Source organism: Phascolarctos cinereus, unplaced genomic scaffold, assembly GCF_003287225.1.
Source record: "Phascolarctos cinereus isolate Bilbo 61053 unplaced genomic scaffold, phaCin_HiC Scaffold_3;HRSCAF=262, whole genome shotgun sequence".
NCBI lineage: Eukaryota > Metazoa > Chordata > Mammalia > Diprotodontia > Phascolarctidae > Phascolarctos > Phascolarctos cinereus.
Genome location: NW_027555736.1, coordinates 35,327,294 through 35,470,860, shown reverse-complemented (window position 1 = coordinate 35,470,860; position 143,567 = coordinate 35,327,294). Strand labels below are relative to the sequence as shown.

Below are 143,567 nucleotides of genomic sequence, written 5' to 3'. Positions count from 1 at the left end.
AGAGAGGGCCTCAGTTTCTTCATCTGTAAGATGGGAATGATACTTCTACTTCCTACCACTTGAAGTTTGTGAGCAAAGCCTGGTTATAGAAGAAGACATTGCCCTACTGTGTTTTTAAGAAGGCAGGGAAATATATCACACACAGCCCCAAAATGTTCCCAATCAACACAATTAAAATTTTTTAAAGTTTTGGTGCTTTCAGGGGTAAACCAGGTCATGCAGACTGATTCGATCCAGAGGGTTTTGGTTACTATAATAGTAACTCACATTCCTAAAGCACTTTGATCTATAAAATACTTTCCTTACAGAAACTTTGGAAGTAGGCAGTACAAGGATCATTAGCCTCCTTTTACTGATGAGGAAATTGAGGCCCAGAGAAATTAAATATCAGTAAGTAACAAAAGTCAAATTCAAACTCAAATCTCTTGATTACAAGTCCAGCAGTCTTTCTTTTTTAGGGAAAGTGAGGTGGGAAAGGGAAACTTTTGAGCCTTTGTGATTTTTATCAATATCAGGACTCCCAATATGGAAGCTCCCTCCACTGATAGAGGCTGGCAACTCCTTTGCAACTGAAGTCTTAGAGAATCACCTAGGGTGACTTGTGCAAGGTCACATAGCCAGTATATGCCAGAGGTCAGATTTGAACCCAAGTCTTCCTGACTTCAAGCCTGGCCTTCTCTATTTACTAGGCCGCAGCGTCTCTCATTCTTTTCACACTCCATCAACACTAAAAAACTGAGAAACTGTAAAAAAGGTCCCTCGCTCCCTTTTTCTTGGAAAGAAGGATGGAATGCTGGTGTAGGATTAGCAGAGAAGGCCCAAGGGGTCCAGGCTTCCCCCAGCCCCTTCTCTGAGTCCAGCATTAGGCTCCTCAGAGACTCTTAATGCCACACATAATTGGGGGGAAATGTGAATTGCCCAAGTATTTGAGTTAATCCAACTCACATTGGAGCAATAAAGTAATGAAAAACGCCTGAGTTTCCCTGCTCTAATATCCCGGGGCCAGCGATTCCTGCAACATTTCAGCAAAAGCTGTTTGAAAAAAACAATCTCAGTGGGATCCATTTCCCAGGAATGTCTTTCATGTGGACCCAGAGTCATCATTTCGCCTGAAATTCTATGGATGGATGTGGACCTGGAGCTATTTCCCAACATGTAATTTGCATGCCTGGGTCTCTGGAAATCTGCTAGAGTTGGACATAATGGAGGTGCATTGGAAATGCTCGCCTCACTGCCTACCCAACTGGGTGATGTGTCTGAAAAATTGGAGTCACAGGACTGGGGATCATGGTCACATCTGCAAAAGGCAGGCCTGCCTTCTTGCAGATGACCCAGAACTTGGGAAGGTCATGAAGGAAAGAATCAGGTTCCCAAAAGATCTCAATGTGATAGAGTTGAAAGAACATGGAATCTGGAGTCAAAAGACTCGAGTTCAAATCCCCATCCTGATACTGCTACCTTTATGGCCTTGGATGGTTACTCTACTCTCACCCCCCAACCACTACCCAGGTCTGAACCTCATTTTCCACTTAGTATAATGCTGATAATAATACTGTATTAGAGAGGTAACACAGAAGACAGAGAGCCAGTCTTGATGTCAGATAGACCTTCTCTACACACACTGTTGTGTGACCCTAGGCCAGTCACTTAACCTCAGCATCCCCAGGCAATTCTAAGACCATCAATTTACAGCCAGTAGTTGGTCTGTATTGGTCATGAGGGAGGGAGAGCTCTCTATACCAATGACATCATAGGTTCCAGTCTGAAAATAACCACAATAAAACACTCACAAGGCTGACCTCACAAGGTTATTGGGAGAAAGGTCCTTTGTAGATCTTATGCTAGCTTATAAATATGAATATTATTGAGTTAAGTTATCTCAACAGTCTTTAAAAATAGGCCAAATCAATCAACTGAAGTTTAATAAGATTAATGTAAATTCCTACATTTGTATTCAAAACCACAACCGCACAACTATAGGATGATATGAGAGTGTGGCTAGACAACTGATCTTGTGGGGAAAATACACACGATGCCTATAATTGTAGGAATCCCCTTTCTACAGAGCTTTGAAACTGACCAAGTGTTCTTCATCAAAAACAAGCCCTGGGAGGCACGTATGATAAGCACCAGTAGATGCAGCCCATGCTTTCTTTCTACACACCAAAACCCCAGTGTTATTATCTCATTTCTCTGATGAGGAAATCAATGCTCAGAGAGGTTAAGGGATTTCACAGTGGTCATACCACTAATATTCCAGAGCAAGATGGTTTCCGTAGACTCTGAGAATAGCATTCATTCGGAGATGATCTTTTCACGTTGCCCATTTCTTGTATGTACCTCATTATTTTAGGGTCACCTCTCTCATTAGAATGTGAGCTCCTTAAAGATGGGGACTTGGGGTTTGGGGGATTTTTTTGGCCTTTGTTTGTATTTCTGGCACTTAATGTGGTTCCTGGTATTTAGTAAGCTCTTATACAAATGCATGTTGACTGACTGATGGACATTCTAATATGCCATACTTTTTAGTACAAGTGGAATACAAGTCAACAGTGTGAGATGGCGCCCCGAAAATCTAATGTGATCTAAGGCTGCATTAATAGATGCAGAGCCAGAACCAGGAAGATGATGGTCTGGCAGTCTTCTCTCCCAGATCACAGACCACAGCCTGGAATATTATATTCAGTTCAAGTCACCATGGCCAGGGAAGGAAACTGACAAGCTTGAGAGTGGACCAGAGATGAGCAGCTGGAGCAGTGATGAAGGGACCAGAGACCCCACCAGGCAAGGATGGTTTGAAAGAACTGGGATTGTTTAGCCTGAAGAAGAAAGTTCTTATGCCAGGCGAGAGAGGGATTGGATTTATTCTACTTGGCCTCAGAGGGCAGGACTAGAAGAAGGAGTGTGTGTGGAAGATTCAGAGAGGCAGATTTAGGCTTGATTTAAGAAGAAAAAACCTATTAATAATCAGAACTGCAGAAAAAAAATCACAGATCCAGAGCTAGAAGAGACCTCAGCAGTCATTTTACAGATAAGGAAATTGAGGCTTGGGAAGTGACTTGCCCAAGGTCATACATCAGAGGTGGGTATAAGCCCAGGCTCTCAGACTCTAGAGTCTTCATGGCTTCAACTGTTTCACATTGCTTCCATAGGTAATAAGTTCCCACCACATGAAGTCTACCAGATCTACTGTACCTAGCAATAGATCTTCTGCACAATATGGCAGAAGGGATTTCCACTTGACCATTGGTTGGATGCATATGGCCTTCATTTGTAGCGCTGAGATTCTATGTTCTTATGATTCTCCAGTTTATTAAACAGCAGGTCCTTATGAAGTGCTGCCTGTGTGCCTGGCTGCATACTCAGGGCTGTTGTGGACACAAGTATAAATGGGTCCTGCGCCCTCAGAGTGATGAAGGTTTTCTTGAAGCATGCTGAGTATAACTGTTCTGCAATTTCCATATGGAAGTAAACAATTTCACCCCTTCATTGATCATTAAGCACTCTTTCTTGATCATTAAGAAGGCAACAAAATCCATGTTCTTCTCCATTTTTTCCCAATAATTTCTAGAAAGATCGGCTCCATACTCAGACACAAAACACATCTGTAGGAATGTCAGTTGCAAAAGGAGGAACCACAGGGCCCAAGTCAGCCCTTGTTTCCCTCTGAGATTGGAAGCATGCTGTAGGAGAGTGAGTCTAGCTGAGCCTGGAATGTCACTTTTTAGGGAATGCAGGAGCTCCATCCTACAAAGTGCCCCACTCACTCAGCACAGACCACTGGCCCTTTGAAAGTGGGCCTGGAATGTCAATAACCATCATATCCCATTCTCCCACCGATTACATGAGTGGTTTGCATTAGAGGACCCCGGGTACTTGGCTGGGTTCATTCTTTCCAGATGAAGTTAAAATTGCAGGCCAAATAATCTGATGAATGGGATGATTGATTCCTTGGAACAAACTGAGTGATGTCTAGTGCTTGGAGGCAGGAAGAAATGTCCCCAACATACCATGCAAAAGTAGCAGCCCCACCAGAGACTGGGCAGACCAGGGAACACAAAGGCTGTGTATTCAGATATTCCAACAAGGGCTTTGATCAATTGCTTTCCTGACCCATATTTTAGGGGCCCCCTTTCTTTGTGCATTCCATTTGGGAGTGCTAGATGCACTCTGCTTGTCACTGGTATGGCCCAACTGGGCCAGGGTTGCCCCAGACCTTCAGGCAGCTGCCCCCAAGAGGACCTGCAAACTCGGTTGTGTTAGCTCAAACCTGTCTGCACCGCCCCAGCTGCCCCTAAATCATCCTTCAGAAGAAGGGAAAGCAGGCACAGAGCCCAAACCTAGAGCACAGATGACACTGGAATCAGATGCAAACAATATTACTAAATTAAAACCCAGGGAATCACAGCATGGTCGAGAATTCCATTCAATTCCACAAATATTTATTGTTTCCTTGTGCTAGGTGCTAGATATACAGGAGAGAAAGAAAGAAAGAAAGAAAGAAAGAGAAGAGAAAGGAGAAGAAAGGAAGGAAAGAAGAAGGAAGGAAGGAAAGAAGGAAGGAAGGAAGGAAGGAAGGAAGGAAGGAAGGAAGGAAGGAAGGAAGGAAGGAAGGAAGGAAGGAAGGAAGGAAGGAAAAAGAAAAGAAAGAAACGAAAAAGAAAGAAGAAAGAAGGAAGGAAAGAAAGAAAGAAGGAAAGAAAGAACGAAAAGAAAGAAGCTGCTGCCCTCAAGGAGCTTACATTCTACTGGGAGACTCAGTATGTACACAGAGAAGTAAATACAAAGTAATTTCAGGTGAGGAACACTGACAAGGGCAGAAAAAACATGGAGGTCAGATGGAATGTTGTGTACAAGGAAGAAGGAATAAGATTAGAATGTGGAATGTGAGGGGTGGGAAGGGTGTATTGTGAAATAAATCTCTGAAAAGGTCATCTGGAGCTAAGCCATGAAAGGCCTTAGATGTCAAACTGAAGAGTTGGTATTTGTCATACAGATAATAGAGAGCCACTTAAATTTCTTGAGCAAGGGAGTGACGTGTCTTGAGCTCTGGGAAGTTTATCTTGACAGCTGTGTGGAGGGTGGATGGTAGAGAAAGAAGGAAGGGAGCCCAATTAGGATGCTACTACAATAATCTAGACCAATGGTCTCCAAAACTTTTTTTGTCACATATCCATCAGTGAAAAAAACCAAACAAACCCAACAACAAAAAGCTTTGAGTACTACTGTACCAAGAATAATGTATATCATAAACCTTATACAAAAATAAAAATTAAAAATGATGAGATAAGGAAATAACATTTGATCCTAGAGGCCGTAGGGAGCCCCTGAAATTTACTGAGGAGCAGAGGAGCATCATGGGCCCCCGTGAGCCTTAGGAACATCCCCTTGGCAGCTGAGGATAGATTGCAGAGGGGAGAGAGCTGAGGCAGGGAAGGCAGTCTTGAGGCCACTGCAGCAGTGTGGGTGAGAGCTGATGAAGATTGGCAACTTGGTTACGTGGGATGAGGGAGAATGAGGAGTTGGAGATGACACTGAGAGCTGAAAGCATGGCAGTGGGCTTGTAGTAATAGGTAAATTTGTAGGTTTGGGAGAAAATAAAATCACAGTCCATCTGTGCCTCACACAAAACAAAGAAAGAGGAGGGATGAGTTTCTTATTCATGGCTTCTTCCCTGGATTGAAGAGGCACCTGCCACAGCCCAGAGAAGGTGGGTGTGCCACAGTGGTACCTGCACAGCTGCTGCTGTGGGCACATGGGTAGTCCTTAGGTTATAAGAGCCCTGAAGGGCCTTACCTAGCTTAGGAGGGTTGAAGTTGGGGGCTTGTACAGCAGGGAGAGGCACAGAGTGGGGGCTCAGAGATGTAGAGCTGGAAGGAACGTCAGAAGCCATGTGGCCCAGAAGCCTTCATTTTACAGGTAAAGAAACTGAGGCCTAAGGAGGAGTGGCGATTGAGCCAAGGTCACACAAGTAAACTTATCACAGGTGGCACGTGAACCTCGGCTCTCTAACTCCAGAGGCGGCACCCTCTCACTGTGCCAGGCACAGTACCGCTCCTGGTGTCCTTGGTCTAGTGCTACACTACTATTACAGTGCTGGGGGGGCGGCCTCACTATCAGGCATCCTAAGATGAGAGCCGAAAGGGAATGGAAGGGTCCCCTGACCTAACTCCTTCATCTTATAGATGAGGGATAGATGGTCTTGAGAAATTAAGTGACTTGCCCCCAGGAGCGCAAGGGGCAGAGCTGGGATTCAAACCCCGCTCCTCTGATTCCACGATCCAGCATTCTTTCTACTACCACTAAACTCCCTCTGTTCTAGGAAGACATCAACAAGAAGAACACCATGTTGAGACTTTGTGTGTGTGTGTGTCTGTGTGTCCTGGATGGGTGGGGCAAAGTGTTAAAGGGAAAGGGGAGTTTTGATCTGCATCCTTGGGAGGAGAGGAAGAGGTGCGGTGCTAGGCCACTTCAGTTCTAGGGAGGTGATGTTCTAGGCTTAGGGCACTCTAGGACCAAGGCTCTGCTCTTGATTCCAGTCTTCCTCACAGGAGCTGAGTGTCCCTAATACAGCAGTGATTCTCAATGTGTGGTCTGTGGACCCCTGGAAAACCCAAGAGCCCTTTGAGGGCCAGGGGTCCTGTGAGGTCAAAATTCTTTTCATTAATAGTACCGATGTTTTCATTCTAGTATGGTAAATATTGAGAGAGAGAACTCATATTCACAAAAACCCTTCGGGGTTCTCCATAATTAAGAGTGTAAAGAGGTCTTGAGTACAACAACAACAACATTGAGAACCATTGTCATAGTGTAGGAGAGGAGGGAAATGCTGGAGGTGTTCAAGCATAGGCTAGACAACCGCTTGTCAAGGGTATTTCATGTTCTGAGTCAAGGCTGGACTGTATCAAGGCAGCTAGGTGGCACAATGAATAGAGCATGGGATTTGGAGTCAGGAAGATCTGAGTTCAAATGTTACCTCAGACACATACTAGCTGTGTGACCCTAGGTAAGTCATTTAACCTCTGTTTGCCTCAGTTGTCTCATCTATAAAATGGGGGTGATCATAGCACCTACCTCCCAGGGCTGTTGGGAGAATCAAATGAGGTAACATGTAAAACTCTCCATAAACCTTAAAGTACTACATAAATGCTAGTTTTTTATGGTTATCGACAATGCTGGGTTTATAACCAAACCATGAACTGTGTGGCCTTGGGCAAGCCCCTTCCCCTGCCCAAGGCTGCAGTTTCCTCCTTTGTAGGATGAGCCATTGGCTTCGGGGATGGGTGATCTCTGAGGACCCTTCCAGATCTAAACCCTGTGATCCTCTCTGAAGTGCATCATCCCTGCCACCGATTCACGCCTGCTAATGACTGTCATCAGGTGTACCTAAGCCTGTCCAGGAGTGACTCAGCAGGCCATGAATCCCCTGCCCGGCCGCCTAGTTCAGCAACAGTGAACCAACAGGCTTCCTGTTAATTGGCCCAGGCAGGTGCGTGCGCCTTCTCCCCAGGCTTCCTATTACACTGAGGGGACTTTGCCCTTGAAGGAAGGCAGGGCCTGATTTTCCTTTCCTTCCATGCTTGGTATATCCCTTCTAACTCTGGGATTTCCTCTGAGACCACAGGGCTCACACCTGGAAGGGACTTTAAGAGATATTAGTAACCCTGTCTCTATGGCCAGTCAAACTTTACAAAGTCTCCTCGTCACAACAAGCCCATGAGATAGGTGGTACAAGAAGTAGCACCCCCATTCTATAGCTAGGAAAACGGAGGCACAGAGGAGTAAACTGGCTTGCCCAGGGTAGCCCAGCTAATATGTATCTGAGGCAGAGTTCAAACTCACACTGATTTGAAGGCCGGTGAGTGATTTTTTTCTCCTGTATCATGTCAGCTGAGCTGTGAAGGACCCTAGGGGAATCTAAGGAGCAGAGAGAAGGAGGGGATACATAGGTGGCATGGAGGACAGCCAGTGTGAAGGTCCTGGGAGGCTGCATGGATGTGCTGTCTACACCACATGCTTTATCCAAGGGCCGTCCTGCCTCCTCTGGGATGTCATCTCCAATTGCTCCCAGCTGCCAGCTACCTCTGTCCCCTCTGAGCTTCTTCAGCCTGATGTGATGGGTACCATATACTCCTTTTTCTTCCTTGCCCATGGAATGAGCGCCCTTCATAGTCATTTCATGGGATCGGAGATTTTAGAGCAGAAGGGACCTTGGGATGAAATTAACAGCCTTTGCTGTAATTATCCAAAAAACAGGGTAGCAGCAGTACAGAATTTCTACCCAGTCATTTTACAGATAAGGAAACTGAGGTACAGAGGGGTGAAACAGTTGTTTCAAGGTCAAACGAGGGTAAATGACAGAGCCTGGGATTCAAACTCATGTCTTCGTACCCTAAATTCTTGCTGTAACAGCCCAGATGCCTCCCTTATCATCCATTGTTTTTGTCCCCATTTTACTGATGAAAAAACTGAGGTCAGTCCTATGCAGTGTGTTAGGATTTAGAGTTGAACAGAACCATAGAGATTACCTGAGCCAAGGGTTCTTAATTTTTTATGTCATAGACCTCTTGGGCCGTCTAAAGAACCCTAGAGATATCATCTCAGAAGAATCTTTTTAAAAAAATAATTGAAGGAAATGCTAAATTTCAACTAGAAGTTAGTGAAAAAAAAGATGTTTTTTTCCCCACTAAAGTTCACAGACCCCCTGAAATTTATTCACATAACCCTTGGGGGTCCATTGGCCTTCAGCTTAAGAACACCCAATCTAGAGAAATCATCTCATTTTACAGGTAAGAAAACTGAGGCCCCAAAGGGGGTCAAATGTTTTGCCCAAAGTTAGACAGCAGAGGCAGTTATTATGTGAACCCAGGTCATCTGACTTGCCATTCCTGGCCCCGGTAAGATGAGGGCACTGGCCTCAACGTTGGCCTTAGTCTCTTGGCAGCTAGACTGGCACGTGGTGGGTGAGTGATAGACACTCTTTGGGTTGAATGGTTGCCTTGAATTAGATGCGAGGGGCAGCTCGGTACAGTCCAAAGACTCTGGTCCAAACTCCACCTCTGTCACTCCCCATGGGCACCTGGACAAGTCCCTTGGCTACTCTTGGGCTCAGTCTTCTTATCTGTAAAATAAAGGTTAGCCTGGAGGTCCTCCAGGGTGCCTCAGTGACCTCGAAGGCCTCTTCCAGCTCTAGAATTCTGTGATTCTCTGATAATCCCTGCTTTGGCAGCCTGAGAGTATTACAGTCTATTTTCAGCATTACAGCAAGAGTAGACTAAAATAATGACCAAGAAAAGGCTTTGAAATGTTAGAGGCCCTTCAAAAACCGGGGTTTGTAGGGAACACAGGTGCTGAGCTTATGAGGGAAAGATGTCACTAACCAGAACCTTATGGACCTCCATTTTCAAGCCCTTCAAAAGAGGCAGGGGGTGGAGGGGAGCATAAATTCTTTGATTAATATATAGGAAACCGAGCCCTGGTGGGAGAAAGGAGCTGCTTAAATTCAAGTAACTAATCTCATTTTTCATATTGTGCACAATTCAACAGAGAAAAAAAGAATGTTCCTTGCATTAGATGACCTCCCCACTCCCACCTCAACTCTCCAAATCCTTTGGATTAGTCCCTCCTTTGGTAATGCAAATATCAGACAACCATCTCCCTCCTCTGCATCTTTGCAGAGGCTGTTCCCACCACTACTCCCTCCTCCCATGCTTCATCTTGGCTTCTGGAACCCCTAGCTCCCTTTAAGGCTCAGATGCAGGGCCACCTCCTACATGAAGGTGTCCACCTCCTAGCTACCCCCATCCTATCCCAGTGACCTCCCACCCTCCTGGAAATTTATATATGTGTGCATGCATGCATGCATGTATGTATAACTTTTATATATACTTGTATTTCCCACTCTCCTGGGGTAGGTAGGTATTCATGTATGTGTATGTATATATATGTATGTGTGTATGTAGATAGGTATGCATGTATAGGTATGTGTATAGGTATTCATGTATACGTGTGTGTGTTTGTATGTACATATAACATACATGTGAATATAACTTATATTTCCCACCTTCCTGGACATTTGTGTGTGTGTACATGTATGTGTATGTGTGTGTGTATATTTATGTATGTATATATATATATATAATATTTATATATACCTATATTTCCCACCTTCTTGGACATATATGTATATGTGTGTGTATATGCATGTATGTGTGTATGTGTGTATATATATGTATGCGTATATATAATTTTTATATATACGTATATTTCTCACCCTCCTGGAAATTATATATGTGTGTATATATATGTATGTGTGTGTATATATGTATATATTTTTAGTATTTATACATATTTTATATATATTTCTATTTCCCACCCTCCTGGAAATTTATATATATGTATGCACATATGTGTACATATATACATAAAACTCATATATACATGTGGGTTGTATTCAAGAGATATTTTGAACATAGGTTCAGTCAATTTGGCATTTGATTGGACATGGGAATTATGAACCTGGACAACTAGGAAGAGGTTTAATACAGATTGGTTTACAGATTGGAAAACTGAGACCTAGGGAGGTTATACCAGCAGTAAGCACCAGAGAGATTTGAACCCAGGTTCTCTGCCTCCAGAGACAGTATTCTTTCCTCTGCAGCCTGCTGATGATAATGAACTTTAGTCCAGTCAGTGTGCTCAGAGTTTCCCAGACTGAGTAGGTGGTCCCTTCCTAGCAGATCTGTAATCTTCCCGGGGATTCAGAACCCTCGTTAGTGCTGCTGGCCAAACACCACTTAGCTGCCCGAGAGCTACTCATCCAGGGGACTTGAGCTCTGGCCTGACTCTCATACTTAACCTCTGGGTTACTCTGCAGTGATTCCCTTTGGGCTGGGTTGGGGAAGAAGGGAGGAATGGGATTGAGGGCTTGGGACCTCAGCCGGAGTTGCTGTTATTTTTGGCCCCCTTGTTTCATCTCTGAAGGCGGTTTAGCCAAATATTTGTATTATCTAGCACATGTTGATTTCAGCTGGATATGGGTTGTTCTGAAGGACCCTTGTAAACCAATTGTAGTTTGATTTAACTCAGTTCTTCTCATGGAGCATTTATTAAGCACTTACCACATCCCTGGCACTCTGCTAAGCACTGGGAATGCAAAGACAAAAACACATGTACATATACACACGTGTGTGTATATGTATATACATGTATAGGTGTGCATCTATACATGCATTTCAGTCCTTACCCTTAAAACCATATGTACCCCCAAATTAAGTATATATTAAATGTAAATACATATAAACATCATATATACATGTATAGTAATTTCCAGGAGGGTGGGAAATATGGGTGTGTGTGTGTGTGTGTGTGTGTATATATGTAATTTATATAGATATACATATATACATACATATGCACACACACACACATATATATATGTGTGTGTGTATATATATGTATATATATGTGTATATATATATGTATATATATATGTATATATATATATGTATATATATGTATATGTGTGTGCGTGTATAAATGTCCAGGAGGGTGGGAAATATAAGTATATGTAAAAGTTATATGTACACATACATACGTATACCTACCTATCTACCTATATACATACATACAGGGGATGGACCAGATGGCCACTGAGGACCCTTCTAGAACTACGAAATCTATGAGAATTAACTGCATCCACCAGCATATGCATCCTTCTACACCCACGACTCCATCACCCACCTAGACATCTCCACAGAATCTCAGGCACAAAGTGTCCAAAACAGAACGGATCATCCCTAGACAGTCCCTTCTTCCCCAAACTTCCCTAGTTTTTAAAAGAACATTAAACCTTTTCCTAGTCGTCCAGGTTCATAATTCCCATGTCCAATCAAATGCCAAGTTGACTGAGCCGATGTCCAAAATATCTCTTGAATCCCTCCTTCCTCCCCTCTTGGTCACTCATCACCTCTTTCCTGGACTGTTAGGAGTCTCTTCATTGGTCTCTCTGCTTCCATTCTCTCCCTTCCCAATCTATGCTCAACACAGTTGCCAAACAATCTCCCCAAGTTGTAGATCTGACCACATCATTCTCCTGCTCAAAAGTCTTCAGTGGCTCCCTATTACTTCTACAATGGCATATGAAAAGCCTGGCCTGGTATGGAAGGTCCTGCACCCTCTGACCCTACTCTACCTTTCTAGCTTGATCTCACATTATTTACTTAGCTGCTTTTTGCACTCCATATTCCATCCCACTTCTTTGTGCATTTTCACAAGCTGGCTCCCTTGGAGACTTCTGCTTCCAAGAATTCTTACATTTCCTTAAGGCTGAACTGAGTTGTCAGATCCTTTAGGGTGCCTGTCCTGGTCCTTCTCCTTGATTCGCCTGTTTTCAGTGCTCCTCACATTGCCTGGGATCTACTTAACCGTGTACCATAGCATCTCTAGTGGTAGAATGTAAGCTCTTTGAGGACAAACACTGGGTTGTCTTTGTATTCCCACTCCTTAACTTAGTACCTGGAACATAATAAAAATTAAGAAATACTCGAAGTAATCAACAACCATAGGGAAAAAATGTTCCAAATGACTAATAATTAGAGAGATGAAAATTAAAAGAATTTTGAGGTTCCACCTCACACCTCTCAGATTAGCAAAGATAATAGAAAGGAAAATGGCAATTATTGATGGGGCTGCTGGAAGACAGGCACATTAATGCACAGTGGGTGGAGCTGTGAATTGGTTCAGCCTTTCCAGAAAGCAATTTGGAAACATTCCCCTCCTCAAAAAAAAAAATCACTAAACTATACCTACCCTTTAACTTATCAATGCCACTTACTATTGGGTCTATAAAAAGACCCATAGGTATGAAAGTATTTATAGCAGCTTTTTTTTTTCTGCAGCAAAGAAGTGGAAACAAAGGAGATTTCACCATTAATTGGGGAAATGGCTAAACAAATTATGGCACATGAATGTAATGAGACGGCATGTGAAGCATTTAATAAACCCTAGACTGCTATGTAAATGCCTAGCTGTTAGGAGTATTATGCCACAAGAAATTTTGTAAAGTACAGTTTCAGAGAATCCTGGGGAGACTGGCATGAACTGATGCAGATTCAAGTGAGACGAACCAGGGCGACAATTAATGCAACAACAACATCATAAAGAAAAACAGCTCTGAAAGTCTTAAGAACACTGATCAATGCAATTACCAACCATGGACTCCAGAAGAATGATGACAGAACATGTTACCCTCCTTGTGATGGATGAAAGACGGAAGACAGGGCACGGTGGTGGTGGTGACTGTCCTTCATGCTCAGAGAGGACCAAACTGACATCTCTGCGTTGGGGTCAAGGTACAGTGTGCCCGACAATAGCTAATCAGACCGACATGAGGTTGGAAAGCTCCACCACAGGTCGGGCACAAACAGTCCATGCGAACATTTGGAGTGGAGATGTCTCTAAACGTGCTCATCTCGTGTTTCTTTTGAGCTACTGCAATTCTGCTTCGCTCTTGGAGCACGGGATTTTACATGTATCTTCTAATTTGATCCTCACAACAAGCCTGTGAAGTAAGTGTTATTACTGTGTCTATTTTTATGAATAAGGAAACAGGTTAAGTGAGTTGCCGAGAGTCCCATGATCAGTAAATATATGAGACAGGGTTCAAACTCACATCTTCCAGACTCCAGATCTAGCACGTTACCACAACACCACCTAACTACCCCCCCCAGGACTCAACTTTTCTAGTTTTGGGTTTTTGGACCCTCGGCCACAATGGGTTTACGAGGGCCTTTGAAGAGCCCTGTTAAAATGCAAATATTAACTGAAACCCATAAAGCACTAAGTCATTATCAGCCACTTGCACCTTAACTTTAATTAGTTAAGAGCCCCAGGGAGAGAAAGGAAAAACTTTACTTGGCATTGAGAGAGACAGCATAAGAAAAATTCTGGGGAATGTAAACTGTCTTTGGGTGACCTGGGAATACAGGGGGGACATCATGGAGTTTCTGAGGGAGCCTGGCCAGGGAGGGTGTTGTGGCAATCATCACAACTCCCATAAAATGGCTTCTTCACAATAATGCCTCTTTTTATTGTTGTTTGTGGTTTGTCCTTCCTTCTAGAAGAGGATCAAGACATGGGGAAGGGATTAGATTTGTTCTGGTTGGTCTCAGAGAACACAACTAGAAGTAATGCATAAGTGTGGCAAAGAGGCCCTTGATGTCAGGAAAAACTTCCTAACCATTTCCAAAGTGGAATAGCTTGCCTTGGGTGGTAGTTTCCTGAGTCTTTATGGAAAGGCTGTTCAGATGTGTTGTGGAAGTAGGGTTTGGGCAAGATGGCCTAGGAGGTCCCTTCCCCCTCTGAATTCACTGATTTGCTGAGAAGGCAGCCAAGCTGGCTAAAGGTGGGAATGGAGGTGATTGGGATGTGTCTGGGTCTCTCCCAAGCATCTCATGTACTTGCCACAGAGTTTGGGGGTCAGCTCATAAAAAGGGCATATCTGATGACATGAGAATTCTGACTTAGCTTAGGCAATATCTTTGAGAAATCACCAATATTCTTTCCTCTCCCCCTTAGGGGGAGCAACTAAAAGAACCATATATTAAATTCTAGGTGAGCATTTTAACCTTTCTGGCCTCAGTTTCCTCTTCTGTAAAATGAGGCCTTTAGATTAAGCGACCTCTAAAGTTCCTCCCAGCCCCCAAACTCTGTGATATTGATCCCAAGAGTAGTTTTTCCAGTTTAATAGCTCCTTTAAGGACTAATTCGAAAGGCACACTGGGTTATTATGAAGTGGTTCATATTCCCCAAGCTAATATGAATTGCTATGAGGAGCTATTTACACAGTTCATCTAACTTCCAATCCTTGGTGAAGTATTTGTCTAAAGCTAGATATACCTGGTCTCATATAGTATCACATTTAGCCCATGAGTGGGCAGCCTACAGTATATAAACCAAAAGCGGCATAGAGACTAACTTATTCCAATGGTATGTGGACTGGTCTCTCTTCCACTTCACTTCTTTAAATAGATGAATAAATGAAAAAGCATTTATTAAGCACTTGCTCTGTGCAAAGCACTGGTAATAAAAATTAAAAAGTGATAGTCTCTGCTCATAAGGAACTCACATTCTCATGGGGGAAACAACACATAAAAGATTTTGGATACAAGTCAGATGCAAAGGTCCCATGGTCCTTAGAGTGCAAATGCAAAATAGATGGTAATTCCACTTCCTTAATGTGATTTTTATCGATACAATCATATCCATTTCTTTTTTATTTGTCCTTTCAATATATTTTATCATATATTTCCTAATTACATATGAAAACATTTTTAACAATCATTTTTTAAAATTTTGAGTTCCAAATTCTCTCCCACACTCTCACCACTCCCCTGTCGCTTCAGAAGACAAGCAATGTGATACTGATTCTACATGAAAAGTTATGCAAACCAAATTTCCATAATAGCTAATCATAACCATTTCTGATGTTGAACCATTTGACAGTGCCGTGTTCACCATCCTGCCTTGATTCTCCAGGAGTGGGGACATTAGTACTCCACTTTTGACATGCTACTGATGCCTGCCTGCTTCAATCTACCAGAATGTAGTTGGCAGGCTCCTGCTACTAATATTTAGCAAAATGGAGCTATCAGAGAAATTAAAAGTAGTGGAGTGAAAATTGTACCAGACTTGGAGTCAGGGGTCCAGCTAGGTGACCATGGATGAAGAGAAGCTCCTTAATTCTCACAGCCTCACAGAATCACAGAGCAGAAGATTTGAGAGTTGGCCATACCTTGGTGGCCATCTGGCTGGATCCATATCTGAACATAATCAGCACTATGGTAGATCTAACAAGTAACCGTTTGTCCTCTTGCTTGAAGACTTCCAGGGAGGGGAAACCCACCATCTCTCAAGGCAATCCATTCCGCTTTTGGAGAGCTCTAATGATTAGAAAGTTTTTCCTGAGATGATTTCAGAAAAACCTGGAAAGACTTACATGAATTGATGTAAAGTGAAGTGAGCAGAACCAGGAGAATGTTGTATACAGTAATAGCAACATTGTACAATGATCAACTGTGAATGACTTAGCTACTCTCAGCTATACAGTGATCCAAGACAATTCCAAAGGACTCATGATGAAAAATGTCATCCACCTCCAGAGAAAGAACTGGTGAAGTCTGAATGCAGATGGAAGTATACTATTTTTCACTTCATTTGGGTTTTTTCTTTAGTCTGTGTCTTTTTTCACAACATGACTAATATAAAAATATATTTTGCGTGATTGCACATGTATAACCTACATCAAATTGTTTACTGTCTCAGGGGAGAGGGAGGGCAGGAGGGAGGGAGAGAATTTGGAACTCAAAATTTTTAAAAATGAATGTTAAAAATTGTCTTTACATGTAATTGGGAAAAATGTTTAAAGTTTTTATTGAGAGTGAACCTAAATTTGTCTGTTTCTTTATCCATGACGAAAACTTGCACCCTTTGGGGAAGAAGGAGTATCATGAGAAAAGCACTCCCCACGTCAGGGGGCGCTATTAGTGTGTTTATGATACTGAGTCTTTCAGTGTGAGAAACCCCTGACAACCATACCAGAGGAAGCATCAGCCCAGAGGATGGAGACCACGATTATCAGGAAAGGAGCACCAGATTGGAATATGGGAGTCCTGAGTTCTAGAGCTCTCTTACTTCCTAGTTGTGTGAACCCTCACTGTATGTCTCTGTATGTCAGTTTCTTCATCTGTATGACAGTACTCCAATAGATCCATGATCTCACTGACAGGGGCTTTCCACTGACCAATGGAGGCCAATCTATCTATCCTGCCCTAATCCATGCAATTCCCATTTATGACTTCCCATAAGTCCACCAATGGGGGCCTTTTTTGGTATCTTGATATCAAGTAGATGTCAGCAAAATGTGAGTGCTAACCATGGCCTATCCCTTGCTCTTTCCATGTGATTGGTTCATCTTTTTTTTTCTTCTGGGCTTTGATGTTATTCTTTACCCAGCTTTTCCTGCATAATTCCTTATTTGTCATGGGTTGCAGTCAACTCACTCATACCACACCATTGCCCTTTGGAAGACTCCCAACTGAGTGACCACAAGTGAAAAGTCTATGACTTGCAATCATAGTACACCAGAAGAAGAATAGGGTGCTAAAAAGATGGGTTTTTATTTCAAGAGAGCTGGAGGCCATTAAAAGAACTTTGCCATTTCCTTACCTGTAAAATAGAGAAACAATAATGACAATAGCTAGCACTTTAATGTTTTCAGAATACTTTAGAAATATCATCTCATTTGAGGAAGGAAGGAAGGGGGAAAGCATTTATTAAATACCTACTGTGTGCTAAGTACTGTGCTATGTTTTACAAATATTATCTCATTTGGTCTTCACAACAGCTCTGGGAGTTGGTGCTAGAAAACCGAGGCCAACAAGTTAAATGACTTGCCTGGGGTCACACAGCTAGAAAATGTATGAGGCCAGACTTGAACTCAGGTCTTCCTGACTCCAGGCCCAGTGCTCTATCCACTGTGCTACCAGCCAGCATCTTGCTTCCCAGCAGTATCATGGTTTGTTCCACTGGTACCTACAACACACTGGTCTCCTGAGAAGCATCCAAGCTGGTGAAATAACACTGAGATTGCCTCCTCATTGAAGAATTGGGAGTAAAGGGTTTCTAGCCTATAAAGGGCTATAGAAATAGAGGTTATTACTCTGCCAATAATTCACTCTGTGACGTTGAGCAAGGCCTTTCGCTTCTTCAGACTTTGAGACAGTGGGAAAGAGTTGTATTCGTAGTTGGAGGACCTGGATCTAAATCCCAATTCTGCCACTGATGAACTCTGTAACCTTGACAAATTCCTTAACCTCTCAGGGCTCAGTTTCTTCCTTAGGAAAAAAAAAAAATCTCTTCCAGCCCTAAAGTTCTAGCACCACTCCGTGGAGTCTGTCCCATGACCTTGTCAAATCTGGTTTTCATTCTCTCCATCTTCCAGCCGGGGCCTCTGAGCAAGTTCCAGGGCCTTCATTGTCCCTCCCAGACCAGATAACTAGTACCACCTGCCTTTGCACATGTGTTCCTGGGCTATGGAAAGATTCTTGCCAGGGCCAGGCTGACCTTCACAGCTTACTGCATGTGTTTGACAAATGTTTTACATCCCGGTCTCCCCACCCTGCCCCTGCCACCAAGTGCCAGCCCTAAGATCATCCTAAAGCCTCACTGACTTTTTTTAGGAGATTTTATGTAATTTCTATTTTTTCTGCATGTTGCTGCCTATAAAAATGCATCACTCCGGCCGCACTTGGAAAGACTATGGGTTTGGGGGCAGTCCTGGTTTCCACCCAGGTATGTGTTGAATCATTTCCTGCCACATGCATACACTCAAATACTTCCCAAGTAAAATGGCCAATAGTTCACATCATAAGGGCTCCTGCGCTGTGGAGCTCTGCTGTCTACAAAGGGCTTGCCTCATAACACCCCTCTGAGGTGAAAAAGGGTGGGACACATATTACTGTTTCCACTTCCCAGATGGGAAACTGAGTCTCAGAGAAGGGGAGCAAGTGGCCCAAGGCTGCACCCCTAGTTAAATGGCGGAGCATGGGCTCAGACTCAGACTTGACTGCAAGTCCATCGTCCTTGCCATGATGCCAAGACGCCTTCCGCGCCTTTCACTTGCTGCACCAGGTCTCCGTGTAAAAACCCTTATTTAGAGACAGGACCAGCCCTTGGCAAAAAACGGAGGCATAGGGAAGTCATAGGCTCTCACAGCCAGAGCTGCAAGGAAACTTACATCTGCGCGTCCAATGCGCTCATTTTATAGATTAGGAAACTGAGCCGCAGGGAGGTTAACGCCCTTGAAGGTAGTAAATAGCAGAACCAGCATCTGAAGCCGAGTGACTGACGCCCACTGCACTGGGACACACTGCCTCTGAAGTCCTTTGTGGATGGACTTCCAGACCTCTGCTGATCCCCTTCTGGCTGCCTTTTTTCTTAGCCCCATTCTCTCTGCTCTCTTTACCCCACCACGGGGGCCGATTATCCTCCTCTTACCAATCTCTGATCCTTTATTCACAACGAGGTATCCGCAACTGAGAAAGGTTCATTGTTACTTCTTCCACAGCCGGAGGCATTACAACAATGAACAAACCCTTAGGTGAAAGGATGAGGCTCCCTCTGAGACTGGAATTCCAAGCCTATAGTAGTGAGGACAGGACATCTGGAGGGTGTGGGAGCCTTCTCAGCCCAGAGAGCACATCACATAGAGAGCGGCTTTAAGGCGATCCTAAACACCCCCATTCTGCGCTTTTCCATTTAGATTGTTCTGAAAACTCTAATTTATGTTGCGGTCAGGCCCAGGAAATTTCACACTAATAGAACCCCTGCAAGAGTCATAGGAGACACAAAAACGTAGGGGGACCAGCCCACACCCTCTCCTCTTTTCTGTCTCTGTCGTTACTTTGCTGAAGGGCCACTTAGAATCAGGCTGGTTAAATATGGTTTTCATTACCACAAATAAGGTCACTTTCTGGTTTAACACTGATTGACAACTCAATCAGCCAGTGATCAGACAAACCCGCCAAAGTTCTGTGAAACTCCCTCCCCCTGCTGTTTCTAGTAGATAGTAGTCCTGGGCAGCAATCCAATGATTCAAAATAGGGGCTGCAAGGTTAGACACTACGAAATCCTTAGATTGTGCCTGTGTCTCCTTCCTTACCTGAAGGGTAAGGGGAGGGGACGTCTAGTTGGGGCAAGAGTCCTCCAACGTGGCTACATCCTGGGGGCAGCTAGGTGGCGCAATGGATAGAGTACCAGCCCTGAAGTCAGGAGGACCTGAGTTCAAATGCCGCCTCAGACCAAACACTTGACACTAGCTGTGTGACCCTGGGCAAGTCACTTAACCTCAATTGCCTAAAAAAACCACAAAAAAAAAACCCAAAACAACGTGGCTACATCCTTGATGGCATGCCATCTTCTCTTTCTTTACATATGGCTTAGTGGGTAGTGAACTGAACTTAAAAAAAAAAAGCCATGTTATTCAGCTACCAGATGTGGGACACACAACTGGATAGGTTTCTCTAGCCATAGGGAAGGGTTGCACTGAGCTTATTCATACTCCCTTCTCCGATAACCTTTGTGATTAAAAAGCAGGTACAGAATCTGTGGAATGGATAGCAGGATTAGGGGTGTAGTCTGTGGGAGCAGAATAGAGTTTGTTCTTCAAGTTAACTGGCCCAGCCGGAGAACAAGTCAAGACCAGGAGCTTCTCAGCCCCGCATTCTGACTGAACGAAGTAGACTTGTGTTGGGAAAATTATTTGGGTTGGGTCTCTATAAATAAGTATCATGTTTGGAGTCTCAGAGCAACTGTAGCATGATGGAGGGGCATCTCAGAACACTTCCTGTACCAGAAATTCAGTCAGGCACTTCTGTTTCTGAGTGTGTTGTCATCACAGACTCCCCTGTAGCAGACACTTTCCTTGGTGACAGAGAATTAATTAAGAAACGCACAGCCACAACCCAGAAGACGTGCAAGGGAGTAGAAACACAGGCATACCATACTTCTTCCTCAGCTTCCTTCCCAGTGATTCTCACACGTTGGAGAGATACAGAGACAGGCCTATGTTAGGAAAATGTTCCATTGGACCCAAACCATGCAGCCCTTCCCAATCACAATTCTTTGTGCTGCAAACAATCCAATCTACCGAAAGGGGACTGTGTTGAGCCAGCCTATTCTCTACCTGCTGAAATCACTTTCTTCCCCACCTCCTTCCTTCTCCTTAAGTCTCCCACCTACATATCACCCTCATGTACCAGCGATAGTGGAGCACAGGCAGTAAAATGTACCTTTTACTAGCCTCATTATACCTGTCATCCCATTTCCCCTAGCCTGGGTGCTACCACCAAACAACTGAAAACTGAAATACCCCCTCGTTCCACTGTCTTCCTCAAAGTGATGCCAAACATTGGCTTGATTGATGGAGTAAAAGCAATCCATCACCAGCTTGCCTAAACTAACCAATTCCTCGGTTCAGACGGTGAAACTGAGCCTGTATATTTTCTCAGCACTTAGGTAGAGTCTGAGGACGCAGTCCTGGTCCCTCTCCTTCCACACTAGCTATTTCTGAGATCGGATTGCTTTTCTGAGCAATTCATCATTCGGGAGGCGCATTTTCAGAAAAACCCCAAACAAATAAACAATGACAACAACAAAAACAATCCTTCAAACAACGAACCTTTTTGGCCGTGACAAAATGATGGGTAGCAATCATTTTTGCCCAGCGGCAATGACACTACATCATTAGCTTAGCAGTTGTTGTCTGAAAAGCTTTTAATGGTGGCCATCTATCTTTGTCATGGGGAATGGGAATGCTCTTTGGTCCCGCTCAGAGCAGTGTTGTGTGAAGAGCCCAGATATTGTTCTAGACCCCAACGGCACTTTGAGACTGGCTGCTCACCCCTTCACCCGATGCTTCTCGGGCTACTTGTATCGAACGTCAATATCATTACTGAAAAAGGCTTGGCAGCTACATGTATTTATATGAATAAATTTCATGCATAAAATGCCATAACTTTTCAGTCTGACCCTGAAAAGACAATTTCAGAACCACCATCTGGGCTCTTTGTCTATTTATTCTGCCTCCCTTTTCCTCTTACAGGTTTGTAATGTGTCATCTGTTTTTCTGATCCGGCTTCTTTGCTTTGCTTTGCTTTGCATTATTTCACACAAGTCTTTCCAGATTTCTTTATACCCCTCATATTTGCCAGCCTTAATGCACTGGGCATTAAGTTAGATGCAGTTAGAGTACTGAGCCTGGATTCAGGAAGACCTGAGTTCAAATTCAGCATCAGATACTTAGTAGCTGTGTGACCTCTGGCAAGTCACTTAACCTCTATCTGCCTCTGTTTCCTCAACTATAAAATGGGAGTAATAATAATAATAGCACTTACCTCTTAGGATTGTTGGGAGGATCAGATTGTAATTGTAATCATTGTAAAGCATTTCGCAGAGTGCCTGGCACAGAGTAGGCACTATACAAATGTCAGCTATCATTATTATTATTATTACTCCATCACATTAACATATTACAAGTCATTTAACCATTCCCTATCATCGGGACGTTTAGGTTGCTTCTTTGTTTTGTTGTTGTTTTGTTTTGTTTTTGGAGGGAGCAATTATACGTAGTGCTATTATTAGTCTTTGAATAGACTATTCAGGAAAAAAGCTTTTGATTCAGTCCTTGGGGTATATTTCCAGCAGTAGAATTACTAGGTCACTTTTCCAAAGTTTTTTTTTTCATATCTCCCTTTCTATTTTCATTATTTTCCTGTCTCCTCCCTTCTTTTCCCCTCCCAAGAAAAATTCCATGAAGATCACTATTTCTCCACTCTTGTTAGCTTTTGTCTCTTTCATTTCATTCTGTCTTTCCTTTTCTTTCCCACGCTTCCAATCGAGGAAGCAAAGGTGGTAGCTTAACATCTAGACATATGGCATTATCTAAGACCAAATTAAAGCATTCACACTCAACATTAAATATTACACTGTGCCAGGCATAACTACACAAAGAAAAAGGCCTAAACTGACTTCAAGGATTCCAAATTTCATCAGTGTGGGGGCTCCATTCACTAGGGCAGCTCGTTACCCTTTCCTATTTCAGTAGACAGTTTTCTATTTTGCTGTAGTGAGAAAAAAGGTCATTACTGATGTCCAGCTCTCTGAATTTGTGCTGGATATTGGATGTCAGACATATAGGATGGTAAGTGTAGCCTTACCGGCTTGGGAACACCTGACAGCCCTTGTTTTCTACTGACAAAAAGCCTCCGAGAACGCTGGGTCACCTCCACACCAAGAAAAAGCAATGAAATCAGACATGAGATATGGGGAAAAGAATATCTAACTTGGAGGCACGGGAAAATCTATGTTCCCTGCCTCTGACATATACTGGCTGTGTGGCCATTAGAAAGTCATTTAATTTTTCAGTGTCCTAACCTCCTGTCTATGACGAGGGTTCTTAACTTTGTGTGTGTGTGCTGTGGATCCTTTTGGCAGCTTGGTGAAGCCCATAGACCCTTTCTCGAAATAACGGTTTTAAACGCATAAAATGAAATATACATGATTACCAAGGAAACTGATTTTGTTGAAATAAAATTATCAAAACAATTTTTTTTTAAGAAGTTCACACACTTTAGGTTAGGACCCCTTTCTGTAAGTTCTTATGTGATAGACTAACTAACTTGTCAATCTGCATTCATGGAGGGAGGGAGTTTTCTCAGGCTAAATAATAATAATAGCAACTCACATTTAGCATGAGTTTTCATCACGACCTCCTCAGGTAGGTAATATATTGTTAACCTCATTTCATAGCCGAGGAAAGAGAGTCAATGATGTGGAATGATTTTGTCACTGGTCAAACCAACAAGCATTTATTAAGCACCAACTGTGTGTCAGACACTGTGGTAAGTGCTAGGGACACAAAGAAAGGCAAAAGACAGTCCTTGCCCTCAAGAAGTTCACGGTCTAATTTGAGAGACAATATGTAAACAACTATGTTCATATAAGATACATGCGGGGTGAACTGGAGGTGATCTCAGTGGGAAGGCACTAGCATTGAGGAAGTCTAAGAAAGGTTTCTTGTCAAAGATAAGATTTAACTGAGACTTGAAGGAAGCCAGGAGCTAGGGAAGAGGAGGGGGAGCATTCCAGGTTTGGGGTTTCAGCCAGTGAAAATGTATGGAGTTAAGAGACTGAAAAGCTTATGGGAAGAACAGCAAGGAAGCCAGTGTTACTGGACCTTAGAATATGTGGAGGGGAGTAAGGCATAAGAAGACTGGAAAGGCAGGAAGGAGCCAGGTTATGAAGGTCTTTAAAAATCAAACAGAGGATTTTATATTTCATCCTGCAGGTAATAATGAGACACTGGAGTTTAGTGAGTTGGGGGAGGGTGACTTGGTCAGACCTTCCCTTCGGGAAGATCACCTTGACAGCTGACCGGAAGGCAGACTGGAGTGGAAGGAGAATTGAGGCAGAGAGCGCAGTTAGAAGATTACTATAATATTCCAGGACAAAGAGAATGAATTCAGTTTTGGACACATCTAATTTACGATGTTTATTAGTTTTTCATTGGTCTTGAAGAACAGAGCAAGACAACTCTTTTCCCTCTCTGGCTAACTGTCAGGAGAAATGGTCAAAACAAAACCAAAACCATAAGCTCAGTTAGGGTAGATGTGGCTGTTCATTTTGCACTGAAATGGAGGCCAGGTTAGAGATGGAGCCACTCGTGCCCTGAGAGGGAAGATTCAGGCTCTCTCTCTCTCTCTCTCTCTCTCTCTCTCTCTCTCTCTCTCTCTCTCTCTCTCTCTCTCTCTCTCTCTCTCTCTTCTCTTTCTCTCTGTCTAGTCTCTGTCTCTCTCTGTCTCTCTGTCTCTCTGTCTCTAGTCTCTCTCGTCTCTCTCTCTCTCTCTCTCTCTCTCTCTCTCTCTCTCTCTCTCTCTTGTGTGTGTGTGTGTCTCTCTCTCCACACAGGGACAGAAACCAGAGCCCAAAGATCGACATGGGAGTTGGACAGTCAGAATCAGGATAGTGGCTATGGTATTTCTCGTGGTTTGACCTCAATGTCTAGGTCTGTTTGTCTGCTGGCAGCTATGCTGTCAAAATACAATTCATGGCCTATCACAGAATCACGTGTGAGCTCTGGGGCCCTCACACCTCCTCTGAATTGTACCTTTTGGTTTCTTTACCCTTGCCCACTGTATCATTCCCTTTTCCTGGAGTGTCCTCTATCTCCATCGCTACCTTTCAGATCCTCTCATCCTTCAAGACTTAGCTCCAGTCCCATCCTTTTCAGGAAGACTTCTCCAATGACCCCAACATGGCATGACCATCCCTGCTCCCAGAACCTCTAACACTTGTTTGTGCCACTTATAAAGCAGGTCTCACACTCTCCTGCTTTGTATGGTAGCTTTTTGTGTACGTGTCTTACTTTGCCATTCACTCTGGAGGGCAGAGAATATGTCTTATACTTCTTTACACCCACCACAGCATCCAGCACAGACCACATAATGGGCACTTAGTAAATGTTCATGAACTGAACAAACAGATGAATTCTGGTGCTTGTGACAGTTAATCCATGAACAAATTATTTGGAAGGTCATGTGTCATCAAAGTGAGGATAAATTCTTATTCTTTCTTTCCCTGACAAAATCCCAGAGACTTCAAAGGTGATCCAGTCCAACCCATACGTAAATAAGACGCCCCAACAAGTGAGCATCTTGCTTTTGCTTGTAGATTTCCAATGAGGAGGAAGCCACTGCCTCCTAAAGCGGCTCATCACTGTATTGGACAAATCCTCTCAATGCCTACCTCCCAAACCAGGATATTCCCAGCCCTCCATCCAGGCTAAAGACCTCCAGTTCTTCGTTGACTCACTTTCTTTGTGGAAGAAACAAAGCATTCGGTAAATGAGTTGGGATTTTTATAACCATGTACAACAATATTTCCTATTCTGTGAATAGCTGCTACACAGGTGTTTAATGACCAGAATCTTGGAAAAGTCATAGTACTTCTCAGTACCCCTGTAGGAACAGGGAGGGGGGACCACAATAATAAGACTGGCCACCTGCCTCTATCACCAAGGTACTGTTTTGATTAATGAGATAGGTAGTGGCAAGGTGCTTTGAGATTACTGGAGGGGGAGAAAACAACTCCATGTCCTATAAGTACAAACTCTTCCAGCGAAGATTCTAGCTAAAGTTCCTTTAAAAAGTACACACTATATCGAGACTCCCTCTGGTGACCGACTGGGCACAGTGTGTCTCATAAGTTTTGAGTTAATTGGTTTCCACAGGCTCTGGGTAGCCTGGGGATAAGAGAATAACTGTATTATTAAACACGGCTGAGTTTTAGCTTTTGCTAAAACACTCTTCACATATTCTTGACTCCCTGTGAGATGATAAATGAGCTCCCATTCTTTTATTTGATCACAGTCCATAGACAGCTGTCCTTTTGTGCTTCTCTGTTCCCGGGAGCTTTCAATCTGATGGCAGAAGCTTTAAATACTGCCGGGTACCAGTTTTGAAGAAAGGTTGCTCACTCATGGGGATGCTTCATTACAGAAACAGTGGGGCATAATGAAAAGAGTGCCACCCTGCAGCACATTTATTCACCCACAGATCACATCTCTTCCACCTTCCCCATAGTAGGCCCCTTCTGGGCAGGGTGTGTGGTGTCTTCCATCTTTGTGTCTCCAACGTTCAATGCAGTAGGGACTGACTAAATGTTTATTGAATTGACTGGCAGTCGAAAGAACTTGTTTGGGGCTTGGTAGTGGGAATCGCATCTCTGAAACTGACTAGCAGTTGTTACACTAAAAATAACATTAGTGACTCCGTTTTGCTTTTATCCACCATTTTGTGAAGCTAAATTTCAGATGCTTGTAAACCACCTAATTTTGGAGAAGTCACAAAATTACTCCCCAAAGGTCACTCAGCTTTGGGAAATGTCACAAAACTACTCCTCTCCCTCTTACCTCAGTGTCTTTCAATCCCCTCCACCAGTAAGAAATCAGATGTCTCAATCCCTATGATCCTGTTTTTCCTTTTCTTACTCCCTCCAAATTGCATATTAACTGTGTAGAAACCGAGGTTTTGGGTCCTTGTCTCCAAGAGCCTTGGACCTGATCTGTTTCTGCAATCATGTGCATTGCTAAAGAAATTGTTTGTGTGGATGAAACTCATTTTCTTTATTCCACCTTAACATTGTGGTGACCATCAAGGGATTGAGATTTCTAATGTCTCTGTGTGACAACTGGACCTTCAACTGAAGGAACACCATGAGGCACTATTTCTATGAAAGGACCTCTCCATCCTCCCAAACCATATCCAGATGAGGGTACCATGAGGCCCAGCTCTAGTAAGCTGATGGACACGCTCTTAGGGAAGTTCTTATTGAATTAAGTATAGGAGAAAGTAAGGGAAGCAGACTAGAGAGGAAAGGAATTTATGGCATTGTAAACTAATCAGAGACTAAATTTGTGATTGAAAAGTAAGTTCTTTACTATAAATTTCCAAATTGTAGCTTGAATGGTTTTATAAATGCTGAATTCTGTTGTTAAACAACAACAACTCTTTTGGCACAGTGGATAGAGCTTCTTGAGTCAGGAACACTCAGCTTCTTGAATTCAAATATGGCCACAGACCCTTACTAGCTGTGTGATCCTGGGCAAGTCACTTAACCCTGTTACTGTCAGTTTCCTCATCTATAAAAGGAGCTGGAGAAAGAAATGGCAGACCACTCCAGTGTCTTTGCCAAGAAAACTTCAAATGAGGTCACAGAGAATTGAATGTGACTGAAACAACTGCACAACATAAATGCTGAAATATCCTAGTGAGATTTGAGATCTCACTCTGTAGAATTTGTTTTAAACTTTGTAAAAGCATAGCAGTTAAACTGATGTTGTAATAGGAAATTTGTACAGTAGAGATTCAGAGGAATATTAGGCTAGAATGTGATTGAGAGGACAAGATAAGATGGACTTAAGTAGTGAAGGTAAAGAGAAGTAATCAGAGTCCAAAATGAAAGGTTAGTTTCAAAGTTGGAAGGAACATTGGAGGGATATAAAAGGAAGAGAGAAAGACCTGAGTTCAAATCCAGCCTCAGACACTCATTAGCTGTGTGAACCTGGGTAAGTCACTTAACCTCTGTTTGCATTAATTTACTAGAGAAGATAATGGCAAACCACTTCAGTATCTTTGCCAAGAAAATCCCATATGGGGTCAAGAAGAGTTAGACATGACTGAACAACAAATAGTAAGAATAATAATAAATAAGCATTTTAAAAAAATAAGTAGCTTTTCCTGGGTTACAACTGAAAAGCCTCAAGGTAAGAGAGATGTGTCCTTTATTCACCCTCTTAAGGTATCTGGGTGGGGTTAGGTTGAGAAAACAAAAGGAATTGATTTGGCCCTTTGGGTGATTTTAAAAAGTTATGGGGAGCTAGGAGTGCCACCATAAATTTTTTTTGAACATGAGCTAACTGAAAACAGTGGGCCTTGAAATGTGAGGCTCTGCCAGCTAATGTCCCTTGGGAAAATCAAGATTTTAAATGTTACCATTAGTGACCATAAATCCAGATTTGATTTTGTTAATATTTTGTTCTGAAACTAAATCACAAAGCAGTCTCACTGACAGTGAGAGATGTTCTCCTATTAGGATGATAGTGGTAAATCAGAGCTTAATACAAATCACATTTACTATTTGGAATTAAAGCAATATGCAGAAAAATGCAGGAATAAGTAAACCCAAATTAAAATCCAGTCGCAGAAATGTATTGGTTGTGTGATCTTAAGTTCCTTCACCTCTGTTTTCCTCAGTCTCCAGCTCTGTAAAGGGGATAATAATAATAGCACCCAGCTCACAGTGTTGCTGTGAGGATGACATGACTGTAAAGTGCTTAGCACAGTGCCTGGCCCATAACAAGCTCTATAGAAATGTTAGTAAATGCAAGTACCCTATATTAGTCTTGAACACAATCAGTACAGAATGCCAAAAGTGATCAGATGAGTGGTTTTCTGTGTAAGTTGTTTTGGAATTGATGCTACCTGACTGGTCATGAGTTGTGTTTCATGTTTTAAATGCATGCTATCATGTATGTGATTATTGCATTTCTAAATTTTTTTTATATATTGTGAAATCTGGGAGACCACTGTATCAGAAAAACTGTTAGAAAAAGTAACTTCTCTTTTATCTGGATGCTGTTAGATTATGATGTTGTTAGTGTTATTCATACTTCATTCCAAAGAGGACCAATGACATCATGAGGGTGGTGTCTTGAGTTTGTGAATTTGACCTAAATGAGGCAGAGCTGTGAAAACCCATCAGCCTCACCCTCTCCTCCAGAGTCATCAAAGCCCAATAGCAAGACAAAGTCAGGATGACTGGCATGGCCCAGGATGCAGTGGATGACCTTGGCTTTTGAAGGAAGGTCTTTCCCAGGTCTCAGTTTGTCTGAGGCAATGTCCATTCCATGACTAGGTCTGGGTAAGAACTGAAACAAAAGATGGCCTAATTTACCTTATAAAAGTATCATTCTGAGGAGGGAAGCCCTCAACGTTTCTGACCAGCACAAGAAACAATAATTGCTATTTGGTGGCTCATTCTAGGCCATCAGAACCTAAACAATAGGCCCCAGAGGCTTGGGTTGGGGGCTATTACTGGCCATTCAATGAAAATCTGAGTGATTCGGGATTAAGGGGTAATCAAATAGCTCCAATTGAAACACTACAGGTTTTTTAAAAGCCTGTTTTCTCAGAGCTATCTTTCAAGAAATCGTAAATGAAAACTGCACAGGACCAAAAGCAAATTGCCCCAACTTTTTGAAAAATAAATACATGATAAAGACCAAATATATAAATAAAAGGTTTTTAAAAATCTAGCGCCCTCTCAAATATCTTACAAAATATAATCAACCAAAAATTATATTCCTATGGACAAAGCACTCACGTGTAAGGATATGGTACCCCCAGTGAAGAGAGAAGGACCACATGTGGTGAGAGAAGAAGAAGAGGAGGAGGAAGGAGAAGAGGAAGGAGAAGAGGAAGGAAGAGAAGGAGGAGAAGGAGGAGAAGGAGAAGGAGGAAGAGGAGGAGGAGGAGAAGAAGAAGAAAGGAAGGAAGAAGAAGAAAGGAAGAAAAAGAAAAAGAAAGAAAAGGAAATAAAGGAAGGAAGGAAGGAAGGAAGGAAGGAAGGAAGGAAGGAAGGAAGGAAGGAAGGAAGGAAGGAAGGAAGGAAGGAAGGAAAGAAGAAAGGAAGGAAAGAAGAAAGGAAGGAAGGAAGGAAGGAAGGAAGGAAGGAAAGGAAGGAAGGAAAGAAGGAAGGAAGGAAGGAATAGCCGTATTCCTTGGGTTGGGTCCCCAGAGGGTAGCTACTACTACTCTAGAGATAATTCTGAGAGACTGTGCTTCTTCTATGGTAGGTCCTGAGTATCAAATGCAGTAGCCCTATTGACAATCATCCAAGAGTCTCAGTTAGTCTCTACCAAAGTTGTTTGCTCAGATAACATGGTACAGATCGTTAATATAAAAATGTTCTCTTAAAAGCCTGGCTTGGGGCAGGCAGGTGGCACAGTGGATTGAACACCAGCCCTGGAGTCAGGAGGACCTGAATTCAAATCTGGCCTCAGACACTTGACACTTACTAGCTGTGTGACCCTGGGCAAGTCACTTAATCCCATTAGCTAGCAAAAACAAACAAACTAACCAAACCTGGTTCACTTCTTCCCACAAATATGCACAGCATCCACCAGAGCAGTAAACTTAAACTTAGACCACAATAGCGTAAGAAGAAATACGCGTGATAAAGGTCTAACTCTGGAAGTCCCTCTCTCTACGCAGAGACCTCATGCAGAACCCTTCATTGTTGTTGTTGTTCCTCCTTCATTCTCGAGGGGGATCAATGACGTCATGGGGTGATGCCTTGACGTGCTCAGGAACTGGATTTAAGTGAGGCAGAGCCACATACAATAATCAGCCTCACTCTCTCCTCCAGAGTCATTGGAGTCCCGTGGCAAGACGAAAGTCAAGATGCTGTTAGATTATGAGCTGAGCTGTTAAAGAATACGGTAAAAATGTTGGAAAACTGTTAAATATTTGATGGGGTATATTCTTGCTCTAAAATGGATAATAATAATAAGTTAATGTTAAGAGAAAAGCAGCAAAGTCTTCCTTAAATTATCCGTATCAATGAAGCTCCTTGGAACTTTCTATCTGGACAAAGTCATAAGATCTTTTTGGTCCTGCTGACATGCTGTGATAAAATTCTGAAGTACTGAAGTTTGAGAAACTAGGACCTCTTCCAGTCAAAGTGTGGAAATTTACAAGTTTGCTTATAGTAAAAAATGAGTTTCATTTGAAATTATTTGACCATCACTTATGATAATTATGAAATTGTTATCTGTTGATAAATAATCTGTATTTAGTTACATCTTTGAGTCAACTTAGTAACAATAGACCTTAGATTCAAAGATTTCAACCTTGCCTTAAGGGTGAACAGTCAATATGTACTGGAGGCTTACTATAGTTAGCATTTTTCTGGGGTCTGGAGTCAACTATCATGTGTTCACTGTATGAGTGCATAATTATTCTTAAATTATAAACAAAGGATAAATGAGATGACCTTATATGTGCTCATTGTTAACTGTTATTGAAGCATGAGAAAAAAATGATAATAACCTAGCTCTAAACTGTGATTATGAAATTTTGCTATTTGAGATAAAATCTCATGGGGTTGTAATTTGATATTATTCTAAGTTTTGATTTCAGGTAAGGTTGTCTGAAGTGTCATTAAACCAATAGTCCACCATTCAAGAGGAATGCCATGTGCTGCCCAAAGGAAGTGCCAACTGAAAACTGCCATAGGTGGATGTCTGTGTCTGGCAAAGTTGAGGGGAGGATCTTGCATAAGCAAAATGTAGGATCCTCCTGACTCAGTTTCCCATTGTGCTATTTTTTTTTTCTGAACAGGAAATTTTCCCACCTGGTTAATCCTAAAACTGGCTATAATACCTGGGAATAATGTGGAACTTTCTGAATGCTTGACTGTTAACTATGACTCTTGCCTGGAATTAAACAGAGCTAAAGGAGTTTTCCCCTGTTATGGCTTATGTCAAGTCAGTCTACGCCCTTGAAGGAATAATCTTGAAACTGTCGTAACTATGTCCTTCCTTTTCCTTTCATAGCAGATTTCTATAATCTGGGTAGGTGAAGAGTGGAAGTTTTTTGTCTTTGGAATACTAAATCTATTAATGTTACTCTGTATTTATGGGTCAATTCCAAATCCTATGTAATTAGGTAAATAAGTTCTTAGCTTTGGCACGCCTTTGCCACTAGGTATATATTCATGTATAAGTTTAGTCCTTGAAATATCTGATTCTTTCAGGATGATACGAGGATAGTATCCTCACTCACTCTCTCTCTCTCTCTCTCTCTCTCTCTCTCTCTCTCTCTCTCTCTCTCTCCCTATCATCTATCTACCTATCTAGCTGGTTTCCAAATGTTTCTAATAGGATATACAGGCCTTGAGTATGTTTTAGTAACAAATTCTCAAAATTGGATTAAGGATTTTACATATAAAATTGCATTAATAATTGCAAAGAAATTTTAAATTATTGTTCTCTTATTTTGAAGTCTCTGCCTGATAATTTTAAGAGCCAGAAGGGCTCATTTTCCAAGTCAGGTCCTCATGGATTTTTTTTTTAGATCCCTCCTTCAGCTTGTTAATGGCAGGGTCTATATCAGGTACAGAGTTTAGGTAAAGATTAAAAAGCAAGTGGTATGTAAAAACTGAAATTCTCTGATGTTTCAAGTGAATTATGGGTTCCTAATTCGATGTTTTTCTTATAACTCCATTGTTAATAGGATTAGAGCTATAAGATATTAACTGGCTTTCACCACATGAACAAGTTATTGGAAAACTAAATTTATGCTAGATTGTATTGAGTTGTTACTGGCAAATTTTAGAAGAATTATCCAGGAATCTGTGCCAGTAACTTAGAACCAGAGAAACAAATCTACAAGAAGAAACTTCCTTCAGAGCTGTCCTTAGAATGAGACTTATTCTAGAATGTCCAAGCTGACATGCTTCCAGGGACCAGACTACTACATGGGACATCTGGGACTCAAGATGAAATGTGCTGATTAGATGGACATTGGGAGTGATTGACAATTTACAAGGAGATTGATACTACTTAATACTGATGATTGTTATTGTATTACTCCAGCCTTTTTGTTTCATGGTGTTTGCTGAGTTTTCTTGGTTACCATGGTGATGTAAATCTCCCTTCTCAAATTCATCCATGGTGAGCCTTCTACGTAGTTTGATCTGTAGCCTGACTTAGCTTATATATTGAGTCTATTTGAGGGTTGTCTCCTTATGGATTTTTTCCCCAAAATAGTATTCCCCCCCCCAATTCCATGTAAAGATAGTTTTCAATATTCCTTTTTGTAAAATTTTGACTTCCAAATTTCCACTCTCCTCCCTTGCTCCCCCTCCCCAAGACACCAAGCAATCTGATATAGGTTGTACATGTACAATCATGTTAAACACATGTCCATATTTGTCATATTGTGAAAGGAGAATCAGAACAAAAGGGGAACAAGAAAGAAAAAACAAAAAAACAAAAGAAAGTGAAGATAGTATACTTCGATCTGCATTCAGATTCTATAGTTCTTTTTCTGGATGTGGTTAGCACATTCCATCATGAGTCTTTTGGAATTGTCTTGGATCATTGTATTGCTGAGAAGAGCTAAGTCTATTATAGTTAATCACTGCAGTGTTGCTATCACTGTGTACAATGTTCTCATGGTTCTGCTCACTTCACCCATCATCAGTTCATGTAAGTCTTTTCAGGTTTTTTCTGAAATTGGCCTGATCATCATTTCTTATAGAACAATAGTATTCAATTATATTCATACACCACAATTTGTTCAGCCATTCCTCAATTGATGGGCTTCCCCTCATTTTCCAATTCTTTGCCACCACAAAAAGAGCTGCTGTAAATACATGTGGGTCCTTTTTCCTTTTTTATCTCTTTGGGATACAGACCTAGTAGTGATATTGCTGGATCAAAGGGTGTGCACAGTTTTGTATCCCTTTCGGCACAATTCCATATTGCTCTCTAGAATGACTGGATTAGTTCACAATTTACCAACAATGCATTAGTGTTCCAATTTTCCCACATCTTCTCCAACATTCATCATTTTCCTTTTCTGTCATAGCAGCCAATCTGATAGGTGTGAGGTGGTACCCACAGTCGTTTTGATTTGCATTTCTCTAATCAATAGTGATTTAGAGCATTTTTTCATATGACTATAGATTTAATTTCTTTATCTGAAAATTGCCTGTTCATATCCTTTGACCATTTATCAATTGGAAAATGATGTATTCTTATAAGTTTAACTCAATTCTCTACATATTGGAGAAAAGAGGCCTTTATCAGCTGTAAAAATTATTTCCCAGCTTTCTGCTCTCCTCCTAACCTCGGTTGCATTGGTCTGATTGTACAAAACTTTTTTTTTTAATTTAATGTAATCAAATTTATTCATTTTGCATTTTATAATGTTCTCTGTTTCTTGTTTGGTCAGAAATTCTTCCCTTCTCCGTGGATATGACAGGTGAACTATTCCTTGCTCTCCGAGTTTGCTTATGGTATCATCCCTTATGTCTAAATCACACACCCATTTCGAACTCATCTTGGCAAATGGTGTGAGATGCTGGTCTATGCCTAGTTTCTGCCATACTCTTTTCCAGCTGTTTTTGTCATAGTGAGTTCTCATCCCAGAAGCTGGAGTCTTTGGTTTACCAAACAGTAGATTACTATAGTCATTGACTATTTTGTCTTGTATGCTTAACTTATTCCACTGATTCACCACTCTATTTCTCAGACAGTACCAAATAGTTTTGATGATTGCTGCTTTATAATATAGTTTTAGATCTGGTACGGATAGGCCACCTTCCTTTGCATTTTTTTTTTATTAATTCCCTTGATATTCTTGACCTTTTGTTCTTCCAGATGAATTGTTATTATTTTTTCTAGCTCTATAATTTTTTGGTAGTTTGGTATGGCACTGAATAAGTAAATTAATTTAGATAGAATTGTCATTTTTCTTATATTAGCTTGGTCTACCCATGAGCAATTGATATTTTTCCAATTGTTTAGATATGACTTTATTTGTGTGAAAAGTGTTTTGTAATTGTGTTCATAAAGTTCTTGGGTTTGTCTTGGCAAGTAGATTTTCAAATATTTTATATCATCTACAGTTCTTTTAAATGGAATTTCTCTTTCTAGCTCTTGCTGCTGGGCTTGGTAATACATAGAAATGCTGATGATTTATGTGGGTTTATTTTATATCCTGCAACTTTGCTAAAGTCAATTGTTTCATGCACTTTTTTTTTGGTTGACTCCCTAGGATTCTTTAAGTACACCATCATATCACCTGCAAGGAGTGACAGTTTTGTTTCCTCAGTGCCTATTCTAATTTCTTTAATGTCCTGTTCTTTTCTTATTGCTAAAGCTAACATTTCTAGTACAGTATTGAATAATAGTGGTGATAATAGGCATCCTTGTTTCACCCCTGATCTCACTGGGAATGCTTATAGCTTATCCCCATTACATATAATGCTTGCTGATGGTTTTAGATTGATACTGCTTATCACTTTAAGGAAAATTCCATTTATTCCTGTGTTCTCTAGTGTTTTAACAGGAATGAGTGCTGTATTTTGTGAAAAGCTTTTTCTGCATCTATTGAGATAATCATATGATTTCTTTTAGCTTTGTTATTGATATGGTCAATTATACTGATAGTTTTCCTAATGTTGAACCAGTTCTGCATTCCTAGTATAAATCCCACTTGGTCTTAGTGTATCTTCATGATAAATTGCTGTAATCTCTTTGCTAACATTTTATTTAAATATTTTGCATCAATATTCATTAGGGAAATTGGTCTATAATTTTCTTTCTCTGTTTTGGCTCTTTTTGGTTTAGATATATGCACCATATTTGCATCATAAAAGGAATTTGGTAGGACTCCTTCACCTATTTTTCCAAATAGTTTATATAATATTGGAATTAATTGTTCTTTAAATGTTTGGTAGAATTCACTTGCAAATCCATCTGGCCCTGGAGATTTTTTCTTAGGGAGTTCATTGATGGCTCGTTCAATTTCTTTTTCTAAAATGGGGTTAAGTATTTTATTCCCTCTTCTGTTAATGTGAGCAATTTGTATTTTTGTAAATGTTCAGCCATTTCACTTAGATTGCCAGATTTATTGGCATACAGTTGGGCAAAATAGCTCCTAATTATTGCTTCAGTTTCCTCTTCATTGGTGGTGAATTCACCCTTTTCATTTTTGACACTAGTAATTTGGTTTTCTTCTTTCTTTTTTTTAATCAAATTAACCAAAGGCCTATCTATTTTATTGGCTTTTTTCATAAAACTAGCTCTTAGTTTTATTTATTAGTTCAATAATTTTCTTACTTTTAATTTTATTAATATCTTTGATTTTTAGAATTCCTAATTTGCCATTTAATTGGGGATTTTAAATTTGTTCTTTTTCTAACTTTTTTAGTTACATGCCCGATTTATTGATCTCTTCTTTCTCTATTTTACTCACATAAGCATTTAGAGATACAAAATTTCCCCTAAGAACTGCTTTGGCTGCATCCCATAAGTTTTGGTATATTGTCTTATTACTGTCATTATCTTTAATGAAATTATTGATTGTTTCCATGATTTGTTGTTCAACTCACTCATTCCTTAGGATTAGGTTATTTCATTTCTAATTAGTTTTTAGTATATTTTTCCTTTGCTCTTTATTACACATAATTTTTATTGCACCATGATCTGAAAAAGATGCATTTAATGTTTCTGCATTTGATTGTGAGGTTTTTATACCCTAATACATAGTCAATTTTTGTGTAGGTGACATATACCACTGAGAAAAGAGTATATTCCTTTCTATCCACATTCAATTTTCTCCAGAGGTCTACCATATCTAACTTTTCTAAAATTTTATTCACCTCCTTAACTTCTGACTTGTTTATTTTGTGGTTAGATTTATCTAGTTCTGAGACAGGGATGGTTGAGGTCCCTTCCACCACCCAATATAGTTTTGCTGTCTATTTCTTCCTATAACTCACTTAACTTCTCCTCTAAGAATCTGCGTGCTATAACTCTTGGTGCATATATGTTTTACCTCTGCCTTTTTTCCTTCAGCTGAAGCAAAATATATTCTGCTCCAGCCTCTTACCCTTACTTTGTGTGTATCTCTCCTTAGGTAATTTTTGAGATATGACTCTGACTGTACTTTGTGCCTTTCACTTCCACCCTTTGATGCCTCTTAAGGTAGACTATCAATCTCTAATAGATAAAGCGATTAAATAAGTGATCCTGGAGGTTGAGAACCCCAGGATCGAAGGGGAGAATGTTACATTAAAAATAACATTAATGACTCCTTTTTTGCTTTTATCCATCATTTTGCGACGTTAAGTCTCAGCTGCTTATAAATCACCTGATTTTAAGAAGCCACAAGATTGCTCCCCCTCCCCAAGGGTAAGCTTAAGGAATGTCACAAGACTACTCCTCTCCCTCTTACCTCAGTCTTCCAATCCCCTCCACTAGTAAGAAACCAGGTGTCTCAATCCCTATAATCCTGTTTTTCCTGTTTTTTACTCCCTCCAAATTGTACATTAACTGTGTAGAAACCAAGGTTCTGGGTCCTTGGCTACTAAAAGCCTTGGACTTGATATGTTTTTGCAATCACATATATTGCTAAATAAACCATTTGTCTTGATGAAACTCAGTTTCTTTATCCCACTATAACACAGTGTCCCCTTAAGCACATCCAATCTCTCTTGAGCTTCCATTTCCCTCATATGTAAGATGGAAGATAATAATCTCTTTCCTACCTAGCACTCAGGGAGGGATGTTTGAGGATCAAATGAGATATCCTCTATTGATCACATTTTGTCACTACGAAGGGCTATATAAATGGCAGGTACACTTACTAGCTCTGTGACCTTGGGCAAATCACTTTGATTGGGTATAGGCCCTGGGAAACACCCTGCCCCCAACTCTCCTTGAGTTTTCTCCTTTTCCCAAGTGGTCATCTCTGGCCTTCACCTGAGACACTGACCTCTTCCAGTAATCCTCTCAACTGGCCTTTCATTGTGGCTACCTCTAATCGAGCCCAGCTTTTACCTCCCTTGCTCTGTTACCTCCCAATTCTCCCCCAGCCACTCTCCATATTCCATCTAGACTTAATTCTACCTAGATTCCTTCCAAGTTCATCTTGGGCACCTGGCCCTTCAGGGACCTTCTCAGTTACCTCACAGTCACCCCAGACTACTTGGCCACTCCTAGATCCCTTGGGCAGTCTTTCTGTATATAAAGCCTCCATTAAGGGGCTCTGATTCTTAAAATCTGGCCAATGGCTCAGATTCAATCTGGCCCACTTGCCTTAGTGATACAAATGCTTATATTCATTGAAAGTCTTGCCAATACGGAGGATTCTTAAAATCTCACCCACTCCCAGATCAGTGTTCTAACAAAACTTGTCTTTGGCTGAAAGAAGGTTTGGGTCGAATTCATTCGGACAGGACCCCCATGTTGCTATTTTGGGGTCCCAGCACCCCTAAACCTCAACAACTTAACCCTATTTGCCTCAGTTCCTCATCTTTAAAATGAGCTGGAGAACGAAATGGCAAATCACTTCAGTATCTTTGCCAAGAAAATCCCAAATGGGGCCATGAAGTCAGACAAGAGTGAAACAACTGAACAACAATGACAACACTAGGGTATAGTAGGAAGGGTCAGGAAGTCTGGATTCCAGGCCAACTCTACCATTTGGGCAAGCCGTGTAATCCTGGCCAAATCCCTTAACCACTCTGGGCTTCCATATGCCTATTTGTGAAGTGAAGGTGTGGGACTGCACAAATGAATGAATGAATGAACACTCGTTTCTTAAGTGTTTACCAGGTACTGAGCCTATAAAGAGAAAGCACGAGACGATCCCTGTTCTTAAGGGGCTTGTGCTCTAATGGGGAAGACAATACATACAAGTTCAGAAACACATCTCATGTATCTTCAAGTGAAGACAGAAAGTCCCAGGAGGCCCAAGGGTGCAGTGGCAGGGCCCAGGAGCCCATAGGGTGCACTGGCAGATCTGATGACAGTGCCCAGGGGTCTGGAGGAGAATAGCAGCAGATGGTACAGCACCCAGCTAAGGCTCAGAGGACTTTAACCTTCAGGAGCCGGCAGATGGCAAAGCCTGGAATTTCTCCTTAGAAGATCCCTGTGGTCTCTTTCCAGCACTAAGATTCCAGGTTCCTGCTCTAACATCCACAAAGCTGTGTCTGAACCTCATCCCTGGTACATCTGTGACACCCTGGTCTATATTCCCCCAAACTTTTCGTGCTACAGAAGACATTATCACTGCTTTCTAATATATTTAGGGCTGTCATATAGAAAATGGACCAGGCTTATTCTGTATAGCACCAGAGGGTAGAACAAGGAGCAATAAAGAACATGTCGGGGAAGAGGGACAGGGAGGCAAATTCAACTCAAGGGCCACCTTCAAGAGGCCTTTTCTGATTCTCCCAGGTGTTAGTGTTCACCACCCCCTGCCACTTTGTATTTCTGCTGCATGGATCTTGCATTTACTTATCTGTGAATATATTTAATCTCTCCCTGTAGAAGGTAAGCTCCTTGAGGGCAGAGACTGTCTCCTTTTTGGGTTTGTATCCAAAGGGCCTTTAGTAGGTACTTAATAGATGTTTGCTGCTTGATAGTCATTTCCTCTCTCTGGGCCTCCACTTTTCTCATATCCAACAACCACAAAAACAAAAATGAGGGGGTTGGACTGGGTGATGTCTAAGGTTCCTTGCAGCTCTAAACAGATGACCCTGTGATCACCATGACTGAAGGAAGAACTTTCCAACAATGGAAGCTCATCCACAGCAGAGCTGGAGGCCTCAGTGGATGAGGAACTCCCTATTGCTACCACTGCTCAAGAGGAGGTCATTAGGGAGGCTGTAGGGAGGACTTCTTGCACCGCACAACCTTGGAGTTCCCTGGCTGCATTAGAGCCCAGCGTGTATGACGAGCCTCAGTTGGTACATCATATGGTGGTATTTTCTGGCAGAACACGATGCACTTACTTAAGTACACGAGCTTGCCAGCATCCTGCTAATAGTTCAGCTAAGCCCCCAGCTATTTGTTTGGAACTGACTGAGAAACTTCATTCTCAAGTTGCTAAGAAGACCTCTGGGCATCTTTCTGTCCCATTCATAGCCAACAACTTCTGCGGCAAAGAAATGCTTTGGAGTAAACCTGATCCAAGGTGACAGTTTCTGGGAAAGTTTAGTCCTTTCTATAACAGCTGCATGTGTTAGCTGAACATCAGTCTTACACCCCAGCAGGAAGTGCCAAAGTGAACTGTGTAAGACAGCATTTACAGGATTTAAATTGTTCCTAGGATACAGTCTTTTGGCCTGAACTCTAATGCCAGAAGTATTCAACTGTGAACAGAACTAGCATTTGCTTTCCCTCAGGATCAATGAGATCTTCCAGTATGGTATTATTTCTCCTTCATGCCAAAGACTGAGTGTGGTGAACAGGAATGAGCATTTTGGGGCTGGCTTGAGTCCCTACCCTGTCACTGCCTATTAATATGACACTTGCCAAGTACCTTAACTTCCATGGGACTGAGTTTCTACATCTCCGTAAGATGAGGTGATTGGACTAGTTGTTCTCTAAGGGCCCTTGAAGCTATAGATCTTTTTTGAGCCTTAGAGAGGTTAAGTGATTTAGCTCCAATCACAGCTCAAAGTGTCAGAGCTGGTATTCAAATTCAGGTCTCCAGATTCCAAGCCCAGAGTTCTTTCTAACTCACAAGCTGTGACTCTGTGTGTAACCAGCACTGATGTGTCTGTTCCCTCCCTCCTCCCGACTTATGTACCCCTTTCCCATTTGAATAACAGGGGGAAGTAATACAGTATATCCATGCCAAGGAATAATACATACACACATCTGTTTGTGTGTATGTGAAAAATGACTGAACTGAATGTGTATGTGTATGTATGTGTGTATATACATATATGAATAATATTTATGTACATATATATAACACATATTTGTTCAGCTCTTAAAGTCGTGTCTGACTCTTTGTGATCTCATTTAGGGTTTTCTTGGCAGACACCATATGAAGTATGACTACAAAGTCATTGGATTTCTTAGCAGAGGTACCAGAACTTGGGCATCTACATGAGAGACATCCTTAAAAGCTGTCCTTCTTTTGGCTAGGCACTTATTCCACTGCTCAAAACATTTGTTGACCTTCTCCCTTGGAACTTCATTGGGAGCCAGTATATGAGCTACTACCCCAAACAATCCATCTCATTACTGTAGTCATGCCACATTTAACCTGAAACAATACACCCCAACTTGATATCACCCATCTGCTTCCTCAAACTTGGCTCTAAACAACTTTTGGTTTCTTCCAAAAATCAATTCTATCTTCTGAGGATGACTGCCAACCACTGCAGCTTTTCAACAGAATGTGCTATTGGCCCTGGACACAATTACCAAAGAGGAGTTTCAGATTTCAAGTCAACTGATGTTTTTACAAAGCTCCTACTGTGAGCAAAACATGGTGCTTGGGGAAGATACAAAGTTTAGGTATAGCAATCCCACTCCGAAACAGCTCACAGCATAGCAGGGAAACAGCAGAACCTACTATCATACAGAACAATATACAAGTGCATGTGCTTCAGTAAAGTAACCGTGAGGTGCAGGATGCAAAAATGCTTAGAAGGATGGCAGTGGCAGGGTTCCAGGAGGCAACTATGAAGGACATCATGAATTTGAATGTATTGATCCTGCTATATTCATTAAGAGACCAGCCTCACTATTTTATAATTACACCTCACGTATCTTCATAGTTAAATCTGGGCCACTGTTTCTAATGCCACTATCAATGTGTTATTAACTACTGATACTCAGTGTCTGTACTTGGTTCACATTTCTCATCTGTAATGCTTGCATTTCCTGAAGGAATAATGCCATGTTTTGCTGCCACATAGAGGCTGTCATGGCAAATAACACATGAAAAAGTTAATATTGTATCCATCTATCTTCACTTACCCTTGCATCCTTTTTTTCTTAAATTTTTGTCATTTTTTTTTAACATCACAAAATTTCTCCTCTGTATCCCTCTCCCTCTCTCCCCTGAGAGTCCTCCCTTACAACAAATATTTTTAAAGACCAAAAAAAAGGGGGGGAAAATGAGGAAAAAAACTCCAGCAATATATCAATATATTGAAAAAGTCTGAAAATGTTTAATGTACTGCACTCTTGGACAGCGCACCTTGGCAAAGGGGTGGGGAGGGGGCATCTTCTCACATCTCTTTTTCAGATCCACGCTTGTTCTTTGTAATTTTACAACTTTCACCTTCGATTTTTTTGTGGTTGTTCTATTTGCATTGTTGTAGTCCTTGTGTAGATTAATCTCGTGGCTCTGTCTGCATCCCTCTGAATCAGTTAATGTAGCTCTCTCCATGCTTCTCTGTATTCATAATTTCTTACAGCACAGTAATATTCCATTGCACACATTCATGGACCGCCATTTTTTTAGCCATTCCCCAAAAGGTGGTTTGCCTCCAACTCTCCATCATCACAAAAAGCACTGTTATTTTGGTGTACATATGTACATATGTATAGAAATCTGTCTTACCCTTCAGGAAAATAGGGGGAGAATGGGGACAAGACAGCAGGGGGATGATAGAGAGGAGGGCAGATTGGGAAAGGGGGGTAATCAGAATTAAATACTTCTGAGGAGGGACAGGGTCAAAAGAAAGAATAGAATAAATGGGAGGGCAGGATAGGATTAAGGGAAATAGAGTTAGTTTTTCACAACATGTCTACTATGGAAGTGTTTTGCATAACTGCACATGTATAACCTATAGTGAGTGGCTTGCCTTTTCAATGAGGGTGCGTGGGAAGGGAGAAAATTTGGAACCCAAAGTTTTAAAAACATATGTTCAAAAAATATGTTTTCACATGCAACTGAGAAATAAGAAATACAGTAAATGGGATTTATCCTGCCCTACAGGAAAATAGAAGGGAGCACAGACTAGGGGAAGGGGTATTCAGAATGCATGCCATCTTTGGGTGGGGGGAGGGGTGAGATGGGGTGAAAATTTGGAACTCAAAATGTTGTGGAAGTAAACGTTTAAAACTAAAAATAAATAAATTTATATTAAAACAAAACAAAACAAAACACCTTAAAAACAAGAATTGGCCAAATGGTAAACAAGTGTAAAAATTCACTGAAGAAAAGAATTACTTAAAAAGCAGAACTGGGCAAATGGAAGCTAGTGAGAGACATTAATAAATAATAAAACAAAGTCAGAAGACTGAAAAAGATAGAAGAAAATGTGAAATATCTCATTGGAAAAACAACTGACCTGGAAAATAGATTGAAGAGAGAAAATGTAGGAATTACTGGACTACCATAAAGCCATGGTTAAAAAAGGGGGGTAGGGCTTAGACATAATATTTCAAGACATCATCAAGGAAAGGTACCCCAATATCTTAGATCCAGAAGGCAAAATAGAACTTGAAAGAATCCAATGATCACCTGAAAGAGATCCTGTAATGAAAACTCCTAGGAATAGTATAGCCAAATTCCAGAGTTCTCAGGTCAAGGAGAAAATATTGCAAGCATGCAGAAAGAAACAATTAAAATATCGTGAAGCCACAGTCAGGATCACACAAAGATTTAGCAGCTTCCATATTAAATAAGCTGAGGGCTTGGAATGTGATATTCAGGAAGGCAAAAGAACTAGGATTATATAACCAAAATCACCTACCCAGCAAAATCAAGTATGATCCTTCAGGGGGAAAATGGACATTTAATGAAACAGAGGATTTTCAAGCATTTCTGATGAAAAGACCAGAGCTAGATAGAACGTTTGACATTCAAACACAAGACTTAAGAAAAGCATAAAGAGGTAAACAGGAAAGAGAAATAATGGACTTAACAAAGTTAAACTGTTTACATTCCTATATGGGAATATAATACACGTAACTCCTAAATATTTTATTGTTATCAGGGCAGTTAAAAGGAGTCTACATAGACAGACAGCATGGGAGTAAGCTGATTACTTTGGGATGATCTCCAAAAAAAATGAAGAGATAAGAAAGGAATGTACTGGGAGTAGGGGGAGAGGAAGAATAGGGAAAAGTATGTCACATAAAAGAGGCATGTAAGGAAGAACTTTTACAATGGAGGGGAAAATGAGGGTGATGGTAAGCAATGCTTGAACCTCACTCTCATAGGAATTGGTCAAAGAGGGGAGAATATAGAGACATTCTCTGTTGGGTATAGAAATCTACCCTACTCAACTAGGAAGTAGGAGAGGAAGAGAGGAAGAGAAAGAGAGTAAAGGAAGGGAGATGGTAACAGGGGGGAAGATTAAGAAAGGCAGTGGTCAGAAGTGAATTCCTGTGTCATTTTACTTTTGACTGTCCTATCGCTAAAAATAATGTTTACTATGCTAACTCTCAACTACAAAAAAAAAAATCACAACATGGAGTAAATGCCACATTTTGGTTCTGTGATTTCAATGATATTCAGTCCCTCTACCCCCCACATGCCATCTGTAATCCAACCATGCCTTCTCATTTTATGCCCATATCCTTCCAAAGTTATCCAGAGGATCTACCCCCACCAATGGAAATCAGTACAGACTGCAGACACTTTATGCTATGGTTTCATTAGTTGCTTAGCCATAAAAGGATAATAATTGTAAAGCACTTAGCATGGTGCCCAACACATAGTAAGTTATCACTATTATATCTGGTATTACCTGTCCAAATCTAGTACTGAAGCCAACAGTTTCAGGAGGGTAGCTCTGTGGCCTTAGGGTAAATAAAGTAATTTCATTCATTCTGTTGTCCAAAAGCCAGATCTACCCTCCCCTAACTTTTGTGCTTCCCCTCCCCCCCAGGATTTTACAAGTGATTATCAATTTGAAAGACAGGTCCAATTTAAATAGCCCTAGGCATGCACCTTGTAATCCCAAGCTCTCCTCAATAGCCTTCTTTAATATATTACTCAGAATTATACCACAGAGTTTTGGGGTTAAGGCTGGTCTTTAATTGATTGGCCAACAATGGGTCTCAGGCCAAGCCCTGCTTGATCACTGTTAATAAATCTTGTCTCTGGCTGAAAGAAGTCTTGGGTCAAATTCTTTCATGAAAGACCCGTGTCTCTTGCTCTCAATATTTTGGGGTCCCAGCACCCCTAAGCCCCTAAACCTCAACACATGGTTCCCTGAGTAATTTCTTTAATTTTTTGAAAGTCTACTTGCTTTTGAAATGCAGTTCTTAGGCAAATTCTAACAGGCAAATTACCATATAGTCTCTCTTTCCCCTATCCTCACTCTTCTGATAATCCCAACCTGGGTCAGTAGTGGAAACAGCAGCTGATGGGGCGGGGTATTTTGCGGGGTCATTGCTAGCCAAACGGTCCCCAAATTTTGGGGCTTGTTCCCAGATTCTCCTTTTCTCCTCAGTGGTACAACAGGTGGACAGGAAGATATACAAATTACCCCAAGAAAGCTCGAATTGCAGGGACAGGTCCCTAAGCCCTCAGTAAACTTAGTAGGATCTTCTGGGTATTGCCCCAGTTTCTCTTTAATCTGAATGAGTTCTGAAATGGAAAATGGAATATGCACCCTAATTGTCCCATTAGGCAAGGCAGGAACTTCCCTTAGGGGAAAAAGCCCTGTGGGAACTGGAGCTAGGGAGGAAGGGAGATAGGAAGTCCCATTTCTTGTGACTAAGGACTGGGGAATGCTGCCTGAACTGGACTGGACTGCAAAGCCAGGGGATCCGGCTAGCAAGGAGAAAAATCAGGTGGCACCGGAGGAGGGGGAAGGATCCGGGAAGAAATACATCGGAGACAGGAGCCCAGGTGGTCCTTGTCTCAGGGTAAAGGGCCTGGGGAGGAAATACAGGGGCCCTTACGTGTGAACATGGCAGGATACGAAGGGGGGTGGGCCAGAGGAAAAGGGAAGGAAAACCAAGGAAAGGAGGGGCATGGGAAACAGGGGGGCCAGGGGAGAATGAGGTAGAGATAGGAGCTGGAGTGGTGGTGTTAATGGAGGATGGGAAGGGGGTTGCTCTAGCACTGGGGGCCATAAGAGGGTCATCCACAAAGGCTAGGATCCCCATTCTCCCTTAAGAGCATCCTGCAGTCTTTTCTGAGAATGGCGTCATGGGAAAGTTCAACAAAAGTCATTATGTAGGGAGTCTCCACCCATTTTCCTTCTCTGCTACAATATCTTTCTAACTCTGAGAAATTTTCCAGGGGATACTGAGGTCAAACAGTGCTGCAAAAGAACACCAGCCTTTTCTTTCTAAGTTCTTTAAAGAAACTAAACTTTTCCCAACTTTGTAAAAGACAGCCCAAAGGCGAATCTTTGGGAACTGAAGAGGATTGACCATTTGTGGGTGTGGAGGCTGGAAGTTCCTCCCTCCTTAAAGGAGGATTTGGGAAACAAATGAAAAAAACAAAAGCCCAAAACAGCATCTGAAGTTTACCAAGTCCCTAGCACAGAGCGAATTGAGAGGATAGGGCCTATGCTTCCAGATAGGGAGTCCAAAGGTGTGCCGAGGTCCACGGTCAAACCGAAGTACCGAGAGCCTGAGTTCGAGACAGCCTCGTAGCTGTCTGACCACGTGGCCTGAGAGCTCTGGGCCAAAAAGTGCTTCCAAGCCACGCCTACCTAGCTGCTTGGAAACCAATCGATTGCAGGGCAAGAAAGGGATTGGCGGGGGAGGTTTATGTACCTTCCAGTCTTGGCTGGAGAAAAGCTTGGGATTAGGCAGTTTTTCCAGGTCAGGGAACCATAGGTTGCGGTTTAGGGGCGCTGGGACCCAAAAATATTGAGAGCAAAAGACACAGGTTCTGCCCAAAAAGAATTTGACCCAAGCCTTCTTTCAGCCAGAGACAAGGTTTATTAAAGATCTGCCATATTGGCCAGACTGAAGGAATCCGCACATTTGTGAGCTATTGGCTAGGTTCTTAAGGAAGAGGGAAAGGCTGGGGGAGGGACCTAGGCAGGATCTAGATGGCAGTGACAGAGCTTGAGAATGGGGGAGGGGTGGTCAGGGGGTAGGGGGTGGGGTCAGGGGGGTGGTGGTGGGGGTGTAGATAGGGCCCAGGGTGGGATGTGGCCAGTGGCCATCAGGAGGTAATAGACAATGGAGGGCTGGGCTAGGTTCAGGGTAACACAACAGGGAGACTGGGCCTAGCTAATGAGACTGTAGCCTCAGGGGAGCCACATAATGACTTGATCAAGTGGGAGAAGTCAAGGAAAATCCCTCAGACAATGGGGCTAGAATTCTTTTTGGGGTGAGGCATTAAGGTCCGGCTTGGACCCCTACCCCATCAGCTCCCTACTGCCTCCAGGATGGAAGGGACGGTCCTGGGGGCTGGAAAGCCCTTCCTAACCTGGCTTCTTAAACCCTACATCCCAAGCGCAGACATCTCCCGACTCCAAGCCTTTTCCCAGGCCATGCCCATGCCTGGAGTGCCCTCCCTCCAGACCAGGAAGTCTTTCCCAGCACCCCTTCCCCCCACCTGAGCCAACCTGTTCACACAGCGGTCAGCTAGCCCTTCCCTCCACCATCCCGCCAGGAGCTCCTCCAGGACAGTGTTTTGTCTCTTTTTGTATCCCCAGTGCTTAGCACAGAGCCTGGCACACAGCAGGCGCTTAAGGAATGCAGGCTGACCCACTATATCCTTGGGGGCAGGAGTTGGGCCGGCACACAGTAGGCGCTTATTAAATTCTGGCTCACGGTCTTCGAGGGGAGCCTGGAGACTGGGCTGGAATCCCCACTTTGCCGGCTTCTCTGGGCCTCAGTTTCCCCAGCTGTAAAAGGGGCGGGGCAGCCGGAGCCCAGACCAGTCACTAACAGTATGGTGTAGCTGAAGCCTGGAGAGGGGCTCGCTTTCCCTGACAGGGAGGCGACAGCGCCCCCAGCGGCTCCTGAAGACATGACATCCCGCCCGCCCTTCCGGGACGCGGCTCCGGCGCCGCGGGGGCGGGGCTCCGCTACGGGTCGCTCCTGGAGCCACGCTTCCTCGAAGGAGCGCATGCGTGCTCGGGTCCCGGTCTCGCCCAAAGCTCGCGAGATTAGAGCCGTACTACCTCTCGCGAGTTTTCTCATTCCTCTTCACTAGCCCGTTCGCTTCGCTTTCTTTGTTCCCACGTCCGGAGGGTCTCGCGGGAGCCGGGTGCAGGGGGGAGTGCGAGGGGGCCGTGGCCGTGGCTGTGGCCGTGGCGGCAGCTCTCGCGGTGTTTGCACGGCTCTCCCCACTACCCTCCCGGATCCCCCCCCTCCGCCCAGTTCCGCTGCCCTCCCCTCCCCGCAGGGAGAATATGGTCGCCGGCGATGGACGCCCCCAGTGCAGGTCAGTCCGCGCCGGCCCCGGCCCCACGTCCTCCGGCGGCCGGGCCCCGCCTCGAGCCGCTCCCGGGCCCCCGGGCTCGGGCCACACTCCGCACTGCGAGCCGGGCCGGGGCCTCGCAGGCCGGGCCTGTCCCGTCCGGCACGGCCCGAGGCTCCCTCGGGGAGCTGGAGAGGGACCGCTGCCCCCGGCCCTCTGGCCGCCGCCGGAGCGGGGCCTGCCCTCCGGCGGCGCGTCGGTCATCGCGCAGGCCTGGGCCGGCCATCCGTTCTTCCGTCTGTCTGTTCGTCCTTCCCCCGCTCCCCCACCCTCTCCCGAACCCCCGTCGCTCTTCCTGTCCCCGGCGAGCTCGAGACCCGGGTCCGAGCATTTGTAAAGCGCCTTGGGGTTTGCCCCCGGCCCTGGGAAGGCAACCCCCGCAGCCCCCAGACAACTCCCCCAGGCCAACCCACCTTTCCCCTTTTATCTTTTCTATCTCGGGCCTTGGGCGTGTGCCGGCTGTCATCTCGTTTGACAGATGGGGAAACTGAGGCTGGGGGCGAGCAAGAGCAGCTTGCCCAGGGGCACAGACCTGGTGAGTGGCCGAGGCTGAGCTTGAGCCAAGAGCTTCCCGAGTCCGGGGCCGGCCCCTCACCGGATCCTGCCTTCCCTCCCGTTTTCTCCGGGCTGCAGCCTGGAGGCCGTTGTTCCCTCCGTAGATTACGAGCTCCTGGAGGGCAGGGACTGCCCAGCGCTTGTGTGCCTGGCTACACAGCAGTCACTTAATAAATGCGTGTTGAATGACCGCTACCTAATTCTCTCCTTCAGCCAATCAACGAGCACACTTATTAAATTCAGTCAGTATAAGCAGGCATTGGTTAAGCTTCTGCTGTGTGCGGGGCCACCTGCTGAGCATTGGGGATACAAAAAGAGGTAAAAGACAGTCCCTGCCCTGGAGGAGCTTGTAATCTAAGAGGGGAGACAGCCTTAACCTTAAAGTGCTCAGATCTTCATACCCATACCTCCAGCATTCATTAAGCACTTGCTGTTTCTTAGTATAGCTTACCAAAACCAAAAAAGCCCTTTGTGTTTCTCCTTTGTCCCCATTATGTTATGTTAACCCCTGTGGTGTGCTTTGTGAGTGTCCTCTCTCCAAGGCTGTGTCTTTTTAAAATTTTTGTATGCCCCAGTGCCTCACATGTAGTAGGCACTTATGTTTGTTGGCCTGAATGGAAGGGTCTGGGATATCTGGGTGCTCTCTCCAGTAATGGAGACTGCTTACCTTAGGAGATCAGAACAATTCATCACTTAGTGATGAACCTCTTCCACGTTTAGTTGGCCTAGTCCGAAGACTGACCCACTTCTCTAGCTCTTTGCAGGTTACACCATGAGGGTAGGGCATGTGGGTTTTATTGTCATCCCTATGGTTCAGTGACCTAGACAGGGCTAGCGACTTGTGCAGGGGATTCAGAGTCAGGCTTCTTCTGACGCTAGTGGAACTGCAGGTCTCCTTGGGTTTGGTTTTCATTATGATTGTTGTTGTCATTTTGCCAGCGATGGAGGGCACAACTATATAGGGGTTGTAGCCTGCCATGAACAGTGAGTCTGTACAGAAGACCTCTGCCAAGGACTTTGTACCAACAAGGAGACCAGTCAGCTCTTGATCTTAAAAAAGCTGGTGATTCCCCCCCCAAGGATGGTTCGATTCACACTGTGCCTGGCTAGTTTGCTTTGCCTCATTTCATTATTAGAATTCCTGCTAAGGTCATTGCCACCTTTTCTAGTCTCTGTGTGAAGTTCCCCAAAGTCTTTAAGTCTCCTGAACCTCTCCTTGCCTGTGTCTAAGTAAGTCTTTGTTAAAGCATGCTAAAGGAAGGATCAGATCTCTAATCTTCTCTCAGCTGTTACCTGTGAAAAGAGGTAGTATTTTATTTTAAGGAACTCAAAATCTTTTAGAAACCTAGATGCTGACTTCAGAATGTTACAGTGTTTGTATGACAACTTACACAGGTTGGAAATAAATAAGAGGAAGTATATAATTTTTTTGCATTTTTCCTCCAGGAAGAGCCTTTGAGGACCTTATTGAAGCCCTAAATGAGAGTTCAGATAACAAGTTCTTCAATCTTCCTAAACTTGGAGGCACCAAGTATGGTAATGTTACTGTTTGATGTTTTGGGTTTGATTATTTAATAACCTCAATATTCAGAGTGAGGAATGTATACACTTTATGTGCACCATTATGGTTATAATAATGCACAGCATCTTGCTTAATATTTAATATGTAATTTTCTGAGACTACCTTCCAGAAAGGGTAAACCTTTCCATTTTAAACCTTCAAGTTAAGCTAAACACTCAATTTCTACTAAAAAAAGATGACTGCCTTTTTTAAAAGTTTGAGTGAGTTCATAAGTGATCTGTTAAATGAGTATTTTCATTTTCTGAAGTTTGAAGTTTTCAGTGACAAGCATCTTGACATGTTGTCCTTTAGTACTCTCTATATGAAGATGACACTATTGACAATCTCCCCATTTCTCCCTGTCGTTTAAAGCCCAGCTCAGATACCACCTCCCCCCATCTGTGGTCTCACTTTGCACACCTCTTCTGCACATCGTGTATTTTGTGTTATCTCTCCCCATGAGAAGTGTAAGCTTCATGAGGGCAGGCAAGGAATTATCTTACCTAATATTTGTATCATTTTCCCGGCACCTAGCACAATCTTTTGCACACAGTAGACTCTTAATAACTACATGGTTGTTAATTGAAAACTACGAATTCTTTTTCCACAGTAGGTCATAGTTTTGGAATGATCACACTACACCTTTCCTTATGATACCCCTAGTCACCAATGAATTGCATTTGCAAGGCCCCTAGCAAGGGTTACAGGTTTTATCTGTGGTCACAAAACTTACTGAAGCTAGTTGGGTCACAGGCGATGGGGCAGTTTACTAGGCAAGGAACAGAAGATCCATGTAGGGAGAGGATTTCCTTTACTGAGTTTGTGTGGAACCAGAGGAGACAAAGGGAATGGTGCTGGCCTGATTTCGGGCGTGTTGGCAGGTGGCCACGGAATGATGCCCCTCCCCTTTGTTCTTTGTGATTAACTAAATTAACAGAATTGTTTCTGTGGTTTGTCTGGATGTTATATTAGATTTAAATCCCCTGACTCTGATTTATTCAGGAATGCTGCATCATCCTGGTACAATGAGAGGATTTAAATATTCTGAAGCACCTTACAAGATCTCCCATTTAGAGAGAGCAGGGTGGGGAGGGCAGTGCAGAAAGGGCTCAGGATTTGGGGGTCTCAGACAAGGTCTCAGTTTTCCTCAGCTATAAATGGAAGAAGTTGGACAAGATGATCTCTGAGGTTTCTCTCAGCTCTACATCTGTGATCGATGAGCAGTGTTGTCATTTTAACATGATTCATTTCTTAAAATGTCAGACCAAACAAAGGATGTCACATCTTGCATTCTTAGTTGCAGTGATTTGTGTATCGGGTTAATATTCTTTTTTTTTTTTCGAGTTAATATTCTTGATGAGTGCTTCACATTAGTAAAAGGATGCTAGCAAATTTGAAACTAGAAAGGCTATAGCAATCACATTTCATCTGAATTTTTTGTAATTTTTTTCTGGTTTGCTGTGAACAATTTGTGTCAGAAAGTGGGAGAACATGTACATTTTTCTTTCAAAATATTCTAATTTACTGGAAGCACAAAAGATCTTTGATTACCCTGTATACCAGCAACTGAACTCAGTGTGAAAGCTTTTTTTTTTTGTTAAACCAAAATTGTTTATTCTAACAGGTATTAAAACACGATATATATATATATATATATATATATATATATATATATATATATATATATATATATATAATTAAATGTATATAATTTAAGTCATTTGGTTCTTCTGTGTGTTAAAAGGTTCCATATCTTTTGTGCTTATGTAAAAATGTGCCCATTTACAATCTGTCCTTGCACATTGCTGAGAATTATTGAATGTCATTGAAAACCAACTGACATGGCAACATACTTTGAAAAAAGGCTATTAATAAAGCAGAAATATATTTTCTGCTTCTAAGAAGTCAGATGTAACCAAATGATTAGCTATCGTGAAAATCCAAAGCAGTAGCCCAAAAGTTTTTGAATGTTAACAGATGGTTTTGAATTTGTATTGGATTTGTTTGTGGATGTGTGATTTGTCTGCCGATGGACAAGTATACACATATGAACCCTAATAGATTTAATCTAAATATAAGCCAGTTAAAGCTAAACTGAGATAAACTAAATTCATCAATCAGTAAATGTGTTCAGGCCCCCAAAAAGGCACCAAGGCATGCAAAGAAATGTGCAGCCTTATCCTAAAGAGCTGATAGTTTAGTTTACCTGCCTGAAAACCGCAGAAAAGAAAGACATGAGGGGTCACTTCTGTCACATGGTGTTGCTTTTTGTCACTGTATGTAGTGCTTGTTTTTTCTTCATTACAAGGGAAGGTCCAATTTGGTTTGCATGGGATGGGTGGGTCTGTATCCAGAAATAATGGTACGAGAACAAGACATCAGCAAAACTTATAAAATGTACATACAGTAAATAAATTTTTATAGATATAATAAAGTGCAGAATTTTAGCTTTCTAACCAGAAACGCAGTTTCTGCAGTAGAATTTATGGTAAATGAAAAGGTAAGAGTATTTAGAAGCCTTTGTGGAGGAGAAAGTACAGAGCTAAACTACTGGGAAGACTTACTTCCGTGGAAAGAGGGAACACCTTTTATTAGACCCAGCTATGTAATAGCTTGAACAAAAAGAGAGAGACGTGAATGAGAATGACAGCATTTGACATGGAGATAAGATAAGAGTGAGGAAAGAAGACAACAGCCAGGAGGAACCTGGATTGAATGCGGCATAAGGCCTTGGTAGAAGAGGAAACTAAGCAGATAGGGAGATTGGGAATATGTGAAGTGAGGCTAGCGATCCTTAGCCCTGTTGGCCTCACATACTGGTTGTAATAAAAACTGTAAGTTGGAAACCATCACGTAAAGGTGAAGTGTTGCTCTTATCTGTTTTCTAAATTAGAAAATCCATATAAAATTAAATTGAGGGATACTGTACACGTCTGACTTAGAAAACCATAAATTAACATTGTCTGCGCTGTATATTTTGTTAAAATATTTCCCATTACATTTTAATCTGGTTTGAACTTGGGAATTTTTCGGCTGAGAGTTTGGAACCTCAGCTGTACACTGTTTTGGAACCCCCTTTCAGATGAGGATACACATCAGAACTGGTGACATGACTTACTTGCTTAAGCTTACACATTGGCTCTCATTTGGCAGAGCTGTAGCTCAGACTTAAGTTTTCTATTCATACTCTTTCAACCAGATTCATGATGATAGGTGTAATGTGTCTGTATCACGACTTGCAGTGTTATGTGGAAAAGAAGAGTGAGAGACTGACATAGTGGAGAGGGTTGGACTTACAAGCTATAAGTACTTATTTTCCAATATTTGCTAGCTATAAGTATTTACTTTCCAGTACTGTACTTACTAGGCATGGGCCAGTCACTTAAGTTCTTTGAGCCCATTTTCACATACAGTGGGATAATATACTCTGCAATCACAGCGTATGTAGTCTAGGGCTTTGCAATTCCTCATAGATACTAATTATTCTTGTGGTAATAGATTAAGGATGGTAAGGTGACAAAATATCTGGGATTGTGTTTCCTTCACTCAGCCTTGACAGTTCTTGCCTATTGCTTTTGACTTTTGGGGGTTTTTTTGGTGTGGGCCTGAAGGGGAAGAGAAATGAAGGGCAGCTTAGCAGTAGAATTAAATCATTACTGCTTTCTAGATAGCCACATTTGCCTGGAAATCAAACATGTTAGAGTCTCACTTGAGAAAGCCTCAGCATCTCTATGTATTCTGGCCTTGGACTTCTTTGATTAGAGTCTTAAGTCTTTGACTTGGCAGTCAGCTGAGAATTGGAGCCAGATAGTAAGGGTGGAATGAGGAAGGGAGAGAATTTGGGAAAGGGGTGAACAAATACCTCTGAGGAGGATGGAAGACAGAAAACTGAACGAGGAAATAGAAGAGAAGATATAGAAAGAAGACAGAAGAACAGAAGAAAAAATGTTTAAAGGCAGTCTATTTTCGATACTCATTTCAGTCAGGCCTCTAGCATTCAGTGTATTAAGAAATGAAATAAGATAGCAGTAGTCCAAGTAACATGCTTTGGTATTAAATTGCCTCATTAGTGTATTATGATTAGATAAGGTTCTTTCCCTTTGAAAATATTTCAACTAAAAGGTAATATATTCTCTGAGATTGTATGTTTCAAAAACCTGAAGAGAAAGAGCTGTTATTTTACTATTATATGTATGCCCTTCTATGTTTTTCTCATAATTAACCAAATATGATTCTTCCTGTTTTACCTCCCCTGTCCCTAAAATGCACATTTCTAGGGTTTTCTTTCTTAGAGTACTGAGTCTTTGGCTTCCTTTAAGGTTTCTTTAAAATCCTATTTAAAACTTGTAAACAAATTGAGATTTATGAGAAATAGCAAAATCTACTACAAAAAAAATCAGATTTTAGGTAGTCTTTGAAAATAATGGAATTTCATATAGTAATATTTCTTGTATTGCTAGTAACTAAGGTATTCCACTTGATTTTTCTGGATAATTGAAGCTTACCCTTTTGAACATCGAAAATTTTTTAACTTGATCAGTTTTGAGATGCAAATCTTTAAAAACACACAACACACACACACACACACACACACACACACACACACACACACACACACACACACACACACACACACACACCCCCTTGACTTCTTAAACGCAAAGTGCTGAATACAATTAACCTTAAAAAAACTGTTCTGTGTCATTGTTATGAACATATATTACACAGCATTATTATGTTCTGTAGTAATACAGTTCTGTGTGTTTTGGTTTCTACTTTCATTTTCATGTTATTTCATTAGGGCTGCCTTTATTAGTTCTGACTTCAACCCTTTTTGAATTGCTGTTTTTAATCTGTTGTGGGCTGAGAAGCAAGATAACCAAGCTTGTTAAGAACTGTGAATTAAATGAGAAAAGCCAGAGAAAAGCTTAGGAAACAAGAAATGTTAGCTTTAGAGCCCAAGCTTTGTGGCAGCTGAATTTGGGAGTCCTTGTTAGGGAGGCCACACAAGATCTTGCTTTTAGGAAGAAAATTACCCTGTGGGTGGTGGTGTTCTCCAAGGTTTCTTACTTGACTTTTTTTTAAAGATATAGTTAAAGCTAATCTCTCCTTAGCTAATTGAATGATTTTCTCTCACCCCAGATGCTCTGCCTTACTCCATACGGGTACTGCTGGAAGCCACTGTTCGAAATTGTGATGGCTTCCTAGTGAAAAAGGAAGATGTTATGAATATTTTAGATTGGAAGAATAAACAGAACAATGTTGAAGTGCCCTTTCTCCCTGCCCGGGTTCTCCTTCAAGATTTTACGTAAGTCATATGTACTCTTGACTAACACATTATGAAAATGTATTCTGTTTAGGATCACTGGTGGACATTTTTTCCTTACTTTATCTTGGCCTATAAACAATAAGATTGCATTTTCTAAACTGAAATATTTCATTAAAATCAGACTTCTATTTCACTTCTTGCATTTTGGCACGAACACTCTGTACTACCAGCTTTGAGAATGAAAATATGAAAGCATTGTAAATTCATTGACAATGTCAGGATGCTGAGGTAATGCATGGGACTTTTAACCATGAGATGATTTGCAAACAAAGCAAAAAAATAAAAATAAAAAAACAGACTTTGGCTTAAAGGCTCTGAGTCACAGCTCCCTCTTCTGGGACAAGGGGAGGCACTTGGTGGCTCAGATTTTTCCCCTACAGTTTACTAGTTAGAGATTCCTGGGAGGGGGGCCTAAAGTATAAACTACACACCACCACCCTGCCCCAGAAGTTGCCTTTTGTTCTACCTCCTTTATAACCATCAAGTCAGTAGCTTTCTCCTATATAACTTTAAAGCAGATAGGACATTTTGAACTTGTTGGGAGTTCTGAGATAATTTTGAACCTTGGCACAAGAGATGTCACATCACAGTCATTGACTGGACAGTCTTAGAGGCTGGGGAATAGAGAGGAATGGGACGGGGTGTGGGAGACAAATGTGAGAAACTACACTCTAATGAATAGGGTCCTAACTGGAAGGGACTTCCATTCCCATCTCCTGGTTAGATGGATGAGATGAGGGCAAGTAATATCCACAGGTCACATGATAGTAGAGCTGGGATTCAAACCCAGGTCCTCTCATTCAAAATCCGGTCCACTTGATGTTCTGCTGTGGAGCCAAGCAGAAAATCTCTTTGGATAACCAGTGAGTCTTTGGTTTAGAACGAATGGCCAATAAAGAGGTATTTTAAAGCTGAAGATATAAGAACAGACACATTTTAAAGAGTTTTTCTTGATAATTTGTATTAGGCCTTAGTGATTTATTTTCATCTTGAGTATTTTATTCATTTTAACTCTAGTTGAAGAATTGATCATTCTTTTTTTGTTTGTTTTTTGGTTTTTTTTTTTTAGTGGGATACCAGCAATGGTGGATTTTGCTGCTATGAGAGAAGCAGTGAAAAGTCTTGGGGGAGATCCTAAGAATGTCCATCCTGCCTGCCCTACAGATCTCACTGTGGACCATTCTCTGCAAATTGACTTCAGTAAATGGTATTTCACTACAGCTGTGTTCATTAAAACAGCCTTGCAAATAACTAGCAACCTGCTGTCTAAGAGAGAAACTGTTTCTGTTGCATAGTGAAGATATTACTTTCTTTTAGTTATACTTTTAAGAGTTTTAAAAATTAATTTATTCTGAATTATAAACAATCACTTCCATAAGCTTTTGAATTTTAAATTTTTCTCCCACTTCCCTCAAGATGGCGCACAGTCTGATATAGGCTACACGTATACATTCCTAATAAACTTATTTTCACATTACTGATGTTGTAAGGAAGAACTAGAATCAATAGGAGGAACCACCAGAAAGAGGAAACAAAACAAAACAGAAGAAAAAAATTGTAAATAGTATGCTTTGATCTGCATTCAAACTCCATAGTTCTTTCTTCTTTGTGGATAGCATTTTCCATCCTGAGGCCTTTGGAAATGTCTTAGATCCTTGTGTTACTGAGAAGGGTTAAATCCATCAATATTAGTCATTGCACAGCGTGGCTGTTATTGTGTACAACATTCTCTTGGTTCTGCTCACTTCACTCAGCAGCAGACCATACAAGTCTTTCCAGGTTTTTCTGAAGTCAGCCTGTTCACCATTTCTTATAGCACAGTAGTATTCCATTACATTCATGTACCAACTTGTTCAGCCATTCCCCAGTTGACGGGCATCCTCTCAATTTCCAATTTTTTGCCACCACTAAAAGAGCTGCTATAAATATTTTTGTACACATAGGTCCTTTTCCCATTTGTATCATCTCTCTGGGATATAGCCCTAGAAGTGCTATTGCTGGGTCAAAGGGTATGCACATTTTTGTAGCCCTTTGGGCATAGTTCTAAATTGCTCTCCAAAATGGTTGGATCATTTTACAACTCCACCAACAATGCATTAGTGTTCCAATTTTCCCGCATCTTCTCCAACATTTATCATTTTCCTGTTTTGTCATATTGGCCAATCTGATAGGTGTGATGTGGTACCTCAGAGTTGTTTTGATTTGCATTTCTCTAATCAATAGTGAATTAGAGCATTTTTTCATATGACCATAGATGGCTTTAATTTCTTCATCTGAGAACTGCCTGTTCATATCTTTTGACCATTTATCAATTGGGGAATGGCTTGTGTTCTTATAAATTTGACTTAATTCTCTGTACATTTTAGAAATGAGGCCCTTATCAGAGAGACTGGTTGTAAAAGTTCTTTCCCAATTTTCTACCTTCCTTCTAATCTTGTTGATTGGCTTTGTGCAAAAACTTTTCAATTTAATGTAATCAAAGTTATCCATTTTGCTTTTCATAATGTTCTCTACTCCTGTTTGGTCATGAATTCTTCTGTTCTCCATAATCTGATAGGTAAACTATTCCTTGTTCTCCCGGTTTGCTTATAGTATCAGCCTTTACAGCTAAATCGTGAACCCATTTTGACTTTATTTTGGTATATGATGTGAAATTTTTATCTGTGCCTAGTTTCTGCCATACTCTTTTCCAGTTTTCCCAGCAGTTTTTGTCAAAGAGTGAGTTCTTATCCCAGAAGCTGGGGTCTTTGGGTTTATCAAATAATAGATTACTATAGTCATTGACTACTCTGTCTTGCATACTTAACCTATTCCACTGATCTCTACCACTATTTCTTAGCTAGTACCAAGTACTTTTGGTGATTTCTGCTTTATAATACAATTTAAAATCTGGAATGGCTAGGCCACCCTCCTCTGCATTTCTTTTCATTAGTTCCCTTGATATTCTGGACCTTTTGTTCTTCCAGATGAATCTTCTTGTTATTTTTTCTAACTGTAAAATAGTTTTTTGGTAGTTTGATTGGTATGACACTGAATAAGTAAGTTAGCTTAGGTAGAATTGTCATTTTTATTATATTAGCTCAGCCTACCCATGAGCAACTGATGTTTTTCCAGTTATTTAGATTTAGAGAAAAGGGGTAGTAAAAGTTTGTAGGCTAGTGAGTTTTTTGTACTGGTTAAGATTGTATTAGTGTTTATCCTGTGTTTCTAGTTTGAATGTTGCTATTGACTTTTAGATAGGAATTTGTACTTTTTCTGAAGTTTTTAGAGAAACTGCCTTTTTGTCAAAGTAAACTCTAAAGTGCATTTGTAACTTCCTTTTTTCTTCCAAAAGCCTTGTTATAGGTCTTGTACACATGGATGGAAGCGATAGATGAAAGTAATGAGCCCCTTCAGACTGTTGCCCTTCCACTAACGTGCTCTTTCCATTGACAGGCCTCTCTCCGATGATGCTAAGAGAGGAATATGAGGCTTATGTTCAGTCAACTGTTTTACAAGCAGCTTTCCCATCCCTTGGACAGTTAGTAGAATGAATTTTAAACCAAGCATTCATATAACCCATGAGAGAGATTGTTATCCTATACACCAGGTTAAAGCTATGGCTAAAGAACTGATTTTAAATTGGTGTTATTTAATAAGAAAAAGGCCCATTGTAGAATTTTAAGAATACTTTGTTATTTAAATGTAATAGAATATAACATGAAAACCATGATTTCATTTGGATGCTTACATAGAAATCTAATGCTGTCTTATGTATTAAATTAATTTCTATGTGTTTTCTGTAGTCTAGACTTTGCTTTCTTGTTTTATATTGGGTTAGTTTTTATTTATAAAATCTTCATTTTCCTTAAGGAAAGCTAATGAGCCCATTTTGAAGTCTTTTCTTGAACTTCACGTCAGTTATTTTGGCAAGCTAAGTTTATTCTACTTTTATACAACAGTTGTGCTTTATGGACTGTTTTTTTCTTTTTGGAATAATAGTGCAATACAAAATGCTCCAAATCCGGGAGGTGGTGACCTGCAGAAAACAACAGGCAAACTTTCTCCACTTAAAGTCCAGCCTCGAAAAGTCTCTTGCAGAGGCCAGACTGTCTGCCTAGGGCCATGTGATACTGGAGAACTGGGCCGCAACTCAGGAAAATTTTCTGCGCAGATTGAGAACACGCCTCTGCTGTGTCCTTTTCATTTACAACCAGTGCCTGAGTATGAACCTATTCTTATTGCTATTTACTAGTGCTAGATTGTTTTTTTTTCCAGTGGAAATGACATCTTTTTTTTAAAAAAAGCAAAATATGATTAATATTAAAGGTTACTAGCCTATAGTAGTGGTAGTATTGAGTGTTTGTGTGTGTTTGAAATGACCTTCCAACAATATTTTTATTTTTCTTGGTGATGACAGTTTGAAGAATGAGGGAAACATTGTTATCAAAGCAATCAAATTTGTTATCAAAGGGTGAAAGCCATACAGTTTTGAGAATTGCTTAAAAGCACCAAGGAAACTCTATTCTGTTGATTTTTACTAATGAGGCAAACTGATTCACATGTTCTTCCCTCTCCTCTTTCAAGGAAAGGTAATTGAAGAACTTGAAAGCCTTATGTAAATCTTAGTAAAAAATTAACTTCCCCTAAATAATGGGGTCCAGGAGTAGGCTTCAGCTAGTCTTGGAGGGACACCACTAAGTGAAGTTAGGGGACTCAGAATGTTTGCCAACGGGCATTGCCCAATTGGTCTAGAGGTCCAAACAGCCAGGAAATGGCTTAGAACCTACGAATCTGGCCTGTCACCTGCCAGGTGTTGGCGGGCAAGAGAATCCATTTAGACATGCTGTTCAGGTGGCCTTGGGCTCTTCACTTGCCCTCTCAGAGACGGCTCCCCCATCTTTACAGTGAGAGTAGCTTCAGGGTCCCCACCAGCTCCAGAATTTTGCAATGACTTCTAAGTGCTCACTGAAATAAATGGCTTATTGCCATCTAGACAGGGAATGATCATGAGCTCAGCTTGGGAAAAGATTTTGTGTAAACTCAGGTTATGAATTTGATTTAACTACAAAAACTTATTTACTACAGAAAATATATTTCCTTTTTGGTCACTGGGAGCTTTCACAGGTTATCTGAGCTGCGGTAAGCTGCTTTAATTGTGGTAGCTTGGCTCTGTCAGTGACATTGACAGAGAACTTTGAGTTTTAGACAACATTTTCCTCAGAACTGTTGTGTTACACTTGGCTTGGTAGGTGAGAAAACTAAGCGTCAGCGAAGTTATCTTGTTGCCCAGGGTCCTCTAGGAGTAGGTGCTGGGGCTGGAATTAGAAGCTGGCCTCAAGGCTTGGACTCCTTTTTTTGGATCCTCCTCTGTCTTAGTCTTCCAGAAGACATTTGATTATAAGTATTTTAGTTTACATTTTGATGGTAAATAATTTTTAGGGAACTAAAGATTGCATCACTTTCCCCGATAAATCCTTCCAAGTAGAGTTGCTTCTTTTGAAGCACTGGTAGAGCCATAACATTTTCTTCAAGTTTGTCATTTTTCAAAGCAAGTCTTGGGCATGGATCCCTGATTGATTCTGAAGTTGCCCTAAATAATTTTTTTGAGACATGAAAATCATTGTAATAAACATAATGAAAATAAAGTACAGTTCCTTTTAGTGATGGAGATGGCTGATATTCTTGCTTAGAGCTTGAATTTCTTTCCTTTTGAAGATAAAACATTTAAAAAGAATTCCAAAAGGATTCAAGCAACCTGTGCATTTTCCTCTGGCCTTCATACACAGCATCTTGATTTGTTATTGAACTCTAGTATTTCTGTCTAGTTTATAAGTGACAATCTATAGAGCCCTCACCTGCCCTTTCCCAGAATTCCATATAATCTATAAATCTTTTAATAGCCATCTAATTTTGTAGCCACTCATGTCATCCTGACTAATTAGATGGCTGTCAACTTTGAAATATAACATGTCTTCCTATGCAGAAGCTAATCTAAAAGGGAAGATGATATAAGAATGCATTGATTCTTTTTTTTGCTAATGCTCTGAATTCACTTCAAGCTGGCAGAATGTGGAATCCTTTTGAAGTAGTGAGAGGAGAGTTGCTTGCTATTTTTTTAGTACTAGTATTTCTTTTGGACTTGACTTTTAAATAATGGAACTCAAAAAGGGTTACAGTCCTCCCCACTGCTACGTGAAAGCAAAGTAGCATCTTATATGTTCATGAATACAAGAACGACCAGCCACAACTGTTGAGGCAAACATTTTATTACAATTTCACTGTGAAACAAAAATTTTCACTTGGACCTCTATTTTCTTTGCCTTGTGGATTAAAAAAAATTTGCTATGTCAACTGATGCAGCTTGACCCTTCAAGATATTCTTAAATTCCAGCCTTTCTTACAAATTCATTAGAATTTCCATGATAGATACAGAATCTGGCAAAAAGTAAGGGAATAATAGTATGAACTCCACATTTGGAATTACTGCTGCCTACTTTAAAAAATAAGATTTAATTCACACATTTATTACAGAGTTAAGACACTGAATTTGAGTGTCTAGGAAGATTGTCTCTTCCCTACAATCTCCCATAGGGTAAAAACTCATATGGGTTCGAGTGATTGCAGGTCAATGTATTGTTCAGAGAATCCAGGTTGGGAAAATGCTATTAAGAACTGATGTTGCCTAGGTGATAGTTATTATACCTTAATTGTATGGTTTATCATTGAGGATATAGTCACTAGTTAATTATCAACTGGCTACTGAAAATAGGTTTTCTTCATAATTTCACCTTGATTGAAGTAAGTAACTTCCAACATTAACCTTATGATAATGGTTGTTTTGGGGAAGAAAACGATTTCTAATGATTTCTTCTTCCTTAGGACTTGAGTACTTAACACTTTTGTATAATATGCTGATTAGACCATATAAAATGCAGGTATTTCCTGTGGTGAAAATGTGATGATGGAAACATTAGTTGGAGGGCCTGGAGAGCTAAAGCTTTGGGGGTTCACACATGACCTTTTTGTCTGGGTCTGAATATTGTTCTAGCTAGGTTTTGTGATGATATGGCAGGATTTGGTGGTAATATGTCGGTTGCCGTAATGTAAAATGGCAGTGTATGAAGTGTACTTGTAAATTTCTGTGGCATAAGGGTTGATAGAGGAGTAGCAGAAGAAAGCTGCCATTTTGGAGGAGTCCATGTCTACACTCCTGGTCAAGCGGTTGGAAATTTATGTGTTGGTTTCTGAACTCACTTTTAATCATCTGTCTTCTTCACCTAAGCTCCTTTAAGGCAAGGGTCACCATGGCACCATTATATTTGTTTCTGTTCCCAGGGCCTAACATAGTAGTGACACTTGATAAGTGTTAAAGGTGTTTGTTTATTGATTGTTGATTCCCTTCTAAAGCAAGGCCCACCAAAGCCTCTCATATGCTTTATCTTGGTTTCCTCTAAACTGTAAAACAAATGAAAGTGAATTTCCCCAAATTTCTCCTAGTGTTGATTAGGTTTGAGGGCCTAGCAGGAACGTGAGCAGATAACAGTAATAGCTAATATTTATGTAGGCTTGTCAAAGGGTTTAACATTTGCTATCTCATTTGATATTATAAGATGACAAAATCCCCATCCTCTGGCTTAAGAGGAATGTTTTTTCATGGTTGCAAAATAAAATCATCGAATTGTGAGAACTCCAGTAAATCCTAAGGATTTATGGGGTGGAGGTGGGAGGGGTGGATTTAAAAGAAAAAACAGTGCTTGTTTTGTGTAACAGTAAATAAGTTTAATATTGGCTGGTTTCCTCTGTAGGCCTGAAACAGTGTTAAAAAACCAAGAGGTAGAATTTGGCAGAAATCGAGAGAGGCTCCAATTTTTCAAGGTATGTAAATCATTGGAGGAACTAAAACACTTGCATGGAGATTTGCAAAATAACAAAAGATTTCATCCATCAGGAATATATTGAGCATTTTTCTTTTCTTTGTGACATAGTTGAAGTTATTTTTTTCTTCAAAGTTTATTTTGTAAGGTTAACATTTTCATATTTTGTTGTCTTGTAGAGACCTTAAATTGGGCATTACCTCCTTAAATGTTGATTTATGCATAATTATGAAATAATCACAAATTGCTACATGTATGAACTAACATCTCCATTTTTTAATTTGTAAATAATATAGTGGAGTTCAAAAGTTTTTAAGAATGTGACTCTAATTCCCCCTGGAACTGGAATGGCCCATCAAGTAAATTTGGAGTATTTGTCGAGAGTGGTGTTTGAAGGAGAGAATGTATTCTTCCCAGACAGTGTGGTTGGAACAGATTCTCATATAACGATGGTGAATGGCTTGGGCATCCTGGGGTGGGGTAAGTAATGACGCGGCCTGTTTGTTGCAACTAGCCTAGGTGCTACTGTTATTTCTTGTTTAGTTATTTCTTAAGTAAAAATTGATTCTCTCATTTAGTCTAGAAGTGACCAGCTTTAAAAGGAGCATCATCACTGTGTCTCTTCTTTTCCTGCTGCCTGTTAACCAGAGAGGTATGCAGATGCCTAGGTCAGGCATATCTGATAAAGATGCAGCCTTAAAAGTTGTCATTTTAGGTCACACTGCTTTTTAAAGCTATAGTCTTTGCAATCACTGATGAGTCAGAAAGGCAGCCCAAATTCCATGTATCACAGATGACCCCGTCACTGGCGTTATGAAATGTTGATGAAGCTTGTAGCTCTTCCTTCACCACACAGACCCATAGTGTAGGCCATCTTGGTTTTCTCTCAATTTGGCCCCGGGAAACTCACTCACTGTGGGAGGGTGCATTGAGTGGGAGTTGTGGAGAAGCCAGCATGGCCCCAGAGGGAGTGAGAGCTTCAGCACGGGTGAGCTCTTTGATTCTTGCACAGCTCCTGGCTGGCTGCTCCTTACCCTGCTCAAGGGAGTTGGCTGTCACAAAAGAATGTCTAGGTCAAGGATAGAGAAACACGTGACTCTGTTTTGGTGGGTGAACTCACAGTGTCAGGGTGGTAAATGATCCCATAATCCCTGCCACAGGAGTCAGGAGACAGTAGGACTCAGTGGCTCTTCCCCAAATGTCTGTTAGTGTGAAGCTCATGTGATTCACCCCACTCCTACCCCAGCAAGCCCCCAGACTCCTCATGTGTAAAGGTGAGAGGACTTAGCTGTTCTGTCTCTTACTGCTTTGAAGGAGTTTACCCGTCTCAAATTGTAATACTCTTAGCAGGCTGACTTTTGGATAATGACCGCTTCAGGGGTCGAACTGGGCATTGGCACTCCTTGTCCAGTACCTCCTACAAAGAGCACTGTTGGGGTATCTCTTATGACAGTTTGTGTGAGGTGACATAAAGAAAACGCAGGCATCATTGTTTCCAAATACAGTGTGCATGCTGATAGGTGAATTTTAATCTGTTTCTTAGGAGTTGGTGGCATCGAGACAGAAGCAGTCATGCTCGGTCTCCCAGTCTCTCTTACTTTGCCAGAGGTGGTCGGGTGTGAATTAATTGGGTCGTCAAGTTCTTTGGCAACATCCATAGATGTGGTTCTTGGTATTACAAAGGTAAGTTAAAATACTATTTCAGTAGACAGCCTTGCTAATTTTATTTCTAGGAGAGTTTTGTCACCTGCCTTCTCCAGAGCCCTGCTCTGCTTTGTCCTGACATGGAGGTAACTTCTGGAAGGACAAGCCAGTGGAATGTAAACTGACCTGTCCTGCTGACTGGGACAGGCCTGCTGAGGGGCTGAGGAACAGCTTTGCTACTGGGATCGCCACAAAGGGATGAATTTTTCAGCCAAAGCAACTCTAGGAGCCAGTCTGCTAAGTCCGAGCAGGAGAATTTGTGTCCCTCAGTGTCCCTGCCTAAATCAGAGGTCATTAAAGTGTTGAAAGGGCAGTATTTGTCAGCTCAGGGCCTTGAGTAAAATTGTTAGCTATAAATGCCTTTATAGAGAAAAGGCTAAACTAGATCTCTCCTACCTAATTTGATAATTGGCCCTTTAATTTTATTCAGTCGGAGAAGCAGCAGGGAGTAGTGGGCATTACTGGCCTCGGAGTCAGTCTCCTTCATCAGCGTGTTGCCGGTTTGGCCCCAATGGTCACTTGACTTCTCAGGCCCCAAGTCCCTCTCTGAGACCTAGGTGCATGCCAGCCTATCTTAGCAGAGGGATCTCTCCCTTCTACCAGGAGCTTGGCAGCGTGGAAGCACTGTCCGTCTTTTTCTTGGTCAGCTCAGCCATTTTGTCAGCTCAGAGGCTTTGGAGCTTGTCTTATCCAGCCCACAAAGCTTGTGAGTGGCCAAGGTCCTACAAGGAAAGAGGGGGAGGGGGTGTGTGTGTGTGTGTTTCACATTGGGTAGGTTGATAAATAAATGGGAGACAGCTGTTTCCTTCTAGCTTCAATTTTCCGAATTTTTCATTTTTCACTTTTCGTTTTTAACTGAACCTTGACAATTTTTGATCCTAAAAGCACAATGGTGGCAGGTGGCCAGTGAACCAGTTCTACTTTGTTAGTTGAATGAATCTTTGATAGCCACCCGGGAGTGCCTCTAGGGCATCCCACAGGGGAGCAGAAAAGGATGATTTCCCACCATCAGTATTGCCCTGTTCCCTGATTAGGCGACAGGTTGACAAGCTAGAGAAATGATTGATAAAGCATAACGTCTCAAAAGATAATAGAGGCTAGCTTGAGGCTTGTGAGGACATTTCTAGTAGAAAAGGAAGAATCCATTAGGTTTCAGAGAAAATCTGAGATACCGCCCCTCAGCCTCCTGTATCCAGCCCTAAAAATAAGTATTCCTTTTTAGAGCCATTTGGTATAGCATTGTTTTAATTTGGTTTTGATGATCAGGTCCACTGGTTGGTTTATATCTTTCTTTTGTTGTTTCTTCCCAAGTCCTTTTTAATCAGTGGCCTTTTAGCATTACTTGTCTTTTGTTTTTCAAGAAGGCCATTTGAGCACTTTTATTTATCACATGACAAAAACAAGTCTTCCTCTGTTAACTACCTGGAAGCGTATCACAAATATTTGGTTTCCTAAAGTCACTTCTAGGCTCCACATCCCCTTTTCTATAAAAGGGGAGGACAGGAGAAGGGGATCTGATCATAAGGGCTCCTTCTGACTCTTAACCCTTCTGTGATTCAGTGGTTTGTTTTCAGTAGTGAAAGAGATGGGGCCCTTGGAGAAAAGTTCCTACCATAACTCTGTTCTGGGCAGGCCTCTTCTCTGCTTTAAGCCTCAGGTTTTCCTGGTCTGTGAGATGGGGATGGGACGGCTCCGACTGTCTGCCTCGTGACTAGTCAGAAAAGATCTTAGAAAGCTTGAAAGCCTGTGAAGTGTAAGGAATTCCTGCTGTAGCTCTTCTTTGCCTTTGATGATTGTACGTCTGGTAGGGGAGTGTTGGTCAAGCGGAGCTTTTCCGTTGCCTGCCCTGGAGACAATTGCACTGGTTGGGCGAGGGTCAGGTCCTGGTGTTCCAGCTGACAAAGTCAGAACCTCCTGTTGAACTCAGTTACATCATTGGGATGAGGGCCTGCACTAAATGCTCTCATTGTGCTTGGTTGACTTCTGTAACCCAGGAAGTGGTTGGGTCTTTAAGATTTGAACTGCTGCTCATTATGAAGACTTTTCTGTGCTAACGGGTTTGTAGCCTGCGATGGCTGAAATGCGCTTCGTAGATTGTCGGTTACCCACAGCAGGACCTCGTCTCCCGTGGGCCTGAAGAACTTGCTCTCTTGGTGGTGATTGTCTGTGGGTCCGACACTTCGGCCGTAGGGAATAACTCTGCTCTCTGTGCATTCCTCCGTGCAGCACCTCAGACAAGCAGGAGTGGCTGGAAAGTTTGTTGAGTTCTTTGGGAGTGGCGTCGCTCAGCTCTCGGTGACCGACCGAACCACAATAGCAAACATGTGTCCTGAATACGGTGCTATTCTGAGCTTTTTCCCTGTTGATAATGTGACACTAAAACACTTAGAACATACAGGTAAGAAGGCCTTGAGGTAACAGACAGTGATGCTTGATGGGTTTTATAATGTTGGTCAGACATGCACTCTGGAGGGGGCCCAGGGGTCTTCCGGTGCTGAGGCCTCAAGCTAAGAGACACCTTTGACCCATTCCCCAGAACTTTGTGAAGGGTCATCCCTCCAAAGTGCTGTTCTCCAGCCCTTTTCCTTCTGCCCTTCCAGGGCTGGCTCTAGGTCGAGCAGTTTAAGGAAGCCAGACCCCACACAGCAGGCTCTTCTCCACTCCTCAGTGGGAATGAGAGTCCTCCAAACCAGAGGGTTTAGAAGCTGCTGAAACAATCTCATGCCTCTTACTCTTGGGCTGAGAGCTGAGGCCAGCTGCAGGCCACATTCATTCTAAGAGATCCTCTGTGCTCCTCCCTGCTGCACAGCTGCCCGCCTTGGGCCGCCCATCCGGCTGCACCTCGTCAGAGCCCGTGCCGCTCCTTCCTAGGACTCGACGGGGACTTTAGAAAAGAGTCCTTTGAAGGGGATAGTTTGACCCCCTCAGTTTACAGTGAAATGCAGAGAAGAGTCGCTGACAATCCCATACAGTGTGAATATACTCAGGTTTCTGGCCTGAAAATCCAAGGCTCTTTCCACTAAACCCATGCCTCTCCTCTTGTTAAACACACTTACTAGTGCCTACTGTAAACAAGCTACTGTGCTGGGAAGAGAGAGATGAAAAGTGACAGTCCCCTCCCTCTGTGACATTACAGTCTAATTGCAGAAGTTGGATTCAGCGAGAAAAGACCACTTTGAACTGGGGCCATCAGGGAAGGCTTCAAGGAGGTGGCGACATGCTAACTGGTTCTTGGAAGGCAGAGGATTTCAGCAAGCAGAGATGAGGAGGGAGTACAGTGGACAGCAGCCTCCATCCATGTGGAGGATTGTGGGAAAAGGCAGGATAAGGGTGAGGAGCCAAATTGACTAGAACTTCAAGTGAGTCAGGGAAAGAAGTAGGAAATGAGGCTCCATGGACCTGTTTCCTAACCTTGGCTCAGTCCCATTTCTGTCAGTTTGCTTCGGTCTGCTCCATGTTGTTGCTGTTCTGGCCCTAACCTCTCCCCTGACCTCCAGCCTCACATCTCCAGCTGCCTAAAGGACATCTTACACTCGGCTCAGCCAAGACTGACCTCTTTACCCTCCCTCTTCCTGAGTTCTCTGTCACTGTCAGGTACCACACCATCCTCTCCAGTCCCCCAGTCCCAGAATCTGGGTGGCGGCTTCAATCGTGCACTCTCACCCCTGTTGGCCAATTTTGGTTTTATTGTCAGCAATATCTCCTGTCCACACCCCTTCTCTGACATGGCTACCAGCCTGGGGCAGGCCTCTGTTACCTTGTCCCTGGACCATTGCAGTAGCCAAGGGTGCTGCTTACAAACGTCCTCGTTGAGTTACTGCCCAGCATCTCCCTCCTTCCTCTGCTGAACATCTGGAAAGACCAGTTTACACATGCTGCCTCCATGTTCACCGTGCTCCCTCGCTTCTCACGTCCTTTCAGTGTGCCTAAAGCCCACTTTTCGAAAAGCTGCTTTCCCAGAGGTTACTGCTGCATTCGTCATAACCAGCTGGGTCTCCTTTTCCCAGTTTCCGTCTTTCTTGGCCTTGTGTCAGTGTTGGGCGCTCTTAACCATGCCTTTTCCTGGATACTGCTTCTTGTAACTTCCATGACTGAGCTCTCTGGGTTCTGCTGCCTGTGTGACCCAACCTCCAACCTCTGTGGCCTGATTCTGCTTCATTTTGCCTCCTCGATATCTCCAAAGGTTTGTTCCCCAATCATATCCTCTCCATATACAAGATATAACTCCCTTCCGTGGCGGCTACCGCCATCTTCTCCTGTCCAGTCACTTGTCACGTCTTGTGGATTCTGCTCCTGAACTGTTCCTAAATATGTTTTTTCATCACTTATGGGGCCACCGCCTTAGTTCAAGCCTTTATTGAACTTTTTTTTTAACCTAGTCTATATTGAAACAGCAGCTAGGTGTCATGGTGGATAGAGTATTGGGCCTGGAGTCGAGAAGACCCGAGTTCAGATCTGACTTTAGACATTTACTGACTGTGGGACCCTGGCCAGGTTACTTAATCTTTATTTGCCTCAGTTTCTCAACTCTAAAAGGAGGATAATAATAACACCTACCTTGCAGCGTTGTTGTGAAAAATCAAATGAGATAACAATTGTAAATTAGCTTAGCCCAGTGCCTGGCACGTAGTAGGTGCTTAATAAATGCTTGTTCTCCCCCTTTCCTTTAATCGGGTATGTTGCTTCTGATCCATCTTCTACGCAGCTACCAAAATCATCTTCCTAAAGTACAGATCTGTACTTATCACTTTCCAGCTCCAGAATCTTTGCTGGTTCCTCATTACCCCAGGACAGAAGACAGGCTCTCCCCCTGGTCTTCAGGGTCCTCTGTAATCTAATTCAGGCCTCACTTGTATTGGTTCTGAGCTTTTCCTCAAACTTGAGGTGTTGTCATCGCCTTTCTCCTTGTTTTCACACAGCCCAATTCCCAGGTCTGGAAGAGGAATCCCCTCTCTATTTTTCACATGTCTCCTCTTCTCTCAAGTCTTTTCCCAGGTACTGTCTCCATGTGGCCTTCTGATCCCTTCCTCTAATATTCTTGAAGCCCGAGTAAAATCTCTTCTTGTCCCTCACACTGTGTCATGTTTATCTGTGAGGGGGCAGGGATGGTTTGGGCTGGTCTCCGTTCCCTGCATGTTGCAAGTGCTCAGCATGTGGTGGACCCTTGGGTAATAAATGACGATTGAGGTGACGTTCATAGGAGCCGCAGGCATAGCTGGGGCGGAGAATCCAGGGAAATGAGATCATTGCAAATCTATCTGACCTGGCAAGAGAATGGAAAGACCATCGATGTGTTTTTGACAACACGTTTGGGAGAATTTTTGTGAAGTACACAATTTATCCAGTTTCAGGATCTGTCAAGAGCTGCGTTGTAGACGTTTCAGTGTTGAGGCTTCGTTTTAGTAATAAGTGATCTTCCTCCCTCCCTCAAACAATTACTCCTCACAAAACCTTTTTTCCCCTCCGCATCAGGTTTTGACAAAGACAAGATTGCATCAATGGAAACGTACCTTAAAGCTGTGAAGTTGTTTAGAAGTGACCAGGATTCTCCAGCAGAGCCTGAGTATTCTCAGGTATGACGGGACAGTTGGTGGCTCACATTTGGGGTCCCCAGGGCCAAGCGCAGGGCCTGGCACCGAGAGACCGCTTAGGGAGCACTTGTTGCTTGTGCCCTTCTACTTCACAGTACCTTGGAATAGTCATTGTGGTTTTGTATTAGAAATAGACTTTGATTATAGTGGTTTCTTTTAGTGTTTAAACTGATTTCGTCATTTCTTAGCAGTTAGCATATATAAATGACTCTGTTCTACTCACAAAAGGTAGATTTCCCACTCCAAAATATATGTTAAGTAGTAGGAAGAAATCTATATCAACTTTCATGTCTTAAAAACTAGGATTTATTGGGAGAATCGTTATTTCTTGTTTGAGATGCGAAAGATTCTTGACAGCATCCAACTTTGAACTTTCCTTTAGGATAAAACAAAAACTAATGCAGGGATAGATTTAATTGAATAAAGTCAAATGTGTCATAAATTAGCAGTGGTTCTTCTTACATTGGTATATTGAGAGCAGTCCAGGGGCCTCTGGTCACTGAGTATTCCTTGGGCCTATCTGGAGGCCTGCTTCCCTTTGCTTCCCTTCCTTCCCACCTCCTTTCAGTGCGTTGCCCCAGAGTCATAGGCACCTGAAGGGCTACAAGGAATCTGAGTGGTCAGACTATCAGTCAGGTCATCTGGTCTCTTCTGTCTTAAAACTTCCATGATTCTCATTTCTTCTCCCCTGCTAAGTAGTAGCTATTCCAAATAATAAGTCCTTTATTCCAAATTAGGAACTAAATAAATAGATCATAGAGTTCCTCTAGAACTTCCAGGGCTGATAGCTCTGGTTGTCTTTCACATGTGGCCAAGATGAAGAAGTGTGAGGGGAATAATAGTCTAGTTAGGTGCACCCATACCAACAAGACGTTGGCTAATGGACCCACGTATTAATATGGGGTGGGAGTATGTTCCCTAATGGAATTCCACAGTCCAATATTCAGGCTTGTCAACTTTAACCAACAACTGATAAAAAGACCTGGAAGGAAATGTTTGCCATATTTATTGTTATAACAAAGCTGAGTTCGTTGGATATCAGAGTTAAGATTCAAAAATGTCTTGACAGGCCAAAGCTAACATGATGGAAATTTAATGTGTATACATGTTATTCATTTGTTGTTACAAAATCAATTACACAAGTACAAGATGGGGGAGACCTGGCTTGATGGCAGCTGATGTAGGAAAAGGTCTCAAAGTTTCCTTGACTACAAGCTATGTTTTAACTATTAATGTCTTTTGTGACTCCTGAAAGAAACAGATGCATTTGGGAAATATTGAATTGCCTTTGTTCTCTGTGTTGGTCAGATATCTGGTGGGTTGAGTTCAGTTCTGGGTACCACGTTTTAGGAAGGATGTTGACTATGCAATGAGTCTGGAACCAGGCTCTTAAGGGGTGGAGAGCTTACGTCTCTTGAGAAACAGTGGAAAGAACTGGGGACGTTTAGCTTCAAGAAGAGAAGGCTTGGATTGGACGTGACACTTGGCTTCCGATATCTAAAAGGCTGTCCTGTCAGTGAGGAGTTTAGAATCTCTGTATCTCTAGAGGCAGAACCACAATTAATCCTTCTAGCCCTGGCTCCATGATTTCTATGACTAATCCTGTTGCAGTGAAACAACTTTTGGCTCATTGTGTAAGGAAGAACTTTTTTAAAATGGAGACTTCCAACAATCACCTGAGCTCCTCTGAAGTAGTAATTCAGCAGTGAGGGATGTTATGAAAAGGAGAGTTCCTACATGGGTGGGAAATGGCACTAGACAACCTGATTGATTGTGTGACCTCCCAGATCCCTTGTAGCTCTTCAGATCCTGTGATCCTATGGTGGGAAGGAAGGGTAGTATATACCAACATAAGGAGAACCATTGCTAATTTATGACACATTTGACTTTGTTAAATTTAATCTATCCCTGCATTAGTTTTTATTGTATCCCAAAGGAAAATTCAGCAAAGTCAGATGTTCGCATGAACCTTTCATATTGAACCCAAGAATACATTTACACAAAAATAAGCTGCTACTATCGTGAGGTGTCAGCAGAGGGTCATCCGAACTTTGGGTTACTGAATGCACAGAGCCACTCCTGGGGAGGACTGCATAAGATTCTGCTCTGCTTTTAGCACAATGTTCAAGCCCAATATGAAAGTTAATTAAAATTGGACTCTCGAGTTTTAAAAATATGATCATATGGATGGACTTAGACTGCTAAGATAGATGGTACTCTACACACTGGAGACTGCAGCTATGAATACTAATTCTTTTTCCTCTCCTAGATAATACAGATTAATCTGAACTCTATAATTCCATCTGTCAGTGGTCCAAAGAGGCCCCAGGATCGAGTGGCTGTGAGTGATATGAAAAGTGATTTCCAAGCTTGCCTAAATGAAAAGGTAAATCATTTCAGGTTGTACTTTCCATGCTCATTAAATAGTGCAAAATGTTGCAGAAAGGTAATATACTTAGCACACCAGTATCTTGTATAATAGGAATATAAGTAACCAAATACTGCTTGCCTCTTTCGCCAGTAACCCAGCTGAGCCATTTCTTTTGATCAGCTGTCCCCAGGCTCGCAGGGGGAGTGGCAGCACTTTCCCTGATGGCTTTTCTAGCCCTATTCTACAGCCTCTTTTTTTAGACTTTTATGACTGCTCTGAGATTCCCGTGGTGGGAGGGTTATATGAGTGTCTTCTGCGCCCTTAGTCTGAAAATGGGAGGCAGCTGATTGTTGGGTAACCTTAACAAGGATAATTTGAAAATTGACTCACTTGTAGAAAGCTGTCTCCTTCCAATTGTACGTACTTGGTGTTGGTTAGATGATGGGGAGGTGGTGGGAGATAAAACTTACTGTGTTGTGGAGAAGGGCGAAGGGAGGTAATGTATTTGTATAATTTTGTGCAGGTTGGATTTAAAGGCTTTCAGATTGCCGCTGAAAAACAAAATGATGTCGTGCCTATTCAGTATGAAGGAATTGAGTATGAATTATCTCACGGATCTGTTGTCATTGCTGCAGTGATCAGTTGTACCAACAACTGCAACCCATCCGTCATGCTTGCTGCAGGTATGCCCTTCCCCAGCTTCTCTTGGGCCATGTGCTCCTCCCCACTTGGGGAACGACAGGAGCATCACCACCAGCGATAGTTCTTTATCCCTCATGGGGTGCCTCGCCCCCAAGAGGCTTTCTTATAGGTTTGGATTGGCTCCAAGATATGTTTAGACAGTTTTTGTTACAGACTTCGGCTTAATTATATGGAAACAAAGTTCCGGTGATTCTCCACCCTGCTTGTTGAGAAATAGAGTGACTCGAGGGCAGCTAGGTGGTGCAGTGGATAGAGCTCCAGCCTTGGAGTCAGGAGAACCTGAGTTCAAATCAAGCCACAGACACTTGATACTTGCTAGCCTTGTGACCCTGGGCAAGTCACCAATTGCCTCACCAAAAAAAAAAAGTAATAGAGTGACTGTAAGTCTTAGGTTTTTTATTTCATGTTCAAGTCTGGAATCATGGTAATCAGTCAGTGAGTCTTAAATTGTTTACTCTGTCCCCGTTACTGTAAAGCTATTCAAAAGAAACATCAGCAATGGTGCCTGCATCCCAAAAGTTTGAAAGACCAGACAAATGTGAAGTATTTACTGAACATGTTTGTATGTAATTGAGTGTAAAACTTGAGTTATCATTATTTTTGTGAATATTATTTTTTAATGTCTACTACATTGTGGGTTACTTTTAGTGGAAAAGATTGACCAACTAGAGTGGCCAGTCTGGCATACTTCAAAACTTCATGATTTTGTGGGTGTAGCCAACTCCCTCCCCAGTACAGCTCTCAGTCCCTCTGTGACTTGGTGATGAACAGTCTTCAGCAAGTCGCTGTCGTTTTAAAATAAATTACCTTAAAGCCAACCTGATGAAGAGCCTTTCTGAGCTCAGCAAGGCTGGTCTTTGGTAGGCAGACAGTTTGTCTAAGGTCTTTCTGGCTTGGGGAAGGAGCTGTTGGAGCTTGGGCAGTAGCACACTCTTACAATGAGGCATAATAATAGGATTTTACTGGAGGAGGAAGGTGATGTCTACAGTAAATGGAGGGAGGCTTGGGTTTATTTTATACATAGTAAAAGATATTACTGTATCTTCTCCTTCTGCCTTGAAGAAGAAGAGTTGTCTGTTATCCCTTCTCAGTGCCAGAGATCACTTTATTACACCTGGTGAGTCTTGGGGCAGTGAACTAGGCTTCAAGGTGTTTTTAAAATATCTTTTTTTATCCTGGGGCTTATTGTTATTTGAAAACTGGTGTAACATGTAACATGTTGACTTTGTGTAGGTCTGTTGGCGAAAAAAGCTGTTGAAGCTGGTCTCCGGGTTAAGCCTTATATCAGAACAAGCTTATCTCCTGGCAGTGGGATGGTTACACATTACCTCAGTTCAAGTGGAGTGTTACCATACCTTAGTAAACTTGGGTAAGTGATGGTTACCAAAGTGTAGAGTAAGTCAACAGCCCCAAGGGGAGGAAATTGGGAGGTGGAGGCCATGGCTCACATCCCAGCCTTGCCACTCATTAGTGAGAAAAGCACTTTGCAGGCTCTCAAATGGGCTGTTAGATCTGGCCCCGTCTCAGTAGCTAAATGAGGGGCGACTCTCAGTCTCTAGAATGAAGGATGGATGACCAGCTGGTTGCTGGGCTGGGCTGGGCTGAGAGTACAAAGACAAGCATGAAACGGCCCCTGCCCTTAAGGAGCTTACATTTTATTGGAGGAGGCAACATACACACCTTTAAGTAGAGACGAGAAAACAGGAAGTATTTTAGGGAAGCAAGGGCAGCCAGAGGATCAGGAGGGGGCTCTCAGAGGCTGGCACGGGGTCTGAGCAGCCGGAGGCGAGCGCTCCCTGCTAGGCATGGCAGCACTCTACTCTGAAGCACGCACTGGGGGGACTGGGGATGGCAGGAAGGCCACTGCGGCTGAACCAGGGAGTTCTGGAGCTGGAAGGGTAGGCGAGAGCCAGGCTTCAGTGCCGCACGTGATAGACGTGATAGGAACAGCTAGAGCAGACTGGATAGATTGAGAAGTAGGAATATTGCTTTATCACTTAATGTGGACGACGGATTGGAGAGGCATAATTCTTGAGACACAGAGACCAATTAGAAAGTCATTTTACTGGAGTAGGTGAGGCATGATTAGGGCCTGAACTAGGTAGTGGTTCTGTGAGTGGAGAGAAGACAGAAAGGGAGATGTATCATGCTGGTCGACACTTGGCAAATGGTTGGATGTGGGAGTGGTAAGGGAAGAAGGAAGTCTCGCCTTCTTCACTGAGGAAGAACGTGAGCAAGGAAAGATGATTATGTTATGAATCTGAGTGAGTGGAAAGATGACAGTGCCCCTAACAGAAATAGGGAAGTTTAGAAGAGTGAATGAGTTGTATGTTCGACGTGATGAATTGGAGATGCCTATGAGGCATTTACTTAGAAAGGTGCAGAAAGCAGCTGGTGACGTGGGACAGGAACCCAGCAGAAAGACGATAGATACATGGATGGATGGATGGATGGATGGATAGATAGATAGATCGATCTGAGATGTTCACTTTCATAAAGATAATCATTAAACGTTTGAGAGATCATGAGAGCAACTAAAGGAGAGAGAAGAGGGCCCGAGGCAGAGCTTCGGGGTGCACCCACACAACAGCTGGGGAGTGTGATGTGTGTAAATGATCCAGCCAAGAAGATTCAAGAGGGGCAGCTAGGTGGCGCAGTGGATAGAGCACCTGCCCTGAAGTCAGGAGGACCTGAGTTCAGATCCGGCCTCAGACCAAACACTTGACACTTACTAGCTGTGTGACCCTAGGCAAGTTACTTAACCCCGATTGCCTTAAAAAAAAAATCACAGAAAGAAGATCCAAGAGTGCTCAGATAGGGGGGAGGAGAAGCAAGACAGGCTTGTGATATGAAAACCCAACAAGGAGAAAGAATCTAGGAGGAAAAGGGCTGGTCAGCAGTGTCAAATGCTGCATATTGGTCAAGGAAGATGAGGCCTGAGGAAAAGGCCTTGAGATTTGGCACTTTAGAGATAATTGGCAATTTTTCCAAGACCACTTCCAGTTGAGTCATAAGATTGGAAGCCAGATCACCAGGGCTGAAAAAGGAATGAGAGGAAAAATGGAAATAGTGAAAACTGAGAGTGAACGGATGATAGCTGAGGGCACAAAAGATTCAGGTGAAGACTTTCTAAAGTGTCTCTGTCAACAGCTGGTAGTGAGCCAATCATTTCAAAGAAAATGGAGATGGGGACAGGGTGGTGGGATGGGACAGTTGGGAGGATAATGTGCCTGAAGAGCCAGAGGTGAATGGGAATAAGGGTCCAAGCAGAGCAGTTGTCCTGGTCAAGGAAAGGAGTCCCCTCTTCCTCAGCAGCTGCAATAAATGCTGTGGGCTTCTGTGGCCCTCAAATGCCATTCCTGAGTCCTGGTGCCGATTTGAGGTTAGATGGTGCTTGATGAGAGCGCACAGATGAAAGTACCAATGAAACCTGTGTCTAATGTGTGACAGATGAAGCGAATTCACTTAAAAAATGTTCAGAATGAAAAAAAGTGCATCTGTGCTTTCTCAGTATAATATGGAATATAATAACTTATCCTTCCCTTTTTTTTTTTACGTGTAGGTTTGAAGTAGTTGGTTATGGATGTTCGACCTGTGTTGGAAATACAGCTCCCTTGCCAGAAACTGTTCTGAATGCAATAAAAGAGGTAACATTTATGGATTAGCAAAGACAAGTTTCAGAGTTGCTCCCAGAATTTCCTTAAACACCTTCTAGTTATTAAACTAGTAATTAGCTTCATAATCTTGAAAGAATTTTGCAGCATACTTTAGAGTCACTGTACTACTCTCATGGAAACACGAGATGAAGTGGAGGTAGTGGAGGTAGACAGCTTTTGCTGGTGGTGAAATGATGATAGCTGGAAGGGAAGTCAAGTTCCTAAGTTAGAAGGTCCTAGACAGTGCTTTGGTCTAACCTGTGGCTGGACAGAAATTCCCTCACAACTGATTACCCCATCAGTACTTGGAGATTGCTCTCTGTAATGGGGCCTCCCTTCTGAGTCAGCCCATTGGAAGTGTTGTTGCAGAACCAGGGAGTTCAAATTGGCGTAGAGTTTGTCTAGCTCAGACTGTGCCTGAGAGGAATCCCTCCACAGTACCAGGGAGTGGTCAGCCAGCCTTGGTTGAAGGTCTCAGACTGAGAAGGAAGCTATCCGGGCCATGTACTGGCACAGCCTCTTCCACTTTGTCAGAGCCCTCCTCCTTCTTCTTCTCAAAAATTTTTTGCTCATATCAAGCGTCAGCCTGCTCTGTGACTCTACTTGTTGTTCCTATTTCTGCCCTCTGGGGACAAACGACATTATTTTAATTCCTCTTGTTGCATGATAGCCCTTCAGATAGTTTGAAAACAGTGAGGAGACCATGTCGTCCATACTCCCAGGTCATCTTCCAGTTTGGTACTCCCAGACCTTTTAACTAGTTGGCGTATGTCATGACCTCCATCCCTCTCAACATCCTTGTAACTGCTTCTTGTTCCAGAGAACAAGCATTGGGTCTATGACATGGGTGTTCACTTTCAATGTCTGTAATTCTTTTCTCCTGCTTTGTCAGGGTTTGGGAGAACCTGGGGCTGGGAGTCAAGAGATCTAGGTCTGCTTCAGGTTTGAGACAAGTCCCTTCTCTCCTCCTTAGTTCCTTCAGCTGTCAAATGAAAGGATGCATTAAGTGATCGCTTAGGTTCTGAATTCTGAAGTTCTCGGATGTCTGTGGTCATTCCAAGGTTCCTTTTTGAGCAGTCAATTTTTGCTGTTTGGTAATAGAACCCGTTTGGGTTATCTTGTTCCTCCTTGCTTTTGTTTATATCTGAGTTGTTTCTTCTCTTGACATGAAATGTTTTTTCCCCTTTTTTTTTAGGGTGACTTAGTTGCCTGCGGGGTGTTATCTGGCAACAAGAATTTTGAAGGTCGTCTTTGTGACTGTGTCCGTGCCAACTACCTTGCCTCGCCACCTCTAGTAGTAGCTTATGCCATTGCAGGAACAGTGAATATAGATTTCCAGACAGAGCCTTTAGGTAACTTGATTTCTTTCTGAAAGGAGTGTTTATTCTCTGAAATGGAATCATTTTTATTAGAGTAAAAGCTGGCTAGTACACTTACTTTCTTTCCATCCTTATATGTTAGCTAACATGGATGCTCTAGTCCATAAATTTAGTTGCTTAACCTGCAGCAATCTGTAGGTCAGTTATTTACTTGGCTAATGATATGTTATCTTTGAAAAGTAATGAGCGTTTTATCATTCTTTGCTTACGTTGAACACTTTTTAAAAATCTTTTAAAATAGGTACTGATTCTCAAGGCAGAAACATCTACCTACATGACATTTGGCCTAATCGAGAGGAGCTTCATAAAGTGGAGGAAGAACATGTGATATTCTCTATGTTTAAAGAATTAAAAGAAAAAATGGAGGTGAGGATGCTCTCTTAAATAGTGCAACATAAGTGTGCTGTTCTTCTGTCATGTACCTGGATTTCTGATTTCTGAATTGTGTCACAAGGCATTTTATTTAGAAAATGAGCCTTTGGAGTGGAATGTTTTCAGTGTCAGATCTGCCATGACTACTTTTAAAATGATTCAAGACTGTCAGGAATCTAATTGCCTTTAGTTAATGAAAAGAATTGCCATTATCTTGATGTATGAAGAAGACTGGTCCAGATAGGTTCAATTAACATGGGGACGGGGATTTGAGAGAGCCAGGAAGCCGAGCTCAAAGGGCAGAAGGAATCCTAGTCCTGGATCCTTTCCTAATATTTTTACTTCCAAAGAAAGAGAATGGTGCTCAGGGGCCATATAGAATGACATGGAGTAAGCAGCAGAGAGGCGAGAAGTCCCCTGGTTATATTGGAGTAACTTCAGCTGGACTGTGCTGTGAAGTAAGGTAATAGTGGCCAGCATTAGGAGTTTTAGATGTAAATTTATTTCCAAGTAAAAGTCAAAGAACTAAACATTCAAAAATACTGCAGAGCATCAGTGAGTTAAAATTGGAACTATATGTTAATATGGAAAGGTTTTTAAGTTCCAGGTTTTTTTAAAGTAATTTATTTTGAATTATCAACAATCACTTCCATAAACTTTTGAGTTTTAAATTTTTCTCCTTCTCCCTCCCAGCCCTCCCTCCCCAAGATGGCATGTAATCTGATATAGGCTATACATATACATTCCTATTAAACATATTTTCACATTAGTGATGTTGTAAGTAAGAATTAGAACCAATAGGAGGATTCACCAGAAAGAGGAAACACAACAGAAGAAAAAAAATAGCAAATAGTATGCTTCAGTCTGCATTCAGACTCCATACTTCTTTCTTCCTTGTGAATAGCATTTTCCATCATGAGGCATTTGGAGATGTCTTAGATCCTTGTATTGCTGAGAGGGGTTAAGTCCATCAATATTGCACAATATGGCTGTTACTGTGTACAACATTCCCCTGGTTCTGCTCATTTCATTCAGCATCAGTCCATACAAGTCTTTTCAGGTTTTTCTGAAGTCAGCCTGTTCACCATTTCTTATAGCACAATAGTTTTCCATTACATTCATATACCACAACTTGTTCAGCCATTCCCCAGTTGACGGGCATCCTCTCAATTTCCAATTTTTTGCCACCACTAAAAGAGCTGCTATAAATATTTTTGTACACGTAGGTCCTTTTCCCATTTGTGTCATCTCTCTGGGATATAGCCCTAGAAGTGCTATTGCTGGGTCAAAGGGTATGTACATTTTTGTAGCCCTTTGGGCATAATTCTAAATTGCTCTCCAAAATGGTTGGATCATTTCACAGCTCCACCAACAATGCATTAGTGTTCCAATTTTCCCACATCCTCTCCAGCAGTTATCATTTTCCTGTTTTGTCATATTGGCCAATCTGATAGGTGTGATGTGGTACCTCAGAGTTGTTTTGATTTGCATTTCTCTAATCAATAGTGAATTAGAGCATTTTTTCATATGACCATAGATGGCTTTACTTTCTTCATCTGAGAATTGCCTGTTCATATCCTTTGACCATCTATCAATTGGGGAATGGCTTGTGTTCTTATAAATTTGACTTAATTCTCTGTACATTTTAGAAATGAGGCCCTTATCAGAGAGACTAGTTGTAAAAATTCTTTCCCAATTTTGTACTTTCCTTCTAATCTTGGTTGAATTGGCTTTGTACAAAAACTTTTGGATTGAATGTAATCAAAGTTATCCATTTTGCTTTTCCTAATGTTCTCTGCCTCCTGTTTGGTCATGAATTCTTCTGTTCTCCATAAATCTGATAGGTGAACTATCCCTTGCTCTCCCGGTTTGCTTATAGTATCAGCCTTTACAGCTAAATCATGAACCCATTTTGACTTTATTTTGGTATATGGTATGAGATTTTGATCTATGCCTAGTTAAATTCTGGTTTTAATATAGAATGTATTTTCTGTCCACTTTGGAGTTATTTAATGAAGGATATGGTGATATCTTTCTGTGCTGACATCCTTTATAATATAACTCCAGTCATGGCTAATTCTCTTTTAATATTATTTGTTGTGAATTTATCAGCCATGATTTTTTTTTCAAAACCTGCTTATATTTCTTTAACTTGTTTTATATTTTTATCCTTTTGGAGTAAGGAGGCTTAGGGTTTGTTTGTTTGTTTTTTTAATGTTGACTCCATACTGTATATACAAGTTTTTGTTTGTTTGGTCATAAAACTCACCTTCAGCCTTTGGAGGTGGCTCTTTGTTCTTATATCCCAGGATCTGGTAAGGATCTAATTATTTATCCTGCGCCTCCCCTTCAAGGTTTGTAGATGTCACATATGTCCTCTTTCAGGCTCCATAGCAAATAGAGATCTGCCTCATCTTTTGTCTGATCTTCTGGGTGAACATTCTGGATAGTAGAATTGCTTCTCGGTACCGTTTCCCAGCTCCGTGTCATCTGGCTTGTGCCATGACAGTCTCATCTCCCCATGGCACTCCAGGTTTCTTGTGCACCATCTTTGGGGCTGCACGCGGAAAAGACCTCCATAAACTTGTCCGTGTATTAATGCGTTTTTTCTTCACAGAAGGGAAATAAGCGGTGGAATTCCTTAGATGCACCGGATTCTGTTTTGTTCCCTTGGGATTCGAAATCTACTTATATTAGATGTCCATCCTTTTTTGATAAACTTGTAAGTAGTCAGTTCCACACTTTAAAACATGATGCTGTTTGTCTAGTGGGGGTTTATGCTATTTGTGACCTTTAAACATCTTCATCACTTCTCTTATAGGCCAAAGAGCCAGTTTCACTGCAGCCCATTGAAAATGCCCATGTCTTGCTCTATTTGGGAGACTCTGTCACAACTGATCATATATCACCTGCTGGAAGCATTGCCAGGAGTAGTGCTGCTGCTAAGTATCTCACAAACAGAGGGTATGTATCCAAAAGGGCTCTTTTCTTGCCAGCCGTGAGGCTGCTTCCTACCAAGATCATCTCCATTTGGGTTGGTTCCCAGTAGAAGCCATACATGCCTGAGTGTGGGTGTGCTTGGTTCGAAGGAGAGCCAGACCTCCAGTCAGATCGTTGCTTGTTTATTCTTTTGACTATGTAGCTCACTTAAATTGAGCCCTTGTCTAAATAGACATCTGCTCGGGAAAAAAATAGCAGTTTCCCTCTTTTTTTTCCCTAAATCTTGTTCTTTTAAAAGACTAGTTTAATGTGCCCTGCCAGAATAAATACTGATCATTGTGAGAAATGCATGGAATTGTGTACTGTGTTTACTTGGATCATGACATACAAACTTGGAGGAAGTTGGTCACGGGCATCTTGGGGTAGATGGCATCAAGGGTGATGGCCCTCTGCATCCTGATAAATGCTTGGGAATTTATAGTGAAAGCAACCATCCATTCATGACATCCTAATCTGGGGGTAGGTAGATCTTCTTTCACTTTTAAATGATTAATAATGTAGACATTGTCTTGTCATCTGATAGGTGCCTTGGCATCAGGGCGAAAGGCACAGAACTCTCACTGCAGAGCTATATTCTGGTTAGCTTAGAAAGGATTTACTTATTTAGTGTATTAAACCATTCATTGAAAGAATTTATTGAAAATGCCTTGTGAAAAGTAAATAGCTGTTCTGTAGAAAGACCAGTTTATTGTGCTTCGCACAGAAGATTTCTTTCTTAGACTTCTGATATTAGGTCTATAAAAACAAGTTTTTAAAGAAAACTATAAATGGATATTTTTAGACTAGACACTGTTAGATCTAGGATCTTTCCTGTGAAGAGACTTCAGGATTTTGTGGGGATTTCTAATACTGTAACAGTGAGAAGTAGAGTAATGTCACTTTACCCTCATTTTGTGAATGCTTAGGATCTCCACTTAGGTCATCGGTTTGGAAGTATTTTGAGGAAAGGAAAGTCTTCATCCCATTTTCTCTGAGCTCTCAACCGTAGGAATAAAATCAATAATTTTGTTAATTTTTTACTTGCGTCTGACCCTTTCACTGTCTAATGGACAAATTTAACTGTAAGACTTCACAGTCTCCACTACAAGGAACCTTAGAAGTCATAATTCAACCTCATTTTATTGATGAAGAAACCAAGGCCCAAGGAGAATAAGTGATTTTCTTGCTGAGAAAACATAAAGCAAAATTAACTTAAATCTTGACTATAAACATCCCAGTAATCAATAGCTATTTCTCTCTTGCCTCAACTGGGGGGGAAAAAGTGATTTGTGTCTTTTTTTTTTTTCTCCTCTAGTTTGGAATCTGAGATTTGTGTCTTGTTTTTTAGCCTTACACCTCGTGAATTCAATTCTTATGGAGCCCGGAGGGGTAATGATGCCGTGATGACGAGAGGCACCTTTGCAAATATCAAGCTTCTCAATAAGTTCATCGGAAAACCAGCTCCCAAAACGGTCCACTTTCCATCAGGACAGACGGTGAGGAGAGATTCAGATTGTTCTGGTTATTGTTTATGAGAGCTCTGCCCGCTGACTTAACAGGAAGTTTTTGTTTGTTTTTCATCTCTAGCTGGATGTATTTGAGGCTGCAGAATTGTACCAGAGAGAAGGCATTCCCTTGATTATTTTAGCAGGAAAGAAATATGGCTCTGGAAATTCAAGAGACTGGGCTGCCAAAGGACCATATTTGATGGTATTTTATACTTTTGTATGACTTTTCTTAAGGAATTGAGAGGTGGGAGTGTAAATTCCCTTAAATCCATCTGCAGCTTCTTAAATTTAAAATGCTATCTAGACATTTGTATCTTGTTTGCCTGTGGTTAATTAATTGTTCATTATGACTTTTTGTTTTTTAGAAGATTGTAGTTAAATTTTAATGTTCTCTCACAGATGTTGACTAGGACTAGATGAGCATTTTTTTTCTTTATGCACAAAGAAAGTTGGGGCCGGGGATTTTGTTGTTATTTTTAGTAGTTATTTAAAGATGGATGGATGGTTGGATGGATGGTCATGTCAGTCATTGTGCCCTCCCCTCTAGCTCCCTCTTCCACAATGGGGGTCCTTCACACTCAGAAGGATTGTCAGTTCTGTATTCACTTTGTGACTGGAGAAAGGCGAACTCATGATCACCCATAGGTAGAACAGCAATATCCATCAATTGGGGACATCTTGGGAGAACATCTCCAAAATCTTTTTTAAAATTTTGGCCACCATGCCCAATGTTTCAAATAGGTTGATCTTAGCACCTGTCATTTGGCCATTATTATTTTGTTCTTTGTCATTCCTTTTGTCCTTGGTGGGTTTTCAGTCTTAAATCCACTTTTCAAATGCAAACTGTCCCAGCGAGTAATAAGAGGGAATCAGAAAGACTTCGCCAACCAACACAGTTTCATCTAGTGCCAGCCCTGGAAAAAATGCCGTATTTCATACAAGGGCCGTAGCTTGCTGATCTCTCTTCTGCAGGTAATTTAAGTAGTACTGAGAAGAATATTTTTATGTCTTGGGGGCCTCGTTTAGGGCCTCTAGACTACACTGGGAAGCAAAGCACCTTTGCCATGCCCATCACAGGAGGTGACAGGTTGTCCCACTCCAGCTCAGAATGTAGAAGCCTCTTCTACTGAGCTTAGAGAAGGTGCTGCCTCTGCTCTGCAGGCTGGAGAATCTTCTTAGAGTGCATGCCATATGCCATTTCTCTTCTTAGAGTTTGAAAGAAATAACAGTTGTTTATTATAGGGTGTGAAAGCTGTGGTAGCTGAGAGTTATGAAAAGATTCATAAAGACCATTTGATTGGAATCGGCATCGCTCCACTGCAGTTTCTTCCAGGGGAAAATGCCAGTTCCTTGGGCCTCTCTGGCAGAGAGCAGTTTTCTTTTTCATTCCCTGAAGATCTGTCGCCGGGAATCACCTTAAACGTAAAGGTATCTGCGAGGTTTTTAAGTCTGGGTCTGTGTACTTTCCAAAGGGAAGCTGGGAGAGCAGGGTCCTCCCTACAAGATAGCCACACTTACCCTGAGTGGGCGTCGGTGGAGTCCTGGGGTCCTTTCTTAATTCCTGTAACACCTCTGCATTCTGACAGCCTCACCTGCAGAAAGCATGACCGGTGAGGGGGAAAAGCAAGCCAAGAATTACGCTGTAGAGCCTATAGGTTTTACTCTTCTGAAAGCCAGCCTGGCTGTCCTGGAACCCAGTACCATTTATTTGTATTTCTGATGAGCCTCAGATATCCTGCCTCAAGTTGATTAGCATGAATAGGAGAAGGGGGAAAGCTTTGCTGTACGTACACCTCAAAGGCATAGCAGGGTAGGGCTGTTCCATCCCCTGAGTGTCACTGCAGGAACCACGTCCAGTGGCTAGCCAGAAATGTTAAATGAGGCTTTGATAGATTCTGTTTAAGAAGGTGCAGAGAAGTGGGATCCACTCAAGGGAGAATCCCATCTAAAATGTGCTTGTACAGGTAAACCTCTGACTCTGGAAGTCTGGACACCAGTGATCTGGAAATACATATTTCCCAGTAGCTCTGTACAGTCAAGGCTTCACTCTACTTTGTGGACTGTGTTGACATTTTTTGAGGTGTATGTTCTAATGCCCCCCATTACAGCTTTGGTAGAAGGATGATACTTGGTTTGATTGACGGTATGTACATTTTTTTCTTAGCCCTTTGGTTTTAATCAACTTTTCTAGTATGTCGTGTGCTGAGATCAAGCCACACACTTTGGGTCCTAATAAATAACAAAGTTATTAATGTAGCCATATTACTGTCATTAATTACCTTAGCCCCTTAGGCATTGAATCACATTGGGTTTATTTAGTAAATTCACAGGGCTCCTTGGCAGCATTTATAAGTTGTATAGAATTTCCCAGATCCCCCTCCTAATATGGGTTCTGTATGTTGAACTTTCCAACAGTAAAAGTACCACAGACCTGTAGAGGGATAATAGCAAGTCCTTCAACTTGTATAGAAAAAAGTTACATGTTTATTTTCACTCATCTCTAGCTGAATTTTAGCATTTCCTTTTATTATAGGGGGAGGAAAGATCCTTAGGTGTCCCTAGACTTCACCAGACTGCTAAAGGGGTCTGTTACAAACAAACCAGTCTGGTCCAAAGTCTTCCTTGTACTGAGGAGGAAAGTCTGTCTACAGAACTTGCCATAACTTGGAAGCATAAGCAGTCTGTGGACGGACACTGAAGCATCCTGACTTTCATCTCCTTGCTCTAATCCATTTTCAAACTCTGCTTGTTTCCTGGTTTTCAAGTCCTGTTTGAGATCTTTATTTCCTGGTCTAATTTTTTTTTTATTTCCTGGTCTAATTTTAAGATGTGTGACCACCACTGAGTGAGCATCTCATTGTAGAGTGGAGGCATCTGTCCGTGAGTCCTGAGGCAGGAGCTAGGAGAAGAAAGTCCAATTTCAGCTCCTCCCTAAAAATATAAGTTAACCAGCATATTTGCAGTAAATAATAAATTCTAGATGATTATAACAATGAGTGACTTTGCAAGGGTCTTGGAAGTTTGCAAAAATCCTTTTCATGTATTACCTCATTTGAGTCTTGGAGCAATGTGAGGAACTTGCCCTAGGTTTCCTCCTTGTTATACCAAGGAGGAAATTCCCTTATTTCTATAGTCCCACAGCTTAAATGGGGCTTGTGGCAGGGAGCTGGGCAGGGCCTACCAGACAGGGTCATAGACTTCATTCCATGGATTGTCTGCCACACGTGGCCAAAACAAGGTCTCACCTGGTGCCCACTCATGATGGAGCCTTCCCACATGTACAGCACATGCACAAATTGTTGCCATGTCTGTACGTACAGAGCTTTGTTAGCTTGGTTACACCTGCCAGACATGATGCACTTTGGCATTGGCATAGCCTCCTGGGGAGCCCAGGATCACTTCCATGCTGCCTTGAAGCCTTCAGAGTTAGGGGGAGCAAAACTAAGCATCTCTCTTTTTTTTTGGCTAGGCAGTGGGGTTAAGTGACTTGCCCAGGGTCACACAGCTAGTGAGTGTTACGTGTCTGAGGCCGGATTTGAAATCAGGTCCTCCTGAATCCAGGGCCGGTGCTCTATCCACTGTGCTAGCTAGCTGCTCCCTAGGGCTAAGTATCTCTACTTGGGTTTAATATGTGCTCTTCCAGAATAGAAAAAAATCCTGACTTCCACTTGTTAAAAAAGGATTTGTGGGAGACATTTGATATCAAGAAAAGTTTTCCGTGGTAGGGAAGGCTTTAGGCAGTAAGAAACACTGCCGTGCAATTTTGCGAATTTGCCAGTGGCTCGTTAGACCTTTATTAGAACACCCACCTCTTTACAGAGTGCCGCCCGGATAAGTCTAGAAGGAGTTACCTCAGTGTAGGCAGACCTGGCCCTGCCCTCTTGGAGTTTATTCTGGCCAGGGAATGGAGGACTAGTAATGAAGTAGGCTGGGAGGCCGGGGGGTGGGGGGGGGGGGGGAGAAGGTTCAGGAAGGATGACAAATGGATCTTAATAGGTTCTGGTTTTTTGTTCTGTTTTGTTTTTACTTTTAAAGACTAGCACTGGAAAAGTATTCAGCGTGATCGCTTCATTTGAAAATGATGTGGAAATAACATTATACAAACATGGTGGATTATTAAACTATGTGGCTCGAAAATTCTCCTAGTATCTGCTGAACATGGATCCCCTTCCGTAATTGGTAACTGCAAATGCCTTGTGTGATGGACCCAGGAATCCATACCATGGAGCTTACAAACAGTTGCTGTACGCCCAGTTATCTCATCCATGGTTGTAAATGATTGTGAATCATCGTAGTGACCACAATGAGATCTTTCTTGATTTTAAATACTATACGAATGGTGCTATTAACATTGCTAAAATCAGCCTAAGTGTGTTGTGGAAGAGAGCTGTAAGTATGGGGGGATGGGGTGGGAGGGGATATTTTATCAAACAATTTTGTAAATAAACAAGGCGGAGTTTGAACTTGAATTGTGGTGAAGACTATTATGTAAGAGCAGCCTTCCTGCAGTTGTTTTCCTTTAGTTTTGCACCTTTAAAACTGGGTACTACTGTTTGTTGGTTTAAGAATAACAGAGTGACGTATGAGAAGCCAAATCAGATTAGTGAATTCTGGAAGCTGAGGGGCTGGGGTCTAAATGGACTTTGAGCTTTGATTCTGTAGCCATAGAATTGAGGTAAGCAAAGCTGGTGTACTTAGATAGGTGTCTGCTCTAGTTTGGAAATGGAGGCCAGAGCTAGCCTTTGTTCAAGGGACGTGCCCTTAAGAAACAGGGTTTTGTGTAGGGGAAGATGGGCCTTTCTAGATTGCTTTTAGCTGTGAGGATCCAGGAAGAAGGTGAGACTAGCCTATTCCATAGTAATCCAACGTGTTACCTATAGATATTTTGTAATTTGTTGGTTAGACTGCAAGGCATGATCATAGAATCACAGATGAAACAGAAGTTATCCACCTTCATGGGAGACTTTTACTTCCAAATACACATCATTTACTAAAAACTCACCTTTTTACTGTTGTTCAAGATCTGAGAAAGGAACTATTTATTTGACCAGACAACTCTAAAAATAATCTCCAGGCTTTGAGAGATGGCCTAAAATCCTATCTGATGTTCAGTCTGAGGTGGGAAGTGGCTGAACGATCTTAGCAGTTTTTATTTTAACATTTGGGTCATCTTTTGAATTATTTAAAAACATTTTCTGTTGCTTTGACGCATCCTTTTAATTCTTTGGGTGAGCGTTCATACTGATTGTGTTATCACCCTCTTTGAGGGCAGCAGTGTTTAACCTATTCTGAACACTGTTGTCTTGCAAGCATATATTCTTGCTTACCAGAATGAATTCCTTGATTATTATCCAAAGAAGCTGGACCACTTTTCTGTTACCCAAGGGGTTAGATGATTATTTCTGAAGCTTTTATAAGTTATTTTAAATTTAAGGAATTTCATTTTAAGAAGTAAAACTGAGTGAAAGGAAAAGTAATGTATTCACTTTGAAATATTATTATTGCAATTTTAAATCAAGTAACATTGCATATTATAAGGAATGATAAAACCCTTCTGACTATTTAAACCAGTGGACAGGGACCACTGAGTAACTATTGCACAGAATTACCAGTGTGAGAGTTTACAGATAAGTCATAAATGTATATTTGGCTGATCAAATGTGCTAGGTTGAAGCTAAGTGACTTTTCTTCTCCCGTCCCTTGTCTTTCCCTACCCACCACCCTCGGGCACTAAAAACAAATTGTCGTCTGATAATACTTGTTTTCTATCACCTTTAAACCATGGTGTTTTTTCTATACTTTATCATGCTCCTGTATATCCTTATCAGTGTGTCTTTTCATTTACATGGAAACATGTTATAGTTGGATTTGTTACACTCTAAATGTTAAAAAATAGCCTTGGCGATTTTCTGAAGTGCTTGACTTCCACAATTGCAAATCATTTGGAGAAAAGTCTTTATAAACTTGGGGCCATCCTGCGGCCTCTGAGGAGAGCTACAAACACTCTCAAGTTAACTGTCCAGCCGGCTGAGGCTGTTTTGAATTCTCCACTAGGAATAAAACATTTACAGATGCTTGATGTCTAGTCCCAGTGGCCGTTGTCATGGTCAGCGAGCCTTAATTTGTTGTCTAATCCCACTTATCTTTATCTGAAATCTGCATATTTCAAGTAGAATTTCCTTTCCTGGAAGGTGGCTAGATCTTCCTTCTCAGGAAGAACTGCTGTTGGCCAGCTCTTTGTTATATGAGGAAATCCTGGCATTCAGTGCTGTTTGTGTGTGTGTGTCCCTTTAGTTATCGATGTTTCTTGCATAGAAGCTGCCTCTTGCACACTGAAACTAGAAGAAATAAAGCAATGTTTAAGGAAAGGAAGTCCTGTGGACATGTCACAGAAGCACCTCAGGGTTTGTGATCTCAAGTACACTTGTAAAAGCCCATCATCACCTGAAATGATGTTGTTTTTTTTTTTACTTTAACAGTAAATTATGCTAAGTGGAATGCCCAATTTCATGACTTCTAGGTCTGCTGCTCTTTGATATGAAATCAGTGAAAAAGCTCTCTTGTTCAGCCGTGAGTAACCACACCGACCCCTGATGGTTGCAGTTGTCTGTTCAGTGACTCTGACTGACTTCTGAAGGGAAGGAGCTGCACGCCTGTGCTTCTGAGGGCAGGCGGGCAGTCCCCACGGCCTCGCTTTGTTGTACACGTTGGGGGGAGGGAATACCTTCCTATGGAAATGAAGCCCAGACAGCCCAGCCATGCCTACATGGCCTGGGAGATTTCCCACCTTGTCAGGACATGTGTTGCGCCTGACTGTAGTAGGGTGGAAAGAAGTTACTTGGCCACTGTGTGGGCATGGTCCCAATTAAAAGGCAACTTTTTTCTTTCGGCGTTTAATTTATCTTTGAGGATGGCGGAGGGAACAAAGTGGACACCCTGAGCCTTCCTTGGTTTGTTTGATTTAGGAGAACAAACCAAAAAATACTGTTTGGGCTTTTGCAATGTTTATTCCCCAAATTGTGATAGTGTTGCTGTTTCTATCCATTTGACATCTAGTATACGGCTATAGAACCATATGTATAGTAATCACATTTGAGTAATTGCAAATCAGTGTCTACTGTTTAAAGCCAACAAAACAGTATAACAACAGTTTTAAGTTCAACAATGTTAAAGTATTGTATAGAAATATATCTGGAGGCAAAGTTCAATTGATGACAATTGTGCATATAATGTTACCAATGTTGTAAATTATTTTTAATAAAGAAAATTGTATTATCACTGATTTTGTTTTGTCTTTTTAAAAATACTTAAGGAGAATAGAAATCCAACATTGATAAAATCAGACTAAAATGAGCCTAAAGATTAGAGGTTTCCCTTTAGTTTACACAACTTTCTTCATTGTTTTACTATCCACTTGTTCATAAGGATCATTGGATTCAGGGGCAGCTAGATGGCACAGTGGATAGAGCACTGGCCCTGGAGTCAGGAGGACCGGAGTTCAAATGTGGCCTCAGATACTTACTAGCTGTGTGCCCCTAGGCAAGTCACTTAACCCTGATTGCCTTGGGAAAAAAAAAAAAGGATCATCGGATTCTAAGGGCTTCAATATGGAAGGATCACTTAGTCTTAAACCACTTGTTTTTAGATGAGGATGTTGAGGTCCGCAGAAGTGACTTGAAAAGAAGTAGCAGGGCTTAGGTTTGAGGAGCAGTGGGTGACCATCATTACAAAAAAAAAATGGCTTTGGAGTCATCAGAGTAAGGTTTTAGGCAAATGACCTTCCCATCTTGGCCTCACTTCTTCCAACAGGGAGATTGACCCTCAAAATTCTAAATCCTATGATTCCAGCATTCTTCCCATTACACCACAGAGACTCATAATTATTCATTACTCTCGTTTATTTGACCAACTGGGATCTGAAAAGGTGTGTAGTTCTCCAAGGGAAAGAACTGTTGTGAGATTTTTTTTTATTGTAAATCTAATAATAACTTTTAACATTTAAAGTCAGCAAAGCACTTTTAAGTGCAGGGCTTCAGTAGGATAATATAAATGCTGTGAGGTCTGTACTACAGATCTTACACTCATTAAGAAAGAAACCAAGAAGTTATGTGATTTGCCCATCCCATGTAATTAACATCAAGGGTGGGATTCAGAGCCAGGATTCAGTTACTCCAAGTCCTAAACGATTTGCTGTGCCATACTTCCTCTTTAATCATCATCAAGGAAATCGTTAAGAAAACTATGGTATATAGTGGAATGGAATATTACAGGATGGTAAAAAGTGACAGCTGTGAAGCAGAAATAAGGGGATATGTGTATGCATTGATGTAGGACAAAATAACCGTGCAGTATGACTAATGATGTAAATGAAATAATCACTAAGAGTCAAACATGATAAGATGAAAAACCAATGGAGTCAGTCAATCAACATTGATTTAGCAGCCCCTACTGTGTGCCGGGGCTGTGCTGGGGATGCAGATAAAGAGTGTACACTGTAACGTGTCCTAGAGACTAGGTAATGCAAAACAGCAGAGAGCTACTAGGAGAGGATGTTTTTGTATGCAGGCATTCATACACACGCATATATATATGTTTTCAGATGTGTGAGGTTCATAGGGTTTGTCTTGAAGCATTTAGACATAACAAGGAGAAAAAAAATTTTAACAGGGCAAAACCAAAATAAATTCCAAACAAGCCATCATTAAGATGCATTTCTTCTGTGTCCCTTTTTAAGGCTGTCTGAAATTTGGACATCTCACTGTGGTGGTGTCCACCTTAAATAAAAACAGGCCACTCAAGGCCACGAAGATCCCTGCTGGTGCGTATGGACTTGGGAAGCCTCATGTTAACGTCATCTCTACGTCACTATGTATTTATTTTGTTAAACATTTCCCAATTACATTTTAATCTGGTGGGCTCCAGGAGTGTTGTGGGTGGTATACAACCTGATGCCCTGTGTTGATAACAAACCCTGTGTTCCTTATTTTTCTTTATTTAAAAAAAACATCATATATATTTATGCTTTATGTGTGTGTATAATGAAACACATATATACTGTTTCTGCCTATGTCACTACCCCTAATTTTTGTTTCACATTTATCATATTTTATGCCACCATAATATTCATTACATTAATGTCACTTTATTTTTAAATTCTCTCTCCTGGATCTATTTTCCAGGTCAGTTGTTTTTCCAATGAGATATTTCACATTGTTTTCTAATTTTTCATTCTTTTGGATTTGTTTTACAGTGTCGTGATTTCTCATAAAGTCACTGTCTTCCAATTGCTCTATCCTAATTTTTAAAGAAGTATTTTCTTCAGTAATCTTTTGGACTTCCTTTTCCATTTGGCCAGTTTTTCTTTTTAGGGCATTTTTCTCCTCATTGGCTTTTTGGACCTCTTTTGCCATTTGGGTTAGGCTGTTGTTTTTAACGTGTTATTTTCTTCAGTTTTTTTTTTGGGTCTCCTTTAGCAAGCTGTTGACTTGTTTTGCATGATTTTCTTGCATCACTCTCATTTCTCTTCCCAGTTTTTTCTCTACTTCCCTTACTTGCTTCTCAAGATCCCTTTTGAGCTCTTCCAAGGCCTGGGACTGATTCATATTTTTCTTGGAGGCTTTGGAGGTAGGATCTCTGACTTTCTTGCCTTCTTCTGTTTGCATATTTTGATCTTCTTTGTCACCAAAGTAAGATAATATAGGCTGACTCTTTTTGCGCTGCTTGCTCATGATCCATTAATGTCACTTTAAACAAATACTTGTGATTGATCCAGAGCCAGAATCCCCATTCCAGGTATTAGGGTTTAGAGCCTTCACAGAATTTGTCTAGCCTCTTCCCCAGAAAACCAAATTCCTCAGCATTAGTAAAATTTCAGACTCAGATTATAAGGGCCCTGGAAGCCAGCTCCTGAATCATTTTATTCAGTATCTGTATCAAAATCTCTACCCCTTACTTGGTAAGTGATCATTCGGCCTTTGCTTTATTACCAAGAACCGAAGCCTGAGGCAAGCCATTTTACTTTTGGATAACTCTAATTGTTAGGACGTTTTCCCTTACCTCAAGTCAAAATTTGCTGCTTTGCAACTTTCAACCCATTGGTCCTGATTCTGCCCTCTCTGGTGCCAAGCATAACAAGCGGCCCTTGTTAGCTCCGTGGTCCTCTAATCACCAAATGATGCATAAAATAGGCAGACAAAGAGCTCTCAAAGAGTGTTAGCTGCTGTCATGGAGAAGGTCCACGTGGAGCACAAATCCAGGGCTGATACCCTAGAATTTGTGTTATCGAGCCCAGGAATGTTGCAGCACCACTCAAGAGTCTGGCTTAACTGCCCGCACCAGATGACCTGATCGATTAACAAACATGGCTCTTGAGTTCTTTCTTGGAGCAAGGCATTTCCTTATTTCATATACCTGCAAGGGAAGGGCCATCCAAACAGACTCGCCATAGGGTTTTAGTGCCTTCTAGAATCCCTTTCCTCAAGTGAGAACAAGGCTGAAGTTATGAACTTCTGAGAAGACAACTCGGTGCAGGGTGGTACAAAGTTACGAGGCAAATGGAGGTATAATTAATCTCTAAAGAAGATAAGCAAAGTAGAGTCATGGAAGCCCAATGGCCTAGTTGGGATTGGGGGGGAAAGAGGGATACTCTGAGAAGAAGCTTACAGACTAACAGATAATAGATGACAACAGATCGAGCAGATGCTTTTTAGTGTTCTGCCCACCGACCGTCAAGTTTCTCGTGGGATAAACAATTTCCCAAAGACCTTCAAGACGGCAATCCCTAACTGGGACCCCTTGCATTACTAATGTCAGGCTCGGAGAATGACCGTAAAATAATCAGGTATTACAGTGCCCGCTTGCAAAACCTGATTAAACAAATCCTGCCCTTAAGTGGCTTACAATTCTTTTAGAAGACACGGCCTGTACACTTCGATGTACGCACAAAACCTATGCAAGGTCAGGATGGGGGAAAGCATTAGCTGCTCTGGGGAATCCAGAATGGATTGTCTGTGAGGAACAGCAAGGCCAGCCTGGCTTGTGGGGTGAAGGTGAGTAATGCCCAACCCTGGGAAAAGCGGGCTGCAGCCCCATTGTGAAGGGCTTTAACCCCCAGGAGCATTAGAGCATCTCCAAGGCAGAAAGCGACTCAAAGCCCGTGGAGTCACCGCTTCTACCCGTGATTGGAGGGGGCAGTAAGACGCCTCAGGAGGTTAGCCAATCAGATGTCTGGATTGCAGTTTGGGGGCGGGGTCCCCTAGAGCGTGATTGGGGCGGAAAAGTCAGGAGAGCCAATGAGAAACGTGATTCCCTCTTCTACCAAGGTAACCGATTGAGAGCACTCTTGACCCATCAGAATCTGGTTCTCTTACAAAATCAGCTGCCAAACGGAGAGAAGAGAGGAAGTGGCCAATCAGGAGTTTGGCCTGACGCGTGGGCGCGCCCCTGCCTCCTCCGCCCCTCCCAAGGGCTTACGCGGACCAATCCGGAAGCGGAATCAGGAAGGGCCCCGCCCCCCCGGTCTGGCTGCCCGCCCTAGGTCCCTCAGGAGCCTGGCGCGGCTGAGCTCGGGGCTCGGCCCACAGTGGAGGGTTGCTGGCGGCTTCGTGCATACGTGGCTCCCTCCGAGGGTCGCCCAAGCTCTTCACAGGCACCCCGGGAGGTAGGTGCTCTGATCGTCTCCGTTTTACACACGGGGAAGCTGAGGCAGGAGGCGGACGAGCCCCCCAGGGTCGTACGGCTAGTTTAGTGGTTGAGGGCGGATTTGAACTCAGGTCAGGCGTCCCAGCCACCTCGCCGCCTAGGGTTGGAAGGGAGTTCAGAGGGCGGTCGGGTCCTTTTCCAGATGAGGAAACTGAGGCTGGCGAGGTTCGTTGATCGGCCCAAGGTCACCTGGGGCATCCCCAGCTGGGTTTCCAAGACAAGCCGCCGGACCTTGTCAGGCAGTGACCCCTCTGGGATCCGGCCGTGGGACCCCGGTCCGGCCGCCCTGAGCGTCCCGGGTAGTCAGGAGAGGAAGGAAAGCGGAGCTGGGGTGGGGGAGGGGAGCCTCAGACTGGAAGGACCCATCCGAGACCCCCCCGGGCCAGCCCCTCCCCCCACCCCCGCACCGGGAGCCCCCAAGTTCATCCGGAATAAGGACAGGGGTAGGAGAGGTGCCCGCCCGTTCCCTGGCCGCCCCCGGAGGACAGGGGACCCGGCCGGGTCATGGACCACCCCCTCGTAGGACGCCTCCCCCACGACGCCCTCCGTGCCCAGCCCAGAGCCGCCTTAGCCCCCTCTGGGCTTTCAAGCTCCGCTTAAGCTCCGGCTGGTCCAAGTGCGGGTCTGGGTCCGGGCCCAGCTCCCCCCTCGTCTCTTTTAAAGTGGCTGCTGAACCGCGTTACCTGGGGTCGGCAAACAGCCTCCTCCGGACCGCGATGTCAGCACAAGGTGCAAAATGTAGACGCAGCTGGAGGACTCTGGAACCTCGGCGCCTCCTGTCTTGGGAAGAGATAAGGGGGAGGCAAAGGGCCTGAGGATTACCGGCCAAAGTCTCCCTGCTGGGGGGGTGCGTGCCAGGAAGGGCCCCGGGCTCCAAGCCTCTGCCGGGGGGGGGGGGGGGGGGGGAGAGTGCCAGCAGGTGTTACCAGGCTGGAAAGGCTTCGGTTCAGGCTTCAGGCCAGGGCTCCAGCCACGGCCTACTTCAACTGAACTCAAGAAACACTTATTAAATGCCTACTGTGTGCAGAGCACTGTGCTCGGGGCCCGGGAAGAGACACAATGTAGCCCAGTCCTTATCTTCAAGGAACTTAAAACGTGGTAGGGAATTTATCTATATGTAAATATATCTATCTCTCTATATACATATATGTATGTATATATAGATATATAGACGTATATATATATTTATATCCTGCTTTCATCAGGAGGTCCCACAATAGGGAAATCATTGATACTTCGTTTTCATAGGATAATACCTGTCAGCAAACGATACAGGAAGGTTTTTGATTTGCTTTGTAGAGAAGGAAGTGGGCAAGACTTTGAAATAAACACCATGACCACCCCATGTGTGTATTTTAGGTCTGCTCCGATAGTTTCCTAGTTGGAACATTGAAGCCAAGATGCAGATGTCACCTCTTCAGTGCTGACACAGACTTTTTCACGAGGTACTGAGCTGCCGTTACTGGAAGCATTCGGACAAAAGCTGGATGACCACCAGCTGGAGATGCTGGAGAAGGAATCCTCCAAGCATCGGATGGACTAGAGTCTCTGAAGGCCCTTCACATCCTCATGATTCTGTGAATCTCATTCAGACATAGTTATAGCTGAAGGACTCTCCAGGAAAAAAATCCATAAGTTAAATTTTCAATTCATATGACTCTGAAAATTGGCCCAGATCACTGCCAGTGGTTAGCTAAATAAATCACTTGATAGAAGGCTAAACTATTTGCCGGATTTGAAAGGCCTTAGCACATTCAAGAGCAAGGAATATTTTATCCCCAACTCCAGCTTCTGTATATCGTCTTGGGACAATATCGACAAGGGAGATTATTTAGCTCATTTCTAATAGAAGAAAACACTTTGGTCAGAAAATAAACCAGGAAACTGTTTTTAGTCGTACCGAAGAAGAAAACTGAATGGATTCACAGTCCTAAACAATGCCTCTGGGCCAGTCTCAGGGGCACGGGAGAAAGAAAGGCCTGGATGTTCCCACATGGTCTCTCTCACACCTGTGACTGAGACCTGAAATTCTATGTGCCAGCCTTCAATCTCTTTTGGTTCATGTTTTTAACTTCTGACAATGGAAATCACCCTGGGAAAGGCCACCCTTTAATCTGATGTTAGTCTTTCATTACTGAGTTACGAGTGAAGGGTCAGATTGTTGGGCATGAGTGAAGGCGAACGTGGTAATCCAAGAGGGCTTGGGATAAAGGGTAGGGTCAAAGAACAAGTGTATCAATTCCCTTCTTTGAGCCTCTTTCTCGTTTGCCTCCTAGACACCATGTCAGGCCCGGAGCACCAGCAATCTCAGACCCTCATCAAGCCAGCCTTGAGTGAGCTCCAAGCCTCCGAATTGGTGGAATCAGTGTTCGGGTTAAAGGTGACCAAGATCCAGCCTCTTCCCAGCTATGATGATCAGAACTTCCTCGTGCACGTCCCGAGGGCCCCTGAAACAAGTGGTGATCCCCTCAAGTACGTTCTCAAAGTGAACAACACTGAATCCAGCAAGAACGCCGACCTGGTTGAGGTGCAGAGCCGCATCATGATGTTTCTGAAGGCAGAAGGCTTTCCCACGGCCACTGTGCATCCCACTAAAGGGGGCAGCCTGACCTCTCTGATGACCATAGGTAAGCCATGGCCAGATCTCCAGAAGCATCTATGGCCCAGCCCCTTGCTGGCCGGAATCACCCATGCAGGTGTGGTGACTGAGAAGGAGCAGTGACCCCAGGAGCCCCACTTTGAGGCTTTTGCTGAGGCCATGATTCAGACGTGGTCAACGCTGGGAATTCTGATGACCAGGAAGTGTCTTGTAGCCAAGGGAGCGGCTGGAAATTTGTTCAGCTGTCTCTCACCTGCCTTCTGTGGATGGAGCACTGTCCTGGGGCAGGGGAAGAGGCCAAGTTTAGATAAGACACAATCCCTGTCCTCAGGGAGCTTGTGGTCTAGCTGGAGGAATAGCAAACACACAGGCACTAGCTGTAAAACCAAGTGATACGTGATACTGCATCCCCAGGCTGTCCTTCCTTACGAGATTCAGGCCCTAAAGTTTCCTGCTGGTCAGCCCTGTAACACGCCACACTGTATTTAATTCTCCAGCCGGCTATATAAAGTGATTGCCTAATGTTGTACTTTTATCATATGAAATCAAACTAAAACCACACTACTCTCTAGTTTTCTCAATCTGGCCATCAGGATTTGTGTTGTTAAAAACAGCCATGCTTTCCCTGAAACACTGGGTGAGCAGTAAGGTCTAGAGTTGGGCCCCCTCACCCCCTCATAAGGACTCGTAAGGCACCTTTGCCTCGTCCTGGTCCCCAGAGGATCGTGGAGGGCAGGGGGAAGGCAGGGATCCCGGGCTGGCTAGGAGCGTGCTCTAGAAGTGGTTGAAGGTGAAGGTGCTGGGAATATTTGCATCGTTAGTTGGCAGTCATAGGGGTGGCTAACACAAGCCTTCCCTCTTAACAGCCCCATGAGTGGGTAGTACAAGGACCAGCATGGCCCCCTGATGGGGTTGGCCAGCCCTTTGTTTGCAGAAGGTACAAAGCTGGACCTGAACCTGTCCTAGGCTCTGACTGTCAGGTTGCTGGGCCCCCCAGGGGTTTTGGGTTCTATGGACTTGGACTTCCTTGTTTTCTAGTTTTTTCTTCACTCATTTTTTTTTGGTTTGTTTTTTCATGTTTTTTTGCTTTTTGGTGAGACAGTCAGGGTTAAATGACTTGCTCAGGGTCACACAGCTAGTAAGCATCAAGTGTCTGAGGCTGGATTCAAATTCAGGTCCTCCAGACTCCAAGGCCAGAGCTCTATCCACTGTGCCACCTAGCTGCCTTTTCACTCATTTTAGAAATCTTTTTTTGGTGATTATTTCCAGGCAGAACAGTCTTTGCCCTAATAAATGATAGTTGGTAACTGTTATAGAATGCTTTACGGTGTGTATGTTGTTCTCCTTGCAGTGGGTCCATGAGGTGGGTGGTGTATTCTCCCTATTTTATAGATGAGGAAACTCAGCATCTCAGACATTTAGTGACTTGCTTGTCCCAGGTCACCCAGGTGACCATAATGGGTCAGGGCTGAGATGTGAGCCTCCTGAAGCCTTGATCATCTGTCTCTCTCCATGCGTAGACAACGGCTCTGACACCACAAGTTACTTGGTGAGGCTGTTCAGTTTCCTGCCAGGAAAACCCATAGCCCAGGTTCCTGTCACTCCGAAGCTCCTATATGAAGTTGGCAAACTGGCAGCCCAGATGGATAGAAGTCTGGAGGTAAGGGCTTCAGCTCCTGGGTGGGCGTTTGTTCTCTGCTAAGTTCAGCCTCACGGCTTTTCATTCATTCACCAGATGATCACTGAGTGCCTGTCATTTGTTAGCTACCTGACGCAGGCCCGCCTCCCGGGACATCCATCAGGCAGGAAGGATATGATGCATAATCGAAACTTATGATGCAAAGTATAAGGTGGAAGGAGAAGTACTGTGTGGGAGCCAATCTGTTCAGCCAGGCAGGCTTGCTGGAGGAGCTGCTGTTATCTGGGTTGGGTCTTGAAGTATCGAGATGAATGGAGGTGGAAGTTGAGAGGAAGCTCCCAAAACCCTGAGCCCAGAGCCTGGAAAACCTAGGGCATAATTGGGTCTGGTCTGGCTGCAGTTGGAGGGTTGATGCTTCTGGAAGCTGTAGAAGGGTAAACTGAGGCTGGATGTAAGAAGGAGGATCTTCGTGACAATGAGAGCTGTCCAGAAGTGCGATGGAGTTCTAGCACTCAGCCTTTGGGTTGGAGGAGGGGGTCCCCGGGGAAACCCAGGGGGACTGGGTGGCTTCTGAGGGCTCTTCCCACTCTGAAATTCTGTGACTTTTAAAAATTTCTGCCGTCGACAAAAACCTTCCCCATCGTGTTAATGACACAAATTGTTTGAGGCCATTTGAAGGCTTTTTCATTTATACCCATTGAATTTCATCCTTTAGATTAGGCCCACATCCTAGCCTGCTGAGCTCTGTATATTATCCAGGGGGTTGTCTCTCCCTCCTATCTTTGTAGCAGTCAGTCAAGCAATACATATTTATTAAGTGCCTCCTGGGTGCTACATGCTGAAGGTGCAAGTGCAATGGACCGAACACTGCCTGCTAACCAGGAGTTTAGAGATTAAGATTTTAGGTCGTCAAAACATTTTAATCATTTATTTATTTATTTATTTATTTATAGGCAATTGGGGTTAGGTGACTTGCCCAGGGTCACACAGCTAGTAAGTGTCAAGTGTTTGCTCTGAGGCTAGATTTGAACTCAGGTCCTCCTGATTTCAGGACCAGTGCTCTATCCACTGCACCACCTAGCTGTCCCTACCAAAACATTTTATGTTCTGCATAAATAGAATAAATATAAACAAACACAAAGTAGTTCAATAAAGGGGAGTTGGGGGAGGAGTAGAAAATTTTTGTGTAGAAGGTGGTCCTTGGGCTGTATCTGGCAGGAGCAGAGGATGCTGCCAGTCTCCAGTTGTATGGGGACCAGAAAGGAGGCCAGTTTGGCTGCATCGCAGAGTCTGAGGGGAACGTGTCCGGGGAAGCCAGAAAGATTGGGCTGCCATCAGTGCCTTTTTCAAAGTCCTTGATAAAAAGGCCCAAGACAAATCCCTGGCTCACTCTAGGAAAACCTCCTTCCAGGTCAACATTGAGCCATGGATCTTGTCTTGGGTCCAGCCATTCAGAGGCTCTGAACTGACCTAATGGAGCCATCGCTTGGCCCACATCCCTACATTTTGCCCGCAAGTATATGAGGAGAGACCTGGTACAAACGGTTTGCTAAAATCTAAGTATATGTGTCTGTAGCGTTCTCTGGATTAACTAGAATTTCCCTGTCAAATGAGATCAGTCTGGTATGACTTGTTCTGATGAAACCATTCTGGCTTTTGGTGATTACGGCTTCCCTTTCTAAATAATTATAACTTAAATTTACAACAAACTGGTGAGGAAGGAAACATACAGATTATCCCAATTTTACAGATGAGGAAACTGAGGCTTTGAGAGATCGACTTACCTAGGACCACATGGGTAGGATGTGTCCAAGATTCCACAGGAAACCAGGTCTGACTTAGAAGGCCATCATCCTACCTGCTGACAACACGCTGCCTCTCAGACCCCCACTTTCGATAACAGACTCAGATTTTGCCAGCACCAGAAGCCAAGCTCACTCATAACTTGTCCAATTCCCTCCTTTCTCTTCCTGCCATTCATCTCCCACTCACCATGGTGGGTCATCTGTCTGTGACCATAGCTCAGCAATCCCATTTCTTTCAGTACAGTAGGATACGCTTTGTCCATGGCTGTTGCTCTGAAGACCTGGGTTCAAATCCTGGTTCTCCTATTTATTTCTCACCACGTACTACCATGCAAACAAATCATTTCACTTCATCCATACAATGAGGAGGTTGTGTTAGATGACCTCTCATTTCCCTTTTGGCTCTAAATCTGATCCTGTAAATTCCCAACTTTCTCCTCATCTCCCCTTTAAAATCCTCCTCTTCCTTCAAGTCCATCTCAAATCATATCTGCTTTTTAAAACCTTCCCTGGCATCCCCCTCAACCAAGACTGATCTCTTCTTCCCTGTAATTTTCCTTGAGTACTTTGGACCTCTTTGATCTCTAGTGAATTCCACTAGACTGCAAGGTGCATGAGGTCAAGGAGTCCTCTCTTTCCCTCTTCATCTCCAGTACCTATACAAGGCCTTCTCATTATTCACCATGTTTGTTTATTCGGTCCTTCCTTAGAAATTCCACCACCCAAAGATAAGCAGCCTGCATCGGGGCGACTTCATCTGGAACCTGAGAAATGTTCCTCTTCTAGAAAAATATGCTTATGCCTTGGGCCAAAGCAAAGATCGAGAGATGGTGGACTGGGTGCTCAAACGCTTCCATGATGAGATTGTGACAAAGTTAAGCCATTTTCGAGAATGTGAGTTTTTCCCACTGTCAGAGACTAGCCCCGAGATTAGTAATGACTGTCATCTCTATCCAGGGCAGTGAGCTGAGATGGGGGAGGAGGTGGTGAGACTGACGAGGCTTTCCCAGATATCTGCCCATTTGCCCAAATTCCCTTGTGGATCTGTGGTCTCATGATTATCATTCCTCCTTCTGCCAGTTCAGACTGCGGCCCCTCCCCCTCCTCTGTAGTGCATTTAGGGACAGAGTGAGAATAACCGTCAGTTCCGCCAGACGTGTGCCCACTCGCTGGCTGATGGCTGGAGATCACACCTTGAGAACCCCAACAGGAAGATGAATACCTGCAGCCTTGTGAAGCCTTAGTGTAGCCCCTGCTCCCTTTCCACCACCCCTGGGGAATTAGAAAGGCTAGCCTCCATCCATGGCTGAGCCTTTATGAATCTCACTTGGCTGGCCCTTCAGCCATGGACACCATTGACACAGGCTTTGCCAGGACCACCCTGGGAGTCTTTCCCACCTGGTAGAACTTGGCAAGGCATATGCTCTGTAGGCATGGCCTTTGAGAACTGAGGGTTGTCCCCATGCCATGATGAGGCACTGAGGCAGGACTTTGAGGGGCAGGTAGAGGGATGCACCCTTCCTTCTTCAGTCCTGCAAAGATTTGCCATTATGTCAGTGTGGAAACACCTCTTCCCAGGCAGATGGAGGCCCCTCAGTAACTGACTGGCTGGTCTTAGAGAAGGGCTTTGGCCAAGAAATTCACCCACCACTCTTCCCCCCCCCCAGCTGATGTACTTATCAGGATTTAGTGAGGATCTCCATTGCTGGCCTCACCCAGACTGTATGCCTGTTGTCCTCGGACCAGCCTGGCCCTACAGCATTACCACCTTTTCAATAACTTCTTATAAAGACATTATATTATTATATGGTAATCATTTTGGGGGAGGAGGACGTGTCTCTTATTCTTTAAATAATGTAGAAGCAAGTAATATGAAGGGCCAGACAGTCAAGTGCTTAGAGTAAATCACAGGAAGGGCCCCTGTGGCAGCCAAGAGCCCCCAGAGCCTCTGGATTTTGTCATCGTATTGTGTCCATAGCACAGAAGTACATAATTGCACAGTGAATCATAGCATTCAGGGTAAATGGGATAAAACAGGGGTTCCCAGCCCATGGCTCTGGGTCTGCCTGATGCCAAAGCCTCCAAGCTCAGCTCTCATTATGGCCTCCTCCCATGAGAGGGTCAGAGGTGCCCTGACTCCCCTACCATCACCACCATTAGTCAGCATTTTGCCTACAAGAAGAATAATGAGATTTGAGGGTGAAATCAAAACTATTCTCTCATCAAGAGAAGCTCTGGGATAAAATCAGTGAATCTCAAATTAATCTTAATTTCCTTTGTGGGTTTTGAATTTCTGTTGAAATATAATTTGTGCTTTATTCAGATATAAACTTTCTGTGATAAAAGTTATTTTTTTTCTCTTTGCTCTTTCAGTGGTCATGCTCAGAACATCCACATTTCTCTAGTTCCCATCTCTTGGCTTCATGAAGGCTGAAAGCAGAGAAATCTGCTTCTGTCCTTTCTGTATTCAGGGCTGTGCTTTTGTGTGAAGTAAAGAGGCATGGTTTGGGTGCCATTTCGTTTTCTGCTGACTTTTCCAATAAATGGTGTGAAGGACCTTAGTGAGAGTGAAAATACAAAACTAGTGATTTGGGGGGCTTAACCCCTTGCCCCATCTCCACTGGTTTCACTGCTCTGCTTTCAGGCATCAATCATGGGGACCTGAATAGCTACAACATCTTGGTGGAGACCAGCAACGAGGCTTCAGGAGACCCAGTGTGTCATGTGTCTGGAGTCTTAGACTTTGAGGACATGAGCCAAGGCTATTACGTGTTCGAGTTAGCCATCACGATCATGTACATGATGATAGAGAGCAAGGATCCCCTTCCTGCGGGCGGCCACGTGCTGGCTGGCTTCGAAAGCGTCATCCCGCTGACAGCTGAAGAAAGGGGGGCCCTCTTTTTGCTGGTGAGCAGTCGGTTTTCTCAGTCACTTGTGATGTCTGCTTATACAAGCCAGCTCTACCCTGAGAACAAAGACTATCTCATGGTCACTGCCAAAACAGGCTGGAAGCACCTGCAGAACCTGCTCAATATGGGTCAGAAGGCCGTGGAGGACATCTGGTTTAAGACCGCCAAGTCCTACTCGGCAGGGACGTTGTAGAGCATATCAGATGAGGTGGCCTATGTTAAGCACTCGAAGGTGCTACTGGAACACCGCTTATTAGCTGTCACTATCGGTGTTCACGCTAAGGGCAGCTCATATTTCTACTATCTTAAGCTTTATAAATTCAGCTGGGAATTATTTGACTGAGCCTGACTTTTCATGTAGTTTCATGACACTATGAGACATGAGTTAATTGAAATGATTAATTTTTGTATTAATAATAATGCCACTGAACACAAGATATCTGTGGGATATCTGTGGAAACCTGCCCCAGGTTTGGTATGAAGGTTTGTACCACTGTTTATGCCATGTCTTCTCAGTAAATATCCCTTTATAGAAACTAATTCATTTTAATTGGTTAAATGACACTGGCTTAATCACTCCTGGTGATTGTCATTGGGGAAAACACACCAGAGTGGGAGCTTAAGCTGACGGTATTGGAGAAGTACCCCAACTCTTTGGGGAGACACAGGCTTGCTTTGGGGTCTCTGCCTCAGCGAGTGGGGGATTGAGATGAAGAGCCTCAGAGCTTCTGAGGGCTGCCCTTGTAAAACCAGCCGGTAGGTGCAATGTTTCCTTACGCAGACCTAGCTTCTGAGAGGCTCCACTCTCCTGACTCTGCTCCCTTCTCTGGCAGCTTCCTTGGGTCCTCCTCCCCTGGTAGGCCTTGGTCTGTGGACTTCTGGTTTTCCTCGCAATCTTGCCTGCTTTCTTGACGATCTCATCCACCCTGATACAGGCTCTATTAGGGCTTTTGTGCCGATGATACTCAGGTCTCCAATCCTGGCCTTTCTTCTAAGCTCCAGTCCCAGAAAATCTGCTGAACAACTTACAGGATCATAGATTAGAACTGGGAGGGCCCCTGAAGGCCATGGAGGGCTGATGTCACCTGGACCTAAGCAGAGCAGTCTTCCAGCTGAATATGTCTCCAAGGTCTCTTAGTACATGGCTCCTTTTATTTCCATGCCTGTGGTACAGAGGAGGGAAGGCCAGGCTTTGACGTTAGAGGGCCTGGATTCAAGCTCTTCCCCTGCTACTTACTACCTGTGTGACTTCAGGCAAATTGGTTCATCCCTTGGTCTCAGTTTCTTCATCTGTAAAATGGCAGGGGGAGAGGTTAGACTAGCCCAAGGTCCTTTCCAGGATCCTTTTGAGAAACTTGTCACCTTATATCTGGACGATGGCAGTGGTTTTTAATTGGTTTCCCCCCAATCCATCCCAACTATGGAAGGCAGCAGCATCTCCTTAAAACACTACTTTGATCAACAGTTCTCTTTCTCAGAAATCTCCATTGGCACCCCACTGCCCACAGAATAAAAGCCTGCCGTTCCAGGTGCTTCACAACTGGATCTCTGATTCTTGCTCATATTTCCCATTTCTCCCTGCGAGAACCCTCCACTTGACCTTGTCAGCCTGTTTCTTCAAAAGATACTTCATTGAGAGATATGAGAAGACACTTCATCTTTAACCATTGCAGAGGTGGGGTGCCAGTGGTGGTAGCAATAGTGTTCTCTGGGTGTGGAACGTAATGTTATGTATAACATCAAATTTTAAAAATATGTTAATAATTAATAATATAATAATTAATGCTATTAACTGCTGGATTTTTCTTTTTAAAAAATCTTTGTTATAAATAATTCTTTGTTATAAATTTCAAAGCACTAAATAAATGCTCTCTATATTAATATTTTTAAAATGATACTTTGTTGATGTGGGCTGTCCCTCCGCTAACGCTGATCACAACCACTCCAAGCCTTAGTAGACAGGACTTTATGAATTTCTGTGACTGAAAAAAAAAATCAGCAACTGACCAGACCATTGGCAAAGACCAGGTTGGTGCTGGAGACTGCAACTATGAAATGTTCAGTGGCAGCCTTTACACCTCCGAAATCCACAAACACTACAAATCAGGGCTTGGTTTATTGTTCCACTGTTATCTAGTCTGAAGAAAGTGATGGAGGAAATGTTAATAATGCTTATCAGACTTAAGTGTGCACATTTTTTAGGGGTGGGGAGCCGGTTGTTAAACATTCACCAGCAAACACTGAGCTGCTCTGACCTGCCCTGCCCAAAATTCCATCTTCTACAGGAAACCTTCCCTAACCTCACTTATCAGACTCTAGTGCCTTCTCTGTTATTTCCTGTTTATCTTGTATATACTTTATTTGTATGTATGTTTGTATGTTGCCTCCCCCATTGGACTGTGAGCTCCCTGCAGGCAGGGAATGGCTTTTGCCTGCTAAGTGCTTTGCACAGTGCCTGGCATGTAGTAGGCACTTCATACATGTTTACTGATTGACTGGCTGATAGTCATTGTATTACAAATATTCCACTGAGAGGCCTAGGCCCACCCCAGTCGTCCCCACCTTGAGTAAGGACCCCCCCAGGCCTTGGGCACGAACTGTTGGCAGAGCCTTTCAAGACCCAGAGTTATATCCATGATGAAGCATCCAGAGGGACATCAGCAGACCATTCAGTACTCCCATACTTCTCCTATCTCCCCCCATCTAGACACCACCCCCTCCAGAACCCAGCTTGAACCCCGCCTCGTGTGTGAAGCCTTCCTGATGGCCCTGGCTGAGGCACTTGTCCACCCTCTGGGCTAGAGTTATGCCACCGCCCAACTCAGCCACTCCTTTGGGACATAGCCAGTGCTGCCTCAGTTAACCTGCCACACCTGTGCCCCCTCCCTCCAGCCAATCTGTAAAGTTCCCTGAGGACAGGGACTGGATCTTAGAACTTTTGGTATCTTCCCATTCTATGCCAGGCATTCAATAAACATTTGATTATATTTTTAAAGCACCCTAAGTTCAGCATATATGGACTGTGACTTTCACTGATTAACAATATCAGTTCTGATAAAAATACAAAGACAAAGCCTTCCTGGCTATCCAGGGTTGCTAAGGGGCCCTTACAGATATGTGCAATTGTATTCCCTGCTTGTTCAATGTTAAGCTTCTTGAGGAGGGAACAGGGTCTATCTCCATCTTTGTATTCCCCCATGCCTTGCACATAGTAGGCGCTTCATACATCTTTGCTGAACATAGCGTTGGAGGATGAAGCGTGATGTTTGGGTGTGACCTCCTGGGATGGGCTGCTTCCACTTGGGCTTGGCCATTTTCCCAAAGCAAGCAGCATGCTTGGCTCTCTTGGTGGAAGGAGGGGAAAAGGAGGTGATTCTGCACAAATGCATCTCCTTAAAGCACAGGGACCCAGAGGGTGGTCCCAATGACCTCTACAGGGCATCCAGAAGACAAGGGTCTTTTCCTACCTGATTCCTGCTAGAGAAGTGTCAGCTAGGTGACCACAAGACATTCTAGACTGAGGAAGCAAACCGAATGAAGCTCAGAGTTTGCAGTGGGAGTGCAGAATTCACTTGTGGAATTAGGATGGTCACAGTTAGGTCCAGAAGTCCAGGCTTGGAGAGGCAAGTGAGGCCAGGGTGTGTGGATTAAGCTGTAGGGACAGCCAATGAAGAAATACAGAGACCAGGAAAAACTGGAACATCTGAAGGGTATACTTTGGTGTTTTTTTTTCTTTTCCCAATTTTATTAATTTATTGATTTATTAACAGTCACTTCCATATGCTTTTGAGTTGAAAATTTTTCTCCCCCTTCCTCCCCCCCACCCTCCCCCAAGACGGCACACAATCTGATATAGGTTTTACATTTACATTCCTGTTAAACATATTTTCACATTAGTGAAGTTGTAAGTAAAAATTAAAACCAATAGGAGGAACCATCAGAAAGATGAAACAAAACTCAACAGAAGGTAAAAATAAGTGATAGCGATTCAACTTCCATAGTTCTTTCTTTGGATGTGGACAGCATTTTCCATCCCGAGGCCTCTAGAGACGTCTTAGATCTTTACAGTGCTGAGAAGGGTTCAGTTTAACAATAACAGTCTTCACCTAAGGTGGCTGTTATTGTGTACAAAGTCTGAAGGGTATACTTTGACAAAACAATGTAACAGCTAGGCAAGAACAGAGATGAGAGAAAACAACAGAAAGAAATAACTGTGGTCAGTATGAGAGCAGAACCAGTGGTTTTCAGTGTAACAGAGTAATCCCCACTAGAAGAGGGGATTTTAAATCAGTGGGGAGGAACACCATGGGGATTCAAGTCAACAGCTTTGGAGAAGTGACACCCCAACATCCTCAGGGGTACTCTGGAACCTTGTGGGAAAGATGTAGCCAGTCTTGGTCTGGGGAGAGCAAGCTCAGGGCCTCACTATGTGCCCAGGCAGGAGTGAGGACAAGCCCCCAATGGTACAATATGTGAGATTCATTCCCCCAGAGAAAAGCTGTTTAAATCTCCCTTTTGGGGTTCTAAGGGCACCCCAAGCGGAAGTAGAGTGGCTTTCTCTAATGCTGTTGCACAAATATGACCACATCACTCCTGTACTCAGTAAACTACAGTGGCTCCCTATTATCTCTGGGCTCAAATAGAAACTGCATGCTATTTAAAGCTCATCACCACTGGGGCCTGATGTACCTACCTAGCCTCACTTGGCTCTGCTCCCCTTCATACATGGTACAGTCCGTGGCCACTGGCCTGTTTACTGCTCCTTACCCACCCAACTATGGTTCAGTTACCATCTACACAGATGATGTCTGCATCTTATGTGTAAGTCCGGTCTCTCTGGAGCTCCAGTCCCCGTAGGCAAGAATAAAATGCTGAAATGCAGCTGGGGAACCATGGGTGTGGAATGGTGCATACAAATCAGATGAGGTCAATTAGTGGGTTTGTTTAACTTTTGAGAGCTCAAGGATTCCAGTTAATATCTATTTATGACTAATATAAAAGCAAAAATTCCCAGTAATAAATGTTGCAGGAATTTTCCTATCAGTTCAGCTAGCTAATGCCAAGTAAGCCAGCCTGAATCAGAGTAGAGGTTTTTATTAGATTCAAAATAGCAGAAATGCCTATTGACTATATGCTATTGGTAGATGGCTCCTATGCCACAGCGGTTGGTGGGGAAGGCATCCTCAATTACACAAGCCATATTTATACACTCTGTGAAACAAAGAGGAAAAGTTGGCTCTTTGCAACAGCTGGCCATACCTTGCTAAGGCTTGTAAATGACGAGCTGGAGGAGATGGATGCGTGGGGAAGGAGCATGCACGCGGCGTGCACTCTGTGTGGGGGCAACGTCCGTGGGTAGGGGGAGCCTTTACCTGCCCATGGACACAAGTTTGTGCAAGCATTTGGCGCTTGCTTAGAAAGGCAGACGTGGGAAAGCGGGCAGGAGGCAGAGTGGGTTTGGACAATTTGAATCAATGAGGCCTCAGTTTCCCCGTCTGTTACCCGCGCTCCGGAGGTCCAAGAGTGCCGCGGGGCAAAGGGAAGAAAAGAAGCCACGTTCGTCGCCAGCCCTCGAGCAGCCCGGCCAGGCCCCGGCCCGGTCCCCACGTGCTTCCCGCGCCCGCCAGGCCCCCGCGTTCTGCGCAGGCGCGGCCCCGCCCCCAACCGGGGCAGTGCGCAGGCGCGGGCGGCCATTTGTGGCAGCGGAGCTCGGCCGGTGACTCGCTGAGACACGACCCGGACCCGGCGGAGCGAGCAGCGGCGCGGCCGGAGAACCCCGACCCCCGGCACCCCCGGAGGTGAGTGCCCGCCGCCCCCAGGGCTGGGCGCGGCCGGACGCGGCCGGACCCTCCCCCGAGCCCCGGCTGCCCGGGCCGGCGCGCGGCGCGATGACGGTGCAGGAGCCGCCGCCCCCGGGCCTGACGAGCGTGTCCCCGGCGGCCTCCGTCCGGCGGCGCTTGGCGGGGGGCGCCGAGGCGGCCGGGCCTCAGTTTCCTCCTCTGCACCGGGTGGTCGGGCGGGAGCCGCGCGCAGGAAGCCCGTGGGGCCGCTCGGGCCGAGGGCGTGGGAGACCCTTGTGTCCCGGGGCCGTGACCCCCAGCTGGCCCGGGGGGAAGCAGCGCAGGCTGATTCCTGGTGACCTCGGGCACCCTCGTTTGCCTCCGAGACTCAGTTTTCTCGTCTGGAAAATGGGGCCGGGGACCCTTGGGCCACCCGGGTGGGCCAGCGCGGAGCACCAGACCCGCTTCTTGTTTACAGACGGCTGGGCTACAATGTATCGCTCCGAGCCTCGCGCCCCCCGTGGCGTCCCACTGACTTCGCGGGGGCTGAAGTTGTAGCTGCCTCACTCTGGTTCCTTACATTCACTTTCACTTTGTTTGCTTTCTGCTTATGCATCTAACAGCTAGGAAGGCTTACACTAGAAGGACCCTAAAAATCCAATCCAACCCTCTCCTGCAGAGGAAACTGAGGCTGAAGTGATTGGCTTGGGGGCTCAGAGCTAGTAAATGTCAGGGTTGAGCCTGGGGTCCGGGGCTAGTTGGTGGGGTGGTGTCCAAGGAGCGGGAGGAGAAGCAGCGCCGAGGCTCCCCTGCTTCCTAGTGGAAGGCCGAAGTTTGTAGATTTTGTAACACCAGCCGCACGTGAGAGATGAGAGAAGGAGCTGTATTTTATAGGATGGAATCAAAAGCCTCTGTCGCTAGAATGCAGGTGTCTCCTGAGTTTGCCAAATTGACAGAAAAGAAGTCTTTTATTTGCTGGCTTTATTGTGCGGCTTCTGGTGTAGCTAAGCAGTTATTCTTCAACTCCTGATTAGGTAAAATGAGTCATTTGTCATCAGAACAGGTGAATTTGAGAATGAAATACATTTGAAAGCTTTCAAATATCTCTAACAATTAGGGCTTTAATTTTTACAAACTCTTAATTATCGTGGAAAGATTTGTGAGGGTTTGTTGTTTGTTTGGGACAAAACATGTACAATAATAATAGCTCGTGGTTCTTTACAGAGCACTTTCCTTACAATCTTATGAAGCTTTTTCCTTATTTTATACTTGAGGAAACTGAGGCTTAGAGAGGGACAGTTAATGTATTTAAAGTCACACAGCTCCTAAGTGACAGAGCCGGGATGTGTTCTTCCCATGAAACGTCTCAAGGTGTCGTGATCTCGGAGTTTTTTCTTCACAGCAGCACTGTAAGGTGAGGTTAGAGGATGTGTTTAACGTGTTAGAAATGACAAATAAGGATGGCCTGTGAAAGTTTTTTCCCTCAGCCTCACAAATATCGTAATTAAAACACGAGAATTAGAATTCAGGATCCCTACAGGCATTGGTAGACAGGCAGCTGGTGACAGAAGGATGGAGCGCTGGATCCAAAGTGAGGAAGATTCATCTCCCTGAATTCAGATCTGGCTGCAGACACTTATTAGTGGTGTGTCCCTGGGCAAGTCACTTAACCTCTTTTGGGCTCAGCATCCTCAACTGTAAAATGGGGATGTTAGCACCTGCCTTCCAGGGCAGTCATGAGACTCAAATGAAATATCTGTAAAGCATTTAGTACGGTACCTGGCATATAGTAGGTGCTTAATAAATGTTGGTTTCCCCTCTTTCCTTCCATTGCTAATTTCCTAAGACTTTCTTCCTAATTTCAGTCAGTAAAATCTTTTGATAAGTGATTGCTGTGCTTTTTTTTTGCCCAGTAGCATTTATAAATGAAAAAATTGACATTTTATTATCAGTTACTGTCATAAAAAAATTTGTAATACATGTTTTTTAAAATGGCTAGAAAACTGCTATAATATTCTCTCTTACTAACAGGCTCGTTTTATTTTTCTAGGAATAATATAAAATACAAGAAACATGGTAAGTCCCGAACATGCCAGTAGTAGTTTCATAGCATGAGTAACAAAGAGCATTGTTTGTTCCTCGTGTCTCCATAGCATGAGAAAACCAAAGTGGGCAGAAAGAAGTTGGAGGAAGTGCTCCCAGCTTTTTAAACCGCTGCTATCTTCCTATTTAGTGTGCATAGAACATCTAGGTTTGGTGGGGGTGGGTTAGGAGGTGTTTGGGAATTTAAACACATATTTTTGGAAAGGCAAAATTTCATCGTATGTATTTCTTTTATAGTCTCGAAGATATGACTCGAGGACCACTATATTTTCACCGGAAGGTAAGTAGAAATCCTTCAGCTTATCTCAAATCACAGTGAGAGAGAACTATTAGTTATGTTTCAGTGTCTTAAAAAAAAACCAAACTTTTACACTTTTAAAAATATCTAAGCTGTCTGTTGAAAATTGAACTTTCTGGTAATAAGTCCTCTAGGTTAGTCTAATATTCTGCATAGAAAAACCAAACTTCTTGGTATCATTACTGTCCTGTGGTTTCTTATGAGTCTTGTCTATCGGCAGTGACGAGAAGGTTTGCTTATTGGTCATATTTTGTAGGTCGCTTGTACCAGGTGGAATATGCCATGGAAGCTATTGGACATGCAGGCACTTGCTTGGGGATTTTAGCCAATGACGGTGTCTTGCTGGCTGCAGAGAGACGAAACATCCACAAGCTTCTGGATGAAGTCTTTTTTTCAGAAAAGATTTACAAACTCAATGAGTGAGTGAGATCTTTGATTCTGCGTGATGATATACATACCTGTGACAGTGGAAATCAGAATTTCTTTGTGTCCTGGAAAAATGGAGTTGGGTAGTACATGGTAAATGAGGCTTTAAGGCACGTCATTGAACCTTGTGTTCCGTAGACCACAACTCCTTAGAGTTGCTCATATTGTCTGTTCTCCAGGGTTAAGGCCAGGTCTGGTCTGTTGAGCCCAGTTCTTCAGGACCTCGCACAGTGCGTGGAACTTAGCAGACACTCAGTAAAAGTGGTGATTTGTTCTTTGTGAGGATTCTTACTTCAGATGAGGAGCCAGGGACAGGAATTTTTAAAAGGCCTCCTTTTTTTTTTTGTCAAGGCTGTGATTTCATCAGTGTAGGATCTCTTGGAATGGAATACAGATAGGCAGCTTACTGGTAACTTGCAGTCTTAGAGAGGCCTGGGACATCCGAGAGGTTATATGACCCAGGGGCAGGCAGCTTTGTGCCAGAGGCAAGACCTGACCAGTGTTTCTGGCCCTCGGTCCAGTATACCCTGTCACACTGCCTTTCCTTTATGAGGTGAGAACTTTCTCATTCCCTGCTACATCACAGGCTTCCCCAAATGACAGCCTGAAAAGGGAGAAAAGCTTGGGGTTGGAACTACCAGTACCCTTGGTACGGCGCTGCTACCAGATGTTGGCCCAGCCGTGACGTAGGCGCAGGAAAGCCAGGTTTGCTGCCGACCTCACCTCGACTTGGCTGTGTTTGTGTTGCGCTGAGGGCCGTTTACCCAGACTCTCCTAGTCTCTAAAGTGCTGGGGCTGGTTTACATGGTCTCCAGGGTCCCTTTCAGCTCTAATCCATAAATTCTCAAAATGTTCGATCCTGCCCGTGACAGAGATGGCATTTCTTCATGACTGGTCTGAAGCTTGCACCCACTTGCCAGCTGGCCTGCTTTCACTTCATGTGATAGAGGGTAAATGGCATGTAGAACTAAGGATGTCCGTTCCATCTTAAACAGCCAAAAAGGAACTTAACTAATGTGCACAAAGTAGAGATAAAGTCCTCTTTTCCTGCTTCATCCCTCACTCTTTGCGACTTAGTTTATTCATACACTCACAGCCACACATGCTTGTATACATACGTGTGTATCAACATAAGTTTTTTACTTCACATTCCCTGTATTCCCCCATTTACAGTAAGGTGTGGAATGGATAAGTATTTATTAAGTGCTTGGCTTATGCCGAGCACTGGACTCAGTGTTAGGAGTATAAATAGAAAAGCGAGACAGTCCCTGTTCCCAGAGAACGCATATTCCAATTGAAGGAGACAACACATAGAAGAGTTCACGCGTAGAAAGGAGAACAGACAGCAAGGTACAGTAGCAGGGGCAATGATGAGGCTGGTGCTCCTCCATCTTCAGAAGGATTGTAGTTGGTGACTCCCTCTCCATGGAAGAGATGTGAGTGTCTGTGTCTGGCTAGCATCCCATGTCTTGGAGGACCCACGCCAGCAACCATGAGGGAGGGGGGGAAATCAAGGTGGGCTCTGGGCAGGCTGGGGCAGGTGGGGGAGGGAGTCCCTCAACTATACAGGAACAGTATGGGTCGAATTTCTCAATGAAATGTCATTTCAGAAGTCTTTTACAATGACAAAGGCAAAGTTGTGATTTCCTTTGTATGGTGATGTTCTAAAGCAAACATTTTGGGCTGCTAATAACACATTTAAAAATAGTAGATGGTAACCAACTTCTGTGGTCACCAGAGTTGAGTATAGCTAGAATGCAATATTATTAGACATTTACAGATACATATTCTTTAATACTGTCATATTGTCTACAGGAATGTTCCCTGTTTATCTCATAAGACCTGTTTTCTTTTTTCCTTCAGGGATATGGCTTGCAGTGTGGCAGGCATAACTTCTGATGCTAATGTTTTAACTAATGAACTGAGACTCATTGCTCAGAGGTAGGTTTGCATGGTGAGAAGAGTGCATAGCAGTTTGGGTTTAATACCAGGGAGAGCTCATCTGTGGCAGGCTGTCAGGTCGATGTTATTAAGTTATTGAGAAGATCACCCCTCTGAAAAAGGCTAAGACTGCAGATGTTATTGCCACTTTAAAGCTTTTGTTAGGGATCTTGCCAAGTTGTGATCTATTCAGATAAACAGATTCTTGGCATCACAGAATTGTATATTTTCAATTTGTAGAAGATTCACTATTTCATCATTGAGCATTCACAGATCAAAGCTGATCTAGTGCCTTGTTGTTTATTATTAGAATATCATTACTTTATGTCACAAATTGAGAATTGTGACATATGTAATATACCAGGTCTTTTCTCTTGTTAGGTTTTACAAAGCTGCTTTATGTATATTATGTCATTGTATCCCAACAACAGCCTTAAGAAGTAAGGGGTATTATTAATCCCCATTTTATGGGTGAGGAAAGAAAGCTAAGTGACTTCCCCAGGCTTACATCACTGGTGTGTGACAGAGTATTTGAATCCACATCTTCCTGACTCCTGGTGCTCGCTCCATGACACCACCCAGCTCAGCTGCCTTAATCTGACAGCATGTGCAAAGTTGTATCTCAGTGGTAAATAATCCTATACGCTGGCCTTTTCTACCATTAATGTATGATTTTAGTATTTGGGAACATGTTAGAAATGCCCGTGTTGACTTGATTCCTCCATGTCACCACTTGCTTCGGTGGTATAGGCCTTTCAGATAATGTCTCCATGCAGTAGAGCCACTAAGTGGTTTTTTGGTTGAAGTAGTAACTTGTCCATCTCTGCATACTAGGTACCTGTTACAGTATCAGGAGCCTATTCCTTGTGAGCAGCTGGTTACAGCACTGTGTGATATCAAACAAGCTTATACACAATTTGGAGGTATGATTATTAATCCCTTGAAACCTGTCTAAAAAATGTTAAAAGCTTGTGAATAAGAAACTACTTTTTAGACAGCAAAAAGAAGTTGGAAATTATGTATATTAACATTTTTTTCAGATATTCTTTTTTTTTTAAGGCAGTTGGGGTTAAGTGACTTGCCCAGGGTCACACAGCTAGTAAGTGTTAAGTGTTTGGTCTGAGGCTGGATTTGAACTCAGGTCCTCCTGACTTCAGGGCCGGTACTCTATCCACTTCGCCACCTAGCTGCCCCTTTTTCAGATATTCTTTCTGCCATTTTGTAGGCATGAGATTTAGGCCTGAAATTTTGTTGCTAAGCTCTTGAGAAGCTAAAATAAACATGTTCAAAGGTGGAAGAGAATTTCTGTTTACTCAGTAATATACCACTTAAAACCAAGCTTTTGTATCTTTTATTCTGCCTTCTGACTCTGTGTATTTCCAGTGAACAAAAGTAGGATTTATGGTAGAGTTTATCAACAGTTTATCAAAATTTTAGTTTGCAGAAAAGGGTTTGGTAATGATTTTTTTTGGTTTTATTTTATTTTTAAAATTAATTTATTTTTATTTTTCAACATTCACTTCCATAAGCTTTTGAGTTTTAAATTTTCTCTCCCTCCTTCCCCAAGACGGCATGCAATCTGATATAGGCTCTTCATATACATTGCTGTTAAACATACTTTCACATTAGTCATGTTGTAAAACAGAGTTAGAACCAATAGGACAAGAAGAAACAAAACAAAACAGAAGGGAAAAAAAAGCAAATTGCTTCCATCTGCATTCAGACTCCATAGTTCTATCTCTGGATGTGGATAAGCATTTTTCATCATGAGACTTTTGGAGATGTTTTAGATCCTTGTATTGCTGGGAACAGCTAAGTCTGTCAAAGTCAGTCATCGCACAATGTGGCTGTTACTGTGTACAATGGTCTCTTGATTCTGCTCCCTTCACTCATCATCAGTCCATACAAGTCTTTCCAGGTTTTTCTGAAGTCTGCCTGTTCATCATTTCTTATAGCACAATAGCATTCCTTTATATTTATTTACCACAGCTTGTTCAGCCATTCCCCAATGGATGGGCATCCCCTCAATTTCCAGTTCTTTGCCACCACATTTAAAGCTGCTGTCAGTATTTTGTACATGTGGGTCCTTTTCCCGTTTTTATGGTCTCTTTGGGGATACAGCCCTAGACGTGGTGTTCTGGGTCAAAGGCTGTGCACGTTTTGATAGCCCTTTGGCAATGACTTTGATGACCACTATGGGGCTCCTACAATTACCCTGCAGTACTGACCTGTCTCTCGTAGGAAAGCGCCCTTTTGGTGTTTCACTGCTGTATATCGGCTGGGACAAGCATTATGGTTTCCAGCTGTATCAGAGCGACCCCAGTGGAAATTATGGAGGTTGGAAGGCCACTTGCATTGGAAATAACAGTGCGGTGAGTGTCCTCTAATGGCGGGAAATGTAGAGCAACCCCAGGAGAAGGCAGCCAGGTGTCGGGGAAAGAGAGCCAGTCCTCTGGAGCAGACCCGGGTGTGGTCTGGAGTCTCTGAGCCTCCCTCTCCCACTGGCTACCTCACAGAGCAGTGGTAAGGAGCCTTAGACGTCGAGCACCTGGAATGATGCTTGTCTTCCAGCCATGCATATTTCAGAACTTTATCCAGAGGCTTAACGGGGACTCTGGCATTGATTGTTACCTCTGCGTCTTACAGGCTGCTGTATCAATGTTAAAGCAAGACTACAAGGAAGGAGGGATGACTCTGAAGTCGGCACTTGCCTTGGCAATTAAAGTGCTCAATAAAACCATGGATGTTAGTAAACTTTCTGCTGAAAAAGGTAACCCGTGCCTCGCCTGTCCTTGTTGTCCTGTGAGCTGATTGTCTTGGTGCTGAAAATGCCCAACACAGTTAAGAGGATTGGATGTACTTGTCTGTTTTGTAGCTAAGGCAAACTTGTCCAAAGACAGATTCAGCAAACTGCTTGCTCTGGGCAGGCTGAAAACGGAGAAAGCCCATGCGACTTGTCCTTGCCTGCAGTCCAGTGGGGAAGAGGGGACACAGCACGCAAGTAACTGTAGTGTAAAGAACGGGTACAGAAGCCCTGTCAGGGTTAGATACTGACGTGTCCATGTTCTGAAGGACTTTTTAAATAAAATAAAATTCAAAGCTACAGAAAGCAAGTATATAAGAGACATAAGTCAAGTCTGACATGAGGCCCAAGGTCAGGTATCGTGTCGAGAATGTAGGAGTAAGGATGGCTTCACAGATCTGAGTTGGAGAAGCATCTGAGAAGTGAAGAAAGGAGTCTTGGCGTGGCTAGCTTCAGTCTCTAACTTGGAAAAACTTCCTGGGAAAACAAGGTGACTTCCCTCCTAGACTCTTCTCTTTTGTGGTTATGTTAGGTCTCTGAAGAAAACTGGGGGGGTGAAAAGAGATCTGGATGCGGTGTCACGAGTTCTGGGCTCCGATCAGAGTTCGATGATTGGCACCATGAACTTGGACCAGTCATGACCTTCCTCAGCCTCTTTTTGTGAAAGGGCAACAATGTTATTTGTGGTAATCAGCCTGTGGATAGGGCTGTTGTGGACAAAGTGCCGTGTAAACTTTAAAGCATTGCATGTGTTAATGTTGTTGTTATCATTATTGTTACTGTGTACAGTGGCAGATAGGAATCTAAGTCTGACTTATAGTGGATTCAAAACTGCCTGTCTCATCAGCTCAGGCAGGTGCCCAGAAAACCTAAGTCTACGAAGGGGAGAAAATAGGCCCTTCAGACAGCTAGAGCGCCAGGCCTGGAGTCAGGAAGACTCATCTTTGTGAGTTCAAATCTAACCTCAGACACTTACTAGCTGTGTGACCCTGGGCAAGTCACTCATCTGTAAAATGAGCTGGAGAAGGAAATGGCAAACCACCCCAGTATCTTTGCCAAGAAAACCCCAAATGGGGTCATGAACAGTTGGACCGGGCTGAAATGAATGAACAGCAACAATAAATAGAACCAACCCTAGGTGGGCTTTACCAAGCCTTTCTAGGCTGCTGGCTGTGGCACCCAGCCGGTGTCTGAGAACCGCCTGGCCAAGTGGGAAGGAGGCCAGAGTTGGATCCCAGATGGGACATTTGTGGCCAGAGCAGCTTTTGAAGCCTTGCTCACCTCAGTGAAATCACAGACACTGAATATTAGCAAGAGCTCAAACAATGACTTGTTTAGTACCTTCTTGGTTCAGGTGCATTAGAATTTAGCCTCTCGAGTTGTAGTTGAAATGTGCTTTATTCTCTTGTCTTTTTCCCTACTGTGTACTCTCACCTTCATTCACGGGGTTCGTGGGTGGCTCTTTGTTTGGCAGTAGCAAGAGACCCCCTCCCTCAGGAAAGGTGCATGAGAGCAGCTAATGAAGTTTGGAAGGCCTTAATGTGAGAAGTAGGAAGAAGTGCTCAGAGAGGCCTTAATGCAGCTTGAGAGAGCAGGGGAGGGAACCCTGCTGAAATTTGGAACCAGAAGACCTGGATTCAAGTCCAGCTCTGGTCGTGGTTGACCTCGGGAAAGTCACTGACTTCTTGGGACTTCCTTTCCTTATCTGTGAAATGTGCACTAGGTGATCCCTAAGGTCGCTTCCCACTCAAAGCCTGTGGTCCTCTGCAGGGCGCTAAGAAGGGAGCTGTGGTTGACCCCGGGGCCCAGCACCTGACAGAAAGCTTCCTTCAGCAGTGGTTCACAAGCCCTCCTGCCTCGGCTGTCACCTTGGGCCTGGTCCAGGTCACTGAAGTCTTTCTAGTCTTCAGTCTGCCTTGGAGGGCATGGCTTACTGGGCACTGGGGGGGACTGAGCGGGCTGGCATGTAGACGAGCATAATGGTTAGAGATGTGGAGACACCGTGGGGAGCCGTGGGAGCTGGGCTCCGGTAGTACTCGCAGCGCAGAAGCTGCTTGGGTTGGGTGCGTTTGTTGGTAGATTTGAGGGTGGATAAACATTCCTTTGTTTTCTTTATAGTCGAAATTGCCACATTAACCAGAGAAAATGGGAAGACAACAATAAGAGTTTTAAAGCAGAAAGAAGTGGAACAGTTGATTAAGAAACACGAAGAGGAAGAAGCGAAAGCAGAACGTGAGAAGAAGGAAAAGGAACAGAAAGAAAAGGATAAATAGAATCTGAAAGCAGGATTTTTAAATAGATAACCTTAGGGTTCCTTTTCAGCTTAAAAAGCTGCTCTTAAAATTCCACACAGAGGAAGCCTCAAGCCTGGTTTTTCTTAGTGTCTTCAGTGAGGAAATAGGACATTACTTACTGGATGGGGTCATTGTCATTCTGTGCCCCTCAGTAATGGTGATTATTCCTCACAGACACCTTATGTCTGCTTTCTGAATAAAACTTGGAAAAACTGGAATGGGGTGTTTATTCGAGCTTTGTCACTGAGAGCCGAGTGCCAGTAGAGGAGGCTGGTCCATCCACCTTCTGATGGAGCAGTGATGTGTTGGGAGGAATGCCCTGGCCTTTGCTGAGCACAGACTAGATACTTGGGGAATGTGCGTCTGAGGGGAGATAAATGGCAGCGCACAGAAACCAGAGGCAGGAGGCTGATTTCAGTGTCATCAAAGTAGCAGGGCAGGAGAGGAGAGGAGAGGAGAGGAGGGCCAGTGTTGGCCCCTGAAGATGGAAAAGGAGGCGTTTCCAAGGTAGTCAGTGCGACTTAGCAGCTGGGCAGACGGCCAGTTCTGAGCTCCGTGGTTCAGAGCTGCATTACCAACTGAACATCTCCAGCCGGGGGTCTCACCGTCATCACAAGCAGAAGATGTTGAGAACCAGACACATTCCCTGTCCCTCTTAATCTGCTCCTTGGGACACCCCGTTCATCTCATCTCATGTTCGTCCCCTGGAAGTTATCCCTGACTCCCCTTTCTTGCCTCATGCGTATTCAACAAGTCCTGTTGATTGTGCATTCCCAACATTCTTGTTTAATTCAGCACGTGACTTTATCCTTGTTGCCATCCACCACCAGGGTAATCTTACTTGAGGCCACTCATTCTGCTGTCAGACAGCTCTACTTAGGAAGCTTTCCTCTATGTTGAGCCTAAATCTGCCTTTGGTAGGCTTGAAGGACAGCTCCCATGACCCTCTGCTTCAGCCCTGCCAGGCACGCTCCCCTGACTCCCAGCTGAACATCACACCAGTGTCTCAAGCGACAAATCTTGCCGCTGCCAGGGGGTGCACCACGGCCCACCCCGTCCCCCAGGCTTGTCACCTTGTCATCCCTGACTGCCCTTAATGCTCTAGCACGGAGACAAGTCCCATGACTCCTGCCTCCCACATCTCTTGGATCAGTTCTGTGCCACCACCCTGGTTCAGTCCTTGCCCCCACCCAACAGATGTGCTTGCTTTCCTTGGTCCTCTCCAGCCCGCTTTGCACACACCGATAATGTTTCTGATGCACCAGCATGACCACGCTCCTGCTCAGATGCCTTCAGTGGCCCCCTTGCCCTGAAAGATAAACTTTACATATCCCACTGCGATTCCAACCTGCTGTTCCAATCCTGTCACGTTGGGCTTTTTCACACACATCTTCCGCCAGCCAGAGAAGGCTTCTCACCATTCCCTGTTCTCATCCTGCCCTTTGTTGTCTCTGTTGGTGCAGGATGTGCCCCGTGCCTGGACTGGAGTCCTTCCACGTCTCTGCCTCTTCCCATCTTTCTACTCCTCCAAGACTCAGTTCAAACCCCACCTCCTCCATGGTCTTTATGAATTCCGCCCTGATCACAGATGATCAGAGATTTAGAACTGGAAGGGACCTTCCGAGATCATCAGAGTTTAGAGCTGCAAGGTCATTCAGTTCAACAAAGCATTTATTAAGTGCCTACTGTGTGGCAGATGATGGGGATACAAAGACAAATGAACAGTACCTGGCCTCGTGGGGCTTCCGTTCTTGAGGGAAGCATAACATGCATAGATAGGACAATAGAAAATCTATATAAATCCATTTCGAAGGCTAGGGAGGGTCACTGGTAGGAGGAAGCACTTGAGCTGGGCCTTGGAGGAGTCTTGGGATTCCTGGAGGGACAATCTGCGTGATGGTACAATGACAAGGTGAAATGTTAGACAATAAAGGGTCAAGCTGGTCCCTTCGGTCAAGGAGCTCAGCGTCAACTGGCCAACCTGACATCACTGGAGAACCGTTAGATCAGGGTGGACTGGAGCGGTCAAGGAAGGCTTCATGGAGATGAGATTTGAGGTAGGCCTCGAGGGAGGAGTTAGACCAGGAAGGAATAGGTGGGAGGACATTACAGTTGGGAGAAATAGTGCCTTCTACAGAAATGGCCTATTCTGTTGGACGTTTATTTCACTATCATCAGTGGATGAAGGCATTGATGGGACGTTTGCCAATGTGCATCACCCGCATCCCAAGCATTCTCTCTGCCCGTGCACCCACACCAAGGCCTCTGGGATCACTTGGACTCATTCTGGGGCCTGATCCAAAGAGGGTGATTTTCTGTTTTTGACCCAAGGTCTCCCAGGTAGTTAGTAGCAGAGCTGCGCCTTGAACGCGGGTCCTCTGACTCCAGATCCCTGGCTCTTTCCATGGCTTCATGTTTCCTTCCCCTGGCTCCTCCTTTTATACGTGATGGAACGGGCCCAGAGTGGTAAGATCACTCATCCAGGGTCGTCCAGAGATTCCAGGTTTGAACCCAAGATTACTGCCTCTGAGTACAGTGTTCTGTAATCTCTCCAGCCAGATGGAGCTCCTCAAGGCCAAGGATTATATCAGAAACATAGATTTAGAGTTGAAAGGACCCTGAAAAACCTCATTTTGCAGAAGAGGAGACCGATGGTCATAGAAGTGGAGTGACTTGTCCAAGGTCACAAAAGGAGTAAGGGGCAGATCTAGGAGTCAAACCTGGATCCTCTTAATGCCAAATTCAGTGCCCCAGCCACTGTACCAAGATGCCTCTTCTTTGTGTCTGTCTCAGAGATACAAAAAACCAGAATTATTTATTATGATTTTATTATTTAAAATATTGTGAGTTCACTGCTGGATAGAGGATGCTGGGATACTGTGCCCGCTTCCTCCCTCACTGAGGGTCCCATTTGCTATGGACTCAGGTACATGGCTCAGACTGAGGCCAGTCTTGCCAGTGGCATTTAATAGGTGCTCTGGAGATGCTTTAAGGAAAGAGTTTCCAAAACATGCATAATCCATCCATTTTTTAAAAAGCATTAGGTTAGCCTCTTTGGGCTAGATATAAACAATAATTACTAAATATATGCACAAACTTCTTTCATTATTGCAGACTATTAGGCAAGGCTGTTAACAAGCATTTGTTAAATGCTCACTATATGCTAGGCACTGTGCTAAGTGCTGGGAATAAAAAGGCAAGCAAAAAAAAAAAAGACAATCCCTCTCATCAAGGAGCTTACATTCTAATGGGGAAAGGGGACTAGAAGAAGTATCAGGGTTGGGGAAGAAGGAAGTTCCCTGGTGTGGGACATGATGGAAGAGTCCTGATTGAGACGTGCAGGGATAGCAGATATGGGTGCCTTCCTTAAATGAGGTTCTGGGAGGAGCCATGCAATCAGAGGGAGGGAGGGGGCCGAGGAGCTGAGGATGCTTCCCAAGTGTGCCTGCCGGGGCTGAAGCGATCTTCCAGGATAAAGAGTTTTCTGGTGTGATGGAGGAGTCTGGTTTGCAACCTGGTGAGAAATGAAGGTTGTGTTCCCACTAAAACAAACCAGCTTCTCCCCAAAGCAAGAATAAGCCATGAAATTGAGAGCATACATATATTTCTTTGTGTTTTTCTGAAGTTTTCTGTCTAATTTTGGGATAGACAACTCCTAACATAAATATATTTTGTTTGTTAAATATTTTTGTCCTCCCCCAGAGGTGGCCACAAACAATAGCCTATGTTTACATTGTACTTTTCATATATATATATATATATACACACACACACACACACACACACACACATATACATGACATGTGTGTATGCATAGATATATGTGGGATACATAGATATGTGTACACACATGTAAGATGATACTGGGCAACATGTTGGTTTTAGCATCTAGGTAGTACAGTGGATACTCATCTTCCTGAGTTCAGATCTGGCCTCACACACTTACTAGCTGTATGACTCTGGGCAAGTCACTTAACCCAGTGATTACTGGAGAAATCTAATTGTGGGAGGGGGAAAAAAACACAGGTAAATCACAAGATGAGAATAATTTATGCCAAAGCCTAGCCAGTAAGTAATAAGAAAGCTCAACACAAAAGAAACCAGAATTATTTATTATGATTTTATTATTTAAAATATTATAAGATCACTGTTGGGTAGAAGATGCCGGAACACTGTGCCCACTTCCTCCCTCACTGAGGGTCCCATTTGCTATGGACCCAAGTACGTGGCTCAGACTGAGGTCAGTCCTGGAGGAACTTGGTCTCTAATGAGAGAGGGCTTATTAGTGGCGTGCTGGAGCCTGTCACAGTGATGGGATGCTTGGGTGCTTGTACTTGTATTTGGACCTCAGTTTCTCTCTAGTCTAGAAACACTGTCTCTGACAATCACTCCCCACCCTACAGACACTGTGCCTAGCAATTACTCATAAGTGGGCCCCAGCAAGACCCTCATCTCTCTCCCTGGTGCAGCTACACAAAGCTGGGTGAGAGAGTGCTGGGCTGCTCAGGCCCCAGCCCTGAGATCATGTCTCTGGAAGCCTCCCAATTCCTTAGTAAGCTCTTGTCTTGTGAGAAAACTTTCCCTTGTTGCTAATCAGGACAGAGGAGAGAGGCGTGTCTTGTCTGGCCCAAGGAGTTTTGTCCCTGGCTGGCCCAAGGACTCTTCCTCCCACCAGATTCCCAAGATCCATGCCTCTGACATCTCCCTCCCTGACTGGTGTACTCCCTACACTTTCCCATCCATAGCTCCCAAAGACACCTGGACCTTTAGCTTACCCTAATTGGTATCCCTGGCATTCCTTTCCCATGCCCTTTTCCATATAAACCCTAGCTCCATCCTCAGTCTCTCCCAGGTTCCTTAAGAATGCTTGCCCACATAACAATAACTTTTTGCCAACTTAACTTTAAGAATGCTTGAGTCTGTGAATTCACTCCAGACGACCCCATCCTGTACTCTGGCCTTTGAGGGGGTCTCAACCTCTCAGACCACAACAATAGTAATTTGGGAGAGCATTTAAGGAAGGCACCCAGGTCTGCTATCCCTGCACTTCTCAATCAGGACTTCATCATGTCCCACACCAGAGAACTTCCTTCTTCCCCAACCCTGATCCCTCTTCAGGTTCCTTTTCGGTGTATGAGCTGGAGAAGGAAATGTCAAACCACTCCAGCATCTTTGCCAAGAAAACCCCAAATGGGGTATTAAAGAGTTAGATGTAAAGAGTTAGACTGAACAATACAAAAAAAAAGGTTTTTTAAGAGAAACTCACATTATTTGACTATACCAGTAAGTGCTGTTGCTTTAAAGAAGGAAACTGAGGCACCAAAAAATGTGACCAGTCAAAAGTTTCTATGACATGCTCGGGGTGACCTCTCACTGTGGGGCTCTGAGCACTGAGCCAGCGCTGCGTCTGTGCTCCAGCCCTTAGCTACTGGCCTGAGCTGGGGCTCGTCTAAGATCAGCTCTGGGAATCCCCACCCTGCACTGAGTACTTTACCCACAGTTCCTGCCCTGGTCACTTGCCTATCCACTGAATTTTGTGATCTTGGGTTGGAAAGAAACTTTCGTTTCTCCTTCAATTTCCCATTCACTCCCACATGCAGGACATTCTTATATCACCGTTGGGGTAGTGGTGGGGTCCCTTGGGCTGTACACTTCCTCCTCCCCCGCCATCTTAGCTGGACTCCTCTGTATTGCCCTCCACCTGGACTATTGCAACAGCATCTTGACTGGTCTCATTGTTTCCACTCTTTCGTCATTTTGTAACAGTCTGCTCTCCCAAATTACCATAAGCGTGCTCCAGCACACCACTAATAAACCCTCTCTCGTTAGAGGCCAAGTTCCTCCAGGACTGACCTCAGTGTGAGCCACGTACCTGGGTCCATAGCAAATGGGACCCTCAGTGAGGGAGGAAGTGGGCATGGTGTCCCAGCATCCTCTACCCAACAGTGATCTTATAATATTTTAAATAATAAAATCATAATAAACAATTCTGGTTTCTTTTGTGTTGAGCTTTCTTATTACTGGCTAGGCTTTGGCATAAATTATTCTCATCTTGTGATTTACTTGGTTTTTTTTTCCCCCTCCCACAATTAGATTTCTCTAGCAATCACTAGTTCTATAATGGAACACTTGGCAGCCACAAAGATTGAGCCAAGTTTTATTTCCGGTCGTTTACTGCAAGAGTGTTTCTAGTTATTGCTCTGCTGTGGCACAGGGATGGCGTGTGTGTGTGTGTGTGTGTGTGTGTGTGTGTGTGTGTGTGTGTGTGTGTGTGATGAACGTGTTCTGAGGCATTGGGGTGACATACTTTACTGTCCAGAGACACCATCAAACCTTATTTCATGGGGTTGTGTTTTGTTACTGAAAGCTAATAAAAACAAATTAGTTTCCTTTCTTAGAGCTGTCCAGACAAAAACATTGCCAACCTCTTTCACATTTTGATTACTGCGTCCACTCCCATTGTAACAACTCTACTGGGCTTTTTACAGCCTTTTGGAAGAAGGTGATGGAAACACCCTTTAAACATTCGCTTCTTTGTTTCTTTGCTTTACTTGGTGAAAAACATTTCATTTTTGCTTCACAAGCCTATTCCTTTTATTCTTAGATGTGCCAGTGTAACGTAGCCATGCCTTCTCCTCCTGCGTGACTCTTGTCTAGCTATGTCCACTCAGAAATTCTGAACAGGGGCCCACTCAACATATGGGGCCCTTCCTCTAGGTCTCGCCATTGCATCAGGAGTAATGGAAATAAAGGCTGCTCATTGGTGCATTCTCTCTCTCTCTCTCTCTCACTCTCTCATTCTCTCTCTCTGTCTCTCTGTCTCTCTGTCTCTCTCACTCTCTCATTCTCTCTCTCTCTGTCTCACTCACTCTCTCTCTCTCTCTCTGTCTCTCTTTCTCTCTCACTCTCTCTCATTCTCTCTCTCTCTCTTTCTCTCTCTCTCTCTCTCTCACTCTCTCTCTCACTCTCTCTCCACCCACCCCTATCTTTTGTTTCTACATCACCTTCATATCCACACAGATCCCTCTTCTTCTTCCCTCCCCCTATTCTGATCCTTCATCTACCTGAAGAGATCCTTTCTGCCACTTCCCCTGAACTGTTCTTGTCATGGGTGGCAGCCAGCTCATGCCTACCATGTGCCCTTTGTGTAATCTTCACCTTGAGTTCCTCAGAGACTGGTATTACATGGCTCACAGTCCCACCAGGAAAAGATTATTGTTGTAATTTTAATTTTATTTTAACAAGTTTAATTTAATTTTAGCAAAAATTTAATTGTTGTAATTTTAAAAAGAGGTGGATTTGTAGTACAGGCCTCATGAAAAGCATTCACAATTCTTTTGATAAATTAAGTTTTTGGTTGGCTCTCATCTTGGAGGCCCCTGACTTCGTGCAGAATTTATTCTTAAGCAACAGCAGAAGCTTGAGATGGAACATTAGGAATGGGGGTAGGAGAGTTCTTCAATACTCCCAGTTTAGCTCAGCTGACCCCATTACATAAAACAAATAACATCACTGGAGTGAATGACAACTCGTGAGACTGCAAGGCCCACTCACAGTTAGCTCCGTTTATTTCTGACTTGAAATGTAATGTCAGCTGGCCTGATTGTCTTCCCATGTGCCCTATTTTACTCTAAACTCTTTTTGATATTATCAGGCGAATGGAGCTTGGAATAATGTGGCTAGAGGGTGGACCCTGAAGCCGGAATGACACATACTGACTGGCGTGTCATCCTAAGCAAGTCTCTTAACTTCTGGGCAATTTCTAAGACTATAAGTTGCAGAGAAGGTGCTGACCTGAGTTAGTAGAGGGAAGTGAGAGTGAGTCTGACAGTGTAATTAGTGTTTCACACCCATGGTCCTCCACTTCGGCAAAGAAATGATGCAAGGCATGTTTTTTTCATCTGCCCTCTATAATGGCTAAGCTAGGCTAAGCTAAGGCAGCTAAGTGTTACACTGGATGGAGCACTGGGGCTTAGAATCAAGAAGACCTGAGCTCAGATCTGGCCTCAGACACTTACTAGCTGTGTGACCTTGGACAAATCACTTAATCTTGTTTGCCTCAGTTTTCTTATCTGTAAAATGAGCTGGAGAAGGAAATGGCAAATCTTTCCAACAGCTTTGCTAAGAAAAGCACAAATAAGGTCACCAGTGAAATGACTGGACAACAATAGGCCTATAATTAGAATTCAGTTTTGTTCTTTCCATTCATATAATTATAGTCATTATATGTGTATACTGTTTTCCTGGTTATTTCACTCTGCATCATTTCAGATAAGTCTTCGCTTATTTCTCTGAATTCTTCATATCAGTCCTTATAAGCATAATTCCATTACATTCATGCAGCACAATTGGTTTAGCCAATTCTCCAATTGATGGGATTCGACTTTCAAAAGAAGTTCTTTGCTGCCACAAAAAAATGCTGCTATGAATATCTTGGTGCCAGCAGAACCTCCTTTCCTATATTTGACCTCCATGTCCCAACATTATATGCATTTATAAAAATGATATTTGAAAGTTATCCTTATTGTACTTCTCTGTCCTCTTCCCTCCCTCCACATTGCATCCTCAATGGTTACCTACCTTCCAAGACTCACTTTGTGGAGACCAGTCCTTGGGGACCTTAGCTTCTGTCTGCCCACTGTCATTGGAGAATAACAAACATGGCCCCAAAGGGGCAAATCTTCTGCCCCTCTGAGCAGCATATGCCTCTTGGAATAATTTTCCTGTCTAGTACCTGCTTGTCCACGTCGCTAACCAGCTTGGCCCAACACCCCAACACCTTGTCTAAGAGTATTCATCACCCATCTCTGCCATATCCACTCCCTCTGAGTCTCCCTGACCCTTGATTTGTCTACATTGGTTCCTGTCCTGCTCCTACCTGCTCTTTAGCTCTACATTGAATCCCTACGCTGGCAACTGGTTCTACCAATCGCCAACACCTGGTTCCACAATGGGCTGGCTACCTGGAGGCTGTTAACAGCCCTGTAGTGCCACCTGCTGGTTAAATGTCTCATAGTTGAGCCACCCTCTGGCCAGAGGACTGTTAGGTTCTTGTTCCCTCCCTCTATCCCTTCAAGGACTTGGTTTTCATGTGAACAACTACTTAGATGAACAATGAAAAACTGTTTCTTCTACCTGTGTTTTGATCACTTACGATGAACAATCAGCATTCCAATCTGAACATTTAACAGCTGATCTGTTAGAGATACCCCAGCATTCCCCAACAAGCTCCCCAACGAAGAGCATTTGTTCTTAACCTTTTCTGTGTTCTGGCCCCCTTTAGTTTGGTGACGCCTTCTCAGACCCATGTTTTCAAATGCATGAAGTGAAATATGAAGCATAGAGCATTGGGCCTAGAGTCAGGAAGCCTCACCTTCCTGAGTTCAAATCTAGCCTCAGACTCTTAACTAGCTGTGTGACCCTGGGCAAATCACTTAACCCTGTTTGCCTCAGTTTCCTCATCTGTAAAATGAACTTGAGAAGGAAATGGCAAACCAGTCCAGTAACTCTGCTTAGAAAACCCCAAATGAGGTCATGAAGTGTCAGACATGACTGAAACAACTGAACGATAACCACAAAGAAAAACATATAAGATTACAAAGCAAATCAATTATATTGAAATACAGTTATCAAAAAAATTTTTTTTTAAAGTTCACGGATCCTAGATTAAGAACCTATGATTTAGGGGTAGAAAACACCTTAGGTGGATTTTAGAGAAACCTGGAAAGACTTACATGGAGTGATGCTGAGTGAAGTGAGCAGAATCAAAAGAATACTGCACACAGTAACAGCAACATTATTCGATGAGCAACTATGATAGACTTAGCTCTGCTCAGCAATGCAAGGATCTAAGACAAGTCCAAAAGACTTGTGATGGAAGATGCTATCTGTATCCCAAGAAGGAACTATGGAGTCTGAATGCAGATTGACGCATATTATTTTCACTGTTTTTTCTTTCTCGTGGTTTTTCCTTTTTGTTTTGATTCTTCTTTCACAACATGACTTATGTGGAAATATGTTTAACATGATTGTACATGTATAACATGTATTAGATTGCTTCCTGTCTTGGGGAGGGGGGAGAGAGAAAATTTGGAAAAATTTGGAACTCAAAATCTTATAAAAATGAATGTTGAAAACTACCAATGCATGTAATTGGAAGAAAAAAACCCTATTAAATACAAAAAAAAAAGATGCCTTAGAGGTCATTGAGTGCAACTCTCTCCTTTTATAGATGAAGAAACTGAGGAGAAGAGAGTTAAGTGATTTACCCAAGGTCACACAAGCAGTTCTCTGACTCCAAATCCCATCTTCTTTCCATTGTACCATAATGCCTCTTGAGCAGGATACAAGAACTCCAACCTAAATATATGCTCTTTTTTTCTTCTGTAATTTCCCCTTTCCTGGGGAACTTATTTTATTTATTTATTTGCATGCTGCAGAATATGCAGAGACAATTGTTCATGTGATTGGGGCTTGCAAACGAGAGCGATGTCGAGGAGCTCTCTGGCACTGCTAACAACTGGCTCGTTCTTGGCTTTGCCATCGATATGACCTTCACTATGATCTCTAGCTATTTACAGAAGTTGGCTCTGTTCACCATTATTTCTGTTTTCATGGCTGTGTTCAGAACTAGATCACTGCAACTGTTTTCTATGTTACTCTTTTACTTTGCAGCCAGAAAAACCAAAAGTTTGCTTTTCCAATAGTCTGTGGCTTATAGTCCTCCAAGACTGACCAAGAAGAGTCAGCCTCAGAAGGCTCTTCTATAAGAAGTCTGTGGCATGCTCAGCCGCTGAAGGTCAGAGAGAATTTGTCAATGTCTCTTATGTCAAATAGACCTTTCTAATCAATTATGAACAGTAGCAGCAGAATTGGAGGACCTATGGAGATTTGGAAAGAGGTTTTTTACTGGCAACCGAGAATCACTGCCCAAGTTGCTAAGCATTGGCGACAGATGGAGTCAGTGATATTTATAAATGTTAATTGATGATAATAGAGTGCTGGGATTACCTAGCCATCTGAAGGAGCTGTGTGCCATCCCTGCTGATATCAGAGAAAGACAGAACTGGAAGGAGCCTTTTGGGTCACCTGGTCTAATCCCCTCATGTTAGGACTGGATCAACTGAGCCCCAAATGGAAAATGACTTCCCTAAAATGTCTGTGGGGGAGCACTGATACTGCAGTAGCCTTATTTTTGGGTCTGAACCTATGATTCTTGTCAATGCAGGGACTTCCTCTATAATTTAGAGTGTAGAGGTTAAGTGACTTGTTAAATATAAACTCCTCACTTTAGCTTTTAAAGTCCTTCACAACATGGACCCAAACTATCTTTCCAGACTCATCGGAAATGTTCCCCCTTCCCATACACTCTGATCCAGCCAAACTGGTCTTCCCTCTATTCCTCACACATGGGGCACTCCATCTCCCATATTCACCCCTTTGTGTTGGTCACCCCCCATGCCTACAATGCACCTCCTTACTGTCCTGTGCTTCCATAGAATATTTCTTCAAAACATAGGGACAAGATTAAAATCCAGGTCTTCTGACTCCTAGTCCTGGTGTTCTTTTCAGGACATATATAGCTTTAAATTCTGACATTTGGACAGTATTTCCGTAAAGAGGCAGAAGTGAGATGGAGAATAATACTTCAACGCTTCCAAAATCTGTGATTTCCTTCGTGACTCCTCCACACCTTAGTATAATCTACATGGGATACTAAAGCCAGAAATCTTGTCTTTTAGTGACCAGCCTTCTGGATGGAAGCCTTTTTGCCCTTTGCTGGGCTGGGTCTCCTCGAAAAGACACAGTCCAGGGACCCCTTATTGAAGCTTTTTGAAATTAGGACCTACTGGAGTCCCTGATCCCCTGGCACTCAGTGAGGTCACTACCTCACTCAGCTGAGGCATTGGAGGGAGACTTTGGAAAAGGGATAATTCATTCATTCATTTATTCACTCCACAAACACTTCTGCCAACTTGGGACAAAAAATAATTAGAACTAGGAAGGACTTTAGAGGTCATGTAATCTACCCATTTCTCCCATTTTAGAGAGGAAACAAAAGCCTAGGGCTGGAGTGACTTGCCTGTCACACAGTAAATAGCAGAGTCGGGATCAGAACTCAGGACCTTTCTGACTATACAGTCAGGACTCTTTCCACTCCCTTCTATACTTTTAATCTTTCAGCAATGTCTTTTGGTTTTGACTGCATGGTCATTTTTGAATATACACCTCCACCCTAACAGAGCACTCCTTTGTAAGGAATAAAAACAAGTCAGAACCACCGACCCACACGCCAGCAGTGTCTGACAGCAGCTAAACCCAAAGTGCACTCACTGGCTCTCTGGAGAGAATGGAAGCCAACATTTATGTTTAAGCCAGCGCTCTATTAATTCATAGTGGATCAACCATGGCAAAGACAGGCTTAGCCACAGAATCTTGAATTCGAAGAATCTTGAAATGCCAAATGTCTAAATGTGCTCTTCTGTCAGCTGAGGGGGTTGAACTGAATGGGCACCCAGCTTGCCTTCTGCTCTAAATCCATGCAATCATTCAAAATATAAGTAGACAGAGAAAATATCAGAGCACAAGAAAAAAGGCTAGAATACAAAAGGGATCTGGGCTCCCCTGGACAGACAGAAGCATCAGAAGTACCGAAAAGTACAGAAGAGGGACAGCGTCCGGATTTGAGGTGGGGTGGGTGGAGGAAGGGCCAGCACACCTGGACAAAGCCCTGTGCTAGGGCCTGGGAGGGGGAGCCCGGTTCTGAACCTGTCTGGCTAGGGGATCAAATACAAAGCCCTTTGAGGTTGGAAGCCCTTCACAACCCGCTCCCCCCCCCCTACTTTTTCCAGTGTTCTTACAACTTACTCCCCAACATGCACTCTTTAATCCAGTGACACTGGCCTCTTGGCTGCCCCACGAATAAGACACTCCATCTCTTGGTTCTGGCCACTCTCTCTGGCCATCCCCCATGCCTAGAACGCTCTCCCTCCTCCGCCCTGACTACTGACCTCCCTGGCTTCAAGTCCCAACTAAAATCCCACCTTCCACTGGAAGCTTTTCCTAGTTCTTCTTAATTTTTATGCCTTCCCTCTCTTAATTATCTCTTATTTATCCCATATATTAACTTGTTTGTCCATATTTGTTTGCTTGTTGTCAGCCCTATTGGATTGCGAGTTCCTTGAGGGGCAGGGCCTATTTTTGCATCCCCGGCGGCGCTTAGCACAGTGTCTTAGGCTCTTAATAAATATTTATTGACTGACTGTGAAAAGTAATTACTGCTCCTCTACCCCCGCACACGTGCCCAGCATTGAGAGACCCTCCCCAGGTTCCCGCCCTCCCCGGGTGGTGATTGGGCTTTGAGGTAAAGGCGTGGTCGGGAGGCTGGCTGGGCTGGGGCACTGAAGGGGGCAGGAAACCAAGGGATGGGGCAGGCAGAAGGAATCGTCACTGAGGAAATGGGGTGGTGGAGGAGGGGGTTGGGCAGGTGCTGGGGCGGTGCGGACACTGCTGGGCAGGGGTGAGGCTGAATGGGGAGGGACTCAATGGGGATACGTGGCTGAGCTGGGCGGGAGCCCAGTTGAGGCACGTCCCGATGGGGCTAAGATTGTGCTTGGACTCTGGGTGTGGCTGTCGGGGAGAGTGGTTAGTCGGTAGGCGGGGCCCAGCGGGGTTCTGTCCCGAACCGGGCTTCCAGTGAGACTAGCTGGACGCAGGGCTGAGCGCTCCCTACCTGGGCTCCTCCTAGAGCCTCCGCGCGGCCTCGGGACCCTCCCCGGGGGGGCCGGGGGCTATGGCTGCAGTGGGGAGGCTCCTTTCTGTTCTCTCTGCCCTAGCCCCTAGCAGCCCCTGCCCCCGCCGCCGCCTCCTTCTCCTCCTGCTCCTACTGATGCTGGCTCGGGCCAGCGCCCCGGTCAGCACTGCGTGGACTGGTGAGAGCTCGAGAGAGGGGTCCGGGGTGGGGGTGGGGGGCGATGGGGCACAAAGTCTGGGGGGAGGAGGGAATGCTGGGTATGGGGGCAGAAGGTCGAGGGAGCAGAGGTAGTACCTGGGTGCGGTGGAGGTACGGAACAGAGCATCTGGGGGATGCTGTGCGTGCGGGTCAGGGGGTGGAGGGGAGATGCAGGACCCAGGGAGAGGGCTGGGACAGGCGGGGAGAAGAGGTGCGGGGGTGAGCAGGTCGAGGGCTGGGGCAGCCGAGGGGAGAGGGAGGAATTTGAGTTAAAATAACAATTCAGGACCCAGGAGGGGACCTGGGGTAGATGAGGTTGGGGTAGGGATGCGAGGGAGGAGGGCTCGAGGAGCCGCGTAGAAAGATGGGGCAGGTGCGAGGAGAAAGTGTTTATACACGAGTTTTACGCAATCCCTGAAAGAAGGCAGCGGTTCCCGGGTGGGAGGCTCTCAAAGGGAACCTTGTTCTGCACCTCCGGATTGAGTTGTTCTGTGTGTCGTTTGTACCTCGTGCCAGCGTCCTATGGCTTGGGGGCGGGGGAGATAGGGATTTCTGGATAATGTGTTTGCTTTTGTAAGTACAAGTTTCTGCACAAGTATGTATGTTTCCATACTCCAACGATCTGCGGGTTCCTTGGTCTGGGTTCTCTCCACGGCTGCACTTGGAAATACGCTTTCACAGACTGCCTTCAAAGAGTTGGTCTAGGCTCTAGCTTTGTTACCCTGGAATTGGTGATGAACCCCTCAGAACTTACTTAGCTAGAGCAAAGACAGACAGCGAGTCCAACTCATCCTAGGAGATTTGCCAGGTGTGAGAAATCATGCCAATATGGCCCACGGTGAACCCAGGGTCACTTCTAACCATGATGAAGCGGGGGGGGGGGGGGGGGGGGGGGGGGGCTGGGAACTGAGGAGCAGCAGCTGACTTTGGGCATATTTATTTGTATAAATATGCAGGTGTATGTACAGATGTATATAACAACTCACATTTATATCATTTGCCACCACCCTATGAAGTAGTGCAAATATCATTAGTACTGTTTTTCAGAAAAAGAAAATCTCAGAGAATCAAAATGACTTACTGAACAAGCAAGGTTAGAGCATCAGAGCTGGGACCTCAGTTTTGATCTTGTGACCCCAAAAGCTCTTTCCACAGAACATACATACCTTTCTGCTTTCCACGTGTCTATATACAACCATTCACTAAAATGTACATGTACAGATAGAAATGCAGCCCTGTGTAAAGGCTGCAAAATGAATTTAGTAGGATCAGCTACATATGTATTATATATGTATATGTGTGTACATATATATATATATATATATATATATATATATATATATATATATTTTAAGGAAAAGCTAAGGACAGATTTAAAGAGACTAGAAACAGGGCTGGAAGGACTTTTTCCCCCTTGGTGATTTGGCTTAGGGTTTCATTTTGTTAATTGCTATGACACTTTAATTACTGTAATGCTTTAATTAGGGATTTTAAAAGTCCCTCGACTTCTGGGACTTTGTGTTTAAAATGCAAAGAAAGGTCAACTCTTTTTTTTTTTAATCTGCAAGGTACAAGCAATCGCTGCTTACGTCCTTAAGCATAACTTTTTCAAGCTAAGAGAGAGTCTATTGTTATCTGACCTATTATTTTTTAGCAGTTCTTAGACTGTTTTCTGCCTTTATTTCTTCTCCAGGGCTTCTAGATTCTCTTCCTGTGCTGGGAGAGGAAGCTGGAAACTTGGATCTGGTCTTTAAAGTGGGTACAAGGTTAGCATTTCATTTGGACCAGTAGTATTCATTTTTAAAATCTTGTTCTTGAATGGAAGATAAAAAGGGTATTTCACTGCATCCACCATTACAATCTTATTATTCCTTTGGGCAGCATTCCGTTGCCTGAGCAATGGATCTCTGTCAGGACATGGAATTCTAATTTCATTTGCTAGGGCACTTTCTCAGGCTCCTCATTAGTTCAGCAAGGAAAACAACACTGTGTCAACCTGCCTAAATATGTTTTTGGGAGAGACAATAACAACCATGAATGGTACTTTTCACTATAATATTTAATTGAATAAATTAATTAAGTGCCTACTATGTGCCAAGCATAAGGAATTCAAAGACTAAAGGGAGATGGTCCCTGCCCTCAAGCAGCTTGCTTTCTAATAGCAGAAGACAGCTATTAGCTATAACTTCCCTCTAAAATCCAGGGAAGGGAGTTTTGATCTATGGAGCCACAGTTCTAGGGAATAGGGAGATAGGGCAGCCAATTCTGTTGGGGGCTGGGGGTGAGGTAGGTGCCCAGCAGCAGGGCAAATGGCAAAATGTGTGGGGTGGCTGGGTTATGGAGTATGGTCTGGGACCAGGTGGATATCATTGGTAAGGTAAATTTTCAATCACTCACTGACTTACCAGCTAGGATAACTCAGGTCCAGGGCAGGATTCCAGAGGTGGATGGATCATCTTCCCAGGGGAAAGGGCATGTGGTCTCTAAAAGTCTTATGCACAGAGAAAACTTTACCCATTTCACAGCTTGGAGAAACTGTGATTTAACGTGTTTGCTTGTTGTTAATTTAATTATTTAATTTAATTATGTAATGCTTTTTGTTCCTCCCTCCCCCAATCTCAGTAGAATGTAAGCTTCTTGAGGGCAGGGATTGATTTTTCTTTTTTCTTTGTACCCCCAGCACCTAGCACAGTGTCTGGCACGTAGTAGATACTTAAATATTACTTGTGGAACTGAATTGAATTCATGAATACAGAATACAATCCCTCCATGCACTAGTAGACACCTTAATGAGTTGTGGCTGAAACAGTTCATCACCTGGTGGCCAGTCCTCTGGGGAGAAGCCTTTCTGAATTTAGCCGGACCGATTCTCAGATGATGAATGCCGTGTCCGTCTGGACTGGAAGTCTTCTAGCTCAGCGGTGTAGGAGCTTCCAGAGAGCGTGCTCTGTTAAAAGAGTCTTCAAGAGCCCAGGGTCACGCCAGTGACAACAGGACAAGGCCCCAAAGGAAGACCAGTAGGGCGGGTATTCATAAGGCAGAAAGGTCACGGAACAGAGCGAGACCTAAACGAGAAACTAGGTAGGTATCATTAATGTGCAATAGTTAAAAGTGATTCCATTCTTGATCCAGAGGAAGCACAGATCTGGAAAATAGCTTTTGTTTCTGTTCTTTGTTTACAGTTTTAAAAAATGGTAATTTACACAGCATGCACATAAGCATAGTGGATTGTTTATTTAGCGCTAGGATGTGTTTTACTTTTGCTTGACAGAGCTATTGTGGGAGGCAGCAAAAAAAAAAAAAGAGCAGCATAAATCAGACTGTGAAGCAAATGCTGGATGATCAGATATCAGAGTTGACAGCAAACTTGGATTATCACCTTGTCCAGGAGTTCTTAACCTCTTTTGTAGCATGGCTCGTTTTGGCTGTCTGATGAAGCCTGTGAACCTCTTCTTTCTCAGAATAAATGTTTTTAAACACAAAAAATAAAACACACATAAAGTGCAAGGAAATACACTTATCAAAATATTTTTTAAATGATTTCACAGAGCCCAGGTTAAAAAAAAAACCAACCTGACTTAGCCCAATGCTCCCATTTTACAGAGGAGGAAACTGAGGCCCAGATAAGGAAAATGACTGGCTCACTCAGGAAGTGAGTAATAGAGCTGGGATTCAAATCCAGGTCCCCTGGCTCTAAAAACCCAGTGCTCTTTATTCTACCAGAAGGCACGAAGGGACCATTCTGAACACGATTCGGCAACAGCAGTATAAAACATCAGCAGTAAGTTTCAAATAAAAATACCAAACAATAATCCTAGTGGATCCTAATGAGTGTATTCATATTTTTGAGCAGTAAGTCTTGTCTGAGAAGCTGAAGTTGCAAGATTTTTAGCAAAGCTTTTTGCATCTGCTTGGTCTGTATTTTGCTGCTGGTAACTTTTTCTACTGATTTGTGTTTTGGCTGTATGACCTTTCACTATATCATGAAAGAAATCATAAGCATTTCATGACATAAACTTGTGTATCAAATGTTTTAAAGCTGAAATTCATCTTGTGAGGTCAGCATATTGAGGATCTGTGATTTGGGTGAGTGTGGGAGCTCCTTCCTCCAATGCAGACTGCATCCAGTCTGTCTTAGAGTGAAAGAAAATCACCTGACATTCCATGCCTTTGCATTGATTGTCTCCCATGCCCAGAATTTGCCCCCCCTCCCTCTTTCTCTCTCCATCTCTCTCCTCATTCCTGCCTTTAAGCTTTCCTGGCTTCCCCCAAGCCTCAGTTAAAATATCACCTCTTCCTAAAGCCTTTCCCAGTATTCCCCTCTCCCCTCATCCCTCCAAACTGTTCTCATCTTCCCTCTGGGACTAACTTTCCATTTTTTGGATGTACAACTTTTTGCATGCTGTCTCCCCCCATTAGTACGTGAGTTCCTTGAGCACAATGACTGTATTTTTGTCTTTCTTTTTATCCCCAGCACTTAGGACAGCTCCTGGCATATATAGAAAACATCTATTAAGATGCTTGTTGACCAGCTCCAAGTCCATCATTCTATCCATCATGACATACTCCTACTGTTTTTCAAAAATAGTTCTGAAGATCTCTTCATTAGGCAGCTGTCAAAACTAACAAATCAAGTCATGATAATCCAAAGAGGACTAATGGAGTTGGGTGTTTATTATAAATGCCACCATACGTTCCTGCTCAGTCTCTTCATCTAAGTCATACCCATTAAACGTAGGTGTCCCCAAGACTCTGTCCTGGGCCTTCTTCCCTTCTCTCTTTATGCTACTTTACTTGGTGATCGCACCTGCTCCCATGGATTCAGTGATCATTTCTGTGCTGATGATTCTCAAATCTACTTATCCAGCCCTAGCCTCTCTGCTGACCCCCAGTTTTGCCTTTCTATCTGCCTATTAGACATTGTAAACTCAACATGTCCAAAAGTGAACCCATAATCTTTCCCTACAAACTCTCCTTCCAAATTTCTCTACTATTGTCAAGGGCACCAGTATCCTCCCAGACCCTCAGAGTCATAACCTAGGTGTCATCTTCATCTCCTCACTTTCTCTTACCCACCATAACCAATATTTTGGGAAGATCTGTTGATTTTACCTGTCTAATATCTCTAATGCACTCCCTTCTCTCCTCTGATACTGCCCCCACCCTGCCCTTATCACCTCATACCTGGACTGCTGGTAGATCTGTTTGCCACTCCAGGCAATCCTCCATTCAGCCACCAACATGATTTTCCTAAAGTGCAGGTCCAACTATGTCATACCTTCCTACCCAAAAAACTCTAGGAGCTCCCTAGCACTTCTAGGATCAAATTTAAATCCTCTTTTGGTGTCCAAAGCCCTTCTTAACCTAGTCTTCCCCTCCCCCCTGCTCCATTCCTTTCTGGTCTTCTTATACTTTACAACTGCCCCCACCCCCACATACTCTTCAAGATCCAGTGACATGGGCCTCCTGGCTGTTCCTCAAGTAAGACACCCCATCTCCTGACTCCTGGCATTTTTCCTGGCTGTCCCCATCCTTGGAATGCTTTCCTTCCTCATCTCTGTGTCTTGGCTTCCTTCAACTCCCGATGAAAATTCCCTCTTCTACAGGAATTGTTTCCCAACCCCTCTTAATTCTAGTGCCTTCCCTCCGTTGATTCTCTCCCAAATACTCAGTCTACAGCTGGTTTGTGTAGAAATATTTGCATGTTGTTTCTTTTGTTAGATGATGAACTCCTTGGGTCAGGAACTCTTTTTTACTTTTGTATCTGCTTAGCCCAGTGCTTGGCACATAGTAGGTTCTCAATAAATGTTTATTGCCTGCTTGCCTATATAAATATCTGAAGGCACAAAACAGCCCTGGCTTCTAGGCCCAGTTCTGCTGCCGGGGTGCTGGGTAACTTTGGGCAAACCATTTATTGGATTAATTCTCAGATTCCTTTCAGCTCTCAAATTAGATGATTTTCAAGTAAAACTTCCTTCCTATTTTTTTAATCTGCTGTACCTTATGGTTTTCAGTGAGTTGCTCTCCAGAAAAATTAAATCTCTTGTCTACAAGCTTCCATGCTTAACAAGCTGATAGAAAGGCAATGAGTCATAGAAAGAGAGCCCTAGGGATTAATTATTTCTCTGTTAAAGCATATATCTTAAACAGGCACATATAGGTAATACAAAGCATTTTAAACCATGACCTAATTATTCATTAGGACCCACATCGAAGAAAATGAGTTATAAGCACTTATTCCAGAGGCAGTATGGTATAGTGGACAGAGGAGGTCAAAAGACCCCAGTTCAGATCTCTCTTCTAGTACATGGGCAAGTCATATGCAGCAGCATGCTGCGGAATGGCAATCAATCAGTCAACAAGCATTTTATAATCATTATAATCACTCCCTATGTGCCAGACACGGTGCTAAGCACTGGGGATACAAAGAAAGGCTTTGACCCTGTCCTCAAGAAGCTTGCATTCCAATAAGGAAACAACAAAGTCATTTCAGAGGAGAGAGGAAGAATGGGAAGGACCTCCTGAAGAAGGTCGAGTTAGAGCTGAGTCTAGAAGGAAGTCAGGAAGGCCAGGAGGTGTAAACAGAGAAGGCAAGCGTTCCAGGCCTGGGGGTGTGGACTTTGGAGAGGGAGGGTCATGTGTGAAGAAAACAGAAGGTCACTTGGCGCTGGATCCCAGACGACAAGATGGGGAGTAAAGTGTAAGATGACAGAAAGGGAGGAGGGGTCAAGTTGTGAAGGGCTTTGAATGCCAAACCACACCTTATATTTGGTCCTGGATGTAATAGGGAGCCACTGGAGTTTATTGAGTAGAGGAGTGACCTGGTTAGACCCAGGCTTTAGTAAAATCACCTTGGCAGCTGGAGATTGGATCGGAGTGGGAAGAGATTTCAGGCAGAGAGAGCAAGCAGAAGCCTTCTGCTGTAGTCCAGGCAGGAGGTGATGAGAACCTGCCCAATGCTGACAGTTGTGTGAATGGAGAGAGGGGTCAGAGAGATGACGCTCAGGTAGAAATGACAAGAGATGAGAGACATGGGGTGAGTAGGAAGAAAAAGGCAAGGATGACCACTAGTTTTCGAGCCTGACTAACTGGGAGGAGGGTGGTGCCCTGGACAGTAATAGGAATAGGGGGAAGAGGCAAGAGTTTAGGAGAAAAGGTCATGGCTTGTTTTGGACATGTTAGTTTTGGGATTCCTACAGGATGAAGCTCAGGAGAGAGATCAAGGTTGGTTGTATGAATCTGGAAATCATCTGCACAGAGATGATCGTTGAACCCATGGGAGCTGATAAGATAACCAGATGAGAGGATAGCGAGACGAGGGCCCAAGACTTAGGCAGCAGCTAGGAGGTGCCATAGTGTCCAGAGCACTGGGCCTGCGGTCAGGAAGACTTGAGTTCAAATCTAACCTCAGGTATTTATTAGCTGTATGACTTCAGACAGTTAACCTTTGTTTCCTCATCTGTAAAATGGGAATAATAAGAGCATGTACCTCCTGGGATTGTTGTGAGGATCAAATTAGATATTTGTAAGAAGTGCTTAGCATGGTGTCTGACGCAGTAAATACTATAGAAATGCTTTTTTCCTTCCCCTCCACCCCTTCCCTCAAGTCAGAGTCTTGAAGGCATAACCTGGCATGGTCAGATAGGTAGGAGAATGGGCAGAAGGTAGTGTCATGAATACCTAGAGAAGAGAGAACTCAGTATCATGGTTCTAAGCCTCCACTGAGTAGAGTGACTACCTGATAATGAGGAGTCCGGGGTCCCCTTGCTGGAGCTGAAGTGCTCGGCTGGAGGCAGAGGCTGAGGCACAGCAGCTTCATGGCCACATTTCAAGCTGGAAGGGGCCTTAGTGGTCATCTAATCCAACTCCTTTATAGTTTGTAGTTTTTAATTAATTAATTAGTTAATTTATTCATCCATTCATTTATTTACAAATGAGGGATTCTGAGGCCCCAGGAAATCTGGTGACTTGCCCAAGGTCCCATAAGTAGTAAGGGGCACAGCTGAGGTTTGAACCCAGGCCCTCTAATTTCAGATGCAATGTTCCTTCCATTGCGCTGTGGTGCCTCCTTATAATTCCAGACTGATATGTGAGATGTGAAGGGTAGATCATCACTTACTTGATGGGGGATCAGATAAAAGATAGCATCATGGTAGAATGGTGACATTTGAACTCTTAAAGGATTTGTAGGATTTCAGTGGGGGAGGGTGGAAATGAATCATTAAAGGATGGTGAAGACATTGAGGGTAGGGTATTTCAGAGAAGAAAAAGTATCTGTGTGTGTGGAAAGGATAGTAAATGCTTCTGTCTGTGAAGGTCGGGGCCCTGGGAAAGGCATGGTTTTCAATACAATTTTCATGCTTAAAATCTTCAAAACACTATGAACGAACCTTGAAATACATATATAATCAGCTGTTATTGCTTCTAGTATGGGTACATCCAAGAGGCTACATAGTTGCTTCATGATCAATTAATTTCACATTTTTTACAATTAGATTTGAAGATGAAATTATTTTGGTTGATCATGTTACCTAGCATAGCTCCAATTTGCTGTGTTAATGTTGGAAGGCAGGTGTCTACAGTTTTGCTCTGGTTTTCAGTAATTTTCTATCAAAATTGTTGAAATTATTCAACCGCCTGGAAATTTCTTCTAACTAAGGGATAATTTTTTAAGACCTGTTTTAGGGTAAGAGAGATTTCTGTTAACTCCAATATTTTTCCTTGTCTTGCTTAACATTTTTATCAGTGGTATGGATAAAGGTGTAGGTGGCATGCTTAGCAAATGTAATCCCTCAGTTGGAATGAGAGAATCACAGAATTTCAGAGTTAGAAGGGACCTCCAAGGCTATCCACTCCAATTCATCCTGGAAAAAGGCATCCCTGCAAAAACACATCACTTATACAGCTATCCAGCCTTTGCTTGAAAGCCTTCAGTGACTGGGAAGCCACTCCTTTCCTAATTTGGATATTCCTAATTGTTGTTCTTTTTCAGTCATTTTCAGTCCTGTCCTACTCTTCATGACCTCATTTGGGGTCTTCTTGGCAAAGATACTGGAGAGGTTTGCCATTGGCTTCTCTGGGTCATTTTACAGAAGAGGAAACTGAGACAACCAGGGTTAAGTGACTTGTTCAAGGTCACGCGGTTAGTAAATATCTAAGACTGGATTTAACTCCAGGTCTTCCTAATTCTGAGCCCAGAGCTTTTTGCACTGCATTTGCATTTAGAGTCTACAAAACTACAAATTTCCTATCCCTGTTGTTAGGAGATTCTTTCCTGACCCCAAACTGAAATTTGCCTCTTTTCAATTTCTTTCCATCGCTTTGAAGGCTGCCCTCTAGGGCCCCAAAGAATAAATCCTATCCCTTTTCTATACAGCAGCCCCTTGGACCCTTGAAGCCTAATTATCATGTTGCCTCTGAATCTTCTTTTGTTGAAATTAAGCCAGTGCATAGTGGCTGCTACATAAATGTTCCTTGGCTTGACAACCAGAGCATTCCTAGTTCTTTCACTTCTGGTTGTCTTCCTCTGGATGGTTTCCAGTTTACCAATGTCCATCCTAAACAGTGGTGCCTAGAACTGGACACAGTACTTCAGGTGCAGAGTATAGTGGTACTATCCACCTCCTTTTTATTAAAAGCTACATCTTTTTTTAGAAAAATGTTTTTATTTTTATTTTTTTTGGAGGAA

General features: G+C 43.3%; 4 protein-coding genes across 8 annotated transcripts in view; all 4 read left to right on the top strand.

Moving 5' to 3' along the window:
- Nucleotides 1-47,758: 47,758 nt before the first annotated feature.
- IREB2 (iron responsive element binding protein 2) lies at nucleotides 47,759-90,913 on the top strand. The gene is made up of 22 exons (XM_020975984.1): nucleotides 47,759-48,032; nucleotides 50,070-50,159; nucleotides 55,327-55,492; nucleotides 56,583-56,720; nucleotides 59,495-59,716; nucleotides 63,301-63,370; nucleotides 63,666-63,849; nucleotides 64,913-65,052; nucleotides 67,300-67,471; nucleotides 70,546-70,646; nucleotides 72,934-73,050; nucleotides 73,559-73,718; nucleotides 74,971-75,106; nucleotides 77,300-77,384; nucleotides 78,589-78,745; nucleotides 79,014-79,138; nucleotides 81,762-81,866; nucleotides 81,966-82,108; nucleotides 83,472-83,619; nucleotides 83,711-83,833; nucleotides 84,874-85,059; nucleotides 87,667-90,913. Exons 1-22 carry the CDS (start codon nucleotides 48,014-48,016, stop codon nucleotides 87,775-87,777), a joined length of 2,898 nt encoding a protein of 965 aa, XP_020831643.1. The 5' UTR covers nucleotides 47,759-48,013; the 3' UTR covers nucleotides 87,778-90,913.
- A 4,241-nt stretch (nucleotides 90,914-95,154) lies between these two features.
- HYKK (hydroxylysine kinase) lies at nucleotides 95,155-106,178 on the top strand. 5 transcript variants are annotated; one of them, XM_020975999.2, is made up of 6 exons: nucleotides 95,155-95,290; nucleotides 96,691-96,776; nucleotides 97,608-97,958; nucleotides 99,451-99,590; nucleotides 102,085-102,268; nucleotides 104,019-106,178. In XM_020975999.2, the coding sequence occupies exons 3-6, from the start codon at nucleotides 97,613-97,615 to the stop codon at nucleotides 104,474-104,476; spliced, it is 1,128 nt and encodes a 375-aa protein (XP_020831658.1). In that variant the 5' UTR covers nucleotides 95,155-95,290; nucleotides 96,691-96,776; nucleotides 97,608-97,612; the 3' UTR covers nucleotides 104,477-106,178. The 5 variants fall into 5 exon arrangements, with proteins under 5 accessions (XP_020831658.1, XP_020831662.1, XP_020831659.1 ...); XM_020976003.2 differs by lacking the exon at nucleotides 104,019-106,178 and adding an exon at nucleotides 103,748-103,935; XM_020976000.2 differs by lacking the exon at nucleotides 96,691-96,776.
- A 3,772-nt stretch (nucleotides 106,179-109,950) lies between these two features.
- PSMA4 (proteasome 20S subunit alpha 4) lies at nucleotides 109,951-120,146 on the top strand. Its single transcript, XM_020976012.2, has 9 exons — nucleotides 109,951-110,081; nucleotides 112,114-112,139; nucleotides 112,404-112,446; nucleotides 112,721-112,883; nucleotides 114,754-114,831; nucleotides 115,666-115,754; nucleotides 117,073-117,203; nucleotides 117,478-117,601; nucleotides 119,753-120,146. The coding sequence occupies exons 2-9, from the start codon at nucleotides 112,137-112,139 to the stop codon at nucleotides 119,905-119,907; spliced, it is 786 nt and encodes a 261-aa protein (XP_020831671.1). The 5' UTR covers nucleotides 109,951-110,081; nucleotides 112,114-112,136; the 3' UTR covers nucleotides 119,908-120,146.
- Nucleotides 120,147-133,479: 13,333 nt separating this feature from the next.
- CHRNA5 (cholinergic receptor nicotinic alpha 5 subunit) overlaps nucleotides 133,480-143,567 on the top strand; it is a 34,961-nt gene continuing 24,873 nt past the window's right edge. Inside the window, exon 1 of the mRNA XM_020976017.2 lies at nucleotides 133,480-133,859. Within this exon, the coding sequence (XP_020831676.1) occupies nucleotides 133,721-133,859 (139 nt within the window). The 5' untranslated portion in view covers nucleotides 133,480-133,720. The remainder of the gene's footprint in view (nucleotides 133,860-143,567) is intronic.

Excerpts from the sequence above, each read along its gene's own strand:
- HYKK (XM_020976000.2), top strand. The coding sequence starts at position 97,613 with ATGTCAGGCCCGGAGCACCAGCAATCTCAGACCCTCATCAAGCCAGCC. Across the intron at positions 99,591-102,084 it reads AGATGGATAGAAGTCTGGAG|AAATTCCACCACCCAAAGAT; the intron begins GTAAGGGCTTCA and ends GTCCTTCCTTAG. Across the intron at positions 102,269-104,018 it reads GTTAAGCCATTTTCGAGAAT|GCATCAATCATGGGGACCTG; the intron begins GTGAGTTTTTCC and ends CTCTGCTTTCAG.
- PSMA4 (XM_020976012.2), top strand. Across the intron at positions 117,204-117,477 it reads GCATTGGAAATAACAGTGCG|GCTGCTGTATCAATGTTAAA; the intron begins GTGAGTGTCCTC and ends TGCGTCTTACAG. Across the intron at positions 117,602-119,752 it reads TAAACTTTCTGCTGAAAAAG|TCGAAATTGCCACATTAACC; the intron begins GTAACCCGTGCC and ends TTTTCTTTATAG.
- IREB2 (XM_020975984.1), top strand. Across the intron at positions 50,160-55,326 it reads ACTTGGAGGCACCAAGTATG|ATGCTCTGCCTTACTCCATA; the intron begins GTAATGTTACTG and ends CTCTCACCCCAG. Across the intron at positions 78,746-79,013 it reads TTTCCAGACAGAGCCTTTAG|GTACTGATTCTCAAGGCAGA; the intron begins GTAACTTGATTT and ends CTTTTAAAATAG.